Source organism: Lycorma delicatula, chromosome 10 (genome assembly GCF_047948215.1).
Source record: "Lycorma delicatula isolate Av1 chromosome 10, ASM4794821v1, whole genome shotgun sequence".
NCBI classification, from domain to species: domain Eukaryota; kingdom Metazoa; phylum Arthropoda; class Insecta; order Hemiptera; family Fulgoridae; genus Lycorma; species Lycorma delicatula.
This window is the reverse complement of record NC_134464.1, coordinates 110,843,912-110,972,564: the sequence shown is the minus strand read 5'-3', so window position 1 is coordinate 110,972,564 and position 128,653 is coordinate 110,843,912. Positions and strand designations below refer to the sequence as shown.

General features: G+C 30.4%; 1 protein-coding gene across 6 annotated transcripts; it reads left to right on the top strand.

The window, feature by feature from the left end:
- Positions 1–7,059: 7,059 nt before the first annotated feature.
- On the top strand, positions 7,060–109,804 carry LOC142331045 (uncharacterized). Of its 6 annotated transcripts, none has more exons than XM_075376670.1 (16): positions 7,060–7,222; positions 9,137–9,251; positions 11,775–11,969; positions 18,308–18,427; positions 23,661–23,915; positions 28,500–28,592; positions 55,638–55,764; positions 69,825–70,190; positions 74,523–74,625; positions 87,737–87,789; positions 92,881–93,047; positions 96,438–97,002; positions 102,339–102,528; positions 103,669–103,881; positions 105,482–105,588; positions 108,286–109,804. In XM_075376670.1, the coding sequence occupies exons 2-16, from the start codon at positions 9,146–9,148 to the stop codon at positions 108,545–108,547; spliced, it is 2,922 nt and encodes a 973-aa protein (XP_075232785.1). In that variant the 5' UTR covers positions 7,060–7,222; positions 9,137–9,145; the 3' UTR covers positions 108,548–109,804. The 6 variants fall into 6 exon arrangements, with proteins under 6 accessions (XP_075232785.1, XP_075232783.1, XP_075232788.1 ...); XM_075376668.1 differs by having other exon boundaries at positions 87,734–87,789; XM_075376669.1 differs by having other exon boundaries at positions 7,205–7,343; positions 87,734–87,789.
- The last annotated feature ends 18,849 nt before the right edge of the window (positions 109,805–128,653 follow it).

Genomic DNA, 128,653 nt, shown 5'->3' with positions numbered 1-128,653 from the left:
CTTATGAAAGCCAACATAATAATATTGAAATTAAAAGAAGAAATTTCCATATTATTTCTTATTTACACTAGGATTGTCAAAAGTGATTTGAGTGTTATTTTCTGCCCTTCTTAGCATTGTCACTCTAACATTTGTAGTTGATGAATTTCGGAGTACCCCATTCACACAATTACTTTTAACACTGAGTCTTCCTGATCTGGGATTGTCAAATAACTAGCGAGGTTAAGCCCCTCCCAGTCACCATCTCTACTGACATGTAGAGATGATTCTTATAAATATTATATAATAAAAAATCATCTGAGATAGTGTGTATGTAAGAGAAAAGTAAAACAAAAAAAAGATTACAGAGGTCATAAGTTGAGGCTCAAACCCATGGCCTCTTGATTATGAGAATGCAATACTCACCAATTGGCTAGCAGCCAAGTTGGAAGCTGCCATTTGGATTTAATTTTGGGACCACCATGAAAAAAAGCATCAGTAAGTTCTATTGTAAGCTGACTACTACTTGTCCTTTTGGTGTACTTTTGATTTCTAGATAAACTGTATCAGAATGTAAATAGAAACAGATTTTCTTACATTTATTTCAACAGAAATTTTGGATTAAACTTTTAAAACAAGAATTGGCCTTATTTTATTTCATTGTGAAAATGTAATGTTAGTTATTTTATTTTATAGTGGGCAGCTTTCTCCCTTTTCATATTTTTGATTTTTTTTCTACAAATTAGTGTAAAAAATAATGGTCAATGGACAAGTAAATATTAACTTGAACATAAATATCAAGATTATTCCCTCAGTATTGAAAATTTTATCAGAGAAATAAAATTATAATGGAAAAATTTCAGACTTTATATAGAATTAAATCCAAAATAACCTGAAATAGAAGTCGGAACAACTTCATCAACTGTGCAGCCAGAAATATTCATTAATCTAATAATAACAATTAGTATCAATGATTATTAGCTAAAAAAAAATCCAACTGCAGTGCTCTTGTTTTCTCGAAAAAATGCTGAAAAACAAAATTAAATAAACTGGACTTAAATAACTTAACAGTTCTTCAGACATATGCATGACAATAAAAAATGTTAAGGCATAATATAACAGATTAGAAAGTACAACCTTCTTATTCTTTTTCTGTTTAACCTTTGGAACCACTGTAAGGTATTACTTCAGAGGATGATATGTGTGAATGTAAATGAAGTGTAGTCTTGTACAGTCTTAGATCGACCATTCCTGAGATGTGTGGCTAAAAACACCAGTAACCACAATCTAGTATTCAAATCCGAATAAAAGTAACTGCCTTTAGTTGATGTAAATCAATTTCCCTACAGGTTAAATGATTATCAGAAATTTTTTTATATTCAGCAGTTTCTTTACTTCATCTCCATATCCAGGCAGAGAAAGGTAAGACAATTACAACTATTTTGTTTATATAATAGTGATAATGATTAAAAGTAGGCACTATCAGTAATAAAATATTTATGAATATCAGCCTACACAATATAAGATTACTTCTAATGAAGTCAAAGTGTAATTGGTTAAAATTGTTAAATGTGCCACAATCAATTCTCCTTATAAGTGCAGACTAATATAATTTTTATAATCTACAAGGTACTTTAAATTTCATAAATATAAAAATAACATTTGTATTTATTTACACGTGGCTATTAGACTGTGGTGATTCAAACAGAATAGAAAAAATTATTTGATCCTAAGTAATTTGACTCTATTATTTAAGTTAATATAACCATTATCCAAAACCCAATTGGCATTACATAAATGCTCAGATAAGTTCTTTGTCAACTGTTCGCATATGAAGAAGTTATTAATTTTATCTAATACAAGATTTTATTACGTCAATGTATAACATGACAAAGCATGTAAACATTTGAAAAAGTAAAAATCTGATTTGCACACATGACTTCCTTGTACGCCTATTAAATTACGTATATTTTTTATTTCTTTTTTTTTAATTTTTTTTTTTGTGTTTTTATTGAATTATTTTTTATTGTAATTTTTATTTTTACAATCACATTTAATAATTATTAGTAAATTAATATATTTAAGTTAAAAAAAAAGAGAAAAAAAAGAAATGAAGTTGGATTCTCGTCGATGTGCTTTCCCCTTGTAAGATCCAAATATTTTATTAATTGAGATTTTATTGGGCCATAAAAATCGAACCAAAATAAGTACCACTGATATATCGTTGAAAAGCTCTCAACGAGGGCTTATTACTGCAGATAAGAAAAGTCTAAAATCAAAATTTGTTGGATTTTGGTCCAGTCGATTGCAATCAAAAAGGGAGGTGCACAACTAGATGTTACAACAGTCCTAAATCCAAAATTTCAACATTCTACCGCTAATCGTTTTTGAATTATCCGAGATACATATGTACGCATATACATACATACGTACGCTGTCACGCCGAAACTAATCAAAATGAATTCAGGGATGGTCAAAATGGATATTTCCATTGAAATCTGAAAACCGAAATTTTTCATGATTGCAATACTTCCTTGTACTACTTTAGAACAAAAAATACAATTCCCTCTGCTAAGCACAAATTAGTTTTAAGAGGGGTACTCCATGAAGAAATATTTGAGAGACTTATTTCGTGCTTTAAAAATAAGTACTGTGATGTAATCCGGCCTCCGTGGCGCGAATGGTAACGTCTTGGCCTTTCATCCGGAGGTTTTGGGTTTGAATCCCAGTTAGGCATGACGTTTTTATACACGGTACAAATCATTCATCTCATCCCCTGAAGCAATATTAATGGTGGTCCCGGAGGTTAAAAAAACATTAAGCATGAAAAAATTTAACTAATAATATTTTAGTTATATGAACCAAGTATTAGTTGCTGCTTACTTACTAAGTACTTAACTTAATTTTTTAATTAATAAATTAATTTCACATAGATATATAGATTAATTTGTCGGTGTAAATTGATTTATTTCCATCCTTGTAGGTTGAAATTACTTAAAAATGGTTATGGTTCCAGAAAATCTCTTTTTTGACATATTTTTAAATTACATTTTTCTTTTTCAATTGAGGAGTAAATCCCTTCAGTGTGCTGGTTGATTTTTTTTTTTTTTGAATAAAATAAATATTAAAACTTTTATTTCAAAATATTTTAATATAAAGAGTTGTACAGCCGCTGTACAACTCGTTATGCGGTCAAGTATTGTCATGCAGACCAGTTATCCAATTTTAAAGTAGAAAAACGACTGATAAGATAGGAATTGTATTTTTCTACTTGTCTATTGAATAAAATATTTCATTAAAAGTTTTATCTGTGTGCTGCTATTAGTAATTGAAAAAATTAAAATAATCTTTTTTTTATGAAAGCCGTGGTAGTATTGAAATTAAAATAAAAAAATTTGATGTGGACATCACATGACTTCTTTGTATGCCTATTAAATTACATACACATTTTTTTTTCAATTAGAGCTTAATAATTATTAATAAATCAATATATTTAAATTTAAACAAAATTATTTAAAAAAGTTAAAAAAATTTGTTTACAATCAGAGATCAATAATTATTAATAAATCAATATATTTAATTAAAAAAAAGGAGATGAAGTCTGATTCAACCAATATGCCTTCCCCTAAGATCCAAATATTTCATTAATTAAACTTTTATTTAGCTATAACTCTGGAACCAGTGAAAATAAGTACCACTTATGATATATCGTTGAAAAGCTATCATTTAGGGCTTATTACTGCAGTTAAGAAAAAGTCAAATTAATTTTTTTTGGATTTTTTGAACACTTTTGGTTCAATCGATTGCAATCAAAATGGGAGGTACCCAATTAGATGTTACAACAGTTCTAAATCCAAAATTTCAACATCCTACGGCTAATCGTTTTTGAGTAATGCGAAATACATAAAATTCATACCATGCTGCTTACAGTTAGAAGGAATTATAGGAATACAGTTAGAAGGTTTCAGGAGGTTGCAGGTTTCATGTTTGATTGCTGCTTTTTTACAACCAATGGTAATGGCTGGCAAACAAGTAAGTTATATGATAACTGACTATGGCAACATGTATATTACATTGCTAAGACAACCAGTTTATTTTCAACAGCTAATAAAAGACAATTTTAGATAGCCCTTATAATTTTGATCATGATAGGCTGTGATTGTAAAAAAATAAATTTTGGCAGGATAAAATATCTGGAACCATAAGAAATGTGACTCATGACTTCGGCTGTAGAATTACTAGTGAAATAAAACTATTTACTTCATAGTAAAACAGTGAATAAAACTATTCATGACTATACCACTCCGGGATTGATTAGAGTAGTTTAATGTCAGCACACTTTAGTTATGGTCCCTAACATCTATATGCATACACAATGTTAAAATACATTTAAGCTACTATTAATAATTCTATATTTACGACTGAAGATTCCATTTGTTATTCTGTTTGTTTTGATAACATATCAGGTTATGTTATTATTTTACTAAAATTTCTCTTTGCAATGGCACATGTCACCAGAGCAAGTACTGAACCACAATTATAGTTGCCCCAGCAAATGTACGAGCTTGTGACACCATGTGCTGACACCTCATTACATTATTGTTGTTTGCCAAAACATTACTTTTGCACGTAATTATTATTTTTATTTCATTTTTCGACTTACAAACAATATGGGCGCCCAAAGAATACATTTATGTTCTTGTGCGTTCAATTCTTTTTACTTGAGTTGATTATATGTATAAAAATGCTTAATGACTCGATCTTGTAAACAATAACAATTCCTTAACCAATGACTAATGCTCTGATTGGTATCATGTACAGGCCTATAAAAATCATACTTGCAATTAGAAATGATGCATTTCATCACAATTGTATTTAGATCCATCATTTGTAGTACACAATGTGTGTATAAAGAAATAAACTTTAGTCCAGTTTATAAAGTGTTCAATGAAGATATTCGGATAGCGTTTTTGTGTGGTCATATTATTTTATAATTACTCATTATTTTTCCCAAATTTTTTGTTTTATTTTTTTTGTGTGTTATTACTGCGGTTTGTTATGGCAGAATTTAAATCCAGATTTAAGAAAAAACTTAGGAGTCAAGCACGTGAAATTATCAATAATGTTATTGATAATTATGAAAAACTAAGCTCTAAATTAAATAAATTAACTGACAACAAACATATAACTGGCATTCAAAAATGCAAAGAAAGAACTGCTGCTGCTGCTTGTGGGATATAAAGAACACAGGTTCAAAAACTCAGAAGAGAAAAAAAGACATGATTCTTCAATCAACATCCCAATCATATTCTTTCAGCACGCCGAAAAAGTATAAACAACATTCAAAACCTGTCAGTGGTCAGAACAGTTTTGATTTAGGTGTAGTTAAAAGAACAGTTAATGAATTTCATTCAAAGAAGAATGAATTACCTACGTCAAAAAAAAAATAAGGCAAGAACTTCAATCACCTATTGATTTTAAAGGCAGTGAATCAAGTTTAGCAGTTATTTTGAAAGAGTTTGGTTTTAAATGCATAAAACTGAAAAACCTTTAATTGAGAAATCTGCTATCAGGTGGAATAGAATTGAATATTTGTAGGCAATGGCTAAGTACAGACAAAGGAATGCTACATTTGCTTATTTGGATGAAACATAGGTTTTAAGTTCGCATTGTTCAACAAATTCGTGGTCTGATGGTATTGTTTGGGATTTCATGTGGCGATTAATAAAGGTGACTGTTTAATAGTAATTCATGCTGGAGGAGAAATCGGTTTAATTTCAAACACATTACTAACTTGGAAAGCCAGTTCAAAAAGTGGCGACTACCATGACAACATGAATACAGACAATTTCATGAAATGGGCACGTGAAAAATTTATTCGAAATCTTCCACCAATGTCAGTAGTAGTTGTTGATAATGCCCTATATCACAATACAAGTATTGATAAAGAGCCAAATTCTAACTCCAGAAGAAAAGATATGACCGATTGGTTGGTGAAAACCCATAATCCGTATAGTTCAAAAATGTTGAAACCACAGTTATAGGAATTAGTAAAGTTACATAAAACTAAAGTACAAAAATATCACTTGGAAGAACTTTTGAAAAAAACATAGGCATCGTGTTCTTAGACTCCCACCGTACCATCCTGATTTGAATTCGATCGAGATGGCATGGTCAGCCGTAAAAAGACATGTGGTGAGTCATAACACAATTTTTTCTTTCACAAATGTTGAAAAATTAACTACGGAAAAAAATTAATTTCATGAATGAAGATGACTGGAAACCTTATTGTGAAAAGTAAAAAATATTGAAAAAGAGTATGAAAAACTGGAACCCCTGATATATTAAATGATAGAACGTTTTATTTTACATGTAGAGTCTGATAGTGAAAGTGACGGTGATTTGATTCGTTTAGTGAGGATGGTGAACTTGATAGAAGTTTGAATTAGATGCATAAAGAAAATTCAAGTAAGCTTTTGTTTATTTTTAAAAATTAATAATTTAGCACAAATAAAAGTTATAAAAGAATTAATTACGTATTGTTTATAATCAGTAAAGTACGATAGTTATTACCGCGTACAATATGATAAGTAATACTTTAATTTCATACGCGGAGTTGATGTTTTCAGGCCGAGTAATACGCAGGCTGCTCGTAACGTCACAAGCTCGTACATTGGCTGGTCCTAATAATCCAGTACTCAGATCTGTTTAGCAGTGACGACGTAACGTCCCAAATTATATAAAGACATTCTTTCTGTTTGTACTTTCTTCATAAAATGCATATTTTTCATAATTTCTGTATAATATTAATACTTTTACTGATTATTTAGATTATGCTACCTTCATTTTCTTTTAAATTTTAGTTTTGAGAGGTTTTAAAATTTTTTATTCAGTAGGATGTCATCAATTTATTAATATTATTATGTATTAAATAATACGTGGCTTAATTGTTATTTTTCTTACTCTATATTAAAATTTTGATGTTTATATTAATTTCTAATGGAGGAAAATTAAATTTTACTTTCAATGATAGTTCATTGATCAGATACAATTACGTCGCTAAAGTTGGCAGTGGTGTATTCTATGTCTGCTGTTAGGTACTTGAGAATTTGTTGAAATATCGTGTAGTAACTAGAAATATCGTGTTTGAGTCTCGGAGAGCTTATTTCGGTTATTTTTAGTGATTTGGAAAGCTTATTTTTGATGATATAATTTGTGATATAGGCTGGATTTGTCAGTTGAGGTATGTTGATTCTGGTTTTGTTACGTTTGTTCTGGATTTTTTTTGTTGGTTTAGTTGTTTACTGTTGTGTTGAGTGAAAAATATCTCATTTTCCCTTGATGAAATTGATAGTGGGTAAAAAGTAAGTTTTTAAAAATTTCTTTTACTGTTAGAATACTGTGTGAAAAGTTTTGTATCCATTTAAGTTAATGAAATTAATTTGCCGCTTAAATTGTGGAATGTGGTTTAACGTGTCATATTTAGAAAGATGTATACTAAAATCTCTTATTTACTCCTGTACAGTCTTGTAATGTTTTGTATTTGTAAAGTTTGATTACCTCTGTGATAGAACCTAATAAGAACTTAATTTACAGTTTCCATTTTATTTCATAAAATGTGTGTTTTTAATTCGAGTTTGCCAACTAGCTGTTAGCATTCTGAAGAAATTTTTTTACAAGAATTTTTTCATCCTGTTATATAGATGAACTGTATGTAGCATGTAGTCATACCACATTAATAATGAATTTGATAAGATAGCTTAAATTAGGTACTAAATTATATATATTAATAATGTAATTATGTTTGTACTGTAATATTTCCTTTTGAAATGTTATTCTTACAAAGTATAATTTGTATATTATGTAATGTCATAAAATATGTATTTTTTAATTTGAAATATTATTTTGAGAAAATTTACCCCAAAATTAACATTAAGCATTATCAATATTATCCATTGTTCACCGTAGAATAGTCATATGTATGGGTTGTAGATCTCATGTGGGATTACGCTGAATTTGAAGGTAACAAATTTGTTTTAAGTGAATGTAAAAAAAATAATTTAAAAATTGAAAAGCTGACACTAATTTTTAGTATAGTTGTATCTGGGTTGATTGTGCAAAGTACTGAAACAGTGAAATGTTTGTATCTCAAAATATTCTGCACTTTTGATAATATTATTTGAAGGAGCTGATGGAGAAGAAGGAAAATAAATAGGAAGTATGTAGAAAGAGAGTCTAGTTTGTAGAAAAGAGAAATCAAGAAGAATTTGGAATAAAACCTATTATTTTAGTCATTACAGATATTCACTTGATAATTATGACATGCTCAATGATGGTATACTTGATGACAGAATGTACATAATGTATTTTTCTGATTCAACGGTTCATAATATGTAAAAACCGTCAAAAGTTTGTTTTTTTATTCAAAATTTTGTTTTTAGCTTTCATCTAAAATACTAAAAGAAAAATATATTTATTTGAAATTTCTAATTAAGCCTTGTATTTTTTTATTAAAAAAATTGTCAGTTTTACAGTTTTGAAAAATCTATAAAAAAGTTATGCAAACAATTAAATAGCAAAGTTAAGATACATTATAAGTATCAATATAACATATAATATTTCATTCCTTTCATAAACAGTTCATCCTTACAGTCTACCGTAGATACCTTACTTACTGCTTTTCAAATAAAGTTGTTTTTAAAATTACACAACTGTATTACAAAATTTATAATAATATATAAAAGTACTTGAAGAAAATCCCATTTTATTATTAGTTGTAAATACTATAATTATGAAAAGTTGTCAAATTATTTTTTATTATTAATGCTAATTAATTAAAAAATTTTACTATAAAAAAATATTTGAATAAGTGAATTTTTTATTTATTAAAATATTTTATTAGGGAAGATCATAGAAATTAAATAACTTTACTTTATCTGATGTTTGTTATGCAAACAATCAAAAAATAATTGATAAAAACATAAAAGGATATAAAAGTAAAAAGTCTTGAATTCCTTCCTCTCAATATAACTGGCAAAGGATTATTTAATTATAAGAATTTGCAAACCTTTGTTATATTTTGAGTAAAATGTGTGGTTTGAAATTTTGTTGTCTAATTTTTAGACAGGTTGTATAAATAAATGTTAAATTTTTTTAGGCTTCCAAAATGGAGCGTCCTGAACGTCCATCTCGTCCAGAGAAAGTTATAAGAAATCCTGGTATTCATCCTTATAGGGAAAGACACAGGATTGTGTCATCAGATTCTGAATCTGGTCAGTATTTGTTAATTTTAAAATTTAATGATAAAAGTTATTCTTATAAGATTATTATAGTTATATAAGTATAAACTGGATTGCTACAGAAATGAATTAAGTATAAGGATTTGCAATACCATAATTTCAATCCATTATCTTAATAGCTTTAGTTGGAGGTTGGATTAGTAATGAGCACAAACATATTTAAGTTAGATTTTAGGTGAATAGAGGATCTTTTTTCACTCGGTAGGTATCTTCAGTAACGAGTCGTGTAATTTGTGCTCTCAATAGGTTACAGCATCATTTAGTATACCTGAATTGCTATTTAAAACAGTAAACTGCTGTTACACTGCCAGTTACCTTCTTAGACTTGTAATTTAGTAATTGTAGTGGCTGATCAATTTTATTCGTGTACCTATTCATGAAAATTAAAGTAAAGATTAAAAAAAATGTGGAGAGGATAACTAATTCAATAAGAATGGACAATTTAGCAGGTGTCTACTTGGAGCTTTGTTTTAAGTGTTTGAATTAAAATAATATATGGCTCAGCTGTATGACATGCATTTATCTCTGAATGAAATCGTATCACAATTTCTGATACCACAGATGACTGTTTTAGAAAGATCTTAAGTGCATGTTGAGGTTGGGGTGTATTCTGTCAAGTCTTCTTTTATTCCAATGAAAACTATGGAAGGGAGTGCTTTATTATCAACCTTATAATACAGTCAATATAGGCTTTTGTGCCTAAATAGAAATCAGGTCACTCCAGACTGGGGCATGTTCTCTTTCAGATGTTTTCCTTTGTTGGACATTCATATTTCACTTTGAATCAGCTGGAATGTGGTAGACGCTTTCTCACAAAACAACTGCACTGTGGCAGAGTTAGGATGTTCCTCAAACCTATTCTGAGTCTTTATTACTTATACTTGGTAATTTATTGCCCTTGGCAGGGTTCTATCAGATGTATGTCATGCATCTCTTATACGAATATGTTAACTGTGTGGTGGACCTTGATTTCAGCTAAAGTGACTGTGGGTAATAAAACTTTACATAATTGATGTGGAAGCACTTTTAATCCTTTTTTTGTCAATGCTTTAAAATATTAAAGTATTGGCATTACTAAACATAATTTTTAATTTAATCTATGGTATTTATACCTGGTAATTAAAAAATAAGGAAATGACTTAGAATTTTTATTTCTGTAAAGCCCATAAGTGCTAGGAACAGAGGGGGTGGCGGAGGTGTCTTCCCTACAGGGTTCAGGATGTCCACTATAAAAGACAGAAACGCATAGATATTTTGGGCATCACTGGATAGCAGAAAATTCAAAATTTTATGGTCCTTGATTTAATGTTCATTCATGTGCAACATATATCAAAACTAATAAATTTCTTCCTACAGACAAATTAACTTGTCCCTAGTTACACAATTCACAGCTTTAACAATTTGAATGGTTCAGATCGAAAAGGGTAAAAAGGTAATAGAAACACCTTTTCTGTTATGCATTCCAGCAGACAAAAATCACAGGGTTAGGTTTTGGCTATCTGAGAGGCCGCAGACTATGACCAAGATCAATCGTCTTTGCCTGCTGATGCAGAAATGTTTGAGCAGCCATTCATACAGATTGTGTCAGTGTCCAGATACCAGAGAGATTTTTAGTATGTCCAGATACAATATTCTAATCGCACTTTGTTTGACAAACAAAGGTGCATAAAATTTACTTGCAGAAATGGCTCAAAACACATTTTTTCACCTTTGGCAAGTCTCTTTCATGTACAATAGAGGACAAGGATTTTTCACTCTTGCAATAACTCCAACATTGTGTTGATTAATTTATCAGAAAAAAATTAGTCTCTTGGAAAAGTTGTCCTTTTCCACATTCTCTAGAATGATAAATATTCAAATCTTTTATTACGGTCTCCAGGATGAAGTGCTTGGAGTAACTGCAATTTTTATGGCTTCATATACCTATACTTTTTTTAGAACGTACTATACCATTGAGGAATTCCCAGTTCAGTGCTTGCCTATTTTATTATTTTTTAGAGCTGCATTTGAACATGGTTTGGATATGCTCAACATTTTCATCTGAAATGCTAGGACTGTCGCTGCTTTTCCATTTTTAAATGCAACCATTTTCTATAAATTTTTATACTACTCATAAATCTGTTTTTTAAGAGGTAGGTGGCTGTTTGTTAAATTGATGTCAGAATTCACCTTGCATTGGAACTGTAGTGCCCAAAACAATATTTACTGTGACATTGCAGGATTTTTCTGTAAACAAAAAACTGCATTGCAGTATGACATTGAATGGAACGGTTTTTACAACTTTGAACCTTTTTCTATTCATTGATGTATGATTCTTATCATTTACACTTGGTTAAAAGTAACATTTTAACAATAAAAGTTTATTTGATACTGCAAATATTTTTTATATTCATGAATATGTGATTCACACAATCTCATTGAATATTTTTCGCCATTTATATTTGTTATCGCATTTAAATTATTTCATATCCTTTTATTTATTTTTTTTTTCGATAGATATGGAAATTGATTATTCGGCACCATTGCGTTTACGTGCAATGCGTCTACAGCGTCCAAGTCGTCCTTCGGTTGAAGCATTATCTGGCGTTCCTATGCAGAATTCAAATCCCGTTGGGAATTCATCAACAGCAGCATCATCATCTTCATCTGATCCTTATATACCATCACCTATAAGACATATACGAGATACACGTGAGATTTGAGAAATTTTTTGTTATTTTTAGTAATATCTAATCAATATTTTTCACCGCTGTTATTTGTTTAATGCAAGAAGTAAAATGAAAGGAATGTAATTTTTTTAAATTAATATGATGATGAAAATTCTTTAAAATTTGTATTTAGGTAATAACTTGGAAAGGATATTTTTATTTAGAGAATGAGTGTAGTCCTAGAACATATTCTTATTCCATATTACAGGACACTGTTTTTTTAATATTGAACTTTGGCGCAGTCTGATGGTTATTCCTGTTCACTCATGACGAGGTTAGCTTTAAACTTAAGAGCAGATCTCTTAAGCTTATATGCTTATTTCTGTGTGATTTATCTCTTAAGATTGCTGTAAAAATAAACACTTATTTGTTTTTTTCAATTATATTTTCCTTTGAAAATAATATATTGCATAAAATTAATTGTCATTTTCTTGTTTGTTTTTAAGTGCATGAAAATATTATATTTTTTAAATAAATATGATAGTAATTAAAATTTGTTTAATGGTATTATAAATTTAATTATTTAAATGCATTAAGTATATACAAGTTAATGAGGTACTTTTATAACTTATAAAAGTAATGACCGACCTCATTGCCATTTTGAACAGAAATGCCTCCTACAGCTTTGAACAAAGTATCCCTGCAACATCTCGATGGAACACGTGTATCTCTTCACAGATTTTTTTTCATTACTCAGTTCAAGTATTCCAGATAATAAAACGTATGCTTTAGTTTTTAAAAATCCTCATTAGGGATCTTACATAGATAAATCACTCATTAGTATTGTCATATCTGGAAAGGATAAAATTTGAATTTGTTAAATAGTGTGTCATGAGTCAGTTATTCAGTCTTGTGTTAAAATTACTCATTTACAGAAAACATGTGCATTGTATCAGAAAGGCCATATTAACATTCACTGAGGATGGTTTCTGTATGAAATATTATTCCAAAAAAAATTATTTGATGATATTGCGCACTGTTTTGTAATGTAATGTGTTATTTATTTTTAACATTGGTGTACTACATAGTAATTTCAGTGTTTTTTTTTTTTTGTTAGTAGTTCCATTGAAAACTAATGTGTTTTATCATTCAAAGATCTTTGGTAAAATGTTTTTTGCATACATTTCACTTATAAGTTGTCCAGCTGAAATTATCTCTAACCAAATCAAAAATAGAGCTTAATTTTCAAACAGTATTTTTTTCTAAATGTGGTGAGGCATAATAGTAATATATCTAGCAGAATATTGTGAACAGAAATGTCACTGGAAATAACACTAAATATCTTTCAACATTTAGTGTTATTTTTTGGCCCTTCTTATGACAAAAAAGAGATATTTAAAACTAAATGTTTGCTTCTTATCTGGATAATTTTAATAGTGACGGAAATTCATTTCAGGAAATGAAAGTAATATATGTTGTGATGTTCCAGCATGTAATAGGAATCCAGTGCTACGATTTTAGAATTGCATTTGGGGGTGTGGAGAAAGTCTGTCTATAGATTGTTATCTTCAAAAAATTATTTTTAATAGTCATAAATTGGTATTTAAAAAACTTAAAGATTGCAGTTACATTTAAAATAATTTTTAATTAATATTACAATCCTTGATTTAAACTAGTTTTTATCCATTTTGTTTGTCTTTAAGTCGTAAGGAAAATCTTATCTTAGGTTGTAAGGAAAATTATAAACTACCTCTTTGTGGGTTCATTTCCACCCTCTTCTTTTCATCTCTTTTTCTTAATCTCTATTTTTCTTTCTTGGATGAGAACATGTGAATTTGATCAATTGTTGCTGTAATGTTCCGTTTGATACATCTTGTTAGTATATTTTAGTAGCTGAAAGGCTGGTTTATTGGATCTCAGTGAAGTACAATCTTCCTTTGCAACTGTCTAAGGACTCTGTGTCCACGGTTTACAAAAAAGTAGCAGCTTAGTTGCTTGCTGATTAAAACCAGGTCTTCTACCCCTTTATAAAATCTAATCTAAATGCGTGTGCTTTTTATTTTTGAGTTGTTATTCAGTGGGATAGAACATGAAAAAATATTTTGTTGTTGCTTGTTTGTAAACTGAATTGAAAGTTAATTACAGAATCTGTGTTGGTTTTGTTAACATTGTGAAACATGAGACAAGAATACAAGAGAATTTAGTTGTAGGTTTTATAAATTGTCTTCCTGAGGTGTTTATACCATCATGGTAAATTGTTATGAATTAAAAAAGAATTTGAATAATCCAATTCAGTTGCTGATCTTAGCTCGTTTTGTAAAGCCATCCATGTAGTAGTAAATGAAAAAAATATATACAGTTACTTAAAGTAATTGTAGAAAGTTCTACATTTAAGTTAATTGGCCACGTAAATTTCTTAATTGGGTTTTTTTTATGGCAGTACTCTACATTAAAAACATTCAAGAATTATTAAATTTGCCAGGTGTTAAAAGTAAAAAATTGTATTCAGAATATTGTTTACTAATGGTTCATGTACTTTTTGACAGTACTATGAAACTTACTTTGTTATGCTCCAGGATACTCTTATTTAAGCTGAACCTCAGCCTTCATTTCAAAAATATATCTATTGGATAACAATCACTGCAGTTCAGTTTGAATGTAAGAAATCTTCTCAACATTAGTTTTTCAGACCAATAGATTGATCTGTAGAAAGTAATAGAATACAATAGATTGTTTGTCAAGCTAAGACATGTAATTTAATACTATGAGAATTTTCATTTGAGTAGTTGTAAAAGACTGTATGCATGCGTTAAAATTCATGTCATTGCAAAAATTTACAATAAAAGAAGATTTTAAATGGATTGATTTAAGATATATGAACTGTTTGTGTTTGGCAACAAGGAATTATGCTCAAGATTGATATAAACTGTGTTGAAAGAATAAGATGTATTTAAGAATATTTAATATAAAATATTTAGAACTTTTAGTAAAAATGGGTAATAATATCAAATGTAAATATGTAATAAAAATAATTTTTTAATCTCTTTCATTTTGGTCTTTTTGTTTTTAAACTGTGGAGATTGGAAATATCTTCTTGCAAGAAACTTTTTCTTTTTAAATTTCACTCTATACTATTATATAAAGAGGAAGAGGGTTTTTGTTTGTTCGGAATAAACAAAAACTATTTGATAAATCATAACCAAATTTTTACTCTGTGTTTCTTGGCATAGCTGAGAAGGTTTTTTTAGATATATGTCATCTTGAAAAATTTTGAAAAAAAAAATAAATAAATAAATTGATCCACCAAGTACAGAATAAAATTAAATTAGGTTGGGTTACATGTATATACCTTTTATCATTGTATATACACAAGAGTACTTTTCACGATTTTCTCGCATCGATTGATGCGAGAAATCTTTTAATTGTTCATGTAAATTGTTGTTGTGTATTATAAATACACAACATTAACAAAATAAAATCTTGATAAATACAATAAAACAAAATTTGTTAAAACTTTGGATAGAAACTCTAAAATCAATTCAAATCAAAGTGACATTAGAATTAAAATTTTTTTCATTTTAAATTTAAGATTTAAAATCAAAACTAAAAGTTAAAGTTAAAATGATATGTTAAAAAAAATGAATATGTGTGTGTGGTTTGGCTGGCTAATATTATATTACTGTGTAGGATTTTAAATAGAATAAACTAAAAATTAACAATATTCGATAAAGTGTTGCTATCTATTTTAACATGAACAATTAAAATATTGAATCAACTGAAGATGTGAGAAAATCGTGAAAGTATTCTTGTGTGTATATATAATGATATAAGGTAAGTATCATCCTACCTAATTTAATTTTATTCTGTACTTAGTGGATAAAGTTATTTATTTATATTTGTAATAGTACAGAGGAATATGAGTCTTAAAATTGTCTTAAAAATATATATATAAATTAGATTAATTTTTTATAGTCCATTTTTTCTTTCTTTTTCCTCTGTATGTTAAATAAATAAATAAACTATATCTTTTCAGCCTCTGCAAAGTACAGAATTAAAAATTAGAGAACACTCTAAGCATTATTTTTTCATTTTCAAATCATTTTCAGGCCTAAGCCCATCTTCAGTGATGTTTTTTTTAACAATTCTTTTTTTTTACATTTACACATTAAATTATAGCTTTTTACTTTTAATTTTGTATTTCAATAACTATTTATGGAATAGTTATTGCAATACTTTTCATTCTCTTGACTGAACAAATATTTCTTCTGAATGTTTAATATATTTAAAAATTTTTATTGATAAACAATTTTTACAAAATAAAAATAAAAAGCATAATTTAATGTATTAATGTAAAAAAAAATAATTATTAAAAAAACATCACTGAAGATGAGCTTAGGTGCAAAACAGTTTTAACATGAAAAAGTAAAGGTGAAAAGTAAAGTAAAGAGTGTTCTCTAATTCTGTACTTCGTGTAGGCTAAAAAAATATTGTATATATTTTATATATATATATATATATATATATATTTATATATGTAGTAGTGGAGATTTTCTGGTTGAAGCATAACTTTAATGAATTGAATTAATGAACTGTAAGCCTCTATCACTGTTTGAGCTGGGTTTGAACTGAATGATTCGAATCAGTCTAATGAATAATATTACAAAAATAATAGAATTCAATTTACATTAAATTAAATAAATGTAAAAAATTTCTGTTTAAAAATAATGGGCTTCCTGTGGGGACTTCATGTGAAACTAGAGTGGTGTGGTTTGTGAGCACCTTGTGCCTTGTGGGAGGCTTGACCAAACATCACCATCAACTGTTAACAAATGGTGTGCCCCTGGGGCACTGTTTTGGGAGGTGCAATGCTGTGCTCTTATAATATCTCTGCAAACAATCATGTGATTTTCAAAATTCAAACTGGGTATTTGTTAGTTGGTTAAAGATTAACTTTTGCAAACATCAGGTACTTTCTTGATCACAGTTATTCGGAAATGTTATCTAAAAATGAATAATTATTTATTAAAATGCATAAATAATAAATAATGTGTTATGGTGCTGTAGTTCTCATTCGGGTTGCTAGGTGGTGAGCTGCTAAATTCTCCTGCTGTTTTCTTACAATGAGCTGCTCCGAAGATATTTTTCAGTAGAAATATTTTCAATAGAGGTCTTATTAAAATTGAAGACAACATATCATGAGTGATTCATAATCAGCACCAAGCAAAAACTACTGAAGATAAATTGAAAAAATTATATATATATATATATATAAATGTATATATAGGGTCTTCTTACGGTTTATCTGGACACTAAGAAAGGATTTTTTGAAATTCTGAATTTAAAGGAGTAAAAAGGAGTAACAATGAAATTTACTATTTTTTAATTTCTCTGTAATGAATGAAGATAGCTTAATTTTTTGTGTAAGTAATCTTCATGTAAAAATCAAAAAACCAATTTCTAAATTTTTGAAATTCTGAGTTTCAAGGGTCAAAATGGATTTTTGAACTTTTTTTGAACCCCTCCTGTTTTTTTTTATTTCTCGGTAACAAATTAAGAAATTAACCTAATTTTTGGTGAGTGTATTCTTCATGTGAATAAACGAATTTTTAGATTTTTTAAATTTGACCTTGGAAGTGGCTAAAGAAAGGTAAAAAAATGTTAAACAATGATTGTAAATTTTCCCAATCCCAGCTATACACTAAACAAAATATTCAGTAGATTTAGGCTTGCAAATACTCTTCAGATAAATATATAAAAACCTTTTTTGGTTTTTTTTTTATTTTTGATATTTTTAAGGGATGCGAAGGTATACGTGCTGTGGCTCAACCAACACAGCCACTGCCACCGCTACTGTATGTGTGAGTGGCTACACTTGACCAAAAAACGTAAAATAAAAAGATTGACTGCTGTAGGAAATGCAAATAACTGTACATTGTGGCTGAAGCTGGGACTAGGAGCTAGTTTCCTAAGTCTGTAACTTTTCCTTAAAACTTATTGCATATTCTATTTGTAGTTATGAGGATATTATTGTGCCTCATTTCTTAAATATAAAATATATTTATAAAAACTTTTTTTTATCAGAACTACTAGGTTTTTAGAACCGTATATAGCTAAAATATCTAGATTATATGTAAGTATTTATTTCATGAGTGTTGAATTATATTGTTGTCTGAGAGCTTTAGTATTAGTTTTTTATGTACAGTGCTTGTTACTGAAATTGTATAAGAAGGTATAGTAGTTTGGTTTTATAGTGCTTACAGCTTCTTTACATTTTGTCCTACAGCAAAAATAATAAATGGAATAATTGATGTATGATGTCAGATAATTTTATAATTATAAAATTATTATTTTTTTAATTATATTATTATGTATTTTTTTTAGAAAATGGTGAATCACAGTCTCTTTATCCTTTCATGATAAAAGACGATCCTTGTCATCGTCAAACTACTTTGTTTTATAGGAAACGTCCAGGTCCTCAGCATTTTTTGCCGCCATTATCAGGTCAGATTCATTTTTAGGATTAAGACATCTTTCCTCCATTTCCTTATTATCTGCTTCCTGTTCTGCCGTACCGCTATGATTTGTTCCTGTGTAGAATTTGGCATTAAGCTTCTCTGTGTTGTTATATTTTGTTTACTGAACTTGTTTTAATAGTATTTTTAATTATTACAAAATATGATTAGAAAGCATTTTAGAGCAAATTGTAGCCTATCATAGAAACCTCTATTTTGAAAAGTTAATTATTTACTCAATTAAAACCATATTTTGAACCACTTGTTTTAGATTTTTAGAGGAAGAATTGTGTATTAAATTTATTTAAAAAAATTGTTTCATATATTAATGAGCCCGCATTAAGCCAATATTAAGAAGCCAGGAGTTTAACCCAAATATTGAACTAAATTAATTTATATATTGTTCTCTTCATAAACTATTGTTACAGTTCATTATTTAATGTTAGAATTTAAATTTGTAAAAATTTTTTTCCTAGTTCTTATTACTTTATTATTAGCATTGTCTTTAAACACAATCACTTATTTGTAAATGTTCTGCTAAATGAAATAGATTCTAAATTCTTATTTTTATACACTTTAATGTACTCAGAGAAATGTTTTTTTTTAATTTCTGTTTGTTTTGCTAATATAAGTTCTATGTCAGTCTTCAGATTTTGCGTAAATTAAGAACTATTTTCGTTTTTAAGATGTTTGCTTTAATTTGTTGTATACTTTGTGTTGTTCATAACATATTTATAGATTGATCATTTTAATTTTGTATATAATTATATACAAATAGTTACGTTATCTGCTTCGCATGCACTGAGTAATTTTATGGTGGGCTACTGTGTTGTGAGAGCTGTATTGTAGAGTCTAATCTTATTCATTTTCCAGTTTTTGTTTTTAATGTTGATTGTAGGTATTTTGAGAAATTACGAAATTTTTTCTTGTCATCTAATTGAACGTGTGAACTTAAAGTATATTTTCTTTCTTAAACTATTTTTATGATCTATCTTTATTTTTAGGTTTAAGTATAGCATACTACGGTTTTTCAGATTTGCATCTGTTGTTTAGCTTGGTCTTTTCTTCTCTGATAAATTAGCTAATCTTGATGGATGAATGAATCTTCTACAATAAATTTTACTCTGAAATTAATTTAGTACTCTTCTTTTAGTATTTTATATATATTTTTTTATTTATTTTTTATAAAAATAACAAAATATCATTGATGATAATACTTGTCTAAGGATGATTTCGTTATTTTCATAAGAATACACAATTCAGTAAATGTTACATTAAATGCTTCAATGTAATCATAAATTTTATATTTATAAAGTTCATTTTTCCATTTTTTTTTTTTCATATGTGAATTGTAATGTTTTATTTTATAAATTCAGATGTGCTAACACGTTGACTGCCGAAAGAAAAAACGGATTATGACTGCCGATGCCGGTCAGTTTTTTTACCACTTTTCAGTTAAAATGTCTTACATTATAAGGGAGGAGCTTTAAAAATGTCATTTTCAATATTTGTTTATTTAAAAATTATAAAAATTTATTTAACTCCGATCGGAGTGGTATCCTTTACCAATTTTTTTTAATTGGTGCCGAAAACTCCGATCGGAGTGTGTGAATTTTAGGCAATGAAATAAGAAAATCCATTCTTGTATTGAAATAAAAGTTTTATTAATAAATTGTAAGTTTAAAAAATTAAAAAGAAATTAGTTAAATTAAAAAAAAAATACAATAATAAAATAACTTTTCTAATCTGATAATGAAAACGTGTCTTGATTATGACATTTAAGTTTAAAAAGGAAAAAGAATTAAATTGAGTACAATAAAATGAAAATAGATAAAATGAAATAATTACACATCAATTTTTGCTTATCATTTTGTGATATTCATCAAAACAGTTTATACATAAACCTGGATTTCCAAAACACATCTTGCACTCGTAAATAGTTTGCTTTCTAACATTTTTCTTTCTGCACAACTTGCATTCCTTTCTGCTGACTCGCTTCGATTCTTTCAATCCTTTTTGTTCTTTAGCAGTTTTTTCGATTTTGCTAATCCGGTGGGTACTCTTTTCTGTAAGATTCAGTTTTCTGTTACGTTGTACTGGTATCGATGTACGAGATGACAACAACCCTCTGATTATTTCCAAACGAAACTCAAACAATCATCCAGGCTTAACATACTGGTTGTGTACCTAATTGCAATACATGTATAAAAAGTTTCTTGTACCGTCGTAAGGTTTTACGACTACACGGATAATATGCCATCATTTGGTCCTGCCTATCTATCCCAGACATGAATTTATTATAATTTATTACTGCAATTGGCTTCTCAGTTTTTACTCCTTTTTTGTTTGTGATCATTTTCATTTCATTCCCAAATTCAGTAGAAATGTATGTTACATTTCTTTTGTCCCGACATGAATGCCATTACAAAACATGGATTTTTTTTCCCCCGTTTCAGGTTTAAAGTGATGACTTCTTTCGGGTTATTCTTTCTATCTGCTCGAAGGGTTCCAGTTCAGTATGTATTGTGTTCTAATAATTTCATAGCCAAACCCACACTATTATAAAAATTATCAGTGTACACTGCATGCCCATTTCGTAATTTCTCATCCAGTAAATGCAATACTACTTTGTCTGTGTGACCAGCACCACTATGAACATCAGAGGACCCTTGATAAACATGAAATTTAAGAACTAAACCGTTTGGTTCTGTCAGCATATACAATTTAATGCCGTATTTGTGGCGTTTATTTTTTATATATTGGCGAAATTGTAATCTGCCACGCTAGAGAACCATAGCTTCGTCTAGAGACAATTGTTTGCCTGGGTAGTAAATTTCGTTAATTCTTTTATTAAAAAAAATCAATTACTGATCTTATTTTTCCTAAACGACCATCATCATTATGATTAGATGTAAAAAGGCAGACATCTTAATATTAAAAGAAATCTGTTTCGTGACATGTAATTTCAAAAAGGGGATCGGTCTTCCAATAGTCATTCAGTCGGGACAATGAAATAGTACCTGTGTGAAGCAGCAAACCTAGGAAAACTTTTAACTCATCTAATGTTAACTCCTTCCAGTCCGTTATACGATATCTTCCCTTTATCCCTGGTCGGCAGAAACTTCCACAGCGTATTCATTTATCTCATGGACAACAGTTTCCAAAAAATTATTGTGAAAGATTAGCTCGAAAAAATCTAGGGGTTTGCCGTCGCCTGGAATTGGAACCAATAAATTCTGTTGTTTCGTATATGTAAATTTTTTCAACATACCTGTATCACTCCATACACTACTTGAATTTACATTGATATCAATTGGTGAAACCATATCAGGTGAGACATCGTGTGTAACCTCATCTTAGTTTTCAGTACTGGAACTTGATAGATCAATGTCACTATCAGGAAAACTATCGTCACTTATATTACTGTTTTCCAAATAATGAATTAGTTGATCATTAGATAATTGATTACGTTTTGTAAAATCACCAGATTTTTTTAAGAACAGTCCTGAAGCTCCTGGTTTATCCGCCATTTTGTATGACATCATTAAAAAAATGCGGAGCCGGTACGCGTACCGTATAAAAATACTGTTTTAAAAGGACGCCAAGACAATAACACACAAATTTCAATAATGCCGAACTCACAATGAAGCTGTACAGTGAACTAAGTACTCTCACTCCGATCGGAGTGGTCGGCAGTCAACATGTTAATAAAGTGTTCGTCATAGATGTAACTATTGTATCAAGAGACTGTTACAAATATATACTACATATGTCAATGCACACAAATTTACATGTACACATTCTAACTTAAGGGATAATTTTTATAATGTTAAGTAGTTGTTTTTGATAAATTTTGTTTAATTTCGCTTTTTTCATTTAGATATTTTATCATGCCAACTTCAGTTATTATGTATTACATTAAACCCCAAATTGATATTACTAATACAGAAAATATATTAACGAATGAAAATTATAACTTTTTAATTTAACACTTCTTTTTTATCCGTTATTAATTTCACTATTAATTTAATAAGTGAATAGTTTTATTTACTCGAATAATTTTGTAGTATAACAACTAACATAGTGTTATCTAATTAATTCTTGCCGATTGTATAAGTTTATGTAACGTACTTTACTTGATTAAAAAAGTATAATTTGTGAATGTCTTCCAACATGTTTACTACCTTAAGAACCTGATTATTATGTTTTAGGGTTCAGAAGATGTTACCTGTAATTCCTTAATGCTCAAAAATAATAACATATTCTAATAGTCTAGTATATTAGCGAATGAGAAATTCAATTTAAATAAATAGCGTTAAATTAAGTAAATCAAGAGTTAAATTAAGTAAATCAAGAGTCAAGTTTTCTTTCTTAAAGATCCCCAGTCAATGATATCAACGGAAGTGAATAATTATATTCATTCACTCTTATTTGAATCTGCCCAGTTATCATGTATTTGTACTGATAAAAATTGTTGAAGGCATAACTTCTACAATAATGATGAGATTGTTGAAGTGGCATAGAGCTGGTTTAAGAATGGACTTACAGATTTCACATTGATGGAATAAGTGCATTACAATTTTATTCATTTTTTTATTTATTTTTATTTTATAAAAAATTTAAAAGATAAATTTAACCTTAATGTCCAGCATTACATCATTATCACTATCATTAAAAAAGAAGTTTTCTGTAACAGATATTTTATATGATTATAAACAAAGCATAAAGTCATATTTTCTAAAAATAGATTTTTCTAACCTTCCACATTTCAGTTCCCTTAGACTCAGCTGCACTGTAAGTTTTATGAGATTTTTCTTTTATTGCATTTTCATTATAATACAAGTTTTCATTTTCTTATTTAAACAAATAAATTGTAAGTGTGATTTATAATTATACTTAGAATCTATTTTTTTTATTGTTATATTTGACATGTATAAAGAATTGTTTATGTGGATTAGGATATTGAACAAAAATGTGCAGAACAAAGTCTCCTTATATTGTGAAGCTTATGTTTAATTTCAAAATATACACAGCATCAGCTGTTTTGCATTTTCATCAGTTATGAATGATTATATTGTGTTGGGGAAGCAGTTTTTATTTTTACCAAAAGATTATTTTTAATTTTTACGCATACTTAAAAAAAAATTAATACTGACATTTAATCTCTTCTGGTTTCTTTATTAATTGACCTAATTTAAAATAATTGTAAAAATGTGTAACAGATGTACTTGAACGACGTTCAACAAGCCGTAACTGCACAAGAGTTCGATTTGCATCGCCCCATCTTAGTGGTCCATCAGCATCAAACTGGGAAGCAAAGAGATTTTGTTCAGGACCAACAGATCCATTAGCCACTGGACCAGAACAAAAAATTCAACATACCAGTGGGTCTGGTTTACATAGAATTGTTGCTACAGCTGCTGCTGGTTCTTCCCAAAATTTATTGTTGGAACCTCATTCATCTGCTGCAAGTAGTGGTAAGTGTCCACTAATTATATATTTATATGTGTTTTACTTATTGAATGTGTTTCAGATTTATATAGGCAGATCCTGAGAAATGATTGTGCATATAATTATAAAGAAAGTATGTAAAATGTGTCTAAAATGTTTCATTTTCCATCTATATATTTCTGAAAAAATACATTTTGTGCCATTTTTTGTTTATTGCAGTTGGGAAGTTGAATTAATAATTTTTTTTTATTATTGAAAATAATGTTTTTTTTTTTTATTTCAGTGTAAGAATTTAATTATATATTTTTATTATTATTATTTTAATCGTTAGATTTTATATCTTTTTTCAATTAAATCTCAAATTATTATAGGAATTTTTTTTTTGCTGAGTTTTTGCTGGGTGAAAAATTCTCCAGCATTATTATCGCCCGAACACAAAATATAAAAACAAAATCAAAACAAACAAAAATATTAAAAATGTTGTGAAGTTAATTTAGATACTTTAGTCGAATTACTGTTTTGTTAGAACTGTTTTTAAGCAATTAGTAAACTTTGCTAAAACAATTAATGAATATCCATTGAAAGATAATTTATATATTAATATTGAGAATAGAAAATAATTATAGAAAAAGAAATCGCTGAAGGAGGAGCTCAAAGGGACATCATCCCTTTGAGCTCTTACTTTACATAGACTGGCTTTAAAAAAAGCTCTCAAATATTTTCCAATGTTCCCAAAGCCATAAAAAATATGTATTTACAAATGTTTTTGTACTGAAATAGAAAAAGTAAAAGATTAATGAGTTTTCACAAATAAAACTTTATTGAGTTGAGGTTAAGGCTCTTCCTAGCTAAGATACTATTCTACTTCTCTACCCTTCCTAACTGAACATCATCTTTTGAATTAAAAAATTCTACCTCTAGAAAATGACAATGATATGAAGTGAATGTTTATTTATAAACATATTTCTAAACCATTATTAATTCAAACATTATAATTTTAACCAATTCTATAATTTCATTTAATTCTGAATTTTTACATAATCTTTATTTTTTATTTTCATCAATCAAAGAAGATAATAATATTTTCCAAGAATCTTTAATAAGACATTACAAGAATCAAAGTTGCATCAGGAGAAAGCACTATGAATGGTAAACAAAATAATGATAAACAATGGATGGTAAAAAATCTGAATGTTGTTCTTATTTATTGGTTTGCTAAAAAAAAAAAAATATCTACAGAATCCGAATAAATACTGATAATTCATTTATTAAATGAAATTGGTTAAATTTCATGTTTTGTTTCATTAAAATAGTATACTTTATAAATTTTTTGAGTGCATGATAATACTTTTTTATATATATAAAATATTTCATGTATTTCTATTTTTTTTGTAAAAAGAAATATTTCTGTAATTATTTTGATGATTAAATCATTAAAATTTAGTATTTCCATAAAATAAAAGTCCACAGATTCGGATTACAGAATTCATTTTTTAGGAGTCCACTGTGCGTCAATTTATATGTTAGTAATTTCTTATCACTATGAAAGTAACAAACAGCTATACATAAAATGTGTTTGGATATGTGATTATAAGAATTTTTTCACTTCCTGAGTTTGGCTACACAGTTATGAAACTTATCTATAATTTTATGAAACATATTTATTATACATGTTTATTTACTCTTCTGTACCTATTTATATCTGTTCTAAAAGCCAGTGCCTAAGGGTTAAATGAAACTTCTTGAACCACCAAATAAATTTATTTAAAAAACTTATCTTGAGGTGTTTTTTGGTGCTTGAAACATACCTTCAGTCAACATTTAAATATACTAAAATCCATTATTACACATTTTTTTTCTTATCTGCTCTATATCACAGTAGTGCAGACAGTTGTAAATATTTGATCAGTATTTCTTTTAGAGTAGTTAGTGTTGTTAAACTGATTGTACATAATTTCAAAATAATTATCTGTAATTTTTGTCTATTCAATTTTCAATATCTCTTCAGAACTACTAATTGCTCTTTTTAAATTTACTATGAATGATCCTGTTTCTCTCAGTTTTTTGTAACTGTAAATACCTGTCTATTGGTGATAATTAGATTAGGAAATTGTCGACAACATATCTCAACAGATTCTCAAATATTACTACTGTTGGTATTACAGTACCAGCAGTTAAAATGTTATCTGCATATTCCTCATTTATGAATTTATACAATAGTTTTCTATGTATTTGTCCAAAACATTAACAGTTAATGAGAATAGAAAAATAATACTGTACAAATGGTAGCCAGTGCCTATCACAACTTGTCCTATAGTATATATATATACAGCTAGTACATAAATAAAAATATTTAGTCTTCTCATTTTTATTTTACATTGAACTTTAACCTAATAAGACATAAAAGTTCAGTACAATGTTTAAAAAGTTAACCTATGGCATGTCCTATACTAATGTTATATAGATTAATGTTCTATACATATAATCTCTGCTTAATAACTAAAAACCATGCAGTGGTTTTTAGTTATTTTTAAACAGTACAGTGCACATTACTCGTTAAGTCTTATTCAGAATTAATTATAATTAATAAACGTGATTAAAAAATTGTGAAGTATACCATTAAGAAAATAAAATAAACCTAGTATTGCCTATTAAAAGTAGAGTTTTTTTTTAATTTTTTGGCAAAGCTCTAAACAATTTGATCAGAGGGTTCTTTGTCTGAATTGTTCTTCCATTTTTTAATTCTTCTCCTAACTTGGGTAGTTAGTATGAGAATTAGGTCAGCCACTGCTTGGCTCAGTCTGTAATATCTTAAATTAATTCTTTGTTGAAGCAAGTGAGGCATCTTTATAATTGATGCTTAAGAGGATGGTAACTAATTTTTATGTGGCATTCAAAAAATTATGTTTCATTTCAGTCCCTTTATCATTTTAAGTAAACATTGTAACAGTTTAAATAAATATAACAGAAACAGTAAAAAAGTTGCAGATTAGAGAAATAAGTAATTATAAAAAAATAAAAGTAACAGACTTTTTTTCACATTATTTAGTTTGCATATCTCTTCCAGTGTAATACTGATACATGTGGTAACTGAGCTTTAATATGATCTTAAGTTTAACATCCTGTGATACAACAAGAACTTTTTTATCTAAACAATCTTGCACTGTTAGCTTGTGTTTCTTAAAACACGAAACTGATTACAAATATAAGTATATCTAAGTACAAAACACAGAATACAAAATTGGATTCTTTTGGATTTTTTTTTTTTTGTAGGTAAAAATTGGACAACAGGGGTGTTTGTCATTTATTTAAACACCCCATTTATTTAATCATTTATTTAATCTGAAGTAGATGTTTTTTTATTTCTTCTTATTTACAAAACTCCACGAGTAATTATTTTGATCAGTTGAAAAGGTTAAGGTTTTTGTATGGTAATAACAATATTTTTTGGTCTTTGTCCGTTATAACAGAAAAAAAGAGTTGATTATTGCTGACAGTTGAAATTAAAACAGTTGAGCATTTATTATTTTCTGCTGACCTTTTTTTGAGCAGACAAAGAATGTAACATAAAATAAATTGTATATATATATATTTTTTTTTTCTGCAGGAAACAAAAAAAATGTGAAAAATATTGCACCACCAGTTTAATGTCTCGTAAATCAAAAATACTTGCTAGGCTAGTTTACAGGTATAATTAGAACCTGTGGTAGAAAGCATATTAGATGAAGACTACTTTGCTTTCAGAAAGAGCATGGGTATAATAGAGACTAAAGTATATATAGAGAGTTATCTATAACCTATATAAGAATCTATAATCTATATAAGGTAGCAGTGATCGAGTATATTATGAAGAAAGAAGGCAAGCTTTGATTTATAAATAAAAGAAACACGATTGTAACCTGCTCTCATGGTTTTTCAGCTTGTACTTAAAAAAAGTAAATGCAGGAATTGAAGGAAAATCTGAGAATGGAGCTATAGGGGAACACAATGTACCAAAAGTAAGAAAATTTTATCGTTTAAACAGTAAAACTGCAGGATGATTGAAGGATTGTATACATCAAAAGCAAACTGGCATAAGTAAGAGGAGCTTTTATATGAAAAAGGTCTGGTAATATCGAATACAGATAGAAAATTAACGTAATTCTTTATGGCAGTAAAACATGGACTGTAGGAAAATAGAAAGAGAGATACAGGCTTTGAAATGTGGTATTACTGATTGGTGTTGAAAATTAAGTGGATCAGTAAAATTCAAAATGAAGAGATCTAATGATAAACAAAGGATTGAGAAATTTGTAGTAGAATTCTGTAAAGAAACAACGGAGTCAGTTGGCCACATATTAAGGCATCCAGGTTTATTTAATTTGGTAGAAAGAAGTATAGAAGATAAAAATTGTAGAGGAATACAAAGTTTGGAATGTTTAGAACACAATTGATGATCTAGGATTTAGTATTTATATTGAAATTAAAAGATTAATGCTGAACAGAAATATGAGAAAAATAACATGTAGTCACCAATCAGCCAACTGACAGGTGACTACAAAAAAAATTATGTAGATTATGTATTTAATTTAATGGTGAGTTTATTTGACATTCTGTTTTCTTTTTTTTAGATCGATCAGAACGTGATGATCTTCGAACAAGACCAACAGTTCCGTGGTCAAGTCCATCTGAAGCACCTGCAAATTGCAGCTTACTGGATAGTAGTGAGTTACTTTTATTATGTAATCTGTGTTATTTCATAATTTATTGTAGTTATTTATTTTTTTAAATTGCTTAACAACAGATATAATAATGTGGATTTTCAAATTGCTTTAAATTTTAAGATCCATATTAAGCCTATTGGACTCATTAAGAGCTTTAGCCTCTAGTTTGATTTTATGTGCCATCCCTAGTTGAAGTGGAATCTCCGGATGATTGCACAGACAGAATCAACACCCCTTATGAGCCCCCATAAATAAATGAATTTTGGGGTGGTTACTACGCCATCTGTATCCCCACTTCTTGGGGATAGTTAACATGATAGTTATCTATCTAGTTAACTATCTGTCTTGCCCTAGACCACTGGATTTTGTATATTAGTATATTATAATTTGTGATTGTAATATTGTCATGAAAAAAGATGCTTATATTTGAAGAGTTTTTTACAAACTATTCAGTGCAAATAATTGAGTCTTATATAAAATTACATGCTTATAATTTTGTATCAGTCTATGTATTCAATTATTTAGTGATTTATCATTAAAAACAAATTTATTGTATAATTCATAAAGCAAAAGGATATATTTGTACCATTATATTTTATTTATTGATGTACATATCTACAGTGGTTTACAGAAAGTTCTAAAACAGTCATATTTACATAACAGATTAGCTTAATTTAATAGGTTAGAATTACTTAAAGAAAAAGAAAACTAAAATCTGTCTGATTTACCATTTATGTCTTGTGAGCACATTATAACAATCGTTTATAAATTTTATGTAACTGTTTATAAATGGGTCTAAGTCGTTATTTATTTCATTAACAATGTACGCATGTGTTATAACATTAACAATATACAATGTGTCATAAAAATGTACACATAACGTTTACATAAAAAAAAATATTGATCCATTCTTGATCTGGGCACTTAAACAAATTAGTTCAAGACCTGGTATTAGGAACTTAACATTTTATAAATTATGGTCCACCAGAAGAAGACTTTCAAACAAATCAGCAAGGAATTTATGGAGAAATATTCCTTAAGCCACTGCATTGCAATAGCCCAAAGAACTGGGTGCACTAAATTTTTAAAGTACAGATACCTTAAAAACTTATTTTGAATAATATCACTTTAATGAATATATTCTGTTGATAAGGACTCCATATTATTACTCTGTACTCTAGTATATTCCTGAATAGCGCATTTTATAATTTTATTATGGCACCATGGAGAACATTTTTGTATTTTTCAACACAATCAAGATTTATATTGGCCTTAACTGTTACTTGATATATATGTTTCTTGTACATAAGCCAGAGATCAAACAGTACTCTGAGATCTTTTATTTATAAAACTACTTCAAATTATTTATTATTTATTATTCTATAACTGTATTGTTATGTTGGTGTTTGCGATTGAGAACTAATTCATATAAATTACATTTATTCATTTTTCTTTATTGTAAGCACAGCTCCAAAACCACAAAAATTATAGGTAACATTATCAAGTTGGGTTGTTGGTAAGTAGTAGTGTTAAGCAATTGATGCAGTCATAACTCAGCAACTGCATGAAAAGGAGGAAGATAAAATACAAATATAATGTATTTATTGGGAAAATACACAGTAATGTAACATGAAATTTAAAAAGCCACTGAAAGCAATATTATTTTCAAAAATCATTACAGCTGTGCAACATATTTCTTTTTTAATTAAAAGTGGAAATCCAGCCTACTGATGTACTTACTGCAGTTTTTTGAGTTTTTTTTCTGTAGACTCTCTGTTTAAATGCTAGTCCCATTTTCTCAACTATTATAATATTTTAAAAAATCTGACTAATTTTGGCAGCCATGTTTTTGATTTCACACCTATTTTGATATCACTTTCAAAATAACTGCCTTTTTTATGGCTTTCAAAGGAATAAAAATTGGGTTAGTTTAGAAAATAAATTAAAATTATTAGGAGCCAATTCAAGACTAAAAGTTAAATATTAAGTTAATTCTTAAGCCAAAAATTATCATAAAACAAATACAGACCATTTTAATAATAAGCTACACTGTTTGTTTTGTGTTATGTACTGAACTGGTTCATTGTTTTTCTATAGTTATATAGAGCCTATAATTTATTATTGTTTCACTTGGCATAAAGATTAATGATTAAAGGCTTTCAGGTTCCAGAAAACACCATTTCTTCCCACGTACTCTTAAGAGTTATCTTAAGTTTCTTTGGTGGGACTTCTTACTCCATTAATTAGCATTTACCAATCTATGACATAGCCATGTTTTATCACCTATAGCTGTTAGATTAAGAAATTAATTACAATTTCCCCTATAGAGATTGACATTTGTCAATTCTTCTTTCTTTTACTTTTTCTCATCTTTTTTATTCAGTTAAGAAACTCATCTAGCCCAGATTTTTTGGAATCCATTTGCTTACCTGTTCATTTTTTTATACCATGTATTTTTTTTCTATAAATTTCTTCAACGTTCTTACATTTAAAAACTGAGTTATAATTAAAAATTTTGTTGGATATTTTTCACATATTTTGAGAAAGAGTCAAATTGTAATAAAAACATAAAGGCTTTGGGTTTTTTTGCACTTATTTACTTGTGACAGGGAATAAATATGTTTCAGGCATTCTTTCTTAAAAGTGTTTTTCCAGACCTGGTTGACATGGAAGTTGAATTAACTTCTTTGGTTTCAGGTTCATCAATCTAGTAGCCATTGTACTGCATATTTTTGATGTGGTACAAATATAATCTCTACTCAAACTATTTTTTAGTATTTTTTTTGCGTGTGCTGGGTTATTGTTGTCATTTTGTTAAATAAATTGATCACCAAGGAGATTATTTAGGGCTGGCAGCATCTCTTCTAGCATTTGACAATACTAGGTACTACTGATGAACCCATGAATAATTCTCATCTCTGCAGGATCTTTAGACATAAAATAACAGATCTGTATCAAAATTACTTCTGCCCATGAGTCAGTTGGTGGAAGCTACATATGTGGACAAGAACTTACACTTTTGGAGTTGAATAAACCTTTTCTTTGGAAGTTGCTGCTAGGGTCATTCGATGTTAATTCAACCATACTATCTCGCCCACCATCTCAGATGTTGATGAAACTTAGCTTGTTTGTTCTACCTGCAGAGGTAAGTAACCACACCAAATTTCAACTCTGTATCTCATTTTGTTATCATGTTATGGCCATTCAAAGTTTTGAGGGTTTCACGTTTTGCTAGTCGGATGTTGCAAGACAAAAAGCATCTATAAATATGAAATATTTTGTCATTGTTTATTTTTCATCCAATCGTTGTGAAATTTTTAAGTTTTACTTTCTAAACTATGGGGATTCTAGAGAAAAATATAACATTCTTCTAAGTGTAACAATTTTAGCAGAAAAAATCTTATTTTGCAATTAAAGATTTTTAAAAACTAAAACATGGTTTAGTGTTAAACTCAATATCTCAAGAAGGGAAAGGGATAATCGCAAATTTTTTTCCTAAATAATCCTTATGAAATGGGCTATAATATAAATAAATAACATTTTTTTGGTTTTCATTCCTTGTATAGTTTTTTTAAACTATGTGTAAAAATTTTTAATCGTTGAGTGAAGCATTGCAGGGCTTCCCTTTATCCCCTTGGTTGTTGATTTGCGTCCCGCAGGAAATAATTTATTTTTTATTTTTGACAACTAGGAATTATATTTAAACATAATTTATAATATTAATTAACTATTAATCAATCAATTATTACATTATTTTAACAATTTTATAATAGAATAAAATTTACCATCGAAATTAAAAATAGTAAAAACTTTCTTGATGTTTTGATTGATGTAAAACTTTCTATATTTAAAAAAAAATTATTATACAAAATAAAAACTCATCATCAATAGCATATATAGAAGAATTAAAAGTGAATAGACGTCGACAAATTTAAAGTTGAAAATCCTATTTACATATTTATATAGAAAAATGTAGAGTCCCTGCAGTTATGAACTTGTCTGAAAACTTACCAGATTTAGTTCGGTTAGTATTTCACTTTATGTGAGTCCATTTTCAATATAAAGCACTTAAAAGATTATGGACATTACTTTTTGAATAGAATTCATATTCTGTTGAGAATTGATATTTTCTTACAGTCAAGGTTTGTGGAGGCTGCAAGGATGTGAGGAATTGGCACTGGCCAGGTATCATCTCGTATTTGCCAGTAAAATGACTGTTATGGTCCTGCAGGATGTAAAAACTTAACTGTAACATCACCTTCTTTACTCAATTCAGTTATTATTCCAAAGTACCAGAGATTGTCACACGTGTAAACAGTATAGGGAAAGGAATACAAGTCTTCTTTCACATTTGATGTCACTTCTTTTCTTAAGTTGTAAATGAGACTCTGCTTCTCATCACTGCTGATCCTTCTTGCTTCCAAAGTCCCAGGACAATCTTTTGGCTTAAAGTTATGGAAACTTCTTGTTCCTGGAAGTGTTTTTAGGTCTTGAAAGCATTCTTTAAGCTTTGAATGAATCAGATGTACAGAATCTTTGGAAACGAAAAGAAAGTTAACGTTTGTGATTTTTAATTTACAAAACTGAAAGAAGTCATCTCGAATTAATATTTGATTCTGATGCCTTTGGAGACTTTCCTTTCATGCTAGTCATTTTACAGTACCTCCAATACCATCATTTTGTTTCTCTGTGGCTTGTAGCAAAGATTGACCACTGGGCTTTTAATATAAAATAATTTTTATTTAAACTGAGGTTTACATAAAAACCTGTATTGTGCTGCACAACTGTCACTATAATAGTGAATTTCTGTAATCTTTGGAAAGTTTTCCTTGACAAATTGTGATAGCTTTTCTTGTATTTTGTACACCATACTAACGTTATGTACTTGACTAACGTCAAGTTATCTGATATGATGCATTGCAATGAAACTGTTTTCACCAAAACAACTTCTTTTAAGTCTATAATAACAGGATGTACTGTAGGAGAGTCCAAAGTCTAGTGGTACCCCTGAGCCTCATCCTGGATAGTAAAAGAGTAATTGTTGCTAAAATCCATTGAAATAACAGCAACATTTGAAGCAGAGAAATCTTTAAGGCTTTTAAAAAAAATTTGATTGGCTCTTTGCAATCTATGCATGTGGAACTAGTTTCTCTAGTTTGAGTAGTGAGTTCATCAATAAGTTCGTCAACTTTAGCAGTACATGTGAACATTTGTGTCCTGTCTGTTGAAATCCATTGTTTGTATACAGTTCTGCCCTCTTCATCAGTCATCAAACTTTGTAGAAAGTATGTTAATTTATCTTTAGGGGGGCAGTTGTCACAGTGTCTTGAGTATGCATTCACAATTAGCGTTTTCGCACAGCATCAGATTTATGAGCTCTTTATATCCCTCTTCAAGTTTCACTGCATGAATGAGTAGTATGACATTCTGGTGAATGGTGTAGACGCAGACAGAGTGGGTTCTGCTGGCACCTGCCAAAACACACCATTTGGGGTGAAGTGTGTAGAATTTTGAAACCCTACTTTATCATCAGGATACTCCCATTTAAAATTCGAGTATATTTTATTTAGATTGCTCAAAATTAACAGTTTCTTTTTATATTGTTTTTTCCCTAAACTTACAATGTCTTTCATACCGGTAAAACCCTTGACTGTTCATCACTTTGATAAAAATTTACAACCAGCGTTATGATCTCAGGCTTAGTTTTTTCACTCCTTTTGGTTCAGGTTTAGCGGGAAAACAGTTTTCTTTGTATAGACTTTGGGCCTGCTGAACAGAGTAATCAGAAACTTGAGTTGTATCTTTAATTTTTTTCTCTACCAGTTCAGAGATGCTGGGATTGTTAATAGCTGAACTTTCTTCTTGATGTCAGTTGAGGTAGTAGTTGTTTTTTTATGTTTTCTACTACCAAATCCATATCAGCAGCTTTTTGTTCCATTATTGTTTTTTCTAATTTGATTCCTTCTTGTGATACTACAACATCAAGAACAATTTCAATTTTCTTTTTCACATTTTGTTATAATTTTTTCAAGTTTCTGTTTACATACCGTATTTTAATCACTCATTAAGTGCATGTAACTTTAAAGGTGAGCACCCCACATCTGTTAGAGAAATATTTAAAGAATCAATAGCCTCTTCTGTTTATAACTCATTAACTTCAACATTATTGTCATCATTTAGCTGTAAATGATGTGAAGTCTTCTTCATCGCTACCATGATTAGCTGGAGTTGTAAATAACATTTTACGACTACAGGAACATAATTTTTCTTCTGGTTTCATTTTAAGCCCTTGCTTGACACATACCTTGCTCTGTTGTAAACTTAACACTCTTGAAGTTTTTTTAATAGGTTTCTTGTGCCTTTTGGTAAGGATCACAAGTTTTTTTGTAGGAATTAAGATTAAGATTACTAACTTCAGTTCTTAGCTTAAGTATATTGAGTTCTTCCTCAGACAATTCACTTGCATTTTCTATTGCTTTTTGGATGACATAACTTGTTTTGTGACATTATGTCTGTGTTGTTATCTCTACACTGCATATATCTTCCATTTCAGATTAAAGTTAAATAGCAAGTTCAGCTTTATTATATTTGGTAATTTAATCCAATTGTTCTATCAAATATACTTTGATTGTTATTGTGTATTTCTTTTAAAATGAGTAGCCTAGTTTAAAAATCAGCCACATCCAAAAATTTTCAATATTGACTTTTTAGTGTACATTTAAGTTAATCACATAATATATGCAATAAAAAAAGATTGTGTTTTTATACCAGCCATATCACAAGAAAACTGCTTGATGTGTTTCAAAGTCAGCCTTATCCTGAAATAATACAATACAAATATTTGAAAAAAATAATTATTACTTTCTAAATTTATTAGAAAGTGTGTACTAAAATATTTATTGTAAATGTTTGTTTTTTTTTGTGTTTTTTTTTTTTTTAAATAAAAGTTAATTATTTTGTTGTTGGAAATCAACTTTTTTGTTTAAAAACCAGCCAAGTCCCAAATTCTGTTTCAGAATAACATCTAAAAAAAAATTGAGTTTTCTGTTAAATGTAAATAGTTCGCAAAATAACATTTTTATTATTTAATTAGGAGTGACTTAATTATTCTATAGTGAATAAATCAAAATTTTAACTTTGAAAATGTTACTGCTACCAGTTTTTTTGCTGTCTGGAAAAATTTAGTGAAATGGATGTGACTGATTTTGAAACTAGGGTAGCCAAATACATTACTAAAAACAGTTCAATTACTTACAGTTTACTAGTATTGGTAGTTCATAAAAGTAAAGAAAAACACACAAAAACCACTATACACTCACACACAGAATTAATACATAAAATCCTAGGCAGTATACACCATGCTGTTTCCATAGGAAGTACAAGTAACAGACTGACTAAGCAAGCAAAAAATAGCTTGTCTGATTGTATGCCTGTCCAGATACATATGTCTCGTGTTTCTACTTGCACAGTTCCAGCAGCAAACAAACATGACTTCACTTTCGAAGCTAGACCTGTATCTATTTGCACAGCTTTCTTATTTATGAACTTAATTAAGGATTGTAATCAAATAATTACTTATTGCTCTAAAAGTAGTGAAGTGGCAGTTTAATAATTGACATAGATCCTACAATGGCTCAATGAGTAATTTTAAAAACTTCTACATGTAACTTAAAAAACTATACAAAGAAATGAAACCCCCCAAAAATTTATTTATTTATATTACAGCCCATCTCCTTAATCACAAAAAAATTTGTGATTATCCCTTACCCTTCTTGAGATATTGAGTTTAACACTGAACCATGTTTTCATTTTTAAAGATCTTAGAAATCCAAAAATAAGATTTTTCTGTCAAAATCGTTACACTTAGAATTTTATATTTTTCTCTAGAATCCCCGTAGTTTAGAGCAAAACTTGAAAATTTCATAATTGGATGAAAAATTAAGAAATGAAATAATTTTATATTTACAGATGCTTTTTGTTTTGCGACGTCCAATTAGTAAAATGTGAAAATCCTCAAAACTATGAATGGCCATAACATGATAACAAAGTGAGATTAGAGAGTTTAAACTTTGTGTGGTTATAGATAGAACACACAAGCTAAGTTTCATCAAAATATGAGATGGTGGGTGAGAAAACTTTTTTTTGTGGTTGAATTGACATGGAATGACCCATTATCAAGGTTCATCTAAAAAAGCATGTTTATGCGTTCATTAGCAACATTACCTGCAAGAAGTCTTTAAAAGAGGTTTTTATTCAATTGAGACAATAAAGGTTTTCAGTCAGTATTCTCTTCATACCTTTTACGTGAAGTCTCCAAAGAGACAGGCAAGAAAAACATTCCCATGTCAGGATCATGCATCACTTTCTGTGGCTAAAACTGACTCAAATGCAACTGCAAAGCTAGCTGCAAGAAATTAGCAAAATATTTAATTAATATTCACAATATCAGTGTGAATTTTAACACAGTTTCTTCTGAGCTACGTATAATGGATATGAGCTGTTGTAGAAGAAATTGTGTTAAAAATTAATAGTGAGATTGTGAATACTCATTCATTAATAGTGATGCGATCTCTTGAATGAAAAAGTAGTGTAACAATTCAATTATTGAAGTATCTCGAATTACTAACTGCATCATTCGAATGATGTTCTTGCTTGGAATACACTACTAATTACTAATGTAGGTGAATACTACTAATGTTATGAATGATTAGTAAATTTTACTATTACTTTTAATTTGTCACTCGCTCGAATTTGGAAGATGAACAGGCTAAATACTAACTATTAATAGGAATATGAATGATGAGAGAATCTGAACTACTATTCCTAATTTTCACCCAAGTGAATATTTTAACACACAATTACTAATTCCAGCAACAAGACATTTATTTTCTGATGTCATTTCTTGCTACTTTGTTCACTGTGCTATCACCACTCCTACTGTTAATTTGAAGAAAAAAAAATTTAATACGTACTCATCGTAAACTGTATGTTATCATTTCCAGGTCTTAGAAATTAACAGATCACCGCACTATTATCATTCCACTTTCACTTTTATTAATTACACAAAAGATATCACTTAAATAAAATGCCAGAATTATATATTATATATTATATTTTTTTTTTTTTTTAATTAAAAAGAAAAGAATTTAATGCAGCACTGCTAAATTCTTAACTACAAAAGTAATTATTAAGGTTTCTTTCAGAAAATATGATAATATCAAGACGATTATAAAATAAAAAATAAATGTTCTCCATCTGTTTCAAATGTCATTTATAATTTTTTTTTTTTTAAATTAGCTTACGATTATTCAATTTTATTAACAAAAACACATTAAATTACAGTTTTAATTTTTGTTTCTAAATTTAAAAGTTATTAAACTTAAAATTAGGTAAAACAAGTTATAAAAGATAAATCAGTATAATATTCCGCATTAAAATAGCCATTTAAAAAAAAATATTTTGTCCAAATTTTTTGGAGATGTCTATTCGTATGCAAATTGGTTAGCCTTAGAAAACACCTTTCTGAGGGAACTGATGTTGCAGGTATACAGAAATATTTTTAATTTATCTCGTATAATTCAGGTAATGAATTTTTATACAATTCCAAAAGATTTTTCAGTCTGTTTAGATGTGGTATTTCCAAATATTTTCATATTTGCAATATTCGGTTGTTCCAGGGGTCATTGTTGTTTCCACTTTACATAATTTTTCTTAAAATAAACTCCAAAGACCGCTGTTAGAATTTGTTATGTCTTAGGTTTTAAGATTTCCATTTAATGGCAGAGTATCAACGTCCCATTCACCTTTAATTAGTTAAATTTTATCCTCATCAGTTATCCATTTTTGGGCATGCTTTGCATTTTCTTCTACACCAAATGTGATTTTTTTAAATATCGGATGAACAAAAGTAGCTCTGGCTACTACTTTATTACCTTCCAAATGGCTAAGCCTGCTGCCAATAACTTCAAGTAAATTTTCTTTTAAATCAACTCCAGCGTTTGTTTGCTGAATTAAAAAATTTAATGTATGATACAACCCTCTTACTAAGGGAACAATTAATGGCATTTTGTCGGATATTTTTCTCCTGACAACTCGACAGTCATTTGCTGAGTAGGCTTTAAAACACTAATACAATTGGTGATGATTATCCATTCTAAGGCATCCAAATATTGAGGAGCATATGGAATTTTAGATATAGTAATGGACAGTGGATCTTTTACTTCCAATAGTGTTTCCAGCATTACTAAAACAGAATTCCACCTGGTAGAGACATCCTGGTTTAAGTTTTAATACAGGTTTCCCCATGGTAATTTGTTTATCCCTTAATTTACTAGTTGCCGTAACACTATGTTTAAAATGTGAAACAGGATAACTGCATTTTTTCAATAAATCTAAGAACACCTTGTTCTTTTTAATAGCATCTTGTACAGATATATTAAGGATGTGAGCCACACACACGGTAATGCAAATTTAAATGTTCATTAATCGCATTTTTTATATTACATCCATTGTTTGCAACTATTATCACTATTTTGTTGGTGATATTCCATTCTTCAAAAATTATTTTTAAAATAGATCCGATTGCCATTCCTGTATGAGCAACTTATATTTCGCAAGTCACGAGTACAATTGAATGCAGTTTGTTACTTTGTATAAAATGACTAGTCACTGTAACAAATGATTTATTGTTATCGGCCGACCAAATATCAGTAGTTACTGAAATATGTTTTATTGAATTTAACATATTTTTAATTTTTTCTGATATTTCAGAGTAAATTTACGGTAGCATTGTACATGATAAATGTTTTCTACTAGGTGGCATAATCAGTGGTTGCAATTTCCGTGTATATTCTAAAAAACCAGGGTTTTTAATGAACAATAAAGGTTGGAAATCAATAGCTATCATTTTAATGATAAATCTATCAGTCGTAGTTTTTTCCGCTATAGATAATTCTTTGTCATAACATCCAAATAAATGTAGTTGTTTTTTACGCAGAGCATATTTACTTTATTAAATGAAATTTTACTACCTGAAGTTTTGGCTGATGATCAGGAACAGGATCTGCTATTACTGGTACTGTGCATTGGTGAGGTTGATTAATTGACAAAGTAGAAGTTTCAGAAGTATTTTCTCGTTATTATTATTATTACCTAATTCTTCATTTAACTGTAAAGGATGTTTCTGTTTTAAGTACTCTTTTAGGTTTGTAGCATTACTGAAAAAAATTTTACTAGAAACACTTTTTTGTCTTCATTTTTAGTTAAAAATGTTCAAACAATTGATGATTTCCCCTCTGGTTCATTTTTCTATTCTTTAAATACAACTACATATGAAAGTTTCTAAATGGTTAAATTATAAACTAAAAATAATGAAACTCATTAAAACCAAAATTTAACGAAATAGTCTTTAAATGAGTAAATTCTATTAAGTAATAACTCCTATAATATTAAAATAAACGAAAAATTCTGTAGACTGAATCCAAAAACTAAAGAAACAAAACTCAAAAATGCTATTTAACACTGACTGAAACGGTAACAAACACCATATGAATTAACGCAAGATTTATAAACAAAAAACAAAGATATCAAAATATTAGCGACTGAATGAGAATGAGATAATAATTCAAATAAAACCACTGCATTTGCAAAAAATAATTTTTAGGGAGGGATAAATTGCAACCAGTAGACTTATGAAATGATCCGTTAGTAACAGCTATTAAAGTGTATTAGTCAAACTAATAATATTATTCAATGTTTGTACTTGTGAAAAAAATATTAGTAATATTCATGTTTCGAATGAATCGTTCGATTATTTATATCATTCTATTACTAATATCTCTATTATTAAAATCATTCGATTTTGCCCATAACTACTCATTAAGTTAGATGTTACTTTCTTATAGCTTGGGTTTGGGTTAGCTTTGGCCAAAGAAAGCACTGTATCGTCCTGCCAAGAGATGTCTTCCTTTTTTCTTACCTCTTTCGTGGGTATCATCAGTTGACTTGATTTTCTTAAATCATTTTATATAGTGTTTGGTTTAAAATTTTTAGATATTTCAAAGCTTCTGCATTTGCTCATTATGATATGCTACTTTTAAGTATTCCCATAATTTGCCACATAATATCAGCACTGACACTTAAATACTTTGTGTTTTAATTTAAACATAGCCTTTAAACAGATGAAAAAAATAATAGCCAGCTGTTGAAAGAAGGCAGGTGATACTGTGTGGATTAGCACAGATCTCATCGCAGAAACAGTACTGAGTTGTGCAGATGGAGCATACTCTGTACTAAGTTGGCTCTCAGATGTGATTTAAAATTTTTTATGTGCGATTTTCTTTCCCATTATTTGCCTACTATCTCTAATGTCTGCACTTTACAATTATGTAGACAAAACATTGTAACTTAATGTTAACATTAAGATTGTTAAGAGATTCCCTTTATTTACGTCTAACCACTCGAAAGTTCTGAATGTTTTCCCTTACAAGAATATTAGGTATTATGACAAAAAGTTATTAATGCTTAATGCCAGAACAGTAACAGATAATATGTAGAAACTTGATTTTCACTGAAAAAAAACTTAATTTTCTTATAGCACTATTGTATGGATACTTAATGTTGTTTATGACTATTGAAAAACATAGGGAACGAATTAACTGCTTTTCATAGCTGTTAAAATCTTTCTATAAGTATAGTATAATGTTCTACATAACAGAAATTGTCTAAAGTTACATCATAGTTTTATAACCATTATTGAGAATGTCAGCTTTTTAATTTTGCTAATAATAATCATATCCATGAAAAAGCATTTTGTATAATAAATCTCTGCAAGAGATTTAGTAAACTAAATACTATTGTGTTTTATGCAAATGCATATTCAGATATTATGTATCACTGTATATTATGTATCACTTGATAGTATACTGTTTGAATTATTATTGAAACCCCATTTAGAATGGGACATTTTATTTATAGAAACAGTTGAAAATCATATGACAATAAGTAGATACTACGAAAAGTCTTAATTTTTTCTTGTCAATGTAAACGTCATGATGTGGGTGCTATTTTTTATTGACCACTTTATGTAAATTAATATAAGGGTAGGCTGACAAGTTTCCGGCTTGATTAAGAAAACTGTTTTTGTTTTGGTTTTTTTTTTAATTTTTCAATACTTCACTAGTATTTGTGTAGTACAAGGGGGACTTGTATTGTCTTTTGTTGCGCAGAAAGTAAAAAAATCTCATTTGAACCCATCACCTCTGTCTCTGTCATGTGTGAAAAGTCAAAACAATATTGTTTGCATTGTTTTTTGGGTCCTTAATGAAAATAATTGGGAGTCATCTAAGGGGATCTTAGATAATTCAAATGAGCTGTCAGTTTATTAGAAAAGAGCCCTTGGCAGTTAATGGAAAAACCAGAAATGTGAGAAAATGTGTAATGTCTTCCACTATTATATTATAGTTGATTGTTCATTCCTAACTTTTATTGAGCACAGATGGCAATAGCTGTTTGCCTTTACATATTATTTGTCCTTTTCTTTATTGAACTGTTTCATCCATTTCTTAACTATTTCATTGTTTTTTTTACTTTGTCATTTTTTGCTGTAAAAAACAGATAAATTATTACTTTCTTCTTACAGCTCAGTTGTTTTGAATGCATGGTACAATACATACAATCAATGTAGTGTTCTCATGGTTATGTTAATGGCATCCTAATAGAAGAGGAGAATCATTGTATATATTCCAAAAACGATTTAGTGTCAAAGCAAAAATATTTTCAATTAGTACTTGTCAGTTTATACCTGGCATTTTATTTTACTAATTTTTTTTTTTCATAATATAAGATGTAAATAAAAACTCAGAATAGAAATGGGAATTATTTCCCATTTATTAAAATTTATTTCATTATTAATTTATTTCATTTATATTTATAAATGAAAAAATTTATTTCATTTGTATTCATTAGCAGTTAAGGTTTTCTTTATATTCTAAATTCAGTTCATCGTAAAAAAAACCCTTCACTTTTATTAAAAGATGAAGGGGGAAAATATGGGCTATATTATCCAGTGTCTTGATTTTATTCTCTTGCATTGAATGTATGGAACTAGCTTGCAGTATAAATAAACAGTGTATTAGATGAAATAAAAATTAATCAATTTTAAAGATTTTCTAATGTAATTTGAAATTAAATTCATCAAGTAACAGTATAGTAAACAAAATCATAAGTAAAATCAAATTACTGTAATATAGTTTTATATTTTATAAACATATTTACAATATTTGTTTTATCAGTTTCTATAATTAGTCATATGCTATTTGATTTATTGTTTGTTTTGTCATTTTACTATATCATTATTTACTGTTTATTTTTATTTGAATAACTTTGATTTTCAATTCGTGTTTTCTCATTTTACAGCAATTAATTCTGTTGCTTTTTTTGCTTATTAATATAATTGTTTAGACTAATTACTTATATTTAATTTCTTTAAAGTTGTAAATTGATATCCTTTACTCATGGGTGTGAATACACACACACACACATATATATATATATATCTTACAAAGAAGGTATTTTTTATATGGTGGATAACAGTAAATTTGGTTATCAACTTGTACACAGATAAATTTTGTTTATTCTCATTGCTTTATTCTTTAAAACTTGCTGAAATAGCAAGAAACTAATTATGTTAATTTGAAGAAAAACACACAATTTTTTTGTCTATGCAATTTTCAAGATCTGAACTCTGACAAAAATATTCTCATAAAATTTTAAATTGATTCACTGATGATTTTTGCAATTATGAGCCTTTTAAAACTATATAGATTTCCAATTATCATATCCAAAGTATTTTTTTTAAATTTTAGTAAATTAGTTTTATAATAAAATGTTTGTCATTTTGTTTTATTTGTCCAACTACAATGAACAATAGTTTTAGTTAATAAAATCAAAATATTAGAAAATTTCTGAATATTTTCTGGAAGATTTTTTGTGTGAGATATCATCAAGTACACTCCTTAGGCCATAAACTACAACTTACTGTTAAAAACAGTGACAATCTTCTGAAACCTGTTTGGAAAAATAAACATTTTTGCTATATGAGGCACATATAACAAGCCTTATTCATTAATATTAATAATCATAATTATTTCTGTTGCACTTAAAACTATTAAATCTTATTATTTTTATTGTAAATGGTTGGTTTTATATTTACTGTAATAAGTCTATGATTTGTTTGATATAGTAATGTTCATTAATTATTTTTCTTATAATGTTCTCATACATTAAATGGAAGTATTTTTTCAGCTTTTTTAATTTTACATGATTTCTTGTAGTAACAATGCTTATCTAATCAATAAGGCTTAAATACAATTTTAGAAATATTATCTTCCATAAGGTAAGTGCTTATATTGAGCCTGCAGAATTTATTTTGAGGAATTCTGTTTTAACTGTTGGATCCAGTTAATTTATATTTAATATATAAATTAACAAATCTATTTGCAAGTAAAGGAAAAGTATTCTATAAACTTCAAAAGGTAACTTAGAATCTAAATTTACTTTGTTATAAGGTATTTTATTTTAGGTTTTGTAACAAAATAATTTAAAATAAATTAAAGTAGGTATAATAAAATCATATTGTTATCCCCTATCTAATTATAATAGTTGTATAAATATGTATTATATAGTTATAATAGTTGTATATATTGTATTGCAATCTGGCAGATTGTAAACTTTTATAATGAAAGGATATAGCCCTGGAAAAACGTAAAAGTTGTGTAAAATATCTTTAAGAACAATTTAATAATATTTATCATGGTAAGATAAAATTTACTAGTGTGAATAGTATGGCCACTTCTGTCAAAAGAGAACTGTAAATATTTGAGTGAAAGTAAATCTAATTGCCTAAAAACAGGGAAAGATGTTCTCCTAGGAGGGGAATGTCACTTTAATGTTTATTTTCTGAGATTGTCAAAGAATGAATTGCAGAAAGATGAGTTCACTCAAAAAAAAAAAATAAATAAATAAAACAATATTCAAATTACATAAAATTTAGCAACTGTGAAAAACAACATTCTCAAGATATCCTCTGAAAAAATCCTTTTAATTAAATAAAATTTCCTGATTGTCTTAATTGTATGGTTTTTAATATAATTCACACAAATTAAAAGACAAATACAGCAATAAACGTAGATATTGTATTGAATAACCTTGCTCTATGTATGTATATATAGATTATTGTCTCTAGCATTAAATAATGCATTACTAAAAGAAGGTTTTTTATGTAATTTGAAAATTTATATTTAATAAAAAATAAATATAAATTTAGTTATGTTCTTATAGTTAGTTCTTAGAATTAAAAATCCACCAGCTGAGTTTCCTCAAGATTCTTTTAATGAGTTGTATGCCTGTAGAATCATCATTAGCACTAGAAAAAAGTCCATGCTGTAACATCAGAATATTTTGTAATCCCCCCCCCCCCGGGCTTTATAGATATTTATGTGCGTCTAAAACTGATCCCAGATAGGTACATTGCCATGTGACATTAAATAGATCATTTTACTGTTCAATCCAAAATAATTTCTCATACTCTGTAAACGTGCAGAAGATAATTACCAATCATGTTCAAGCAGAGCCTCTCATCCCAGAGTTTAATGAAATTCTGAGAAACTTTCTAAGATGCTAAGATTCGCAGTATCAAATGCTTTAATGAGATCAGCAAATAAAACTGCAGTTTGAATCACCCTTATCAACAGATCATATTCTATCTATCCCAGAGTTTATATAAATGTATCATTCAAAAGTTATGTGATAAAATTGAATATATTTTGCATTACTCATATTTTTGAAATTAGCAAAAAGGAGTTTTGTTTATTTCAAATATATAACTGCAAATAAAGGTGCCTCATAAAGAAACAGAAAAATTTCAGAACATGCTTTACCAATGAAAATAATGAATATTTTGTTAAAATTACAATACAGCATTTTCCTGCCATGTTTCAATCTGTTTTCTTTTTAATAAAAATTGAATTTCTTTAAACTCTTCTTCATGTTAAGTTGATGTTAGTTTCATAGATTTCTCAGAATTAAATTCTCCACTAAATTTTGTTACAAGGTAATTGGTTATTGTTTGCGAAACCAAACCAATTTTTGTTTTACAAAATTCCTTTTGGATAATGCCTTTGATGTCGAAAAAACAATCATCATGGACTTCACATTGCTGCGATCTTGGCGTGCTTTTTTTGGCCGCGGTGAACTTGGCGACTTCCACTGCGACGACTGCTGCTTAGTTTCAGGGCCATACCCATGCACCCATGTCTCATCACTGGTGATGTTGAAGATGAAGTTAGGGTCATCTCTTGCTGAATTTTTCGATTCACTACAGACAGCTACACGATTTTGTTTCTGGTTACTGTTCAACAGTCTCTGTATGATTTTGCAACAGTGCATCTCATGTTCAAATTGCCCGACAAGATGCGTTGCACGGACCCATATGACATTTGTACGATTGCACAAACATTATGGATTGTTTGTCTACGATCTGTAACAATAGCCTCTCGCACTTTCACAATGTTTTCCGGTGTTGCGCTTGTTGATGATCTTCCTGAACGCTCATCGTCATCGACTGTCGTCGTCCATCTTTGAATTGTTTGTACCACAAAAAAGTTTTACTTTTATTCTTAGCATTGTCACCAAATGCTTCCACAAGCATGCGATGGGTTTCTGCACCAGTTTTTTAGGCATGAAGCAAAATTTGATGCAGGTTCTTTGCTCTTTAAAATCTGCCATTTAGAACTTCGCTGAAGCAGTAAAACACAACATTACACAACCGCACGAAAGTCAACAATGCAGCCTCTCACCGTCACAACTGTTGGAACACTGATTCACAAAGAGTACTGTTAGCCACATCTAGCGGCAGCAGGTCGTACCAGCAATGGTTCGCACATGAAATTCAAATTTCCTAAACTTTTGGGTAGCACCTTGTGTGTGTGTGTATATATATATATATATATATATATATACACACACACACACACACACATACACACGGGGTGATATCTAACTATGGAAACAGGTTTGTACTGTATATCTGAGATGTGTATTTGCAGGCAGAAAAAATGGGGTTCTACATAGTTAAAAAAACTACATTTTGCTGGGTTTTAAATTTTAGTTGCCATATTGAATTAAACTTAATTTTTTTTAAATAGGAAGGTGGATATACGAACATTATTTTGATTTAAAATTTTATAACAAAAACAATCGTGAAACCTGTTCTTTCTGTTAATGCTTTCATTATAGAATTATAAGCATTCAGAGTTGCAATGACAGAAAAATCATTAACATTAAAACAAGGTAAAATGCGCTACATGATCAATTTTATTGCATTTTACATTCATATTGCATACAAAAACAAACTTTAAACGATACTATAATATTAATATTAATAAACAATAACTAATAACTAATAATTAACAACCCACCACAAATTAAATGGTTATGTCGACTGATATTATTTTCTAAATAAAGATTAACTTCCATTGTTAATATCAGTTGAAATTGTTACTTATCATGAAACAAATCAGCTGGAAAATTTATTTAAAAAATGGGTTATAAATTTAGTTGAGTAAATCAGCTGTTAATTTACAACAATGCAGTTTGTATTATGTTGAACAATGCAACTTATTAACTCCTCATTTCATCTTTTTATTTCAACATACTTGTAATGGTAAAATTTGATAGTGTTAGTAAAAATTAAGTTGTAGGCCTAATGGTTCAAATTTGTTTTTTTTTTTTTTTGGTGAAAATTTTAATATTAGTTTCCTTGTTCATTTATTTAGTTTTACTAAGTATTAAATCTTCAAATAACAACCTTCTTTAAGTGAAACTAACTTTGTTGATGATGTATGGGTACAGTGACAGAGTTCAGCCTCTACAAGAGGTTGTGATTTATTTAATAATAGATTTCCAAGTAGAGAACCATTAAGTAAATTGATTGGGATGAAGACAGTACAGTATTTGAAGAAATCGTTACTGTAAAGAATCATCCGAAAACCGAATTTGCAGACCAAATAACCAGGAACTAGTTAATTTGTGTTTGCCAAGAAATGGACATCTGATTTTATGTTTATCACATAACAAATGGTAATCATGTTCAATGCATAAAATAAAACTTTGATCTTTTCCCTATTTAGTGATGTATCATTTGTGTCTCTGTCTATTGTCGTTCAATAGAAATAAATATTTAAAATATTTGCTCTGTCTTTTTGAATAACCCAATATATCTTGGTTACAAAATTATGAAAGCTTTTTTTTCTTAGCCAGAGAGTAGTTATTTTTTAATATAAAACTTCATGACTTAATGAAAATAATGATGATAGAAACCTAGCCAATGATTAGTCACAAACTATTTGAGTTTAAAGTACTTGAGAATATGATTGTGAAATTGAATGGAGGAGGATATAAGTAAAATGGGTAGACAGAATAAAAAATGAGAAGATGTTGATGATAATGAGAAAGTTTGGAAACATGATTAAAAATAAAAAGTAATATAAATCTATATGTTGCTAAATATTATATTGCTTATTAAGGTGATTTATATAAATTTAATATATTGTGGTCTTCTGTAAAGTATAATTTGTAAAAGAGCATAGTTATCAGTGGAAGAAGAAAAACTAGATGAGGAAAAGATTATAAAAATAATTACTCAAATACTGAATAAATAAATTTACTACATAAAATCATATTTATATTGCAGTAAAATACAATGATGAGGGCTACTTGGAAAGTAACTTCCAATTTGTTATTAGTAAAACACCACTTTTATAAAAAACAATTTGTTGTATACATCTTTTTGCTCCTTTTCTACATAATTGCTGTCTTAGTTAGGACACTTATCATATCTGTAAACAAGTTTTCTAATACTCTCATCATTAAATTCTGCTACCTATGAATTAAGCCAGGTAATAACACTGTTTACACCTCCTCGTCATTTTCAAAATGCTGCATCACTATAATTTTCCATTTTCAGGAAAAGGTGATAATCACTGGGAGCCAAATTAAGGCTAAATGGAGGATGGTTAAACAACTCCCATTTGAAACTATCGATTTGGACATTGAGTGTATAATACAGTATATGAACGAGCATTGTCATGAAGAAAAACAATATCTGAACTTAGCATGTTGTGTTGTTTGTATTGTATGGCCCTTATCAATTTCTGCATCATCATGCACTAAGTTTTAGCATTATTTCACATCAGATCTATGTGGAAATTAACTTTTCCGATCCTTGGTATTGTGAGGCGTTGAAAAACTGAGTTTTATGAAGAGAGTATTCAAAAACTTGTTTACAGATATGACAAATACCTTAATTTAGATGGCAATTATGTAGAAAAGTAGGTATAAGATGTTCGATTTTTTATTAATTAGTGTTCTTTTAATAACAAATTGAAGTTACTTTCCGAATAGCCGACATACATATTTATATTTAATATTTCTTGAAATTATTTTTAATTTCTTTTTTCTGATTTGTGAGGTAAAATTATAATATATTAAAAAGATTATCTTTTTAAATTTATCTAACATTATAACCACTGTATCGGAGTAATTATTATTAACAATAAAAATTATATCACCAAATACAATTCAGAAAGATTAAGAACACTTACCTTTGTCTGTAGCACTTTCAGATCTTATGGCATCATCAGCAGACTTTATAGTTATACTAATTACACATAATATGGAATTAAAATATTACTATAAAATATTTAAAATATTAATGTATAAAATAAAATAAATTATTAAAATCAGGAGTATACATTCCTATACTACAGGAGTATATAATATACTACAGTATATAGGAATATATTGTAGTCAACATTTAAAATATCCTTTGTAGTCCAGGTGGTATCTGTTTTAAAATTGCCATATTTGGACTTTTTCTGTATGATCACTAATTTTTGCTTTAATGCCTCTGGAATATCATCAGAAATGATTATTTTGTTATGCACCAGTTGAAAAAGATGTAATTAAATTTTTATTAAATAAAATGTAAAAAAAAAGCAGAAATATCCATTTCTTCCTCTATTTCCCTAGATATTTTGATAAATGTTCATTTTAGAGAAAAGGTGGAGAGAGAGAGAGAAAAGTTTTGTTAGTAAAATTTTACACACAATATCATTGGTTGCAAATTGAAAAATACATTATTATTAATGCAAAAATAGTAATAACTGTCAAAAAAAAGAGATTATTGTGAATTTTTTTTCGATTGCTGATGTTATACATAGGACCTTCAGATTTTGCCTCAAAGGACGAACTTTTTGATATGATAACGCAACATGCCAAATTTCAACAAAATTGGTCAGACAGTTATTGCACAATAATATTGCAATTCAGATTTTTTTTAAATGTGATTTTTCCATATTGTGTAGAGCAGCCTGAAATAAAGTCTGGATACTTGGAAAATTTAGTCACATATAAAAGAGCACGCTACTTTTCAAATACATTTTCAAAAATTTAAATTATTAATTACGAGAGCCTAGGGAATTTTTCAGACGTACTTGCAATTTTTTTTGCTTTTAATCTAATTAAATATCTTTATAAATTTTTATCCAAATTAATTTTAAAAAGCGAAGCTTAAGTACTCAGAAAGATGTTTCTTAAAAAAAAGAAAAGATTTCTATTTTTTAATTATCTTCTGATATATAACCGATCAAAGTTGACCACCATTGTGCAACCTTTGAAATAAATTACACAGATCAACAAAAAAATAATAATTTGGAACTGAGATAAAAGTAGGTGAATTAGAATGTATTTTTTATGATGAATCTTAAAATGAAATCAGTTTTTCTTTATCACCTTCAGATTTTTAGTTATGACCCTTTAAAATATTAAGAAACTTCTTAAATAATAGAATACAAAAATAATAATAATAATTACATTTAAAATTCCTAACTTTATTTTGCAGACATTTACGCTTATCTTAATTTCATTTTTCTTTTTTTCCTTTTGTGTTCAGTGAAGTCTTCTCTTTTTATAGCCGTAGTCATCACTCATATATTCATCCCATCTGCCTTAATAACATTGTTCCAACTGCAATGAATATTAGGTTTTTGTTATATAAATTAAATTTATTATTAATAATTTTAAAGTCAGTATTTATTTTTTCATTGAATATTATTAATATGTCATCCACTTACCTCACCCAAAGTAGAATCTTATGTGTATGTTTAATTCCAAATATTATATATATATATTTTTTAAAATTTTGTTTGTATATTTCTGTCATAATAACAGATAGTGTTGATGACCCTATATAGTCCAGTTTGAATGTAGTATTTATTCTTTAGTATTAGTATTTATATTAATGTTAGTAAACTCTGCCATTGTATATACTACTACATACCACATGTAATGTAAAATCATGCTACATCGGTAACTTGTCTATTGATTAATATATATTACGTAAAAATGTTTTTATTTTATTTCAACTAATTTCTTATTTTTTACACACAATTTTTTAAGTATTTTAAAAATATTAGGTTGTTGTAGTTTTATAATAAATAATATTTATTTAAATACTATCAATATTTCATTGCCAATCAATAAATTTTTACAAAATGTTTCTGTAAGTTTTAAATGTACCGCTAAATACCCATTTTTGTGAAGAAATATGCTTTGCTTTCTAATGGTACATTTATTCACATCTCAATTCCATTGTTATATATCTGCTTTTACCAATCCATTTTTTTTATATGTTCATTTTACAATATGAAGAACATTTAATTTGAAATAAATTTATTTTAAAATTTAATAATCCAAAATAAAGAAAATGAAAAAGATTAAATTTAAGATGAGTTAAATTAAAAATAAGTTAGAGAATTTATATTCTTTAATGTGTATTCAGCAGCCTGTTTTGCCTTATTAACTAGTAAAATTTTCCTTATTATTTTTTCTCTATCATATAAATTAAAGTGTGAGATGCTAACATATCTATGAAAGAAGCTAAATGGAGGATAACACCTCTTGGAATATGATTTAATGAAAGAAGGAAATATTAATCCCTTTCTTCTAGTTTATAATAATTTAAAAACTGTTGCATATTGTAAGAAATTAGTAACAATACTTTTGAGTCATTAATCCCTATTTTAAAGCCGCCTCTTGTCTTATTTTTACCCAAATTGTTGTTTTTTAAAGTATTTGTTAGAAGGGTGGGAAGATAAGAACTGCAGTGATGAATTAAATCTATTCCTAAAAAGTTGTATTACGAATTATTGGAAAAGATTAGGAGAGAAAATGAAAACAACTTATGTGAGCCATTAAATTGAAGTTAAATGATTTTGGGTTAAACTGTTCTTGAGGTGGAAGCTAAGTACACAAACTACCTAACAGACAGAATTTGGTATTTTTTAAATTGTTCTTAAGACGATTGAGAAATATTCCTTACAGATGTTGAATGAAATGATCTTTTCTGATGAGAGAGTTACTATTAAGGTTCGTACTATATTGTAGTCGGAAAAGTAAAATCTTATAAATCGCATTTTTAGGTTACCGCAGTTTCGTTACTTTGCCTATTGCGTATTAAGAATTAGGTTGACCACATCTTATGATTATCTCTTAGCAAGCATGCTGTAATTAAATACTTGATGTGAAAATTAATGAAGGCCGTTTTAAGCAGTGAATCGTATATATATAAATATAAAACATAAAATCGTAATCCAATATAAAACAATTTTTAATTTGATAAAAAAAGCCTTTTCGTTTTCGGCGATTTGAGTGCCAACGTTCATTGTAACTTAATGTTCCGTCAGAATATATATGGAAGTAATATTCATTGAAGCAATTCTTCGGATACTGCCGAAATGCGTTAAAAACAGAATTATACATTTTATTTAAAAATAATAAAATGGGAAATGGATGAATACAAAATTGTGAATTATTTTAAAAAGCATCTTCCAAATTAGTGCGCATGCGTTTCCATAGGGAATTTTGTTTACAAACAGGGAATATTTGTTTCATATTTATCGTGTAGTATGGAAAAAGCCGGGAGTTGTTAACATGAAGGAAACGTTAGTCGTTGTTATTCGCCTTGGTGTAATTTTTTATGTGCGCGCACGGTCGAATTACGCGAAAATTTTTTTTTTTTCTATTTTAATTATTTTTAAATCTGTTTGTTGGTACTTGCGTTGAGCGATGCTACCCGTTCCGCCGCCTTACCGGTACTTTACTGTCTATCCAGAAACTCGGGTGCCTATGTTTATGTTATTTTCTTACGATAATCAGCCGTCATATATACCTGCTGATAATTTTATTATGTATCCCTTTCCACAACGCCCTCCTCCAAGTTATTACATGCCACACCGGCTGGCACCTATTCATGAACGCAGTATGTATTCGAATCCTATATTGTGGTTTTTATCTACATGCATATATTTTGTTTATTTTTTAGTATAGGCTACCTTGCCACTTATGTGTTATGAATCTACGGTTTATCTTTGATTTAGGTTGTGATTAATGTATTAGTTGTTTAAGTTGAGCGTAATTTACACTGTTATGGTAAATAAGTTTTTAAGGGTTTTTGGCGTAATTTATACATAATTACGTGTTTGCCCTATAATTTATAGGTCTCAAAAAGAAAGTAACGAACAGACAGCTGTGAAATTATTGTAGCAATTAGTAAAGAATTTTTATCACCTCTCTTTCGGTGCCGGTAGCCGTGTGATAAGCAAGATAGTTTTTGTGTAGTAAAATGTGTTCTTTATTTAAATTAGGATTTTTACGTTTTAAAAAAAATTATTACTAAATCATAACTGATTTGTATTATTGGCAATGTGTAATAACGTTTTACATTTCCATTTGATTAAATTGTCGTTTGACAAGTTAGTGTGATAATTTTTTTTCTCGTTTGTGCTTGTTTTGCATCACCTGCAGTTGTAAATTTTTTTTAATTTGTGATAAGTGTGATGCGAGAAAAGTAAAGTTAGTGTATTTGCAATTAATACGATAATATTTTTAATTGCGGGTAGTAAAAAAGGAGTGTCTTTTTGTTGAATTACACTTTTGTTAAATCTATACCATTTTCTGGACAAAAAACAGAAGACATGCTATTATTATGAATATAGCTTATCATTACATGCTTCTTTAATAATTCTTTATACATAAATGTATTGGACGCATTCTTTAAGGAGGAACAAACAAAATAAATGTTCTCAAAGGGTGTTGTAAGGTGCATGAATCTATTTTATCCTATTTATAGAGGTACTCTCAAAATCATACCTGACCTTCTGTACTTAGTACTGATCTTTTGGATTTGGAGACACCATGTCATACAGAAGCCTGCTTAAATTTTATGATTTTTCACAATTATTGCCATCTACTGAAGCCTAACTGTCTATTCTCCAGTCATCATTTGATAGACCTTTCTTGTGCATTACTTTTAACTGTTATTCACATTTTCTAGACAAGAAATATCTGCTGTTAAGCAGTTGTCTAAATATGAATATTGATGAATTTAGATATTGTCATATCTAAATTCCCTTCCAGGTTTTCAAAAATTACATGCATAAATCTTATCATTTTTTATCAAGCATTTATGAGTAATTAGAAATCTTATAATCATAAAATTTCTGTTTTCATTGGGGTTACAATTGAATTAGGCCAATCCTGTTATAAGTTGAACTATTCTGTATTTTTTTCTTTTGCAGATGACCAGTTTTTATCATATTTGCATCAACTAAGGTCAATCTAATTTATTTATTTATATTGTACAATATAATATCAGGAGAGTTGTAAATCTGCATAGTTAAAAGGCTGGATAGTTGCATAATTGAGGTGTAACCAGCATATACTAAAATATTGTTTAAAAACATAAACGTATTTAAAGCTGGAAAGTGTTGGTGGGAATTTATGTATATAAGAAATATCTCCTTTTTTTATATATTGTGTTTTCAACATTCAGATTATTTTTTTTTTATTAAGGTAGGTAGGTATAATTGTGAAGCAAGATCTTATATTTTCTGCATAAGAGGTTGTTTCTCTATTCTTTTTGTGACCACGCACTTGATTTTCCGATGTAGTAATAAAATTCTTTGCCAGTAGAATTATTTCTGTCTGATTGGCATTGAATGTTTGATACTCAGTAAATCCTCTTGTTATCTATTTAAATTTGTTAATGGGTTCAGCTGTACTGTTGTTATTGCTAGATAATTGCGATAAACTTCATCCTCAAGTTTACCATCCACCACATGGTACCGTAGTAAAATTTTGTGCCAATCTAGCCAACCAAAAGAAATTCTGTGCCTACACACAGAATTCTTTGTAATTACAATCTAGTTTAGTAGATCAATTTTTCCCTTTTTTTTTACAATAGACCCTGACAATGCAGTGTTCTTTTCTTGTTAATAAAGATATATGACTACATTTACCAATTCCATAATTGAACTTCATTATTATTCTGTATCATGAATGACCACTCCCAGATTTTACAGAGAGTTTTCATAGTTATTTCTCCTTCATCAAAAGTTGACATTCCAAAATTTAAATAAACTGGTTACTTGACTGTACTTGAAACATTCAGTAAAAAATGTAATATAATTTTCTACTGAAGAAGGGAATTTCTTGGAGGTTTTATCCAGCATTGATAATCATTTATGTTGATTATAAAGTTTTTTCAAGCTAACTCTTAAGACATACAACACTGAATATATCTAACCTAAGGTGAATATGGAACTTGACAGCAACTTGTTTATTAAATTGTTGTGTTTTGAATTGAATAATTTTTCATTATTTCGCATTAATATATTTTATATAAATGCGAGACACCAAAGGAGTAGCAAAACTGTCAAGGTTGTAAGAGGTGTCTGCCTTATACGGAATCTACTTTTTATAATTTTGAGTACATATTTTTCCTTCTACTGCAATGACTGGAAAAAGAATAGATATTTGAGATCGGTCAAATTTTTTTTTTCAGTATAAAATATTTTAAATTACATTTTAAAAGGAATTATTGTGATTAACTATATATTTGAATTGATATTATTTTTTATTTTGTTTTAGTGGATGATGATGATGACGATAATCCTTTACGGAATATGTTAGGAACTAGTATAGAAGGTGAACCATTGAATTTGGGTACTAATGATTTAGGAGATTCATCTGTTAGAAGTACTCATAATGCTGTGGGGTTAGTATATTCAGTTTTTTATATCCAGCATGAAACTTAATTTATTATAATAAATAGATAATTACTGGTTAATTGTACAGTTTGCTTTTATTAATATTATTTACTTTCTATAAATTTTCTAGGAACGTTCATTAATTATGCTGAGTGAGTGAGTATACTAAATCATACATTTTCTCTAGATTAGGTCTAATGTTTTCTCTAATGTTAGTCTAACATTCGAATGTATGACTATTTATGAACTGATATAAAAAAAACCGTATAATTGTGTGTTTTTTTTTCAAACTGGTGATCCAGAAAATAAAATAAGTCGTTAATTTTTGCTTAATGTGTGTATTTAATTGAAAAAAGTCCTTTACGCAGCCGAGATCTAACTATTAAAAAATTAGTATACAGGTATTTCATAAGGTTTTCATGCGAGTTTCATAACCTATTCTATTTTTGAAAGTGATGTAAAAAGTACTTATAAACATATGTCCTAAAATGCTTTGTGAGTTTTGGCTAGTGAAAGATTTCACTTAGAATTCTGCTGCTGTGGTGAAATGAGCTCATACTAAAATTTTTAGGTTGTTGATTAAGGGACAGAATTACTGATTTCTTATGGTCTTTGGCCTGAAAACTAATAAAATGGATTCCAGAACCACATCTGCACTGGTTTTTGAGAAAGCTGGAGTGGAAACCAATAAACTGTGATAAATAAAACTGTTTTTTTTTGACACATCTTAAATGGGTAATAAACACATAAACTTTTAAACAAAATTTGTAGAGAATTTAATTCTGAACAAAGTAGTGTAAGATAAATTGAATAAAACAAAGAAAAGTTAGAAAAATTCAAATTTTATTTAGAAACAGTACATTAGTACATAGTACATTATACATAACAATTTATAATAAATGTTCAAAAATGAGCCTGCTACTTTCAATATATTCGTTAGCATGCATTTGTATTGCTTTTGTTGCTCTTATTAGTTCAGTGCTCTCCTTAATGTTGCTCAGCTGCATCCACAATGTGGACAATTAATTCCTCACAAGAATGTATTTTTGTTTTATATACAATATTTTTCATCCATCCCCAGACACAAAAATCTAAAAGTGTTAGATCAGGCAATCTTGGTGGCCAGGAATGTGAACCTCCACAATTCAGAACTCCAGTTCTGGACTTTCTTGAGTTTCTCAGGGAAGTGATGCTTTAAGTGAGTGGAAACGGCGCAAGGGAAGTAGGGAGGTGCACCGTCAACTGGAAGTATACGTTGTGTCTCAGAGCTAGAGGAACACCTTCAAGCAGTTGTAGCGATTCTTGAAGAAAGTGTACTTCAGTATTTAAGCGGCCAGGTAATATGAAAGGTTCCCAACAGCTGATTGTGAAGAAAGCTACACCATATAGTGAAACTAAATCTGTGTTGATAATTAATTGCCTTCCAACATTTCATGAGGATGTACTTCTGCCCATGTATGCTCATTTTGTAAGTTGTCAGTGCCATCTCAAGAGAAATTATTTGCCTCGTCAGTAAACAAAATATACTTGTAGAGTTGTCGATTTGTATTCCATCAGTTGCAGAACTCCAAGCGAAGTGGACCTTCTCCTGGGTGTAGATGTTGAACTGGCTGTTTATGATAAGGATAAAACTTGTTTTAAGTGTTTTCCAAACCATCAAATGTGAAACTCCAATATGCTTAGAAAGACATCATAGACTGCCAAACTGCATTGATAATTTCATTAATAAGAGTATCATGTTGTGCAGATCATACGTGGCTGGTATGTATAATAGGGAGTGTGCCTGTTTCTCAAAGATTGCAAAACGTCTTGCCAATTGTTTTGGGATCTGTAATCCTGCGATTCAGAAAATGTATTTCATATTCTGCTGCAGCATCTGTAGCATTATCATTACACATACCCAAAATGAATATCATATCAGCATATTATTCCTCTGCTCTAAATAAGTAAGCATTCAATGGCAAACCGATCACGTTCAAACTATAATTCACAGAGAACCCTTACAGAATGATTTAATACAGTATTGTGCATTATTTATCAGCTGTTATTTTATTGCTAACTTTGAAATAATATTTTTTCAAATAATTTATTGCATTTCTGTCATTACTAAAAAAATTATTATCCAAGTAATTTTTATTTATTTTACAGTTGTGTAGTTTATTTATTTTTTTTTTTTTTTTACGTCACCGAAAAAGAATTTGGATTTTGTTTACATTAAATAAGTACTTTTCTGACAAATGTAGTAACTTACTTTTCTAAATAAAATTCAAATTTTTTTAATTTTTCTTTGTTTTATTCATCTTATCTTGCACTTTTTGTTCGGAATTAAATCCTCTACAAGTTTTTTTTAATAAGTTTTATGTGTTTCTTACCTATTTAATAAGGTTATTGTATGTCAAACATAAAAAACAAGGGTTTTTTTACCCCAGTTTATAGGTTTTCACCCCAGATTTCTAAAAAAAAACTACTGCAGATATACAGTTCTGGACCGTATTTTATTCGACTTTTCAGGTCAAAAAACATAAGAAATCACTAATTCTGCCCCTTAACATCCTAAAAATTTCATTACAACCTCATGTCACAGAGGTAGCTGAAATCCAAGTGAAATCTTTCACTAGTAGCCATAATCCACAAACGAAGCATTTTTTAGGACATATATTTATATGAACTTTTACATTATTTTCACTAGCAGAATAAATTATAAAAGTCCTGGGAGAACTTGTGAATGCACCCTTTATTAGGATTAATGGATAAATATTTTTACAAAAAAAAAATTACAAAATCTTTGAGCTAGAGAAAAGGATGTTGACAAAACCTTTTCCTTGAAAATTGCAATAAATTATTCTCCCATTATAAATAAAATTAATAACAATCATATTTTTAAGTTTATTGGAATGTCAGACAGTAGAATTGATAACATTTAGTTTATTATTAAAATAAGCACAACAGTTGTTGCTTTCAGCAAACTCAATTTACGGTATTACAGTTTTAATTGAGATGTTGATGAATAGTAGTATTTTTTTTATTCAATATACCGAGTGGCTGAAAGTAATTTACATCCCCGCTTAAATGTTTTTATATTTGAGATTACTTACTGGTTTGCAGTATTCTTTCTTGTGCCACGGAGCTACTTCAATGAACGCATATTTCACTGTTTGATTTTTTGGTGGCAAGGAGTGGGGAGCAACTTGAAAATTTCAAATGGGACCAATGGTCATTTGATACGTCGTTTTAAAGAGCTCAATGAGATGAAAAAGATAATACAATTAAAACTAAATTCTGATCACCCAATCCAAAAAGCAGCCAACAGTGTGTTGGTTTCAGATAGCTAGAACTACGGTTGGGTGCCCCCATTTATTTATTTTTTTTATTATTTGAGGTATTCCAATTCTCTCTAGAAATCTTCAATAAGAGTTGCTATTAATAAGCCTCAATTTAGAGTATTCGGCCTACAGGCATGGGTGAGTAGCAGGGGCATCTTAAAAGTTTTAAATGGACTTCTTGTCATGTGATACATAGTGACAAGCAAAACAATATCCAAAAAATTATATTTTGACAATTTAAACCAAAATGTCGACCATTAAATGTCATTACATTAATTAAAAATTGAAGAAGTTAATTATTAAAATTTTTTAAATTGATCTTTTATTTAAACTCACAGCCTTAAGAATTTTGTTTAGTTTCATAACAGTTAACATTTTAATTAATTTTACCTGTGTAATTCTATCTTTTTTCTAAAAAAAAGTAGTCCTTTTACCTCATGAATTAAAAATACTGCCTAATAAAATTATTTCAGCAAAAAGATGTTATGTTGTTTCTTCTCATTTCATATTAAATGTTCCAACTGCCCTCACTTTTGCTCCATGCAGTAATGAAAATCCTGATTGAAAGCTTCCATCACAGTGTGAAAAGTCCCTGGTGAAATCTTCTTACATTTTATCTCAATGTGTTTCCCTTAATTCATCAAGAGAAGCTGGCTGTGAGCTGTAGCAGGTTTCTAATGTTAAACCTTTTTAATCTAAATTAAGTTTTTTTTATTCCCCCCTGCCACCCAAAAATGAAAAAAAAAAATATATATACATTCATTGAAGTAACCCTTGGTACTACGAAGAATGCCACAAACTGCATCCAGTTATCTCAGTTTATGAAAAAAGAGGGGGTGTAAGTTTCTTTTCAGCTACCTGGTATAATGCAATTGTGTGATGTAGTTAAGAGTTTGAATCATATGGTGGATGGGATAGTACTGATTGCTTGTACTATCTTGTAGTGGGAAAATTCCATGCCTGACCAGGATTTGAATTCAGGACTCCTGGATCAAAGGTTGAGATGTTACCAGTCTGCTTTGGAGATTGGCTGTTTACATTACAACTGTTTATTATTCTTCTTACGCGGAAATTAACAATTTTAATGATATCCTTAATTCATTTGAAGATGATGTAAAAATATTTTACTTTGATCATTTATTGTTGTGTAATTTCTGTCTTAGTGAAATTGAGGTGTAAATTGCATTTAATAAATGGTTAGATAAGGTCACATGACGTGCTAATTTTATATCACCTTTAAATCTAAACTCATACAGAGTTGAACGTAGCAATGGTAATAAAAAATTTAATTTGTTTCTAAGTATGCCTATGCATGTTTCCATGATGATCCTTTGATAATGGAGAGTAGCAATCATCCTTCCATTGTCTCTTGTTAAATTATCTCATGTTTGTAAATCAATTGTGATTGAAATTTGTATCTGAATTTGAAGAATATAAATTTTTCTGAGCCCATGTTAAGAAAATTTGACTATAAATAGTGATAGCAGGTTGTTTACTGATATTGACTTAATTTATCATAATTAATAATTTATCCCTCTTAACCCTCTAAAGTTATAAACAGTAATTAGCATTACAAATAATAAAATAAAATAATTTGGAACTTTAACCATGAGGAACATTTGCTGGTCCTTAGGATCTGATAAAGTTCCTCGTTAATAATCACAATCCTTAATAAAGGATTGTGAAGCTTGTAGGTAACATAACTCAAGTTTATTTTTAATTTGTCTGTTTCTATAAATTAATTTCCCTCACAGTAGTAACAGATAAAGGTCACCCCAATCAGTTAGTGTAGAAATGTTAATCGTGTAACAAACTATAGACTTACCTCAATTATTAATTTGACACCCAAGTGAACACAAAATTTATAAGAGTATTTCTTATTAAGTTTATATTTCTGAGTAATAGCATAATTTTTGCCTTAGCATTCCACAATAATCTTTTACGTACATTGTGTTCTTCTACATTGAGAGTAATCCACAAACTGATGTATGTTTAGATTTCAGTAAAGATTTGAGAATGTCATCTTGAAGTCATATTGAAATTATAAGTTTCTTTAGATTCATTGAAAGAGTGATTGAATTCTTTTTAGTTTGTTCAGCAGTGCTTATAATTTCTTATGGTAACTTTCAACAAAAAAAATTTATTTTAACTAGTTCAAGCATATCTCAAGTAAAGAAATTAGGTCGACTTTTATTTTTATGTTGTACTATCAAAATGTGAAAATGTTTATTACATGCGAATGAATTAAAAATATACAGGATTATAAAGAGGTTGCATTCATATGCAAGGAGGTGTGGATCAAGTCCACAATTACACATTACATTAAGAACAGACTGGGACTTAACATAAAGAATTGTAAATTTATGGTATTCACTTGACAGTATGAAAAATTCAATTATATTATTGAAGATGATAAGATAGAATGTAACAAGGTTTTTAAATCTAGATATTTTATTTGATCCTGAGTTAACAAACAAAGAACACTTTTATTCTGTCGTTATTAATAATAGAATGTTAGGATGTGTCACTAGGAACACAAAATATTTTAATAGCATGGAACTTATATTTTGTCACGGTAAAATTGAGTGGAAAAATTATATTGTTTCGTTACTGAAATTCATATCATTAGAATTAAAGTGTTGCAGAGTAACTTCGTACATTGTATTTAAAAAAAATAATATATATTATCTGTAGATTTTCTACAGATTGATTTAGATCTATGATTAGAGTAATTCAAAATGATAGACTCAATTTTGTAACTGTACTTTCCAAATTAAAAACTAATGACAAATGTGAAGTAAACTATGAGGGTCATTCAATAATTAAACAGACAAATAGCGATACAGCAAAAAATAGTTTATTAAATATATATAATTTTTTGTCTACTTTTCCACGTAATCCCCACCAACTTCTCTGCACTTGTCTAAACTTTTTATGAGTTTTGTTATTCCCTCAGCGTAGAATTCTTTACCTTGATCTCAAAGCCAGTTTTTTATTTTATTTTTTACCTCTTTGTTGTCATTGAGCTTGATGCCACGCAAATTTCTTTCATCAGACCAAAGAGATAAAAATCTGAAGGAGTAAGTTCAGGGCTGTAAGGAGGATGAGGTAGGAGCTCCCAACCCACTTTCTAATAATTTCCAGCATCAGTTGTGCTGTGTGAGGTCGAACGTTGCCTTAAAGAAGAAGCACGCCTTTCTTCTGCCATCTCCAGACATTTCCTCTTGAAAATGAGCTTGACTTTGTTCTCAATCATGATCAAGTATTATAGGCTGTTGATAGTGCATTGCTCCTCTAAATAATAACAGAAAATCAAACCACAGGCACTGCAAAAGATTGTTAACATGACCTTACCAGCCGATAGTTGCGTTTTGAATTTCTTACAAATAGGCGGTACAGGGTCCACTGCATGCTTTGACTCCAACTCATTATGATGTATCCATGTTTCATCACACGTTGAAGTCCTGTTCAGAAATGCATCACCTTTTTTATTGAAATGATTTTTTGAGTTCGGTACAAATGTGAAATCTTTCAGCTTTATGATTAACAATAAGCTCTCTGGGAACCCACCTTACACAAGTCTTACGGTAGTTCAGTTTGTTTTGAATGATGGAATGAGTTGTGCCAACACCTACTCAACATTTTTCAGCAATTTGTTCAACTGTGAGTCGGTCTTCTTGGATAGATGAATCAATACGAGAATCTAATGCTGAGGCCAGTGCTGTTACCAGATGTCCAGAGTGTTGCTCGTCGGTCACACTTTTGCAGCCACTTTTAAACTTTTCCACTCACTCATAAAAACTCACATGGTTCATGCAACTATTGCCGTATTGTTTATTCATCTGAGAGAATATTTCTGACAGTTGTACACTTTCCAAAAATAAAAATCGGATCACAAATGCTGTTCTTCAAAAGTACTTTCTTCGAGCGGACACACCTTCGTAACTAAGATTTTAGAGGTTATGTGTATGTAAATATTAATCGAACAGCTAACTAACACTCTTCACAAGGTGGCCAACTAACACTTATAAAAGTTTCAATTGCCTGCGTTAAGTGTTTCCTTCACTAAAAATGTTTGTCTGTTTAATTATTGAATGACTGTCATTCATCTGATAATACTCGCAATAAAGTTTACAGATACAATTCATAAATGTTCATTGTGTGACCCCTTCCAGCTGTACAGTACATGTCTTAAGTGATAGCTGAACACGTCTCACACATAAGGAAGCATATCTTGTGTTCCTGAGTTTACCGCAGCTGGATACAGTTCCACAGGTCAGACAGATTTGTTGGTAGAAGTAAGTGGTTTGTATATTGCATCTTTCACAAATCCCCACAAGAAAAAGTCACATGGCGTGAGATCAGGTGATCTTGAAAGCCAGTCTTCATTTTTGATGTTTCCTATCCATGTTGAATTAAAGATTCTTTCAGATAACATTGAACATCTAATGGGGCGGAGATGTGTTCTGTTGAAAAGCCAGTTTTTCAGCATGTCTTTGTATGTTATTCCAGTAACAGTGTGTTCTTAAAAAAAGAATGGTCCATAAACCTTTGAGATAGGACACAAAACACATTAACCTTCTTTCTCATATTGCTGTGTGTCATGAGGTTTTTTGTAGACCCTATATGCAAGATTGTCCACTGAGATGGAACATCGCTTTATCACTAGATTAAGTCCAGAAGAAAAGCGTCATCATCCATGTTTTCAAGTATTTGATTGTAATAAAATATAACACGCTTTGGTTTGTCACCTCCACAGAGCCTATAAAAGTTGTAGATAGTGTGGTTTGAAAAGTAAATGACACCTGAAAACATGTCAGACAGTTGGTTTTAGGTATTACAAGTTCTCTACTCGCTCAATGGGTTGATTTTCTTGGGCTTCATATTATACATTCTTCAATTCATCTCATGTTCTCTGCCACACGCAGTCGGCCCGTGCTTTTGACTTTACAGAGACACCCTGTTTGTTCAAATTGGTGAAACCAACTACATATGCTCTTCCTTGTTGGAGGGTCAATAATAAATCAGAGATGAAATGCATGCTACATTATAGTTGCTGGTTGAGATTTTTTGTACTCAAGAACATAGAAAACCTTCTGTTGCACTTCAGCCATCTTACAACTGACTTATAATGGCAGCACAGGCACTGCAGCAGTCATTTATGCAACTACTTGCACTTTAGTGATGTTATTCTAAACTTTTGGACTTACTCTCAATTACTACATAGATCAGTCAGATACAATGTATAGTTCAGGAAATATATAGTTATTAAATTGAGTCCATCATTTAGAATTGCCCTGTATAATATACAGTCACTAAAAATTAGGCATGACTAATTGCTGTTTGTTAAATTTGCTAATTGCTATTTTGGTATAATATTATTAATGGATTGATGGAAATTTCTGATTTGGTCATTTATCGCTTTTTGAGTACCTTTTCTGAGGTTAATAATACTTGTCAGTGTCAGTAATTTGACTTGTTCATCATGCTAATTCTTATTGTAATAAAATTAGATTTTATCCAATAGATTGAATCCAACTATTGATCCTTTATGTGATAATTATGCAATCATTTTCAGAGAAATGTTATAAGCCACTCTACAGTTTGAATTATTGATTACAGAATAAAACTGTATTAACCCTTTTTTTGTAATCCTGTTTTCATTTTTTTTAGTAAATCATTGTCTGCAAATAAGGTTTGTGTAGGAGAAACTTTGTAGGCCTTATTTTGTTGTTTATCAATAATTACTGTTGTCACAGTGTTAACAACAGACTATTCAAAATCAATGTAACTTGTATTTATAGGAAAAATGCACACAATTTTAATATTAAAAAATGTGTTTACACAAGGTCATTAATAAAAATCTTGCTTAAGAATTTAGGCTGGAATCTTGAAATGGGGATTTATTAACATGTAATATTTATTTTAATTCTAATGTAGGATAATTAATATTCTTATGTTTTAATTACTTATATTGATTTTCTATATATCAGTTTAATATTTACGTGAGTATCTAACTTTTAAAATTAAAAAAATTAGTAATTTCTTCAAGTGATGTATTCTCTTTATCTCCAGGTTTTTGTACATGGAGTATTTACCAGGTATTTATGCCTGATAAAGTTTTATCAGGCATAATTTATGCCAGTCCCAGCAATGCATGAATTAATTTTTTTATACTTTATGATACTTTTTAACTGCTGGAAGATTATTTCTTGATGAAAATCCTTTTTCTCCTTTACTTTATTCTTCTTTCTGCCTGTCAGTGTCAGGTTTTGTAATCTTGGTGTGGGTTTTTTTTTTACATCTCTGTTATTCGATATGCTTGTTTCTCTCCAAATTTTCACTCTTATCATGTTATCTTGGCTGGCCTGACAGGTTTATACCTGCTACACATCATTTTAGGTGTAGTTTCACTTCCAGAAACTGCCTGGTCCCTGGATTCATTTGCCCTTTTTAATTTTCCTAGCCATTCAATGAGTTTTCCTCCTAAAGCTGCTTCATTTTTCTTACTTCTAAAACATATGCCTTACCAATTCATTTCATACTTGAACTTGTCTAGTCTTATTCTTCAGTCTCACGATGCTGTTTATTTTTTCTCATTTCATTAACAACCATCTAAATACTCTATATTTTTTGCTTTCGTGAACTAGTTCTATCTCTGTTATGTTAGTTAATCCAAGCCTTATTTTCCATTTTTTGTGAGGTCATTGAGCCTTTTCTGTTTTCCTGACCTCATTAACCTAACAGCAACAGTTTTGTGTCAGGATAGTTGATCTGATGATTTATGATCTGTTAAATCAGTTGATTTACACTTTATGAAAATTGTGCGAAATACTCTCCTTCATGTTAGTAGCTTGTGTTAGCGATAGAAAAACTGTACCCTCCTGGATACAGGTACCACATTAGTACCTGTGGTGGTATTTAACCCTTAGTTACTAACAGTATACCTTGATGATGTAGTATTCATATTTTTTATGGATAATATTGACAATTGATTTTACTAGCTTTCCCTTTCAATCTTGTCTCAAGCGATAATTTGACATTGTATTGTTGTATATAATGTTCTTCAAAAGTGACTTATTCCTGTAACTGTTCAAAAGTGTCTTTTAGTAAAGTAAAAAACCTAATATATTTATTGATAACAGCATCAATAAGTCTCATATTAAAATATCCACTTTATTAGGTATTCCTCATGTTATGCATTAACCATTAAAATATTGTATTCTTATTTATTTTATTTATGAAATCTCTATGAACTGTGATAAAGAATGAGACTATAAAATATTCCCCAAGTAAATCTCAAAAGCTTCATCCATGAATTATTACAGTTGAAAGAACAATTCCCTTCTTCAAGACACCCAACAAGTAAATATTTTCAAAGAAATAATGTGGCTTGTATGGTTAATGATTGAAAATGAAACATACTGTTATGTGTGGAAATCTTGCATGTGGTGAGCACACAATAAAGGAATGTTAAACTTATTAAAAACTAAATTTTTACCATTTATTTAATTTTTTTTGTGAATTGTAGTATTTAAATATAATGGAATTTTCTTTGTAAAGTTTGCAAAAACTTTGATTTGTTAAATTTGTTTTGTAAAAAAATTTACTTTTGAAGTTTTCCTTGTTAACAGGCAAAAAGTTCTTTAATACTTCACTAAAAATTCAGAAATATCAAAAATTATACCTCATTTTATTAATAAAGGATGTTTTATAATAATAATAATAATAATAATAATTTAAGCTTAAGAAATATATTTTAAAAAATAGCGAAAAACTCTTAAATACTTAGCAATTATTTATAAAATACGTCTTGATATAATGTTAATAATTGCTAGTAAATAAGGGTTAATAAAGCCTACCAGCCCAAAGCAATCTGAGGGGGATTACTAAATTCAAAGAATACTGGGCAAGTGGGCTGTCAGACCTCTTTATAACGATATATATGTGTGATTAAATCTTAATTTTTTTTCCTCATTATTACTACTATCATAGTTAAATTATGAATTATTGATTAATACTTGAATCCCATGTATGTGCAAGCCAATTTAATTAGTATTTCTTTTACATTTGTGTAACATAAATTGCCTGCTGAGATATTCAAAATTGGAATTTTGTTTGTGGAAAAAATCCGTAGTAATAATATACTGTCATATGATAATTTTTCTGATTAAATATTTACTCGACACAGAATTATTAAGTTCTATTGAAATAGGGACACAAAACCTTTGTGTATAGGATTATTTTAAAAAAATATAACCTTATGTGTAGTCACTATTGAAAAACAAATTCATTATGTGTAAACTTGTTCATTTCAGAATAATGTTTCATTTCTGAAATTCTTAAAGATTGTGTATTTTTTAAATATGCATGTCAAAATAAAAAAGAGCAATATTATAGTGCATGTATTTTTATCTTTATTTTTTAAAAAAATGTACATTCACAAATAATGTATAATAATTAATTTATTCATTCTGTAAATAAAATCTTTTTTCTACAGGGTCTGCTCAGAAAATAACCAAACTTTATTTTTTTAATCTTTATTATTAATTTTACAGATTATTGATTGGGCTTTGTCTCTGTCAAAGTACTCTCCTTCCCTATTCACATACATTATGCAGCTGTGTTTCCACTTCGCGAAGCAGTCCTAGATAGCTTCATTTGAACTGGCCTTTAAGTCCATAACGAATTTGCTTTAATATCATCAATAGCCTCAAAATGGCGTCCTTTTATCAATGATGTTAATTTTGGAAATAAGAAAAAATCACAAGGAGCCAAGTCTGGCGAGTAGGGAGGCTGAGGGACGGAAGACAGTCATCTGATTTTCAGCACAAAACTGATAAATTGACAAAGCTGAGCTGGCAGGTGCATTGTTGTAGTGAAGAAACCATGAGTTGCCAGGCCACAACTCTGGTCTCTTTTTGCAGATTTTTTCACGTAACCGTTGTAAAACACCTTGATAGTATGCACAGTTCACTGTTTCACCTTGAGATGAGAATTCAAAACACAATTCCATTAAAATTGAAAAAACAGAGACCATCACTTTGGCATTGGATCAAGACTGATGTGCTTTCTTGGGGTGTGGAAATCCTTTTCCAATCCTTTGTGATGATGATTGAACTTTTGTCTCTGATGTCATAGCATAGCTGTAAACCCGGTTTTCATCTCCTGTTATGATTCTTTGCATGAATGTTTCATCATCATTGGCTTGTTCAAGAATTTGTCTACATTTATTCATTCCAATGTTCTTTCTGTTGTTCGATCATCAAACAAGGAACATACTTTGCTTCAACTTGATGTATGTTCAGTTTTTCAGACAAAATGTCATGGCATGATCCGATTGAGATGGTAACCTCTTGTCAATCTGCAATTTGCACAAACCAGATCGTTGATTTTCAAAACTTGGGTGTTATCAGTTGAAGTCAAAGGCCTTCCTAGTCGAGGGTCATCTTCGATTGACTTGACCACTGCTTTTAAATCCTGAAAACCATTCATAACATTGCATACAATCCAGATCATCATCTCTGTAAGCTTGTTTCAAAAGTTGAGAACTTACTGTGAAAGTTTTCCCAAGTTTCACGCAAAATTTTATGTTGTCATTGCTCCTGAAAATCGCACATTACAAAAATTGCTGCAATACTTAAACACGTTCCACTCAAATACTAAAAACACAAAAACTGAATGAGATAGCAACAATCCAAGAACATATGAGTACAGAGAAGGTTATGCAGAACACAATGCTGGCAATCTCACTAAATATCTTCATTGGCATGTAAACAAAAATGTTTGGTTATTTTCTGAACAGTCCTTGTATATTTTTTTATTACCTACTTGAATTTTAGTATTTTCGGCATTTTCTGTAAGCTTCTTCATGATATGTTATTAAATTTGCTTTAAGTTGGTTTGAAATAACTTCCCAAACGCCGGAGCAGTGAATTGGTGAATTGTGTTTATGACAAACTGTTTTTAGCCTTCCAGACATCTGTGAATCTACAATATTTTAACCCAGTTAATTATTGTTAAAATTAAATTTTCATTTAATTTTATAATACAAGTTTCTCAGCCTGCAACAAGGATACAAACAACTTTTACTAATCCATTACTAACTGATATCATAACTCCTTATATTAATGTAAAAATTTTAATTTGAGTGGTATCACATTATTTATTACTTTATTTATTTATTACAAAACTTTCTTAATAAAACATCAATTTTTATTGTTTATTTTATTATAGCTACTTCCTTACTATGCATTAGAAGAAAATTTGGCATTAAATTGATTTAAATCTTTGGTAGCAGAGTCTTTGTTATGGTTTCCACCACAAATGAACTCATTTTGGAGTTTAAGTTGATTTTATGTTTATTTTTGAGGTGGGGTTTAAAGTTCATTTATGGAAAAGAAATTGGAATTGTACATTTTGTTAACAGAATTTATAAATTAACATAGATTAGCTTACTTTTTATGCTAATTTTTCCTTTATATGTTTCTTGTTCTTACTTTACAATAACAATTTTTTCTTAATGCTTTAATTAATTTTCATTTCTTCATCATTCTTTAAATTAATGCCTATTTCACACACCCTAAATCATTTAAATTTTTTCTATAATTTTGTCTTTTCAAAAATGTTGTAATCTATTTTTTTTTTATTGTGCCAGTAGGTTTATACCCTTTAATAATTATTTCATAATTTAAAATGAGAGATAATTAAATTTTGTATTAATAGAAGTGTTGTTGTTTTTTCAGAACATTAGATTTGTCTTGTCCTCTGCCACCCAATATAATACCACCGCCTCTTCATCCTGTTCCAACTGCTACTTCAGTTGCAGCAAGAGAACCAGGACCAAATAGTAGCAATAACACTGTGAATAACAGTAACAATAGTTCTAACAATGGCAGTAATATGAATAGTAATTCTAATAATACAAACAACAACAGCAATAATAATAATAACAATAATAATAGTCCTGTACCATGCGCAAGTGTTGAACCAATCGTGAATAATGGTCATCAGTATGATAATACTGTTCCTGAGAATAGTTCCAATATCGTTATATTGTCAGATCCGATGTCATATGAGTTAAGAGATTCTTCATCACGATTATCACGCAGGTAATTTATCTGTAGTTCTTGATAAATAAGTAGTTCGTGATTAAACTGTATTGTATTTTAGTGTTATACTTGCCACTTTTTTTTTAAATTGGGAAAAAATTGTTTCCTTTTTTATTGTTATGAGAAAATCCTTAATACGCTCCTCCATGAAACTACAGCTGTTGTGTTTTATATATATATATATATATATAAAATAACATTTTTTCAGCCTTCACAAGGTACAGAATTAGAGAAACACTCTTACCTTTACTTTTTTATGTTCAAAACGTTTTCGCAATAACTGAATAAGTTATTGCAATACTTTTTGATTTTCTTGACTGAACAAATATGTATTCTGAATTTTTTAAATGTTTTTAATTTTTATTAACGACAGTTTTTATGAAATAAAAGTAAAAAGATAAAATTTAATGTGGTGTAAATGAAGAATTATTAAAAAATATCACTGAAGATGGGCTTAGACCCGAAAACATTTTGAACATAAAAGAAAGGTTTTCTGATTCTGTACTTTGTGGAGGTTGAAAAAATATTATGTATACAATGGTAAATCAAATATAAACTAGATTTAATTTTTAAAAAATCTATTTATTGAAAAATAAAAGGTAAATATAATGTATTTTTCTACATAGTTTCATGCTTTAGAAATACATTTTTCACAGTGAGAAGGAAGGTTTTTTATCACAGCATCGTAGAATGAAGCTGGTTGCATCAGAAGCCAATTGTGAAAAAATCCTTCCACGCCTTTATCATCTTCAAATTGTTGTCCTAGAGCTTCGTTGAGCAGTCCAAACAAATGAAAATTCAGGGTGATAGGTTTGGGCTGTAGGGAGGATGATCAAGTTGAGTCCAGTGCATTTCTTCTAGTTTTGAGAAACTGTTGCAGTATGGGGCCTCGCGTTGTCGTGGAGGAGGATGGCTTCTCGAATCGGTTGGATCTTTTGCGGCGATATGCAGCCCTCACCTCGTTCCAACAGCTCACAGTAGTAAGCAGCATTGATTGTGCGTCTCTCATGCAAAAAATCAATGAACAAAATGCCTCGTCAGTCAAAAAAAACTGTTGAATGTACCTTGCCAGCTGACAGTCGAGTCTTGGCTTTCACTGGGGCTGCCTCCCCTTTCCACCACCACTCCACACTGGCTTGTTTTGCCTGGGGGAGTGTAGTGGTAGACCCATGTTTCATCACAGGTGACGATCTGACTTAAAAATGCATCACCTTCTTTTGCAAACCTTGCTATAAGTCTCTGACAGACCTCCAAACGTCTCAACTTATAATCTGCGATCAAAAGGCAAGGGACCCATCTGGTACACACTTTACAGAACTGTAGGTTGTTTGTGATGATTGTTTGACAGCTCCTATAACTTATTCCGACCTGTTCTGCAATTTTGGATACTTTCACCTGTTGATCATTTTCAAGAATGTCTCAAACCGTGCGAATGTTTTTGTCTGTAATGCTGGTCCAAGGATGGTGATCATGTTCTTATTTTCCACTTGTTCTTATCCTTTCTTGAATTCTTTATGCCAGGCAAACACATGAGTCCTTGACAGTGTTTGGTCCCTGAACTGTGCAGTCAATCTCCAGAAAATTTCTGTCGCTTGAACTCCTTCACTAGCAAGAAATTTTATAATTATGCATTGCACAGTGAAGGGGTGCACCTGTTGCTCCGACATCGTGAGCGTTACTGATGAATTGATTGGGAGTGTGTAATGGCTGGCTCTTCCCACTCCTAATGACCCCACCCAAACATACTGGAAGCACGGGCCTAGTCCTACCAATCATAGACGCTCAGGAACAAAAATCCCGTTAATATTTGATTTACCCTTGTAGTTATTTAACGTACAGAGGAAAAAGAAAAAAATGGACTATATAAATTTTTAAATCTAAATAAATTAATGTATAGGTATTTATGGGTTAATTTTAGACTGGTAAGGCATAACTTTAAGCAGATAATATTACCTCATTACCTAAACTTCTGGTTACTTAATTAGGTTTTTATTTTTTATGAATTCTGATCTTCATTATGAAGTTAAAAAATCACAGCTGCTGAGTGTAATTGTCATAAAGTACAACCTTTTCACATACTTTATTTCATTTTACTTAGTGTATAAACCATACAAAACCCGGATATCAACCATGGAGTAAGATCTATATTAAGTTTTGCCCTAATTGCATGACCACAAATAACAAAACTGAAAGGAATTCAGTTTACTAGAATACAATCATTCACTAACCTGATTAAAATATTCCATTACCTGCATGCAAATCACCTATACTCATTTCTTAGCAATAACAAACCAGATCTATACAACAGGCCATGCAATAAGATAAGGCATATTCCCAATAACTTGTAACTGCAAAATCAAAAGTCCATGCCTATTCTGAGGATATGCACATAAATCTTTTATGAATATAGTAAGCTATATCAAGAGCAAATGATATTTCTCATTTACTGATCGGGTCCAGAGTTCAGCATGATGTGTTTTTTAACCAGTTGTTGCAGACTTGTAGCACAATATACAGGACCTGATCTGTGTGATCACAGATCACACAGATAATCTGTGTGATTACAGTGCTCAGATTTATCCTAACTCAGCATGTGAGGTTGAGACATAAGATGACCCAGGCAAAGCAAGTTTGCCTGGTTTGAGTTTGAAACTATAGCATTTTTGTGTTTAAAGTTTCCTATTGAATAATAATAAATTTCTGAGTTTGACCATTTTGCTCCTGACCATAATTAATAGTGGGGAACACCCACATTTTTCTGAGTTATTTAAATTATATTTTTGCTTCATATTTTTACTAAGAAACATATAAAAGAAATTTATCAATTTCAGTTTTTTTTTTTTTTTTCGTTGGTTATAAACAAAACTGTAGGTTCTAGATTCCACTCAACTTATTATTTATTTTTGTTTCTTTTTGTTAATTACTATAACTTGTCAAGACATAAGCATCATATTAGATTGTAATATTTCTTTTTATTTAATTTTTTTACTCTGATTGTAGTTTATTTCTGTTTTTTTTCATCATTTGTTCTTATTTCTTTTTCATTTACATGCTTCTCAGACGTTAGCTGTCTCAGTTAACTTTATTCTTCTTTCTTTACTGTACTCTTATAATTATTAATTATTGTTTCCTTAAAAATAATTTGTTTTAATAATTTGATTGATTAGGAGTAACTTAGTAACATCTATCTGTTAATTATCCTGCTGCAATGTAAAGATTTTTTTTTTCTTTTTAACTAAAATGAACAATGATATTTGATTTTAATAATTATTAGACCACTTAAAAATTTATATTGAAATCCAAGTAAAGAATTAAAAACAGTAGAAACTTTTGTCTTAAAATTCAATTTTTCTTGTGATATATTGTTACTATTTTCATCTCTTGATTACTGATACCGTAATATTTTCCTATCTATTATATTAAGAAATGTTCTTGGTATTTATTTATAAAGACTTCATGAAGTTCATTGATGATCAAAGGTGTATAAACAAAACGTTTTCTTAAATCTTTTAAAATTTTTCATCATTGACTGACTACACAGTCATTTCCAGTCTTTTCTTCATTGTGAACAGCACTTCTCGCTTTCAAATTAACACTGTTTTTGCTACATTTTGCCTACTCATAACATCTTTTTCCTTAAACAGAAATAAGTTTGTGATGAAATTTCAACACTAATTTTTATTTGTGAAAAAAGAAATAAAATGACTATGTATCTTGAATTTGGCTGGATTTGAAATTAATATACTACTGCTAGCACAATGTTGCTGTGATTAAGGCTTGGTAAATGTGACATGTTATACAGATTCATCATAAGACATGGCTTAATTTGTAGATTACCATAACATTAAAATAATAAATTGCAATTGCATGTTCTTTACACTTGTGATGACAGCATGGTTTCATAATTATTGTTATGTCACTGAACTTGTTAAAATACTGAAATATTATTACAAACTGCTAGTATGAATGTTTACAATCATGGATACATTGTTACCAAATTTCTAAACGGCTTGGCTGCTTTTCTCCCATCACATTAAATGAGTGTAAAGAATATCACGCTGATAACAGCTCTTATAATCTTGGACCATCTTTGTGAGGTGATGGACATATGATATATTAATTACATATGGTTTTCTAACTTTTTTTCTGTAAGAAAACTGTTGCTTCTTTATGCCAACATATATCTTTATTATTTAAGATTACTGTTTTCAAACTAAATTTAAAAAAAAAAACATGTGTAAGGAAAGGTAAAGTTTGTTCATTTTTTTTACATTAGATGACTTATGATACAGTGGCTCTTGCCATTTATTTATTTATGTTTTTTTTTTTCAGGTACAGACATGGAAGTCATGGTTCTGAAAACAATACTGAACATCCTACAAGAGCCTCTTCTCATCTTTTAAGAGCACTGGATGAATTTCGTTTTGCCCCTATGGTAAGAATGCTTTGGTTTATAATATGTGCAGATTTATATTTTATATAGTTTTATATGGTTTATGATTTATTTTTAGATTTATATTTTTAGAGTCTCAAAGATTAAAATCCAGTCAATTTTTGAATTTTTTTTCTATTTCTTAACATCTCAGCACTATCATTTTAGATAATGAAACACACACTTATATACCAAATTGCAGATATATTTTTCTGCTTTTTTCCCACAGCTATTTTCTTGTTTTTGCAGTTGAAATTAATTTAATTTCTGTAGTCTGTTTTTTAATTAAAAATCAATATACAATTACAATGTAATTTGGGAATCGCTGAAAGAAGAAATCTTTTCTTGAAAAGTAACTACCAACTTTGAAATTTCTGTGCAAATCATCATCATAGATAATTTTACATCTTAAGCATTCAATAAAATTTTATTTTCACTACACAGTGCTCACATTATGTACAGAAATAAACTAAACATGATTAGGTACTTACGTATTAACGTCACCGCAGTTACAGCTGCTGTTTAGGTTATGTTGACTTGGCGTACTGACAAATCGTACATATAAAAATAACCTAACTAAATATAACTTTCGCTCACTAACCTCTTACGTATTAGTTCCACCGCAGCTACAGCTTTATTTAAAAACAAAGTAGTCAATCGGATTTCGGTGGATTAACATTAAGGTTATATTATTAATAAGTTGTATATATTATGCATATTTAATGATTATAAGAGGTTAGCAAGCGAAGCGAGCATAGGTTATATTTACTTAGGTTATTTTGATATACGTACGATTTGTCAGTACATGAAGTCAACATAACCTAAACAGCAGCTGTAGCTGCGGTGGCGTTAATGTGTAAGTACCTATGATTAGAACAGGCCTGCCATAGTTTTTAATTCTAATATGATTTTCTCTACTATATTTTTTATATTACATTTAATGCATCAGTCGCAGATATAGTTTGTTTAAAGCTAATAGACTATTGATGTGCCGCTACAGAAATTATTATAATTGTATTGATATGATAGTACTGCTGTTAAAAAGATCTGAAAACATTGCTGTCATTATCATTGCTGTTTATGAAATATTTTTGTCCATTAAGTAGATTGTAATTATAGGAGAAGAAAATGGATTGAAGCAGTTTTAATTTATTTTTTTCATCCCATCATTTTATTATAAGGATGTTAAAAATTAGAAAAATCAATTTAAGATTAAACTTTAATACAGTTTTCTTTTAATACAAAATTTTTTAGAGTACAGTAATTGGTTTCCCTATAATGAGGTAACGCAAGGAAATACTGGGTGCAAATATTGCATAATGTTATTATTTAATTCTGTTAACTGATGTTTGATTTTTGCTTTTTTACATAGTTACTTTTCTTGGTTATTAATTTGTTTTTGCATAAATTGATTTTAACCACTTACAAAAAAAATGTCATTAAAAATATATCCCTGATTAATTATGAAAATTAATCAAACTACTTGGTTTAAATTCACTGTAAATTTATTTACCATTTTAACATTCTAATTACATTTTATATATAGTTTGTTTAAAAGTAAGTGATGGTGGTGGCTGGACAACAAAATAAAATTTTAGTATTTATTCTAGGTTGAAATTTTTATTTGCTGAATATTTTTTTATTAATGATTTAGTGACATTTATAAATCTTCCCAAACTATCCTTGCTGGCTTTAATATCAAATTAATTTCTTTGCAATTCCTTTAGAAGTTTAGCATAGCTCTATACTGTGTACATTTCGTTTTAAAGATCATCAGTGATTCAGAATCATTTTCTATAGTGTTCAGTTATGTTCTGGTTACATAACCAAATTACTGATTATTCATCTAAATAGGTGAATTACTGACTATTCACATAATTGAGGGCTTTCAAAAACCATAATTTTTTATAGTTTAAATTTTGTTTTTTTATATAGGAAGCAGTTAGTGGTGTAGTAACATTACCTTTGATGTTACTTGCCCATCTTTCATATTTAAAGAATATGTACTTTCCATGTCCAATAGCTCACTTCAATAGGTTACGTCCACCAACCCGTAGTTTGCCTAGACCATTCTCACCTTTTGTAGATCATATACATTATAGTCATATTTCTGCTGTTAACAATTACAACATATATAAAGTATTTCTGAATGTATGCATAAAAACTGTTTCTTCCTTGCTGACTAAAAGCCATATTAAAGAACAAGTTCATGTCCAACAAAAATCAAAATTTTATAACCTTAGAATCTTTGGTGTAAACGTTGTTTACAAGTCACTAATTTTCATACTAAATTGCCATTTTTTTATTTAGTTATGAGTTAACAAATGTTTTGAGTTATTATTTGTTGATAAAGAACATCGTTGTATATTTTCCCTCATAACAGTAAAATTATATGTTAATATTCATATCACACTACCCTAGCTTGCACTAACTCTCTTGTTTTGCCACAGAAGATATTGATTCTAATTTTTCAGTGATACATCCTAATACTAATTGTTTAGTAATACATAGCACAAATTTATTTTTATGTGCTATGTTGGTTGATAACTATATATGCTTAACGATATGTTTTAAGTAGTTGTATCTTTTTGAAAATCTAATTATCCTATATTAGATACTTTTTTACTTTATGCAGTACAACACTTCTTAAAGTAAAAAATATGAAAATGTTTTACATTTGAACTTAAGTTTCATTTACATTTAAACTTTTTTTTTGTCTTTAGTCATTTGACTGGTTTTATGCATCCAAGATCCTTATCTGGTGCCAGTCATTTCATTTCGGTATACCTCTTACATCCTACATCCCTAAAAATTTGTTTTACATATTCTAAACATTGCCGGCCTGCATAATTTTTCTTATCTTCCTTTCCCTTCAATATCAAAGCGACTATTCCAGGATGCCTTGAGATGCGGCCTGTAAGTCTGTCTCTTCTTTTAGTTATATTCTCCCTAATGCTTCTTTCTTTATCAATTTGCCGCAACACCTCTTTCATTTGTCAGTTTTATCTACTCATCTGATTTTTCCATTCTCTACTATAGCACCATATTTCAAAACCTAATCTTTTCTTCTTATGTATCGTCCCAAATTTCACTTCTATATAAAGCTATGCTCCAAACATATACTTTCAGAAATATTTTCCGGTGTTTAGATTAATTTTTGATGAAAGAGATTATATTTCCAATGAAAGCTTGTTTGCCTATGCTATTTGGCATTTTATAATCGCTCTGCTGTGTTCATATTTAGTAATTCTACTTCCCAAATATCAAAATTCTTCTACCTCTGTAGTCATTTCTTCCCTATTTTTATATTCAGTGGTCCATCTACTTTATTTCTACTACATTTCATTACTTTCATTTTGTTCTTGTTTATTAACTACTACTTCTTTCTTATGCCCTTTGATTATTACTGTTGCAGTTTTGTTCCTGTATATATTAGCAGTTGTTCTATGTCTATCCTTGAATTTTAAATTTTTTAAATCCTGAAAATTTTATTCTAGTCCATGTTATCAAATGCCTTTTCTAAGTCTATAAATGCCACATTTTGATTTGTTTTTGTTTAATCTTTCTTCTACTATTAATCTGAGCGATAAAATTGCTTCCCTTGTCCCTATACTTTTCCAAACCAAATTGGTCTTCTCCTAACACTTCTTCCATTCCTTTCAATTCTTCTGTACAGAATTCTAGTTAAAGTTTTTGATGCATGAGTAGTTAAGCTAATTGTTCTGCATTCTTCACATTTATCTACTCCTGCTTTTTTTTGTATCATGACAATAACACTTTTTTTGAAGTCTGACTGTTCTGAGAGGATCTGATGGTCTGGATTGGGTAGTGATTACGAAAGAGAGAAAAAAAATAAAACAGCACATCAACATTAATGTTTGTTAAATTTATAATTATACCAGAAACGTGAGAAGAGTTTATGCATCAACTATATTAAGGAAAACAATACTACGTTAAATAACTTTTATGCTACTAGAACTGAAGACTTAACTGAGAATATTTGAATAAACATTACATTCACAAAATAAAAAAAAAACAGGAATTCAAACACATAATTAACTTATAACACGAAAAAACATAGTACGACCAGTCTTACCAAGCACAACATTTTACTTAAAAAATAATGTAATTTTAGTATTTTATATTATATCTGACAATACAGAAACAGCCGCGAGCAGCAAGTAAAAATTAAATAAAGTCTATAGATAACTTAAATCTTGTAAAGAGCTTGACCCGACGATTTAATAACAAAAAACACAATGTACACAGCACCGAAGCTAACACACCCAAGGCACAAAGAGAATAGACTGACATCGGCATTCGCACACAGGTCAGAATTGTAATAATAAACAATCTTGGTTTATGTTGTTTATAACACCATTCACTGACTTGTTGACAAACCCTAGCCCGATAATGCGAAATCAGCAAACTGTGGTTTCTCGAACAACGTTGTATCAGCAACCTTGACCAACAACTGAACACTGACAGAACTTCCTGTTTTTGTAAATATTACACACCAAATTGTATAATCTTTTCTTTCTTTTTCCTGTTTAGCCTCCAGTAATTACCATTCAGATAAGTGTAAATGAAGTGTAGTCTTGTACAGTCTCAGTTCAACCATTCCTGTGTGGTTAATTGAAACCCAACCACCAAAGAACACCAGTATCCACGATCTATTATTCAAATCTGTGTAAAAATAACTGACTTTACTAGGACTTTACGTTACTTGGAACTCTCGACTTCCAAATCAGCTGATTTGGGAAGACACATTCACCCCTAGACCAACCCATTGGGTTCAGTTAGTGTAATCTATCTATCGCTTCCTCACCTGCACTGCGAAGTAATTCTGCAGGTATCCCGTCTATCCCAGGAGGCTTTCTCCCATTCAAATTCTTTAATGCTCTATTAAATTCAGATCTCAATATTCTATTTCTCTTTTCAGCCTCTTCATCCTCTGTAACCAGTTTCTAATTCATTTCCTCTGTATAACACTTTAGTATATTCCACCCATCTCTCAACCTTTTCTTTTATATTATAAATCAGTGTACCACCTTTATTTAACACATAATTAGATTTTAACTTATGTATGCCAAAATTCTCCTTAACTTTCCTTTATGCTCCGTCTATTTTACCAATGATCTTTTCTCTTTCCTCTTCCGAATACTTTTCTTTAATCCACTCTTCTTTCACTAATTTGCACTTCCTGTTTATATATTTCTTAATTGTTGTTGATAGATCCTTTTATCTTCTTCATCACTAGCATTCTTATACTTTCTACGCTCATCCATCAGCTGCAATATATCCTCTGATATTCAAAGTTTTCTACCAGTTCTCTTTGTTTCGCCTAAATTTGCTTCTGCTGATTTAAGAATTTCCTTTTTAATATTCTCCCAATCTTCTTCTCTGTTTTCTACATTATCTTTTTTACTTGGATTTCTGAATGTCCTTTTCAAAAATCTTCTTTAGCTCCTCTTCCTCAAGCTTCTCTAAATTCCACCAATTCATCCGACACTTCTTCTTCAGGTTTTTGAACCCCAATCTACATTTCATTATCACTAAGTTATGGTCGCTCTCAATGTCTACTGGATATGCTTTGCAGTCAACAAATTGATTTCTAAATCTTTGCTTAACCATGATATAGTGTATCTGATACCTTGCAGTATCGCCTGGTGTTTTCATGTGTATAATCTATTATAATTTTTAAACTGGTTGTTCATAATTACTAAATTATACATATTCACCCACAATATTTCCTTCTTTGTCTTTTCCAATGCTTGCTTTACAATCTCCAACTATTATTAAATTTTCATCCCCTTTTATGTGTTAATTGCTTCGTCAATTTCTTCATACACACCACACTCTCTCTACCTCATTGTCATCATGGACAATTGTTGGCATATAGATTTAACAATCATTGTCAGCTTAGGTTTTGATGTTAACCTGATTACAATGATTCTATCACTAAGCTTTTCTAAATACTGTACTCTCTTCCCTATCTTCTTGTTCACTACAAAACCTACGCCTGTCTGCCCTTTATTTGATGCTGAGTTAATTATTCTAAAATCATCTGACCAAAAGTCATTTTTCTAATCCCACCAATTCCTACTACATTCTGGTGACTCCTTCCTTAGCAGCCCCCATCCAAAGATCCAAATGGGGGGACTAGTTAACCTTCAGAATATTTTACCAAGGAACGCGTCTCCATCTTTATTGCATGAAAATGCAGAGAGCTTCTCTGGGGGGAAAAACAGCTGCAGTTTTCCATTGCTTTCAGCTGCAAAATACTCAAACGTGATGTTGATATGGCTGTTTAGTAGTCTTCCTGACCTAATGCTCTTAACAGCTACTGAAAGAGCCTTCTTTTATTTATCATTCTTTAGTCAGGCTCTCAACAGATACCACTTCGATATGGTTGCACCTTTGGTTTAGCGACTCTGTATCACTGAGCACTCAAGCTCCTCACCATTGTCAAGGTCTCATGATTCATAGAGGGGGACATTTAATTACAGTATAAATAAATAGTGTTAAGTTATATAAGGAATTGGGGCTTAGTATGGTGTTCATATTTCTTAATATATATTATATAATATATTATATATATATATATAATATATTTCTTAATAATCATTCCATGCTTGAGTATAAATAACTTTAAATACCTGCAAGTAGTACTAAAAACTAACTGAAATAGAAATATTTATAATTGTGTATTGGATTATGTTGTAATAATATCTGGTAAATAAATAAATAAATAATGTTATTGTACACAGAATTAATGTGTAAATGCAAGGAAAAAATTCAGAATGGTTACCATTCATTATATTTTATTTTTTTGCTGATGCAATTTATAAATTGATTTCTTTATTTATAAACACATTTAAAAATTGTTATGGTTACATGCATTGAATATCCATTTTTTTTATTTTGTATAATTTTTTTTTTAAATTTTGAATTAATTTTTTTTTATTCATGTTATCATTTATATTATATTTTTTACCAGTAGTTCTGTTCTGTATTTTTGTACTTATCATGGAATTAATTTTGAGAAAATCCCATAAGGATCACTCTACTAATAAATTAAAAAGGGATAATAAGATAAGTAATAGTAATGTAAATAATTTTAAATGCAGATCTGCCCAGACACCTTCACTTAGAAGTATCTCTTTATTTCTCAAGTCTGTGCATGTCGAATTAAAAGAAAGTCTGATGAATCTGTTGCCATCTTTCTCTGCCATGCAGTCAAAACTCAGAAAATTCAAGAACAGAACTAATTATAAAAAAAATAGAACAAAAAGAGTTGCTAGTAGTTTATTTTATGAAAGATTAAATAATTATGATAAAAATTATTTTAATGCACTTAATAAAGATGGGGGTAGTGGTGATGGAAATACTATAAAGAACAGATCTGATGGTATTACAGTTTTAAAACCGTGTACATCAAATTTTCATAATGCAGAGTTAGATTTATCTACATTTAGTGATCAAATTTCCTTTGAAGAAGATTTTAGATTACATTTACTTGATGACACTTATTATTCTTATTGTAATTTAGAGAACTGTTGCTGTCCATATAATTTAAATTCAAAAGTGAATTGTAATAATATAATCAATAATAATTATAAATTATTCTATTAAAGATGTTAAAAAACACTTGCATCATAATTGATATGTAAATTTAGTATATAAAAATTTATTTAATGATAAATGTATTTTCTTTTTGTTTATCTTTATTTTTCTTGTTTCTCTGCAGTTTATGTATAGTATGTTTTTTTCTGTATGTGTGGTAAGTTATTTACATTAAACCTGTATAATATATAAGGTATATAAAAAATATATATTCTGGCCTTTTTTAATCATATTTTACTTAAATTTTATCAGACTGCTTTTACAACTATTTGCCTTAGTTAAATAATTTGTTTCTGACAGCCATCTCTTTTCATTTTGGACTTTGTATCATAAAGTTATATTTTGATTCATAAAATTTATAAATATCTTAATTTAAATTCGTCTTCCAATTAAGATTAAGTATTCTAATCTATTACATTAGGTATTTCTATAAAACTCATGACAGTTGCTGTGCTGATAAGCATGCATTTAAGGACAAGATACTTTATTATTACTACCCTAATTTTGATTTTATTAAATTTATAAATTTTTTTTAATTTTATCAATCGATTGATATGCTTATCATATCTGTATAAAAAAATAGATGCTAAATTTTAATGAAGTTTATGGAAAGGGTGTAACTACTACATTAATTAAGAGGTAATTGTTTATTCTGCATGAAAGTTAAACAATCTGCATGAATTACCTCGTTTGAATTTTATGCTTGTATTAACCCTTCAAGCTTGTATTTAAGTTTTTAAAGCCCTACCCTACTGCCGGTAATTTAAATGCCCAACCAGTAGCTGTATTACAGTACTAAAAGTAAAAAATTATAGCTTCAAAACTATTACACCAATTTAAACCAAATTTTCAGCAGAAGAATCATCCACTTTTTCCCATCTCCAATCTATGTCTTTTTTTGTACACTTCACTTGTATATCAATATCGTCATCACTACTGCCACTACTCTTTTAAGAATCTTATTTATTTTCATTACGATTTTCTGGCACAAAATCTTCATCACTCATCACTATAAAATATTCTAATGTTACTGTCACACATCTCATCTAAACATTCAATAATTTGTTCCGATGTAAGATTACACGACGTGCTTGACCCGGCCATTTTCATTTCCTCACAACTGACGCAACTGAAAGAAGAGCATTCAACTTCATAGAACAAAATTGTATTTCATCACCGATATGCAATCCTACGCAGTTATAAAAACACGGAGGGGAAGAACGAAGCCTCGTGATAACACAGAACCAGTTGTTCAAATAAACGTTACGAGATGGCAGTGTTATGAAGTTTTGAAGCAAGCTCTGCGCGCTGCGAGACTGTCACGTCCACCCGCCAATACAACTTAACATGTGCGTGACATTCACGTGCTCCCTGGCTGAAGGCATAAAATATCACAGTAGCACTTACACCATTCCTGAAAACAATGCTTTTTATTATTTATATACATTATAAATCAGTTTGTAATGTAATAAAATTTATGTAATTTTATTTGTGTACTAATACACACATGGATCAATTAGAGCATAACAGCAAATATGACTTAATGACAATGCATTATTTTCATAGATTAATTTGATTATTGAATGAATCTCACAAAATGCATATAAGTATCAGTAACTTATGAGAAGAGTTTGATTGCTTTTATTAACCAAAAAAAATAGAAGAATGCCAGTTACCATCTACAAATCGTACCTAAACATATATAAAATACAATCTAAAATATATAAAATACATCTAAAATACAAAATGCAAAAAATAAGAGTAGATTCAAATAATCGGTACTACTTTCTGATTCTTGTGAACATTTCGCAATAATAAAAATACCTCTGCAGTTTTCTTATCCCATCCTTTTTTATGTTGTTGTATTTTAGTTTACATGAATAATTTATACTGACGCAACCCTAACAGTAAAATAATATTAAAATATTTTTAAGATTACAACATATCTTGCTGCTTTTTGTAATTAATAAAAGCTTCTCAATTACTTTTGTAACAATTGATACTTCAGCAGATAAGTTTTATTAAAAAAAAACAAAAATAATTATTTTTACTTATTCTTTTAATAGTTGAAGAGATTTTTCAATCATTTGATCAAAATCAGTTAATGTCTGAAAGAAGATAGGCATCTCTTTCAGACTTATTTTAAAAAAAATAATTTGTAATGGATTCTTTCAATAATATAAAACTGATGAAGCAACAGTCATTGCTTGTTAGTATTATGCAGTTTAAAAAAGCACAGAAATTATAATTATGAAAAATGAACAAGAAATAATTGATATTTTAAAATTGTAAATGTACTTGTTTTTAAGCAACTTGACCATGTATAAGACCAGTTATATTTAATATGTTTCAATAATATTTTCCTTCTGTTCCTGAATTTTATCTGTGTAGCTGAATTTTATGTGAATTAGGTGATTGTATCTAAATAAAAAATTTATATACACATTGTCGTTTGTTCACGGCTTGACCAGGATATTGAGAGATTGACAGTTTAGAATGTTTATATAATTACAATTTATTACTTTAATTTATAAATAAAACAAGACAAATTAATAGTAATAATAATAAACGACAATACTAAACTACTCACAATATTAATAATGACAAAAGCAAACGATAATAATGAAAAACAGTAATAAACAAACAATAATTGTGGTAATCATAACCACAATAATAACAGTAATAAACATTGATGACATACAAAACAGAATGTAAGGTAATCGCATCAGGATTTATTTATGGTAGTTAAATATAATTCAGTGCCTTTGACAAAAGACATTAGCATGATTGCTAGTCTTAACACTTTTAATCACTAGTCTTGTATTAACAAAAGAAGTACAATAGATAAGACAAGTATAAAGTTCTTTCATTACAAATACATTGCTGTTCACAAATGAAAGTACCTTAACAGTTTATGAATGAAATTTAGTATATTATCTCTTTTTTTTATAGTCAAACAGTAACTCATCGAACCATTTCTTGTTTTCATGTACTGGAATTACTTGTAACATCACCTTAATCCTTAATCACATCGAACCTAATTCACTACAAATTTGCTCCTTCACTGACCTCACAGAATACTCTCACTTAATAACTCTATTATAGCACTCTCACAGACTGACATCATAATGTCTCGCAGAACTGACTGTCAACTGGTCTTCCCCAGAGTACATATGTAAAGGACCAGACCCCGAATTGAAACCCACCGGGTTGGTCTAGTGGTGAACAACACGTCTTCCCAAATCAGCTGATTTGGAAGTCGAGAGTTCCAGCGTTCAAGTCCTAGTAAAGCCACTTATTTTTACATGGATTTGAATGCTAGATCGTGGATACCGGTGTTCTTTGGTGGTAGGGTTTCAGTTAACGACACATCTCAGGATTGGTCGAACTGAGAGTGTACAAGACTACACTTCATTTACACTCATACATATCATCCTCATTCATCCTCTGAAGTATTATCTAAACGGTAGTTACCGGAGGCTAAACAGGAAAAAGAAAGAAAGACCCCGAATTGAACATGAAAACGATCGACCAAGCCCTTTTCATTCCCATGCATTCCTAACCTGGGTCCAGTATTCTTTTTCCATCTATTTAGGTGGACAGTATTTCATTATTTCAGTGGGCAGTATTAAAAAGGACGATTGTTAAACAGACCTGTCACCTTTGCTAAAACAGTTTCTTTTAGCCCCTTTCTGGATTCCTGCCATTATTATATTTTGTACTACTTTCTTCTCAATTGGTAGGAATCCGTTACTCAGGTCCGTTATACAAGTCTTGTTACAATTATATACATTTTGGATCCAGTATTTTGTTTCATTCTAAAATATCATGCCTGGAGCTGATATTGGACAGCATTTAACTGAACAGTTTAAATTTACTGTTCTTCAGATTATGACTTAAATTGCAGACCTATCAATATCTTCCTTGTTTACAATTTCATTTTATTTTCATTTATTTGCAGAGTATATTGTAATGAATGAAAGTGTAGTCAAGTGTTAATCCATTAACTAATTGTAATAATTTTTTTTTTCAGACACCTCCAAACATTTATATTTTCCAGTCTCAGTAGTGTAAACAGCTGAGAAATGTTATTTTACTTTCTTTATAAAGGGTGTCCAGGCTAGAGATATTCAAAAGTAATGGCCTATATATAGAAAACTAGTTGTCATAATCTCTTAAACATATGCTCAATCGACCGGAAATATCAGCAATATTTTTTTGCTATACTCTCAAGGTCAATGGAATACACATGTGCAGGCAAGCCAACTCAAAATGCAATTGTAGTCTGTAGTTGTCAGTCGAGATATGGACCCCACAACAGAAGGATCAATGCTTACTTTGGTTAGCGGAGTTTCAATCAGTTACGCATGCTTAACAGCAATGTATGAATCGAATGGAATATCGATCCTCTTACATCCAAGTCTATTCATCAGTGGGATTTAAGAGAATCTGGAAGTTTGGTTTCACAAATTGGAAAGTATTCAAAAGTTTCAGTTTGTGACAAGACTGTGTACAGTGTTCACGATACATTCACTACCAGTGCTGGGAAGTCAATTAGGCAGGCTAGTTACAAACTGCAAATTCCTCATTTCACTGTTCAGAACATTGTTCATGAGCAGCTCTGTTTGTAAGCATACAAGTTACAACCCATTTATCACATTACTATCACTGTCTGTAGTGTATCAGTTTGCTGCAGAGGTAATGCTCTGTTGAAAACATTCCTAATTATCTAGATACGTTGTTATTTAGTGATGAGGCAATCTTTCATACATGTGTGAAAGCTAGCCGGCAATTAATTGTCAAATTTGGGGTACCGAAACCCCCATTCAGTAGACGAAAATGAAAGGGACATACTGAAAATTCAATGTCTGGTTAGGTCTGCACAAAAATGGCATCATCAGTCCTTTTTTTCCATGGAGCTCACTGTGACAGGACATGTGCCTCAACATGCTTGAGAACGTTGCTGTTTCTGAGATTGCTGCAAGCTGCAGTTTTTCCACAAGAATATACTCCACCACAATTATTATATATCATTGAGATGCTAATAAGTTCTTGAATAACACTTTCCCCAGATGTTGGAGTTGATGAGGAGGTCCAACTGCGTGGCCATGTAGATCTCCAGATATCACTCCTTTGTACTTTCATACTTTAGCATTTTTTAAAAGTTGTGTATACCAAAGAAAAGTTCAATATTTGGACGACTTAAAATAGAGTATTGTTGAAGCTGTTGGGCTAATAACACTCAGATGCTCCTAAAAACCTGGTAAGAGCTAGATTATTGTCTAGATGTTTGCCGAGCTATAAAAGGTGCACATATTGAACTTGACTAGCCTGCATTATAGCTTGGTAAGTTGCTATATTTTATTTTTTTTAAAATTATTAAATTGCATTAGCTGATTTATTAATGTAAGCAATTACTTTTGGCCTGGACACTCTTATTATTGTATTTAATATTCTTTAAATATTTTGTTGTAATTTTTTTTAGCAGAGTGGTCCTTGGTCTTCACCTGTGCAGCGTATTGATCATTCATTTGATCCTGGGTAATGATTTTTTGAAATTATAATTTTATTTATACCTTTAAGGATTAGTTCTCAGATACACACATTGAGCAATAGAAAACATTTCTTTTATTATTCAAAAACAGGTTAACACTTAATATTTTTATTTATTTTCAACTTAAGTTCTTAAAATTAATTTTGCTCTATTTTACTACATGTTCATGCAAACTATCATTAAATTAAGAAAAAAAAAGTAGTGCTCTGTGGTTATGCTGCATCTGAAAAAAAGAAAACGTTGTGAGTTATAAAAGGTCTATCATATGAATTGAGTTTTCTCAGTTTGAAATTACGGTTTTTTTTTATTGTAGTAAAATTATTGTTGTACAGCAAAAAAAAATTTAATATCAGAAATTGTTTTATTTGATAGAGTTCAACAATATACTACATATTAAACTGATACAATGAGATATACTCTGTTAAAACAGTATGCATTGGAAACATAGTTAATAAAACATGATTAAATAGGTGCTACGTAGAGTAGTATTTAGAATACCTGAAGTTCACAAATCTGTTAAATGCAAGATAGTATTTTAAACTTGCAAAAACAATTATTTTTAATTTCCTTTCTGAAATATATAAATGACGAGATTCAATTTTGTATTACTTCTTGGACTGAAGGTGCAGTAGTTTCATTTTCTTTCATCATCAATGTTTTCTTGATGTAGCAAATCATTATGTGACATCTGGTTCTCTGGTGTGTCTTTCAAATAATTAAAAATATTTTATTTGTGCTAACTGACGAAATGATTTTTCCCATATTTTCCTTTCCGGTTGGCAATATTTCTAAACATTTTTTTCAATCATTTTGATTCGCCTTTAGCACTTTCACTAAAGGAATAACTTTTTACGAAAAGATAGACAGATGAAATTTACCCAAAGTATATCCAAAAATAAGTCTACAAAAAAAATTGATGATGTTTGTATTTGTAACTTATTTAATGATGATATAATAATAATGTAATGGTTATTAACATTTACCATAATTTTTATTTGTTTACTGAATAAAAAAATAAAAAAACAAAAGAGCAGTCAAATTTTTTTTTTATCATGATTATCAAAACAATTTGTGTTTGCGTAGTTGTCAGGAGCATGTTTTAACAAATACTTATGTTTTTTTGTCCATAAATGCATCTAACCTGATATTCCTGTGCATTTATTTGGAATTAAATTCAATAGACTATCAAGTTTTTCCTCAGCATTTGATTTTTGATGGAGTCACTGGGTTTTTTTTTAGCAATTTTATTGAATATTTTTCCTATCAGTTGCTCTGTTATTGCATATCTTATGTTCCATAGAATATTTCTTTTAGTCCTTCATTCCGTATGCTACTTTGTAATTATGACAATTCATGTGTATTTTGTATACTTTATACTTATGTTAATTTCTGTAAGTTGCAACAGAAAAATTTGTCTGCTAAAACTAAAGGTTTTTATATTATACCATCAGTAATAGTTAATAAAAACCTGATAAGTGATTAAGTATACTTTTATCTTTATTAAAACAATACTAACTTATTACTGAAGTGAGTTACCCTAGTAGTGGTAAGGCCCATCAAAGATGATTATTTAAACAACTGCTTTATCTGCTGCCCAAAAGTAAAAAGGAGAAGCTAGTGACTAGAAACTTATGTTGAAAAACACATCTTGCAATTTAGAGAAAGAAGAGGCAGTGACACAGTTAACTAAAAGTAAATAAAATTCAGATTTCTGTTGTACATCTATTCCTATACTATGTATGAATACAAAGCATTATCAACAATTTTTTTTTGCTGTTTTAAAAATTCAAAGCCTTGTAATTGCTGATTTTGTGCAACTTTCTATTATTCCTAGGGTTAGATAAATTCTAGGCATTTTAGTTACTCTGAACCGAGAAGATTCGTGTTTGTTTACATGAGCTGTGCAAATATTATAAACTTGTAGATAATAATTGAGCTTGAAAACTATCAGTCGTATTTTTCAAAAGGACATATGTGGATAAATTTTATAGTAAATAGTTCAGTGCTATTATGATATTAATAAAGAAAATACAGCTTAAAAAGAGAATACTGATTACAATAGTCCATTGCAATTATAAAAGTATCTGTTAACCCACTTACTTGACATTTTTCTAATGGTGATTCATAGCTAGATATGCCATTAGTGAAAGCAGTATCGTTTGGAATCTCAATTTCAAGACATTAAACATCTTATTAAATGAAGAAAATTAGATAAAAGTGCTAACAGAGATATTATAACATATCAGAGGATGTATACATATAATATATATATATATATATGTATATGTATTGATATGTTAAAACATCTTTGTGCTAGCATTTATAAGTATGTATATATATAGTATCTATGTATATGTATGTATACATACAGTGAAACTTCCATTACGAACACTTCACAGTACAGGACACCTCTTAATACCTGACCTTTTAGATTCCCTGGCAGTTTTATAGTTGTATTAGTGGTTAAAATACTTCTAAATAGCAGATGCGGACAATGAATTTACCTATAAAAACTGTTCAGTCGGTTCTGAAAAACAGAGAGCAGTAATATTGTAATTTTCCTTGTTTTATATTCATTGTGACTAATTTGTTTATCTATTATCTATAAATTACATCACTTCCTGCCTAGACGCTGATATTATGATTTCAATCAATTCATCATCAATTGCTGTGCAAATGTATACTGTACATTGAATACTTGTAATATTTTTGATACTTCATAGTACTGTATTTTTTATTGTAGTAAATTTTCCATACATATGTTTACTGTATATTCATTCAATTTTCTTTATTTTATTAAAATCTATACAACTATTGATACTGCAAGTTAAAAGTCTCAAAAAAGTAACGCTAGACATTAAAATAAAAGTAGCATTATAAATGTCTAAGAAAAAGAAAAACTCAGGCCCAGTAGTTTGATAATTTGACTTATGAGTGGATTTGCAGGGCTCGTGCTAATAACATTTTGGTCTCTGGAACTTTGATATGTGAGAAAGCCCCAAAAATTGCTGGAGGAATCAAGATAATTTTAAACCGACAGGGGATTGGTTAGATAAATTTTGAATTAGATGTATTGTTTCATTAAAAAATGAATCGATGAAGTTATTGGGACTGCAGATGAGAATTTGATGCCTTGAATGGAAGGAAATGTTAAATGAAATATGCGTGAGTTTTACTGAAAGAAACATTTTCAATTGTGATAAAGCTGAACTTTTTTCCAGGCTTTGTCCAGTAAAATATTGTGTTTAAAAGAGGAAAAATATACATGGAAAAGATATCAAAATAAAGATTGATTGTTATGTTGGCTGGTGAATATGTTAGGTGAATTTGAAAAATCATTAATAATCGGCAAAGCCACAATGTCTTAAGAGCATGAACAATAAATTCATTAGAAATTGAATGGTATTTAAATAAAAAACCCGTGGATGTCTAGACATACTGATGGATGGTTGTAAAGTTTTGATCGTAGAATGGGAAGATAAAATAGGAATCATACTATTCCTGGGCAATTCAAAATCCAGCCCTAATGTAAAATTGATATTTCTTCCCTCAAATACTTCTGCAGTATGTCAAATGCTTGATCAGGGGATCATTCAGAACTTTAAAATTCAATACAGAAAAAGGTGTTATAGTACTTATTTTCAACAATGAATGAAGTTACAGATGCTGATATGCTTTTTAAAAGCATTTGTGTGTTGGATGCTGCAGTCTTATGGATTCATATGGCTCTAAAGCAGTATACTACTCAATGACAGAGAAATTGTTACATAACAGCCAGTATTAAACCTCCACAAACTAACTTCAATTCCAACAACTGAACCAAATGAAATTCTGTGGAACAGGGTGAATTTCAAGAAATGAACCATTTGAAGAAACTACAAATAGTACCTGTATATTGACAACATGCTCAACACAGAGAATGTATCATCTGACATCTTTGATCTTGCCTCAAACTTTACTACTTTCAAGACGAATGACAGTGACGACAATGAACCTGGATTTAATACCATCATGAGTAAGGAAGCAACAGAATTGAAGCAATATTTCTTACAAAAAGGTTTACCAGAAGCTGTTAGTGTAATATCAGAAGTGGAGTCACTTATAAAAAAATATGTAAAAGGACTTAATACAAACTAAAATAGACAGCTACTTTAAACCACCTACGTATAAATAAATTGTTTGTATCTGTATTTGATTTTTACATTATTTTTTATACCTGTGTTATAATTAATATTCGTGTTTACTGTAACTTACATTGTTTTTTATTATATTTTAATATACATAAATTTTGTTCGATTACAGTATTATTTTTTTAATTCAAATATGAACATAGAGGACGACTGTTTTATTTTCAGAAAAACAATAAAAAAACTTACAAAGTCATTTAATTAGCTACTATTTCTTTTTACTTTAATTACTTGAAATAAATACACAATACTATACTATCTTATTCAAAGTGTTTTTTTTTTCTGTACAAAAACTGAATGTAGGTACAGTATCCATATTTTTCTGAATAGCGAATGTCTCTAAATAACGGACAGATTCTTGTTCCCGAGTCATGTCTGATATTGGAAAGTTTTACTGTATTTACTTTTTTTGCACTTTCAAATGGTGTTTGATTAGGTTAAGGTAATTTTAAAGTGCCTCTTGAACTTGAATTGAATGCATAGAGCATTCCTATTGTAAATTTATGTCAGAGTGCAGTTATTAATATAGATTGTTTAAACAATGACTAATATATGATATTTTTCAATTGAACATATACACCTATAAAACAATAGTATTTGTTTTCCTTTTTCCTACAAACATTTTTTTTCTTTTTTCATTTAAAAAAGTTAAAATATTTGATAAATATGTCTGCAGGTTTTTTCTTATAGTTATTTACTGTTTATCATTCATATTTAACAAACTACAAGCTATGGGTAAGTTTAGAAAAAGTGTTCTGTTTAATATGCATTACTGATTGCAGTGTAGTTATAACCACAATGTTGTGTATAATTCTTAATAATTAATTTTAGGTTCAAAAGAGTAATATTTCATTAGTATTCTTAATAATATTTTTGTTTGTTTTTTTATAGGGTAGAGATACCTGCTAGAACTAATAACCCTAATTTATTGAGTAATCTACCACTTACTCCCAGAGAATCATTGCCATCTTCACAGTTAAACAGAAGGAGATTAGATCTAAATGTTACTGATGGTTCTGATGCAGAACAGGAAGAAGATAGTGATGAACTTATTGAAAGTAAGATTTTATTAACGGTGATAAAAATTTGTTTTGTTTTAGTGGTAAAATATAAAACAAATCTAGACTAGGCAAATGTTATGGAAAAAGTTGGTGTGACAAAAATAAGTTTGTCATTGAAAAGTTATGTCTTATAAAAGTGGTTGAAAGATAGGTTGAGTTTAATATCTTCTTAAAACTTTTTTTTTCTTGTGAGTTTCAGTTTCTGGGAAGAACACTTCTACCAATTATGGAAAATAAAATCTACGAACTGTCCCGATTTCACCTCTTTTCCTGATAGTGCAATTTCGATGTGTCATAACTTTATTAAGAAAGATTACATCTTTCATGCCAGGTATAAAGGATTTTAGTCAAAAATCCATATTTTTCTGTAGAAAGAAAACCATTTTTAAAAATTAAAAAAATAATTATAATTAAACACTCTGTTTCTCTTTATGACTAAGTATTTTATGGTTTATTGGTGTATTATAAGAGTTTCTTTTCTATGATTTGTTTATTGTACTGACTTACACTCTTTGTATCAAACATATGGTTTTTATGTCGCACTTTAAGTATTTCCATTCATACAATCTACATTATCATATTACTTACACTATTACATAAAAACCAGTTATAAAAACAAATAAATTTATAATAAACAAATAAATTTACAGGTGCAATAAATTAATGATGCACAAGAAGTGTTTCATTATCTACTTTTTTTTTACTTTTACTTACTTTTTTTTTTTGTCTTACTTAAGTAAAGTAAAATTAAAATTATTGAGTTAAATGTTATTTTAAGTCTTATTCAATTAATAAAATAGTAAAAATTAAACTGACTTCTAGAAGATCTAATATAAAAAACTTTTCAGTATTAATAATGAATGCACTTTCAACATTTAAAACTTTTACAGAAGAATAAAATAAAACATTTAAAAAATAATATAGTCTATTAATTATTTTTTGAATTCATCATGAAAGAAATAAAATTTATGTAAATAAAATAAAGGAAACCAAAAGATAGTTGATCACAACACTCTACAATCTCTACTCTATGCGTCATGGCATTGTTCTTGGGTTATTTCCTTCTCAGAAAATTGCTAATATCCTCCCTGAGGTTCAGTAGGTGGGAATTCTTCATTCTCTTTCTCATAAGTAGTTTGACAAGGGAGAATGCAAGATTTCAGAAACTATGTACGATAGGTTTTAGTCTTAGGTGTAACAGGCAAATTCAATTTGTGAATAATGTATAGGGTAAGAGCCATTGCATCTATGATACCATAAAAATAGACAGCTATTTTTATAGAAACATAAAAAGAGTAAGCATCATAAAAACCGCTTTAAGGCCAGCAGTTTATTTTTCTTGTGATGATTTTGCATGGCAAGGCTTGTCAAATTCATCGACTCCTCTTTTACTACATTTGTAAATTTCAGTTACCTCAGACTTTTTACTGTTCTCGTTGATTTCATTTGTGTAATGCATAGCAGATATTAGGACCACACACATATTTTTCTTAGGAACAAACAGCAAGCGTTTTCTAATCACCTTTAGGATTTATCATAGATGGAGGAAGCTCTTTCTTGATTTTTCTGAGAGTACTGACCAAAGTGGGTTTGTGTTTCATCAGTTTTTCTGCTAACCCACAAGTTGAAAACTAGTTATCAATAGTGCAGTTACTATATATGGGGCTGTTAACAGATGTAGTAGGTACTGGTCCCAAGAAAACCCCCCTCCCTGGTATCATGAATGTCAAATACTCTGGATACTCAGCATCCAGAGCAGTTAAATGTATGGGCTGGAATTATAGGAGAAACATTGCTTGGACCATTCATCATTAATGATAATTTAGATAGTGATATGTACTATACTTTGCCGAATAAGGAGATAATTCCAGCTCTCAACAATTTGACTGAGATAGCTTCTAGAACAAACAGGCAATCTTTATTCATGAAAGATGTATTTTTCTAGTTAGATGGTGCTCCTCTACAATATTCTCACAACATGAGAAATGTATTGAACCAGCAGTTTCCAAATTGTTGGATAGGTATACATGGTAGTATTGAATAGCCAGGCAGGTCACCTAATCTCTGAATACCCTTGACGTCTTCCTGTGGGGGTATTTAAAATCAACTGTTTATAGCTCACAGCCAACTTCTCTCGAAGAATTAAGGAAAATACGTTGAGATAGAATGTGGGAAGATTTCACCAGAAACTTTTCACAATGTGATGGAAGCTGTCACACAGTATTTGCATGGAGAAACACGGAGGGCAGTTTGAACATTTAATATGAGGTGAGAAGCAATAACATTTTTTAAATTATTACAAATGAAAAATTAATTAAATTGCAAACTGTTATTCACTTAACTTAAATTCCTCAAGAAAAAGTTTAATTAGAATCAAGTATTTGAAAATTTTTAATAATTAATCTTTCCGATTTGTAATTAACATAATGTCATTTGTAGTCGCCGATTGTTTTAAATAGTGAGAATTTAATTTTTTTGATACTATTTTGCTTGCCCCAAAAGACCAACAAGGTATCACATGACCATATCTCATTTAAAACTTTTGAGGCTCCCCTGCCCCAATCACCCTGAAGATTGAGTACTTTAAATTGGAGCTTACTGAGTTAGCCTCTCTATCAGAGAATTCTCCAAAGAGAGAATTAAGATACCTGAGATAACAAAAAAGATTAAAGAGGAGCATACAACCATAGTTCTAACTATTCAAAACAAACACATTGTTGGCCACCATTTTGGATTGGACGATCAGAATTTAATTTTATCAGTTTTCTCATCTCATCAAGCTCTTTAAATGATTTATCAAATCTTTGGTCCCATTCAAAATTTTTGAGCTGCTCTCTTCCCACCGCCCAAAAATCAAAAAGAGTAAAATATAATTCTTTGAAGTAGCCCTTCGGTACAAGGAAAAAGAATGCTGCAGATTACATCCAGTTATTTCAATTATAAAAAAAGTTAAAAAGTTAGAGAAGGTGTAAGTTGCTTTTCAGCAATCCAGTGTTAGTGCTGGCCTCCATGGCATGAGTGGGGTAGCATGTCGGCCTTTCATCCAGAAGTCCCAGGTTCAAATCCTGGTCAGGCATGGGATTTTTTCACACACACTACAAATCACTCATCTCATCCTCTGAAGCAATGCCTAACGGTGAACCTGGAGGTTAACCAAAAAAAAAAAAAAACTCAGTGTGGGTATGTTTTAATAAAAACGAAATATTGATTTCTTTCCTCCATTCTTCTAAAAATATATGACATTTCTTATAAATGTATTTTTAATAAAATAATTTAAAGGAGAAGAGGTTTTAATTTTTTTATAATGGCTCAATTTCAATGGGATTTTGTTTTATACGTTTTTAGTGCAATCATCTGTATTTTGAATAATTATTATATGTGTTTCAGGAGTAACTGCTGGCCCTAGATTTGTTTCTGTTGATGATATTTCTGACCAAGAAATTTATGAAACCATAAATGACAATCATGAAGGCGAAAGAGGAGGTCAAGCGAGAACAGTTGACCACACTCCTGATTATTCATCATCTGCTGGAAATAATGCAGAGATGATAGTAGAAAATAATGAAGGTGCCCAGCCTTTTGAAGAAAATGGTATTGCTACTGATGTACCAGGTAATAGCCATACTGAAGAACCTAATCAGCATAACGGCAATGAAGTGGGATCTTATAATCAGTATGATCGTAATGCGAATAATGTAGTAAATTGTGATGATGTTATTATAATAGCAACAACTCCAAGTCCTGTTCGTTTGCAGCAGCAAGATGCACATTCAGCTACACCAGTTCCACCAGCTCCTCCACCATCAGTTTCGACTGCTGCTGATGTGTTGGCAGGAGGGGATGCGACTGCTACTACATCAGCCACGACACAAGAGCATCAGCAGTTAAATACTAACATAAATTCTTTATCGGCACTGGAATCCTCATCTAATCAAAATGATAGTTTATTTCTGTAAGTAATTTCTTTATTTTTGTCCTGAAATTATATTAACTTATAATCTTTTGTTTATTAGCGTCACTGGAATTCAAAATTTCTTATACTTTCAAATTGCAATTACCAATTGTGGAAAAAGGTTTAAATCCTGATTAGGCTGGACATCTATCTTGTCCTGCAAAATTAATTTCATTAAAAAAAAATGATTTTGATTAATAACAACTGGTTCAAAAGTATCTTCATATATCTTTTGAGAAAATTAATGGTGTAGATTCAAAAAAATGTTAAGTCAAATCTTTTATTCAATTTACAAATATTTTGAATCGTCATTCATTATGAACAATTTGAACATTATCATTGATGAAATAGTTTGTCTTTCAACCTAATTAAATCCAAATATAAATTCTTATTTCCTGTTAACAATCATTCACACTTTGCTTTAATTTTATTTTATTGGTGCTGCTTTCTTTTGAAAATCTGCAAGTTTCTCTCCTTGTAATTCCTTCTGAATGGAGGAAATATTAATTTTTTGTATGTCTTTATCGTTTATAAATAAATCAATTTAGTTTCAAAGAGAACTAAAATAATAAACCATTACTTTTAGCTTACATATACTCTCAAGAGTATGATGATAATAAGGAGTTAGTATTCTACCTCCCTACTTGTCAAATCAAAAAGAATTCTTATCCATTTTTTACTGATGATTTTTCTGATGTGTTTCTTATTAATACATGCAAAATAATATTGAAAACTTATCTAGCTTAATTTGTAAAAATCATTCAATAATTAAAGATATACAGTGTGAGAAAAATTCCCCTTTACATGTTAATAGCATAGTACAGTTTAGACATGTAGGTAAACATTGTTATGAATACAAAACAATACAAAAAAACTATATTTTTTACTATTCTTGAGCAGATTGACTTTATTATTATACTCCCGCCATAAGCTGAATCCTACGCATGTCACTTTGGTTAGTGTGGGAAGGACGTGACAGTCTCTAGTTAAACCATGGTTGATACATGTGCTTTCACTTTTGAGGAGCGTTTGGCGGCTTCTGTGTGGGTTTACAAATGTCAGAGCACAAAGAAGACGATGACAGATATTTTGTGGGACTTTGCTGTGTGTTTCGGAAAACCGCCGTCATCACAACCAACGTTATTCACATGGGAGAAGAAAACCTTTGCGACAGGAAGTGTTCTCTATGCACCATGTGGCAGAAGGCGTACAACTCGCACTGAAACTTGTGTTGCTGTGGCGGAAACAATTGAACGTTCATCGATGAAGTCAACCCATAAGTGGTCTGTAGAATTAGGCATCCCATGATCGACTCTGCAAGACCACCTGCAGAGAGATTTGAATGTTTCATGTTTTCAGCCATCCTCAGTGAATGAGTTGAGTAATTGTGCATGCATGTGAAATGATGCATGAAATTTGCAACAAATTTTTGGGTAGTTGCTGAAATTGTAATGCAGTAATTGACACTTTGTATTCAATTATCTATGATAACCTGAATTACTGCAAAACATGATTAAGGTGAGTTCGACTCAAAATTATAAGCACATCCAAATTCACATTTGTACAGAACTGAAACAGTAGTTTTTAACAGCAGGTAATGTTTTTTCAGATAACAATAATTTTTGACAAAACTTAAATTATTCATTTTGAACTGAAATCCAACAATCGTAGTATGGAATAGAACATTCAGCTTAAACCCATCAGGAAAAATTCAAAACCTGCATATCAGCCGGTAAAGTGATGGTAATGGTGATTTGGGACTATAAAGACGTAATTTATTGCAATTATGTGGAAGAACAACATATAATCAACAGTGAGTACTAATGTGACATGGTAGAGAGTAAAGTGAAAATCACAATAAAAAGGAAAAGTCATAGTTTTTCTCAAAAGGTATAATTCTTCTGCATGATAACACCCACCTTTATCCCATTCAGAAAGCATGAGAAGCTATTCAAAAGTCAGTTAAGGAGGTGTTGCCACATCTATCTTATAGTACTGATCTAAGAATTTTTGGACTGGCCTATCAAATTTTTTATTTGCTCTTCATAAAATACAAAGCGTTATTTTGAAGCAATAACTGTTTCTCTGTCATTTTCAACCTTGCTGTTCAGTAACTGTTTTACTTAATACCTTTCTCTTAGGTTTATCAGTTTCATTCTCTGTTCAGAGCTTACATCTGAAGGTGGTATATAATCCCATCCTCTGAGGTATTTTCCAAGTCAATTAAATACAAAAATTTTTTAGTAAAATTAACTCCTCAACTTGGTCATTTTGAGAGCAATTGGGAGAAGTTTGCCCTCATGAGCTTGTTCATTTGAAGATAAGGATATGGTTCATTTATATAATTTTCTACAGCAACATTTTTTCCTGTTGTTTTTGCACAATGACAGTTTCTGCAAATAGAACGAAACCAGGATAATTGTGCAGCTAGCTGAAAAGTTGAATATTTTAACATGTTTGTTAAATAAAATTAACTATTACAAAGATACAAAATATTGCAATCCTTCAAAACAACAACAATAATTAACATAAGATCAATACAAATGATTTACAGTAAGATTTTTCCCAAATGCCAGGATAAAATTACCCACATTAAAACAGGAAAATATACAGGTGGTGCACGAAATGATCAAACATTTGGTTTTGTTAAAAAAATATTTACTTGAATCACAATACAGAAAAGTAAAATACGTGTGTTTACTGTATACGTGGAGATTATGTTTTGCTTATCACATGTTCAGTATGACCACCATCTAGCAACTTCAACACAAACTCCTATGTTGTTAACTTGATGACACATATCTTCAGTTATCTTGTTGCACACTTCGATAATCAGCACTTGAAGTTCCATCACTGTACAAGGATATTTAGGGGAAATCTTTTCCTTTAGAAATCCCCAAAGAAAATAATCACACAGGCAGATCAAGACTGTTTGGGGGCCAGTTCTCCACACACAAAATGATTAGTAAATCGGAAATCACTGTGTTTAAAGTTTCATGCAAAAAGTCTAAAACAACATTAGCTGTGTGCAGTCTGGCTCCATCCTGCATGAACCACTTGTTTTCTAATCACCCTTTTGCAAGAAGCTGAGGAACAAAATTATTATGCAGTATGGCTAGATAACGTTCACTGTCTGTTCAAAAACGTATGGCCCTATTACCCTGTGACTTGAGATAGCGGCCCATACCGTAATTCATGGAGTGTGATGCATCTTTCCATGAAGCTCGTGTAGATTTTTCGAAGCCCAAAAACACACATTTTGTTAACAACCCCATCTAGGTAAAAATGTGCCTCATCTAAAAACCAAATATTGTTCAACAATACGTCTCGGTTCACAGCCTGTTCAGCAAATGCCATTCTTTGATGTTTGTTGTCAGTCGTTAATTTAGCCAACACTGCTATTTTGTACAGATACAAATGTAAATCAGTTTTTAAAATTTGCTGCATAGATCGCCTAGAAATCCCAAGTTGTGCTGCTGCCTTTCTTGTTGATTTGCTCGGGCTCCTCAGCAACGCTGCTCTGACAGCTTTGACATTCTGTGTAGAACGAACATTAGCAGACCATTCATGCTTACTCTCAAACACTGAACCATCACCATTCAATTTTTCATAAAGTCTACGTGTTTTAAATGAGGGCAACCACTTAGTTTGAAAATGTGCATGAACAGTCTTTGTCTGAGCACCACAGTTTTTGTTTCATTAAAAAACAATACAGTCTGTACACGCTTTTCAACCATCAGTCTTCCTTTGTCAGCCATCTAGTAACTATACACAAACAGTGCACTCGGAAAGAGAAGAAACTAATATTCATGAACTGACCCATAGGGAAAGACACCCTCCGTGTGGCTGTTAGGTTGCCATGCCACCCCCTCCATACCTAGCCCTTTTGGGCTTTACCAGAGGTTATTTTCAGAACCTCGGCAAAAGACATTCCTCAGCCTTGATCTTACCTCAGTCAGGATGTCACTGATGCAAATACCGTACGTGATATTCCCATCAGTGTACTACTAGGAAATGAACTCTTTAAAACAAAACCCATCTATTTCAAGTCTTTAACAAGACTGAGTGACATGAAGAAACTGAAATTAAAAACACAACTACCTACCCGATAGGTTATAAGTTGAGTTCAACATGCAACCATAAAATAACACAAAACAAGAAATAAAAATAAACTTAGAAGTAAAACTTAAGTAAAGGACACACTACAAAAACATAAACCTTTCAACTCTAGAACAATAAAACCAAAACGCAGGAAAGCCCAGGCGGAACCCTAAATTCCCCTGGCAATCCATTCTCTTGCCAGGTATCTGATGAAATTTTCAACAATTACCCATTCAGTGTAGTGTCTCCAGTTCTCATGGAGATCTAATGTCAACCCACTAACGTCGAGCCAACAAATAGTCTCCGTGCACAAAAGTTCATATTTTGCACATTCGTAAATTACATGGTATGCATTATCTAGTTCACAATCTGGACACGCACCTGAATCCACCAGACCAAATCGCTGGAGTGTGTCTCAGAAGGTGCCATGACCAGAAAGAAATTGTGCCACATGTTATGGTAAACTTAAGGGGCATCCCGCAAACCAACGTCTGGGAAGAGATCATGCATATAACGCCCACCCTCTGCCTCATCCCATCTGTCCTGCCATAAAGCATTGCCATGCCATTCTATCTCGCGAATTTTTTCTGAAATCAATTCACCTGATTTTTTAGCAACATAACACTGTGCTTTTCTGACGCAATTAAATCTATCGGTTTCACACTTGTGATCACCAAGATTGCCTCCCATGAAATAGTACAGTAACCTCCCGTTACCAGTATTAATATAAAGCGTTGAGCTCCTAATAATATATCTTGATAGCTTTTAAATTTTAGCCTAGTTGCCCAAACAGGCGCCGCATGTAGCATAATTCACATCCTTACACAGGATACTCATAGTCTTAAAATTAAGGCCCCAATCAGGACTGATCACTCGTCAAATGCCAAAGAAGGCACAACAGGCCTTCTCCATGATGTAATTTTTCTGAAGATATATTTAAGTTTTTATCTAAAAGCTGATTTTTCAATTTCTTGATTGTTGACCACCTATAATAGAATATTGAGATAAGACATATCTTACCTTATTTTTTCCTGAATTTTATTTATAATTAATGAAAAAATATATACATAATTAATGCTTTATATGTACAGATGATGGTTTTTTCACATCTAGTTTATTATTTTTATATTTCAAATATATAAGGATATTGAAGGTGTGTTATACTTAATGCTTAAGTATGTTTTATTTTTCTTAAACTAAACCTATATTTTGTGAAAATAATGATTTCTTTTCAGGGACAGCCAAGAATTCAATTCTAAATTGGTTTCACTTCTTGAATGCCCAGTCTGTATGGAAACCATTGTTCCACCAATTCATCAGTGTAGGAAAGGACATCCTGTGTGTTCTGTATGCAGACCTAAATTAACACTTTGTCCTACTTGTCGTGCAAGATTCAGTGAAAACCGTAATTTGTTGATGGAAAAGGTATTGTTGCAAATATTATTTTATTAATACTAACATAACCTAATAATTCTTTTACATAAATTTTTAATACAGAAATGATCAAAGAAAAAACCAAATGCTTGAAATGCTTGCATTTGCTTTGAATCAAAAGCAAGATAATTTGATGTAGAAGTCGTCTCATGCTAACTTTACCAACTGGCCATCCTTTATTTACAAAATTAATTATTGATTTTATTTTTTGTTGTATCTGTGATGTGACTTTCTTTGGTCAGTAGTAATAACACTGTTCTAAGAGAAACTAAAAAATATCACATATATTTTATACTTTGTTATTATTCAAATAGTAAAATATAACTATATGTGAAGGAGATGTAACAATAGATTGATGGAATTAATATTAACATCTTCATTATACATCAATAATCAAAATTATGTTATTGATAAAATATCATTGAATAGAAGATTCATGCTGTAACTATCAAAATAAATTTCACAGAACTGCTTGTGTAAATGGAAGATACATATATGTTTGCCTTGCAGCATTGCTAGTTATAATCAGTTTATAATGATAAATAATAAGAGGAAATTTTATTTAAATATTATAAATTTCTAATCGTACATTTTTGAAAAGGAAATATTAGTACCTAAGCTACAAATATATAAATTTTAATTCCTCAATTATGGTTACTATACACAATTTATTTCATGAATGGTAAGTACTATGAAGTTTCAATTTAGAATATCTCATTCATTCTAAAATTGAATACATTTTTAACATTTTATTTAAGTGTTGTAAAACCATAATTGTTAAGTGTGTGGTTTTAAATTTGAATTGTCTGTGCAGTTTATCATTATTTTTGCATTTCATTATGTTCAACTATGAAAATATGATGTGTATTTCTTTTTATTTAAATGTATAATGTGTAGGTTTTGTTAATGTTAGTGTGTTTATGATCTGTTTCCATGAGATGATTGGCAATTAATGTATCAGCTGTTAAGGTATGTTTTTATTTTTTCATAACCCGTATTTTGAAATTACACCCTGTTCATACAGTGTTAGCTTTGTAAGTTGTTGCCAGGTTTTTGTTTCAACTTGTGAATTTTAAGCATTCAAGCAAACCACGAAAGATACTCATACTGTCGACTAAAATTATTTTTCAGGTCGCTGAAATGATGTTATTTCCTTGTAAAAATGTACAATTGGGATGTCCTGTAAATGTTCAGCTAAAAGATAAGCGAAACCATGAATTAAGTTGTGGATTCAGATTGTATGATTGCATCGTTGGTCCTTGTACGTGGAAAGGTTTTAAACAAGAGCTTGTTGTGCATGTTAGTACTGGACACAGGAATAGAGTTATTGTTGGAAATAATCAGGTAATATCAGGTTATTCATAATACTGAGTTATTATAAGAATTTTTAGTAATCATTATAACTTAACATTTGTATATATTAATTTTTCATATATAAATAAAAATATTTTTTCTTATTATAAAACTTATTTATAAATACAATGACCAAACGCAGGATATACTTGTAATCACAATTTTAATGTTCTTTTAACTCATTGAGGTTCTTTTTATGGAGTCAATGCTAAACCTGGTTGCATAGAATGTGTGACTCGCTATTGTTTATTATTTCTTAATATTACAATTAAAATGACATAAATTTATAGTACACTGATTTATCTACAAATAAAATTTTATAGGTAATAAAAATTTGGGGAAACAGTTTTCAGCAACTAGTCTTGAACTAGTGAAGAAATAAAAAATAAATAGTGTATGATAGGATGGAAATAAAGTGTTTAGTTTTCAAACCAATTAAAAGCGTAGTAAATAATATATACTTCTACTTTTTTGTGTAATGCTATAGCCGTAGAAGGGAAAGTATTGTAATCGGTTCAATTTGGGATTTGTATGTATATTCGATGTTGCCCTCTAAATTACCTTATATCTCTAGAATTACTGGACCGATTTTGACCAAACTTTGTCAGATTACTTCTATATATGATGGGGCATTGATGCCATAAAATTTTCAAGAAAGTGAGGCTGTAGAGCAAGGTCACCCTCAGTATCTAGAGATTTTGCCTAATTATGGTCATATTTTTCTGAGGCACATTTGTTAACAATTAAAAAATAGCAATATATGCAAAAGAGAAGTTTTTGCAAAATTGCATTCTCACCTCAAAAGATGCTAGTGGCTAAGTTGGGGGTACTGTGTTAGTAGTACCTCTTGTTGCTACAAGGAATGCTATTGTAGCACTGACATACAGTTTTTTGTAGTCTGCTATGTTGTGATGTCACAGGTGAGCAGTAGAATTAAATAAATTAATAGTATTTTTTGTGTAGAAAAGGTAACTAACTCGTCTGCTAGGTCTCAAACTCAACTGCCTGTTTGATTCGGTACCTGGTGCGTTAAGCCTTATGGCTACACTTGACTTGACAACTGCACAAGCAAAATTTGTTCTGTGTAAGTTATAAAATTACATTGTCAGTGCTAACTGTTGCTGTTACTCTGCCACACATATGCAAATTATTTATGGAATGCATGCACGCATTAGTTAGAACCATTGAATTAAATAAACAAAAGAATATATTTATATAAAATTAAAAATATTTTAAATTAAGTTGTGTGTGTAAGCCTTGTATCAGAAACAACCCACATTTGCATGGCTTTCCCAAGTGGTTTTGGCTGCGTGACTGAAAAATTGTGCAATTGTGTTATCAGCTTTTTTTAAATTTATTATGTTTTTAAAAATAATTATATATTCACAATTAACATAATCTAGCTGAATTGTTTTCATTATTGGCATCACTAATTTGTGCTTAAAAAATGGAAAATTTCTAAATTGCTAATGTGGCGCATATGTAATTTGTTAACTAAATTATATCATAATTTACTGTAAACTGAATAGAGTTTTAATAGAAAATTCATTGTACTTTAATATAATCTTTTTATTTTATATTTGTTTTCCAGAAAATCAAGGTACCACTTGAACTTAATCTTCAAAGTATTTGGGTATTATCAGCGCTGGATGAAGTATTTATTGTTACTTTCATTAACAAGGATGGATTTTTAAGAGGGTATGTAGTAGATTGGACATTTTGAATGTACAGTTTATTTTCAAACCACAACATAAAAACAATATTAATTATTTTTTGACTGTCCATTATTAATATAGAAAGGAATCTGTTACAAACTGGTAACCTACCATATATAACATTAAATTGAAACAATAGGATTTTCATATCTTGTATGAAACTTAAATTAAAATGGAGTTTTCTAATTACTCAGAGACTAAATTTTGTCATATCAGTTTGTAAAATTTATTCTGCAGTATTATCTAGTTAAGGGATCTGATTTATAGAATTTGTAGTAAATAAAAAACTTTATTACTGTGATGTAAGAGAAGACCTTACCAACTATTGAAATAAGTGTTTTCCCACTGTAAGAACACTTGTAAAATAATATAGGTACTCCAAGGTGTGCCTCAGGGAGATGATTTTTAAAAATAAAGTAAGTTAAAAATGTCAAGACCATTCATGTTTACCTACTTCACAAATGATGCCACTATATCTAGATCAGAAGATAAGTGGTTTTACTAGATTTGAAGATTCTATTTTATTTAAATAGGTACAATTTCCATAATTAAGATAAAACGTGCACAAAAGCTTGGTAGTTGCTTCTTTTATAAATATAGAATTCTATAAATGACAATGGTATTATTTTGTGCTTAAAATGTGAAATTTTTAGGTAGCTATTTAGATTGTAAATTTTCTTGGAATGTTTGATTTCATGTGCAAGTCAAACCACTTAAAAATGTTAAATAAAATACTTAGAATTAATAAAGTGTCACCATTAATTAATTAAGTGTATATTCCCTTCTAAAATAATATATTAATTTGAGTAGCCTTTAAAACAATTAAATTAATTTTTATCAGTTTATAATAATGAGCTGTCGTCTTTGTTCAGTGCTGTTAATATGAATCATCCAGAATGATTTATTATAATAATATCTATTAGGTAAAAAAAAATTGAGCTGTTTATATTTATGAATTTGTGCTATCTTTTTTTTTAAACATACGTATCTACTTTTATCAAAACAGTAGAACTGGTTTTGTATTGCAATGTAACACCTCAACAAATTGCTTTATGCTTAAATCAAAAGGTATCATAAAAATACGTTATAATTATTACTTTCCTACTGTATGTACAACTGCTCAAACATTTTACACTTGTAATTTCTTTAAAATGATTAATAGCATACAAATAATTCACATAAAGATGTTTTACATTTCAAAAATTGTTTAATATTAATGTTACACTTGGAAATTATCTCTTTAAAATGTTTTTCATTACACCCCAATAAATCTTGCGGGTTTTAATATTCTTGAGTTACACATCTTATAAGGTCATTTAATGTAGTGTACACATCACCTTTTTAAGTAACACCCTACAGAAACAAGTTGGGAAAACATGAGTGTCAGTTCACATCTCCAAATCATGAAATGACAAGCCATGTGAACAAGTAGAGCACACAATGACCATTGGTTAGGCTGTCTGGTAGTCTCTGAAACTAAAGATTGTTTTGTAAAACATGGCATTGATTAACCTTTGAACTTTGCCACTTATGAAGAAACTCTTGATGATCTGCTAAGTAGTGCCAATTCTGCTCACTAACTGAAGTGTCAAATAATAATGTCCTTTACCAGACCAAAACAAATTTTCCAATTAATAGGTAATTTTGATACACATTCAGTAAGGCTGAATAGTTTTCAACTCTTGCTTATAGTTTATTATGGAGCTTAAGTGTACTTTACTATTGATCTCCTTGACTTCAAGAGACTGCATTTAATGTTCTAGTAGTATTCTTCTCATTACAAATATATCTACGTTGACCTGGAGATTTTGCATCTTCAGCAGAATTTTATTTCCAGGTTTTAGTTGTTTTTTCATATGCTTCAAAACTTAATTTCTTGTCATAAAAAATTGATAGGCTAGCGAGCTGTATTGAATGTAGACTCACATTGTGACCATAGATAACATGGTGAAAAGTTTCTTGTTTTTAAATGTAATAAATTTGACTTGAAAAATTTTTTAAATGAAGTCCAAAAGCTGTTTCTTCATTAATGTTGTGACAAATGTTTTTGACATAACTATAAGTAACTGTCAGAAAATTATCTTTCTGTTTGAATAAACAAATAAACTTTTTTAAATTGGCAGTAATTTTAAATATGTGCAATTAAGCTTTGAACTAACTTATATACGAGGGTTATTTTTTTTCAAGGTCCGATCAGTCGCGAAATAAAAACCTGCGCAAAAATCGGATGAACCTTTGCGCGTATGTGTTGTGCAGCGTCTAGTATGGCCTTCAATCACACCGCGTCACTTCATTTAGTTCTGAACACGCAGCTAGCATGTACATCTCTACAACAATAGCACCTCCCGTCAAGTGTGAAGTGCTTGCAGTTATTCGATTTCTTCAGGCTGAGGGCTGTAATGCAGCTGAAATTCATTGATGAATAAGTATTTAAATTTTACACCAGTATTTAAATTTTTCAATTCAGAGTTGAATTTGATAAAAATCTTTCAGCAACCGTGAATGGGAAACAAATTTTTTTATATTTATGTATTTTTTATTCTGTAATTATCTGCTGATATGAATATTATTATTTAGTAAAGAATGCTGTGTTACAAAACTGTTTGAACATTTTAGATACTGTTTTATTATTGATTAAATAATGATTAGTTTTTCATTTCTTTTCTTTGTTGCTGTATAGGCGTACCATTTACCTGGGCAATGCAGAAAACGCAAGAAATTATTTCTACGAGTTTATTGTGGCTGGTAAAAATGGCATGCGCTTATCATGGAGAGAGAAAACATGTGAGGATGATGGTCAGGCTATCGGTTTAAATCTGTTTAGAGATGGTTTTTGCTGCCTTACTAATCACAGTATTATTGAAGATCGTTTACCTCGTGCACAAATCGGTGTATTTACCGTTGAAGTTACCATTAATGTTTTCAGAATTGAATCTAATTAAGAGTTTTAAAATGTTTTATGATTGTATATTATGAATGAATGTGTATCGTATTAGTTCTTAAATTTATGTATAATATTTATAACATATTTAATGTAATTTTTAAAATAAATTTAATCTAAATATTGTTATAAAATTTTCATTTCAGATTTTATTAAATGTACTACAACTACAATTATTGATTGCATTATAAATATTATAATTATAATGAAAAAATTATAATTATATATTATGCGTTAATACATTATATATTATTAATTTATATTTAATAGATCAAAGATCAACCCAAATACAGAACAATTGAAATAGGATGACTTATTTCATTATTTAAGCAGCAGCTGCATTATATTTATATATATATATATATTTTAAAAACATCATAAACTTGCAATACATAATATAGTTTCACTGAATTTGTTATGATCTTTAAGCTTTCAAGATATGTTAGCTGGTGGCACTAGTAAATGTTTAATCACATGCATGAATTATTAATGTAGAAAAAATTATATCTATCCCACACTTATACTCAATATATTTAATGTTTATATTGGGTTTTACTGTTAGATTTGAATATCTCTTGCATTTTAGTTTATTATCTATGTTTTAAATGTTCATGTTTTCTCCTGTTATATAATAATATTGGATTATTTAAAGAAAAATGTATACTTTTAAAAAATTGTTGAAACAAAAAATTATATCAAGAGTTATTATTAGTTTTTGGGTTATTAGCACCATATGCGAATAAATAATAATCACTAAAATTATAGTAAATAAGCAGAAACAAGAGAAAAAATGACTGCTAATAGGCCATATGTTGTTCGTAATGTCAGTAACAACTTATAGTATCTGTAACTTACAGCTTTAAAACTATATTTATTTTATTATACCTTTTACGACAACACAACTAAGGTTGCAAAACTGAGGTTGAGATTGGGTCAAGAAATTCTGATAAAAAAATATATATACTCTGTATGTGTATTTGTCAACCATTGCTAAATGAAAAATCCACTAAAGTAATAAATAATCAAGTCTTGCAAATTGAAATATGTCTTTCAAAAAAAAAAACATTTAGTACTTTGAACCTAACCTGTGTAAAGGATAGCATGATGCATAAAATAGCAAGAAATATTTGTATGGCCATCAGGTTGTGAAAGTTAGAAGCTACTGTAATAATGAATTGGTTCTCTCCACAAAACATTTTTATATTACAGCACACACACACACACATATATATATATGTATATATATATATATATATATATATATATATATATATATATATATATATATATATATCATAGAAAACCAATATTCTAGGGTCTGATAATGAGTGGCAACAAGGTTAATGCTTGCCTTACTACACAGAAGGTAATTCAAGGCTAGGCCAGATCAGTTATATTTTAATACTATCTTAACATCTTTCATTAATGTATAGTTTAATGTAAAATTTCTTTACATTATTTTTATTACTAATAAAATCTGGTTAATCCCCAACCAACAAACAGGTTATATGTTACTACCATTTTTTGTCAATATATTTTTGTTAGTAATTAAATATTACTTTATTTTTAAAATCAGAAAGTTGTGATTTTAAAAAAAATTAAAATTGAGATTAAACATTCTGAGCACTTACTATTCAGGTGTGTCACTAAGCATACTTTTTCCAAATTTGATGAACAATGTTTTTAACATGCAATACAACCCCATTTAGCATATTTTTTTTCTCTTTTTTTTATAAATAATAACTCAAATTTAAATATTAGAACCTGATACTTAGTTCCTAAAAATTATTAACTACATTAAAAGTTACAGAAAAGTATGCTAAATATATCAGTTTCTAAGTTAGAATGTGGTGTAATTGTGTACATAGATAAACACAAAATGAGATGCCAGTGGAGTCGCCATGTACTATAAATTATTGTATATGAGATTCCAAATTTATTATCTCATGGCCTGATGTTGATATTATGGTGAGGCCCCAATTGGGACCTCATGACCAGTTAAAAACGGCTTGAAAAATCGATGTGGCAGTCAAGTTGTTAAAGTGATTCTTCTTCTTCTTCCTGTATTTTTTTTTTAATTAATCTTTTGTAAACAATGTAAATTAAATCTTTATTCATTTAGTTTAAAATTAGTATTAACTATTTTTATAGAATAAATTTTATTGTAATAAAGGGTGGAGCAGAGGAATTCATGTTTTTCACTACAGAATAACGTGGGTTGTTTTAATTATAAAAAAAAGAAATATTTTACATTAAATAATATTTTTATTGCATTTTTGAAATCAGCATATCTTAATTAGGTTCAGAAAATAATGTCGGTAAAATGATGTCCTTTTTTTTTGGATGCAAATTTGGAGCCTCTTCTCAAAGCACTGCATGGCTTTCTCCAACATTTCATTTGACACAGCTTCAGTTTCTTGAATGGAAATTTTCAGGTCTTCGATTGTGTGTGGCATGTTCACATACACTCTTGGTTTTATTTCACAAAAAGAAGTCACAAATCGACAGATCAGGATAGTTTGGGAGTCAAGAAACATTGTCGAATCGTGAAATGATATGTCCATGAAAAATTTGTCAAACTACTTCAATCAATGCTCTCGCCATGTGAGCTGTGGCACCATCCTGTTGGAATCACATTTCTCTCATGTTCACCTGATGCCTTTCCAGTTCTGGATGCAGGAAGTTGTTTAATATTCTATCGTAGCCGTTGATCTTACTGTTGGGGAAAGTGCAGCCCCCCTCTTCAAAAAATTAAGGACCAACAATCCTTATCTTGAGACACCGCACTACACTGTTACTTTTGAGCTGTGGAAAGGATTTTGGTGTAGTTCACATGGGTTCTGTAAAGCCCAGTGCCTACATTTCTGTACATTAACAAAGCCATCCAGATAGAAATGGGCTTTTATCACTCATCATTGTTAGGGTGTTTGCATTTTTCATAAGAATGGCATTCATTATACAACAAAATTTTTTGAATTGCACGAAATCCCTTTCAATTAGCTACTAAACGTTCATTATTTTGTACAAGTGAAATTTGAGATGACCGTGTAAGTTGCAATGAAGTGAACAAAGTGACATACCCAGCAGTACAGCATGTCATGTAGCGGATCGTTTCATACTAGCAAGAACTGCCCTTTTCACTGTGTCTATGTTTTCCAGAGTTCGGTCTGAACGGGGAAGTCCAGGTGGTTTTTTTCTTCATCACAGATCCAGTATTTCTAAACACCTCAACCCATCAGAGTATGATGTTTCAATCTGGAACTCCACCTTGACATTCAGCATTAAAATTTTGACAAAAAAGACAAACTGTGATCACAGAATCATTGTTTCTAAAAAAAACTGCTCAACAGCAAATTCACGATATTGTATGCTCCAGTGCTGCAGAAGTCACCGAAAGTCAATACCCCCCCCCACTCGCCGCTGAGTACTAGCAGTTTTAAAAGCATGTTTCCTCTGCTCTGCCCTCTATTTCCCTTTGTTGGCCAATGATAGTTTGTGTACATATATATGTATAAACGATATTAATGAAAGGTAATATTTGTTAATATTATATGTAGTGTTGTTAGGTTTTTCATTTTTTTAGAAAAAATTATATGTATAATATTTAATAGATTGTAATTATTACAGTAGCATTAGTCAATGATAATTTTGGTATAAATGTTTTAAATTTGTTTTTTGATGGTATTATTACATTCTGTTTTGTTTAAATAGTATAAATATGGATTATAATTGTGTCACATTTACGTCCAGTTTCTTATTGTATTAGTTTGGTGAATTATCCACATTTATTGATTTGTACTTATGCAGTTGCACAATTGCTTTTTGTAGTGTTATAATTTTTTTTTTTCATTATTCTTTTATCACTGCCCAATACTACTGCCCAATACAGAACATTTTTTCTAACACTTGACTTAAAGAAAAAAACCAGATCTATTAAGAGAGTTTAATCTAGGCTCTTTTGTTCTGATCAAAATTGAGCATTTTGACATACTAAGTACTGTACTGACCAGTTACATTACAGCTCAATAGCTTCTGCCCTTGTTCAGATAATTTTTTTTTAAATACCCATTTACATATACATTATATATCTTTTACTTTAAGATTTTTTAAACAATCCAACTTTTCTTCCTTATTCTAAACCCGTCTCGGTGATAATGTTTTCAACAATCTCAGTGACTGGTGCAGTAATGTTATTTAAAAATGATTGAAAAAATTTTTAAATATTTTATTATATGATTTGGTTTGGCATATTATTACCAAAAATTTTAATTTCCCAGCGACTGGTGCTGCTGTTTTTCAGCTTAAGTTACTGCTAGCAGCAACATCACATGCTAACAGCTGCATCAGTCACTGTGGATGGAAGGCACTTATTAAGAGTACAGTACCAGTGATTCCTGTACAATCTAAATGATATCTAAGTTTAATTATTAGTTAAAAATAAATTTCCACCTTCTCTTAAAGCATTTTGAGTAATTTTTTTATTTCATTTGTAAAATGGTATTATAGAAGTTTATCCATTTAAAAAGAAAGGTGCTTAGGTTTCATTATTTTTTTCTTTTATTGTTCACCAATATTTCCATGTATTCATTTCTTGCATATTCATATGTAAAGAGTTTATTTAATATATTTTGCTATTTTATAAGTTTTATATAAAAATAACATGTAATTTTGTTGATAGAAGATTGTTGTATTATGTTTTTATGGTGTATTACTTTTATATGTTTATAATTTCGTATTTCAATGTTTGTAATAAAATTATTGTGTTTGTAATATTTTTTCCATTTACTTTTTTTATTTTAAATTAAAAATTGACAGATGCCTTTAAATTATTTCATACTAGTTTTCCATTCATTTATTTAGTTGTGCTGTATAATTGGTACACTGTTTAAGGGAAAGTGTGCTAATCAGGTCTGATTTTGCACGTTAGGGTTTTTGCAGATATTGACATTTCATGATTTTCTCTCTAATAAGAAAACATAATTTTTAAGAATTTAAACTTTTGGAACAATGATTTTTGTATATAAGGCATTGCCATTTAATTTTTATTATATTGGTCAAGGTGTGAGGAAATACAGATCTTATTAGTTCCATGTCAAAGTTTTTCTTAAAGGATAAGTGAATGTTTTTACATAATTTAATGTCTTTTACATAGAAAAAATACTTTCTGAACATGGGTCATTGATGCCATTTAATATTGGTTACAATTAATCTAGGAGATAGGAATATATGATATCTGTTTCTTAATTTTGTCAGGAAAGTTTTACAACTCTGCCACCTTTCCTGAAAAACCAATTTTTACTTTTTTCACTTCAAGTTTATTCTTCCTAGCATTGAAATAATTGATTTTGACCTAATTTTTCCTTTGCCAATGAATTTTCTGTTTATTTAAATTGGCTTACAAAATTTGAACAGTTTTGCTACATTTATACGGATTGCAACCGAATTTTAAGATTCTCTATTACTTCTACTGTTTAATAGTTACTAAATACTGTTGAAACTTAAAAAAAAATTAAAAACCTGTAAGTCAGTAATTTATAGATAATGAAAAAAATGTTATTTTTTAATAAGTATACTTATTAATGTGCAAGTGTTAAGATTAATTAATAATGTAAATAATTAGAAATCATTTTTAATATGCCAACCATTAAATCATGAAATTATTAAACCATTAAATATATGTTTGATAGAATGTAATTAATACCTATTGATGTTGAGAATTCATCGGTTGAGCCTTTTGGGGAATCAGAAATTTCTTTCCAAGAAGTTGGAGCGATCAGAATCTGTAAATCAACACCAAGTACAGGTCTCGTGTCTGAATGAACATTTGGGTATGCAATACTACTTTTATTGTTTGAATTGAAACCAGTAACATTTGTACGACCTGTCATCATAATGGTTAGTAGGCTCTCGCCAAATCAAATCATAGGTACACAAAAGGCAAATGCTCTTTTTTTACTTTTAACCATTGGGTTAGTTTAACATAACACTTGATACATGCTACATGTGGAACCGAAGATTTATCGTGGTTTCCCAAGGGACAGTTAAAATAATGTTTGTAACAGTTTTCAGCAGATTTGATACTGGATTTTTTGTTAACTTTTTGTGGTGAATTCTCCACAAATGTAACAAAAAATATTTGGAGAATTTTTACAAGCTCAATTTTTATTCATTGTAAAATTCAAAATGTTTTAATGAACGAAAGTAAACTGAAATATTACAGAAATTCTTAATTATAAAATAATTAAGTTTTAATTTATAAATACTTAATAAAATTGTTTCACCATGGAGTGCAATGAAACACACACACAACTTAACAAATCTGATGTTCAATAAAATAATACCAAAAGTTGTTCTGTCATAAAAATCTTACACTAAATTTATAGCATCGCTTATGAAACAATCTTTATAATACGTATATGATAAAACCACTACCGCAGCTAAAGAACACAGCAAGTCATACCAAGAGCTGAACTCATCCTAAAGTAAATTTCATCACGTTGAATTATAAATTACTCGACTCACTGACATGTCTGACTTGATGTGAAATGACATCATTTGACTGTTATGTATCAAATTGTCTACAGCGTGCATCACAACATAAATCAGATATGAATAAGCAAACATATAGATGTACTAACTTTAGTTACTCTTATACAGATTTGAATACTAGATCGTGGATACCGGTGTTCTTTGGTGGTTGGGTTTCAATTAAGCACACGTCTCAGTAATAGTCGAACTGAGACTACAAGACTACTCTTCATTTAGACTCGTACATATCATCCTCTGAAGTAATACCTGACAGTAATTCCTGGAGGCAAAACAGGAAAAAGGAAGGAAGATGTACTAACTTATTTGTATTGTTTGTTCCATGAATTGATGGAACAAATAAATTGTAACTTAAGAACAAGGTTATGGGTTGTTTTGGAATCATATTCAGATTCAGCATATAAAATACTACGTGGAACACCTACTGTCTTTTCAGTTACAAATTTTTTGTTGACCAATGTTATAAAATATATTTAATACTTAAAATTATAATGTTTAAAAGTATGTATTATGAAAAATGTATAATTTAATGCTGTAATATAAAACTAAAAAAAAGTAATTTTATTAATACAGAAGAACTGTTATTTCTTTCATAAAATTACATACTTTATTTAAATACTATCTATGAATACAAAGATACATATCCAATCGCATTATATTAATGCGATTGGATATGTAAATAAATTTTTTTACAAAAATATACAATTAGCTCACCGTCACAGCTTCGCCCACACTATATGGTTACTTGTGTTTCCATTAGTGGTCAATCTTTTTATTTTGTTTTTTAGTAAAGTAATCGGAGGTAAGTACAATGGCAGTGGCTGTTTTAGTTGAGCCACAGCGCCGTATACTTTTGCACCCCCTTGAAAAAATTGAAATTCAAAAAAACTCTAAAATGGTTTTTAAATATTTATCTGAAGAGTAATTGCGAGCCCAAATTTACTGATTATATCATTAAGTATAGTCAAGAAAATTTACAATCTATGTTCAAAATTTTTTTACCTTTCAAGGTCAAATTTCATAAATCTAGAAATTGGTTTATTGACATGAAGATTGCACACGCCAAAAAATCTTCATTTGTTACTGGTAAATTAAAAATCCAGTTTAACCCTTGAAACTTGGAATTTCAAAAATATAGAAACTGGTTTTTAGAAGTTCATCATAATCATTTAGTTCAAACCCAGCTCACACAGGGATATACACTCGCAATTAAAAATTCATTAACGTTCGTGCTTCAACCAGCAAATCTCTACTAATACAAATAAATATTTAGATATTTTTTAAGTTGAAATATAGATAGATTACTTTATTTAATTCTATTATTATTTAATATTCATTTGAAACATTCAGTTCAAACCTTGCTCACAGTTCACTATCAAATAGAGAGATGCTATTCATCATTTTCCTGGAAGGTTTAAGGGAAACCATGGTAAAGCTGTGTATAAAGTTAAATATTATTTAATAATTCACATAGTATGATTTTTACAAATTTATATAGTTTGAAATTTGCAAGAGGTTGATTGTTGAGGTGGTCAAGAAAGATGTGGCATTATATTGAAAAACATTTTGCATTATATATATATTTTTTTTTACTACAAATTTATTTATCAGAGTTGAGGTTTGTATCAAATTAGAATGCTGTGAGAGACTTTTAAAAATTAGATGCATTTGTTTTTTTTAATTTTTACAGCCTCGGTTGTGATTTTATTTTAAGTAGAAATATTTGATACACAGTATAGGTAAAAATTAATACAAATAAAAATGTCTCAAGGAGTTGAACAAGATTTTTTTCAGTTCCAGTTTGAACTTTCCTGTAAATAAAATGGTTTAACATGATAAAAAAATAAAATAATTGCTTATCGACATAAAACAGTATTATAACAAAATTAATATACAAGATTTACATACTAATAAATATACCTTCGGGACGACCGCAAGTTCGTTTCACAGGTCGACTGATTGTAAGGAAAAAATAAAATATTCATTTTAAATCATAACCGAAGACAGGCCAATCAAAATATATTGGCTTTTCCTAATTAAAAATTTAAATTTCTCGATTCAACTGCCCGCTAAATTTTACTGCATCCCGTACATAACCGATTTAGTCCGATCTTCTCCATTCGGTATACAGATTATATCCTTAACTACTAATTCATTTCGAAGCAGAAGAACCTAATATTTTGAGAACCCGTCATGAACCTAGAAAATGAATGTATGCTTGAGCGTTACAAAGGGAGCCTGACGTGTCTTTCGATCTCCCTATTCGGCAAGAGTAGCAACCTACCTCTTGCTCCGAACACCGTATTATAAAATTTTCGATGTATATTTAAACGACCACATCTTATTTTACGATATTTTCCGTAATACAACGCCCTACTTTCTCAAATCACCCTTCCTCATTCATTTTCTCTAGAATAACGCCAGATTGACCGTTCTATCTATATGTCATCGAATCGAACACCATCTGTAACAATATTAATTCGCTTTTTTGCTATCTCAAGTTTGTGCGCCGTAAGTTTTGGCGAACATTTTGTTCGGAAGGATAACGTCCTCGATACATTTTTAAAATGCTTTTTTTAACGTCTGTATATATATATATAGATACAGTTTCCGTTTTTTGTACTGAAAATACAGTCGAATAAAAAAATTACTAAAAAATATCTATTCAATTTTTATTCCTTAACTATTTCAATTTAAATAAACATATATTAAAGGCTTTCTAAGACCCCTATGAAATTTTCAAATAAGTTGAAACTCTCCCAATAGTATATTTTATGAAACGAAAAAAGTTTAAATATTTAAGGACAGACGTTTGCAGTATGCGTGACAATACAAGGTTCTTTTTAAGTACATTAAAACCGCATGAATTTTATTATCATTCTGAGTGTATAAGATGGTGCGAGCCTTAAATGGTTGACTATAATACTTATCGATTGACTACTGTAATCGTTAAGTAGTGTTTATATAAGAGAATAAATTTAGAGAATATTATGTACGGTGCATATTATTATAGGGTAGAATTCCCTGAAATCGGGACTACACATTAACAATATACTTATACACGAGGGCTGTCCAGAAAGTAACTTACGTTTTGAAATAAAAAACCAACCAAATAAAAAAAAATAAATGTTATTATATACGTTTTAAAGGGACAATCTTAAACAATTTTTCCATACAGTCGCCATTTAAATTGAGGCACTTATAACGATGCACAAGCTTTTCAATTCCTTCTCTGTAGAAATCTGCTGCCTTAGATTTTTAGCACTGATGTTGCGATAACCAAGCTTCCCCGATACAATTTCATGCAGTAAACTTCGTGAAATGAAGCGAGAGTTCTGTAATCGTAATGCGGCGATTTTCACGAATTTTATCATCAGTCACAAGGCTATAGGCCGACCACTGCGGTCCTAATCATCAACATTGGTGCGGCCATTTTTAAACTAAATGCACCACTGCCTCACTCCGCCATCACTCATTAATCCATCTCCTTACACCTCACAAAGTTGCCGAAGAATTTCAATTGGTTTGATTTTTTTTGCCAGTAAAAACCAAATCGCTGAACGCACAACTCGTGGGATTTTCAATTGAAGCGTACATTTCAATAATTCACAGCGAACAAAGTAGAAAAATCACAGTTCACACGCTACGACAGCTTGATGCGTACCGAGTGAGAAATGTTTTGACGCAAAAATAGCGGCTCTTCTTTTTCCTGTTTAGCCTCCGGTAATTACCTTTCAGATAATACTTCAGAGGATGATACGAATGAGTGTAAATGAAGTCTTTTCAAGAGTACAGTCTCAGTTCGACCATTGCCGAGATGTGTGGTTAATTGAAACCCAACCACCAAAGAACACCGGTATCCACGATCTAGTATTCAAATCCGTGTAAAATTAACTGACTTTACTAGAATTTAAACGCTGGAACTCTCCATTTCCAAATCAGCTGATTTGGGAAGACGCGTTCACAAAAAAACATAGTTACTTTCTGGACAGCCCTCATATATCCACTGTTAACTTTTTAAAAAATTATTATTTAATTTTATATGTATGCATTTCGTTGTAACAAATATAATGTAAAAATATATTTTACTTGCATATTAATAATTTTTAAAGTATGTAAATTTTTATAGGATATGATTTTGTTTTATCAAAAACCAGAAAGATTTTTATCGGCTAAATACACAAAAAAATAATGCGAAACTATACTGCCCGTGAAAACCATTAATAGATTTTTACGAAAAACTTTAAATGTTTTTTAATTTTATTGTGGAGGTAAAAAATCAAGTAAGTTATTACTACTTGAACGATTCAGATTTGAAACGAACGTAACCCTTGATCGGGTTAAGTTAATGATTCTCAAAATTTCACTTTTTTGGAAGGAGGAGGGTGATGACCCGAACTGCCCTTATTGCGGGGAGCCTGATGATCCATAACATGTCATCTTTCACTGTTACAGGTGGGAGGTGCTATCAGGGGTCCGTTCTAGGACTCATACTCTGGAATGTTTTCTATGATGGAATATTCAGGCTTCCTTATCCGGAAGGAGTGAGGATTGTCGGCTATGCAGATGACGTTGCGGTACTGGTGGAAGATAGGGAAGTGGACCGTCTTGAAATTAAGGCAAATCAGGCCTTACAACTATTAGACGTATGGTTAGATAACAACCAACTCCAAGTAGCCCCAGCTAATTCAAAATGCATTTTGCTCTCTGGTAGGAAAAGGATCAGAGGAATAAATATAGAAATAAGGGGGGAAATTATTCGTGAAGTCAGTAACGTCAAATACTTGGGCGTATTCATAGATAAGAGTCTAAAGTACGGTTATCACATAGATATGATTTGTCAAAATGTTGCCCCTACAATTAAGGCTCTAAGAGGTCTATTTAATAACCACTGTGCACCGAAACTGGTGATAAGGTTGATCACAACGGCAATGATGTCATCTATCTTATACGTGGCACCAGTCTGGGGCACTGCAATGAATGTACAACGCAAACTTAGAAGCGTGCACAGAGTAGCACTAATACGAGTTGCCTCAGGATATAGAACAATTTCTTACGATGCGTTATGTGTCTTAGCTGAAACGCCTCCCATTGAATTACAGATAAAAGGCCGAAGCATGAGGGCGGCAGGTGTGCCAAGAGCCGAGGTAGAAGACACAGTCGTTAGCAACTGGCAAACCGCATGGTCATCCGCTCAAACAGGAGAATGGACAAGGAGACTTATTCCCGATCTGAAAGAGCGGTTGGGTAGGGAGAAAGGCGGACTAAATTTCCACTCCACTCAGTTGATGACAGGACAAGGGTCGTTCGGGAAATACCTTAATAGAATCGGGAAAAGGCAGACGACAAGGTGTCCGTATTGTCAGGAAGAAGACGACGCGGAACACACCGTATTCAACCGCTATAGATGGGAGGGTCTCAGACATGAAATAAGGCATAATAACCTGACACCTGACAACCTGGTTAGCCGGCTAATGCAGTCCAATAACAACTGGGATTGGTTTTGCAATTTTGCGAGCACCGTTCTCAAATCTAAAGAGGAAGTGGAGAGGCATCACAGACGATAGGCGCGAAGATAGGGCAGGGAGGACAGTCCCACCCCGGAGGGCCCGTATGCTTAAGAATGCGGGTTCCGGTGATGGGGTGGGAACTCCTGGGGTTGCTTGAAAGGGATAAAGAAAAGACCGAGTCCCGCCCGGCGGTGTCGGTTCCTGGGGGAGGTTCGGTGCTTGCTGGGGCTGGCGCCGCCGGTTTGAGGCAGGCATAAAAGAGTAAAGACCGAGACCCGGTTCTCTGCGTGTAGGGGGGGGGGACGGCATAGCCGGACCTTCCCTTGCGTGCGGAGGATTAGAGGCGGGCAGCAATAAGAAAAGATCCGGTACCGGGGGGGCTGATCTGCCGTGCCGGACGTACAGCCGGTGGGTGGGGAGGCCCCCTTAGAGTCACAAGGACACATCCCTGGGCCGTGTATACTTGTGTGGATGTCCCGCCCAAGGATGTAGGGGAAAAAAAAAGGTGGGAGGAGAACAAACTAAATTGCACGGCTGTACAGGACAAATCGATCCCGATAATGTTATACGCTGCATGTTGATTAACTGACTAACACATACAACTTTACTGCAGTCTCGTGGTTCGTAACCTCAGTCCTGAGACAGAAAGATCGGGAGGCAAGGAGGTGACGGACAGCCTCCTGCGGAGTCGTCGTTCGTCCGGGCTTGCCTGAATGGTCAACGATGATGAGACACAGGGAGTCTGTCACCCTCCTGCTGTGCTGTTAAGACCGAGACCGGGTTGGGTCCCTCTCGGGGGGGGGGGGGGCCTGATTAGAGGTTGGCAGTTAAGAGTCCCGGCTTCCGGGTTGGGGGGACCAGGAACAGCGTAGCAGGGCCTGGCGACCCCGCTCTGGAGGTTAGAGGCAGGACAATTTTTGCCAGATTAGTCAATCAGCTTTATTTCATCCTTCCAGGCTAAGCTTTCCAAACTTTATAAAATAATAAATCAAAATAATTAAATTATTAATAATGACAATATTAATGTGTATTCTGTAAAATACATGCTTGTCGGATATATTATTAGCTGGTTTTAGCCTTTGTTCTTTTTGAAGCTCATTAAATGTTTCTATATATTTAAATAAATACCTTTTTTTGAAGTTAATACAATAGTTCAGTATATAATATATTTAACATGTCTTTAAATACGCCTTTATAAAGAACTGAATTCGGAACGCTAGTCCAATTTATCTCCAACAATCTTCCTTCTTTCTTAGAATCACCAAAAAGAACTTTCTTTTAAAGTTTCAATGAAATTAGACGATGCTGTCTGATTTTACCATCTCTTATAATACTGAACGTTCATACATTCGTCAAAAAACAAATATACTTTCAAAACAGTTTTACTGTATAGTTTGAGTAAGAATCTTCATACCAGCAGTTCATGCTAAGGAATGAAGGAAACGTATGAAATTATGTCATTAATTTTTAAATCTGTCTGGTACGATAAAAATTTATTCGATTCCTATGCTGACCTTAAATTTAAAACCGGTCTTTTTGCAATCTTATAGAGAAAATGAATTTCTCACACCCGTATAAACAGGCGCACTTCATCATTGTAGCGTGCAGTCCATTTATATGTCATTTAAGACAATGACAATCATCTTATAATCACATAGCTTCTCGTTTATTTTGAGTTACGAACCGATGTCATTTAGTTAAATAATTACCAAAATGTAAAAATTTCATTCCATAATAGTAAAATTTTGAGACACTTTATCTCTTTTATTATTATTTTACTATAGGTTTACAAAAACCTTTTGTTCAAGCTATAGGTGAAGAGTACAAGGATTTAAATATTTAAAGAAGTTTATGAATTTCATTGAAACAAAACTAAAATAAGTGCAAACTGAACTGTAAAACATTTAATCTAAATTTGTATGTACTCGTATATAGCAGCACGAAAATCTCATATAAATCTTAATTACTTTTTATAGATATTACTATTATATTCTATCCTACTTCATCACTGTAATAATAAAATGTACGTTTTGTAGTAATGATGAACTGCTATAGTTTACGCTGAAAAACGGTATCCTTTTGATGCGTACAAATATTGATTACTAGCAGGTTGCCCGTCGCGGTCTCGCCCACGCGATACTTGAATTTTAAATATATTTATTGAATGTTTTGGAGTGATGCTTTTGCTTATTATGTTGCTATGTTTAAAAGATGATGTCAGAAATAGATAATAGATCTCCTGTTCTTATCACTCATAATCATCATAGTTACTTGCGGGCTCCCAAAAAAAATGTCTACTCTTTTTTTCCATCCGAGCCCTCACAGGCCCAGTGCTTTTAAAATTCTACTAATAAATACCAACAAAGACTTCTTAATCGCATGTTATTTACAGAATTAATTTTAATAAATATTTAAATAACAAACAACATAAATAACAAAAAAAATGAATATAAATATTTTAAGTATAATACAAATATAAAATTATTCTAGAACTTCTTTGTAAACTACATTAGATGTTTTTCCTTCTGGCGTCAAAATAAATTAACCTGAAGCGTTGCTGATCCTGGAGAATGCCACATAAAATTGTTCATGTGAAAAACAGTCTTCTCTAACATCACTCCCAGCAACTTGTAACGTTTGGCCTTGCGATTTATTTATTGTCACTGCAAAACATACTTTAACAGGAAACTGCATTCTCTTAAATTCAAAGTCAATCCGATGATCAGCCACGTACAAAACGACTGTGTTTCGTACCTCCTGGCATCGTTCTTAATCACTGAAGTGAAAAGCAAGTGCTCGGAACAGGCATGCACCATCTCCTTTGATAGGTTTAATTCATCTAATGTTCCTGAAAGTGTGATTTCCAATACAGCAGTTGCGAGTTCTGAGAAGGTACTGAACAAACACAAAATTATCAGTTTTTAATTAACATTTTGTTTTTTATTTTTTTACGTTACATCTAGACACTGCAGGATTTTAATTTTGCTATTGTGTTTGTCAATTGGTATTATTTAATGGGTGCAACTCGCAGCATGAAAAACTATAATGACAAAATATATACTAGGCATAATGGAGATAAATTTGAGATAAAATTAGATGAATTCTACTAGGCAAATAGTTACATTAACAAACCAACCAAACATTGCTTACAAATAAAAAACAAGATAAAATAACTTTCAGAATAAAGAACAAAAAATACTTATACATTATAAAAAATTACTTTGGATGCATAAACTAACAGAAAGCAGCTTCAAGAAAGGGTATGAAGAGCATAAAAAATTATTTCATATTGGTTATTTTTATCTGTTGCAGGTAAAAGTTATTTACCTTTTACAGCACAAATACAATAAAAACTGTTTACAGTTATTTATCTGCCTCAGTAAAGTTAAAAATAACCTAGATTTTTTTGTATAAATAATCAAATTTTAAACTCATTTTACGATTATGAAATAAAACACTAATAACATACACACAGTTTAGATCCATTATTATTTTTGATCATATCTTGGAAGTTGATCAAAAATTGTTAAAAATTTTTGATTTAAACAAAAAACTTAAAAGTTTGAAACATGAAAAGTATTGTTCAATACTTTTCATGTATGTAAGTATGTAAATTTTACAAAATTCTTCTTCATTGTCACTGACTAATAAATATTTACAAAGTACAATATTCTGATGTAATGTAATGTTTAAATACTGCTGTTCATTTTTAAGATTCAATAATTATTATTCAAACATTATTTTGTGAAATAAATTTGTAAATCTTTAATATATCATAAAATTCATATTTATGAACTAACATGAGTAAAGTAAATTTTGAAATGATTGATTATTTTAGAATATTATTTGAAACTGTTTACTATGGTGGAACACTAAGATCATAATTAAAATGATAATGAAGAAATGTTTAATACTACTAATAATTTAAAATTATACATATCGTTGCATCAATTATCTTCAGTTAACAAAATTAAATATGATATTTATACAGTAGTTTTGTCAACTCCTGTTTAAATATCAGATGATATTTAAACAGAATCCAGCTACAGAGTTATAAATTGACCTAAACAGGATCTAGGCAGGGTAATTCAATTAGTCTTATCTTCATCATTGATCAAATGGTATATGCATTTGTATGGTTTGCCTCACCTAAGCTGTCAGTATATTGACTGCTGAGCTGGATTTCATACTGATAGTCTTTCATTATGGTGAAATTTGATCAACCATATTTTGGTGTACTGTGATTCAGTGAATTTCTAGCATGCATGTTTACTTCTCTATTCTCAGTAACCACAATACTTGTAATTGTTTCATAACCATGTAGAAATAGCAGTCGATGAATGAACTGATGTAGTAACAAAGAAAGCTTGTGCTTGACCAAGTTTCTTGGAGTATTTCACCCTGTCTCATTATACAAGCTTAGTAAAGTTTTGGCTTAAGACAGTTTGAACAAAAGGCTTGTAATTATTGATAAAAGACTATGATAAAAAAGTTACTTGGTTGTAACTATAGAGAAATATCATGTATATACTATATAATAACTTAGTAAAGTTAATTCTTTTGTTATTGTATTTGTCCAAATCTTCCTCTGTATTAATTATATCAAAGACAAAAGTAAAACTTAGCTTTCCACCAACAGTACAGAATCTAACAATATCTTATCTTTGATTTTCCAATTTTTACATTAAAAGCGCTTTCAAGGGTTTCCTCATCGTCAGTTAATCAAAAGTTTTATATTATTTAATTTTTTTTAAAAAGTACTCATTAAATTTAAAATTAAAACATTAAAGATTGTCACATATTGTAAAATATGTAGTCAAAAATTAAAATAAATATTCCGGTAGCCAGCCACACATATAGAACTGTACTCTACAGTACAGTATTGTAATCTGAGGGTAGCTTGTATGTTGATCTAACGTCCTGTAAGTTAAGGAGTACGTGGATGTGCAAAGGTGCTTCAAGTGCTGTCGTTTTGGCCACAGGGCCAAATTCTGTAAGTATGAGTCGGTCTGCGCGCATTGTGGCGAGGAAGGTCACAAGCGCGACGACTGTCCGCAGAAAGCCGAGGCTCCATCGTGCATCAACTGTAAAAGGTTGCACAGAGTGCAAATATTCGGTCAACAGTAAGGACTGTGGCTGTTACTTACGTGCGGTAAAATTGTATTTCAATTCCTTGGATAGTTAGTATCCTTATTTGAAGCTTGGTGTTTATTGTGGCAGAATTAGGTGAATTGGTTTTGTGAGTCTTGGAGTTGTTTTCGCAACGCCCATCACAAGTTGGGTGATCTACCAGGTCATTTGCTGTCTGTTCGGTCATCATAATCCACTTCCTCTCCGATGCAGAGGGCTGTAGATTTTATCTTTTACAATGCCAAATAGCTTCTTTAGCAACAGTCAGGTGACGACTGCGGGCTTCTAGCGTGTTTAGACTCTGTTCGCAGAGTTGCTTCCGCATCGAACTAGAGTGGATCTATCCTTTATCTTCGTTAGTCTCAGTCTTCGACTGAGTTGCCGTACATGTTGATTGTGGGACCTGGTAGAGTTTCAGTTTTCCCCTGCGGTTTTTACCGCTGTTGTTTTACTTGACTAGCTTACTGCTCCTCTAACCTGTGTTGGCGTTGTGGGTACTTTGTCCTGTTTAGGATCTCGGGCGGCTAGGGCTCCGTCCAGGCAGTTAAATTGGCCAGAGGTGTAGGGCGTGCTAGGCACCGTGCCTCGGTTAGATTAGTTAAGTTTCAATGGAGGTCGTGCCTGGGTGAGTTCACTTTCCCGAGTGTGATTACTAACTTTAGCATGGCGATTGGTCGAATTGGAGTGCACACTTATGTGGATAATAAGTTTAAATGTTGGTTGCGGTCAACCTAGTGCTAATCCAAGCGGTCCTCAAAGTTGGAGCTGAAATGGGAGACTAAGAAGTTATACTCAGCTCCCGAACGGACCAGACCTGAGGTTCTCTGGGACATTAGTTCTTTTATGCTGGATGCACTCCAATCGCTTAATTTAAGGGTATTCCGTCGTGACAATTAAGGCTGAATTTTGCTGTGTTTGATATGCTGTCGTGGCATAACTTGTTTGCATTCGTTTGTAATGTGGGTGCTTACGGTTTTTAGGGCTTATTTTGTAGTGATAGGCGCGGGGACTTCAATCTTCCACGTGTAGGATTTTAGTTTAGTTACTGAGGGCTAGGTGGTAGAGTTAAGTGTCTGATGTCTTCTGTGAAGACAAAACTTGACTGAGGCGAAATTACCGATGTAGATGTCTCTCAGGACATCTGCATCAGTGGCATCTCACAAGGCCAGACTGAACGTTGTGGAATGCGGTCAGTTTGGGGGCGAAAAGATGACCTCCGATTAAGCCACTCTTGGCTAGGAACGGAGGGCGAGATGTAGCGACCAGACAAGCTACGAGGAGGGACTTTCTCTCCTCGAGGGGAGGAGGGGGATTGAGATGTGGAGGGCGAAACCAGTCCGAAAGGCGCCTCCTCACGAAATCAAGGGTGGTGAAGGACGGTGATGTGGACGGTTGTCGGGCCTAAGCCGGAGATCTTGGGGAGGAGCCTTTTGTAGAAAGGTCTGGCGCTGGGACTGATGGTTTGGGGAGGATCGAGGAGATGCGGTCCGCATGGACTAAATTCTCCTCAAAGAAGGAGTCTCGGATTTCGGTGGAAGTTCGGCAGTTAGTTGACTCTTATCTGTCGAGTGTAATTTGATGGTTGCTGAGCTGGGTTTAAAGTGTGAAAGCCTACAGGGCGCCAACTGGGTCCTTGATACAGTTGTGTCAAGGCTCTCGGGCAGTGTTGACCTAGTGGTGGAGGGAGTCAAGGGTTTCAAGCCGGTGACGGGTGAAGCTCTTGGCGAACTTCACAAAATTATTTTTGAACGAGTAGAGGAGAATGTTATGAAGCCTTTGCCGCGGTAACTGCCGCTCCTGGGTCTAAGCGGCTTAGCCCACTGCTGCCAGTCCAGGCTCCGGCTACAAAAATTAAGAGGGCCACTGTCAAGGTGGTCCCGATCACACCTGATTCGGGGGCTTCGTCACCAATGACGGAGCTAACCCTGAAAAAGGTCCTGGAGCCGAGAAAAGAAAAGTTCCAAATATCCCAGGTTAAGAAAACAAGGGACAATGGCGTTGTGCTGGAGGTTGTAAACGAGCAGCAGGCGAAACGGCTGCTAGAGGCCGACGTTCTTAAGAAGAACGGGCTGAAGGCTCAGTTACTGGCCGAGAGGAGGCCGCAAATATTGGTCTATGATTTGCCGAGGGCAACGAGGGTAGAGAAGCCCAAAATCCTCAGGGCCATACACAACCAAAATCGTGTGTTGGATATGGCTGTCGATTACTTTCTCAAGGGGATTAGAGCAGTCCCGCAGTTGGGGCGGAAAGAGGCCGCAAAGAGCCACTGGATAATTGAGACACTGCCAAAGATCCAGCAGGTCTTGGTGGCCGGTGGTCGGCTGTTCCTTGGGTGGACCTCTTGCAGGGTTGACGACCATATAAAAGTACCCCGGTGCTTTAAATGTCTGGGCTTTGGTCACATCTCTCCCGCTGTAGAGGGAGAGCTGTATTAGGGCAGCTAATTGCCCTAATAAGACCGCACCTGCGAAGTGCGCTCCCTGTACCTTGGTGAAAGGCTTTGTTGCCGGATACCGGGTCGGAGGTGGGCAATGCAGGTCGCAAGACATAGCTCGGGCGAAGATCGTTAATAATACGGCGTATGGCGATACCTGAATTGGGGGAAGCTTTCTAGGACGGTCGTCACCATATCGAACGCTTGTCCCTGGGGCAGTTAAACCTGCATCGTTCCCAGGCGGCCACCAATGAAGCCATGAGGATCCTTGAGGAGTACAACCTCGAGGTTCTCTTGGTCCAGGAGCCATACAAAGTCGGGGATAGGGTGGGCGGCTTCCACGGAGTTGATGTTATTCACTCTCGTGGGAGACGGCCGCTCTCTGCGATCGTGGTCGGCTCGGTCACGTTGGGTGTCTTTTGCATACCCCAGTTTTATGATGAGCAATTCACTGTCGTGTAAGTCACGAGGAGTACGCTCGATGTCG

Bases quoted from the DNA above. Each gene is read 5' to 3' on its own strand.
- LOC142331045 (XM_075376668.1), top strand. From the start codon at position 9,146: ATGGAGCGTCCTGAACGTCCATCTCGTCCAGAGAAAGTTATAAGAAAT. The intron at 103,882-105,481 runs GTAATATCAGGT...TTTGTTTTCCAG, and splicing joins TTATTGTTGGAAATAATCAG to AAAATCAAGGTACCACTTGA. The intron at 105,589-108,285 runs GTATGTAGTAGA...GTTGCTGTATAG, and splicing joins AAGGATGGATTTTTAAGAGG to GCGTACCATTTACCTGGGCA.